Below are 144,179 nucleotides of genomic sequence, written 5' to 3' on the forward strand. Positions count from 1 at the left end.
TTCACTTCTTTTTATTGGAAAAACATCAAAAAAAAGAAATGAGACTCTTTTGTCCATTTAATCCACTTAGCAAGTCTTGGAGGGAAATGGATTTTATATGTGACATGCTGCTGAGATTGGTCAAGATCCAAATGGTTCATGGCAGCATGAGAGGTAATTCATGTTTTTTTTTTCTTTTTGGAAATATGGCCTCTTCTGAAAGCAACATGAATATTTAATTAATAAAGTTGTTCTTTTCTAGCATCTGAGATGGCATAATTATGTAGAATTAACTAACTCTCAAATACTTTTACAGCAAGTAACATTTTGTATCTGCTGAATTCTTCCCTTGAGCCATGCATAAAATGCACATCAGGCAATACACTATTGTATGACATTAATCCAAATATTATTAGAAAAGCTGTTTGTTCCTGGTATTGTTCACAGCAATACAGAGCCTGTCCCAGAAATACAGGGTGCAAAATGAGACTAATGGATCTCCCATCCAGTTTAAGGAACACACAAAAAAAATACTCACACAACATGTTCACTCAAACACTAACTGCTATTCAACTGCTATTGCAGCCCATTACTTAACATGGAGAAACAAAATATTTAAAATAAATAAGTCTTTCAGCAGTAAAAGTCATTTGTTTTCATCTTAAAAATTCCCAAATCACTCAGCAAGTTACCCCTTATGTTAAACCTACATTACTGTATGTGTCCAATGCTGTAATAAGTGACAGTATTTCATATTTCTGAACAATGAACTACCAAAAGGAATTTATCAAACAGAACTGCAAAACGAACCACAAAACCCAAGATACCATTAAGAAAAAACGTTTGGGTTCATTTCCTTTTTTTGCACCATACTGTATATTCCATTAAGCACAGGTACTTGTACAGTATACTGCATACAGTACTTTTTTTAGCAGGTTTTAAATAATACTTATGTACTTTTGAACAGATTCAATCATGCAATAAAATTTGGGGAATCTCTGTGGCACTTACTTTGTGGACCCCATAGTGAAAGTCTGTGCCAAGGCTAGCTGGTGACTTGTTACGAGCAGGAATTTGTAGTTTGCAAAATATAATACAAGCTGTGAAACAAGAGGGGTCTAAAGAAATCAATCTCTCTTCTTCAGAATTTGGCAAATTGTATTGTTTCCATTAATAAAGTAATTAAAAAGACTAAGAATAAAAACCTTCATAAATATAACACTGCCCACTTTGATTTTTAAATAGTGCTGTTTGTAATCAGTGGATTAACAGAAAAATAGTTTACTTATTAATAAGTTTACTTCTTAAGCATACAACAAACCTAAGGACAACTGACATTTTTGTAGTAATATTTCAAATAATATTAAAAGATACTTTTAATATTACTTGAAAATAAGACACTTAATTAGAAACTAAGTGAAGGGTTGTTATAACATCATATAACAGTATATTATTAATAAATGTATTTTCTTGTTACTTTGTCTTATCCCTTTATGAAACTTTTTTTTCCTGTTTCTTTCACAGGGATAACTGGACTACTTCATTTTCTCTTCTTACAAGACAGCTGACCTAATAAAATATGGTAGAAACTGAAACGTAATTTAAATAAAAAGTTGTTTATGTGAAAAAATACAATTTACAATTTACCATCACCTGAGGTATAGAGAAAAGTCTGTATTAAAGTAAAGTAAGAGTGCTATTTTTCTGACATTCAGCATCCCCTTATCTTTACATGCCACTTCATGGTCACACATACAGTATTAAGCCAGTAACACCTTTGCATCCATTATATCAAGACCATTACAAGAGCGATTTGGTGAAATTATACATTGCATGTTTTAACACCCTAAAAATACATACATAATACATATATACATACATAATATAAAACAATCTTTGATTTCCAATAGTTTTATACAGTTAATAGATAAGCAAAAATATTAATTTCATATGTTAATTATTCCCTTAAACTGAGTGACCTTCATGTACTGTACATAGATACAAGTTGCCAAGTTCTGAAGAAGAGGGATTGATTTCTTCTTTTTATTACTTCGGTCTACAAGTATTACAGTAAATACATATGATACTGTATATGAGGTATTAAAATGCAACAAATGCTATAGGTTCCAATATTCATTTAGCCATTTTAAATGTCTCTCACTATATTTTAATAGATTACATACTGTAGGGAATCAAACAGGGAAAAGTATATTTAAACAGCCAGCTCTGGAAACAAGGATACAGGCCTGTATGTCAGTTTCATGGAAGATCAATCAAAAAACGGAACTATTCTTTTGTAATCGTGTTCCTTAAAAACAGAACTTACAGTACATACCCTCCAGCATACCTGTTTTTGTGATTGATACTCTAAAACAATAATCTCCACTAATCACATCAAAATTAATGTGGAAGTAATTACAATATGGAAATATGGAAAAATAAGTAATTTTATTCTTGAATTGTATTTGTAATTTAAAACAAATGAAGCCAAATACAGTAAAGACAAAACATTTCTTTTGGCAGATTTTTCCTCATTTATGTCAATATCTACAGTATAGAATAAAAATAATGACACATAAAACAAAATATTTTAGCAGTTACTACCCTAATTAATCAGCTAGAAATAACACATATGTGCTTTGTAAAATAATTTTTCACTTTTTTTCACCAAAATCCTCTGCTACCACTCAGAATCTAAAAATGACTGTTCCTTCATGATAACGTACTGTTCTTTTCTGAGCTGATGCTGACAGGTACAATTTGTATGATTTGGCAAAAGGCTTCCAAACTTGCCAACCCTGACCTGCTGTCATTAGAACTGTCAAAAACAAATGCTGATATTGGCAGAGCTGAATGCATCTCATTTGCTTGGTCTAGAAAGGGTCACTGTTCTAAAGGTTTTCAACTTAAAAGAAGACATGGGGGCAAAGCTACAAATTATATGACATTACTAACATTCTATTATTATAGTTCCTATTATTTTTTGATACAGTCAATTATAAGTCTTAATGCAGTTAATTTTCAATTTTAGGAACTCAACAACATTAGGACAATGTTAGAATAGGTCCCCATCCTCCCTCTCCCAATAATAGTTTGTCTGTTTAAAAAAATATTGTTTATGTGACTTACTAAGTCATGTGTGAGAAGGTGAATAAAATGGGGAATAAAATGTTTAACCTGACCGCACTTGGATTTAAGGAAAAATAATGGAGTTTTTTAGAGTTTACTCTGATGTTCCTTACCTAATCATTTAGTCCTCAGCAATGACAATGACCAGATTCCAGGTGTCCAGGCAACTGTACTTACAGTATATTTAACAATGAAATAGGCATTCATCTTTATTAGCAGAATAATGTGATACTAACATTGTGAAATATGCTATCAATTAATTCAGCTATATTTGACCAGGAAACAATTATTAAATGAGCCTCATTGGGGACGGTAAAGAAAAACAAAATATCTAATACAGTATAGAAGACAACACAGTAAAAAAAAGAGATAAGAGAAATTACAAGGACAAGAACAAGGGTAAAATGACTCCTCCTGTGACAGGTCAGACTACAGACTATTCCAGGTAGCTGGAGAATTGAAGAGACTAACATTGGGAATTATGTAAGGGACTGTAGCTGATGCATACAGTAGTTGAAATTGTTTATTATTATTACTAATATTTTTGTAATTGTAATTTCTCAATTATCACATTGTGCTAGAGAACAAGGAAAAGCGTTGGATATTCCTCCACTAATAGGAGAAGAGTAATAATTAAATGTTATAGTTTGCCTGCAGCGCTAGTAGATTATTGACAGTAAAACGTAAAATATTAATTTTAAAATATTTGAGAACCTAAGGTTTCTGTGATAGATTACACAGTATCATCACTTGAATAATCAGGTTTGAATAGATTACTGTATATCAGATACATCTCGTAATATGTATTTCTCAGACTCTTCATTTAAAATATCCTGTGTTTCTTGTGTATTTTTTTCATATTCTGCAGCTCAACTTCAAAGGACATAACTATGTAAAGTGTCATTCCCAAAATGCACACATGGGGCTTGACTAGTTCAATGCAGATCGATTCAGCCTTCAGGCATCACTTGCATCCTCTGACAATGCACCTACTTCAATGTCTGACTGGAGAGTGAAGCGTCTTTGCTCACAGAGACCCCAAGCTAAGCAGGAGGCACATACTGCATAGCCAGGTATAAATAGCTTAGGTGAGAAGTGTGCAGCAATAGCTTGGGGGAAAGGTCTGTAAACCCTACTTCAGGAGAACAACATTCACCGACTTTATAGATAGCTTGAAATACTTAAAGATTAGAAACCCCTTCACATTCATTAATTAAACAAATAGTTGATCAGCTTAAGTCATTGTTATCTTAAAACCAGTGTGATAACCAGAGGACTGCATACAGTAGGTCATCAACACCTGGCCCAAAACCACAAACCTGGACTGCACTCAGTAGTTTGTCAGGATATGCTCATTACTTCAGGATGGTGGTACCAGACACTGCCTGCTTCAGACATTGAAACAATTAAAAAAAAATGCACACTCACATGCCTTAGGTCTCTGCTCAGGACTAGACTGAAGTGGTGCTGTGACTTTTGAGCTACATAATTTAAATTGTAGAAAAAAAGTTAAAAATGAAATAAAACCAAATGCAGTTAAACTGATACACTTACTAAGGTTTTCAGATGGAAAAGACCAATACATTTATAAACATATGCAAAGTAAAGAAATACAAGCTAATTAACTAAAAAGAGGATTACAGAAATGCAATTTACTGTATTATGAACACAGACTGCATTTCCAGTACCTTCAGCAAGAAAACTCAGAGGGAATCTAGGATTAAGGGTCATTTAATTGAGTGCTTCTGCCTAAGTAAATTTAGACGTTTATGATGAAAGGATTAAACCTTTGGTTTAGTTTGCAAGCCAAGAATTAAACAACAATCGTTTAATGGAGTTTGAGTCTCATTTTAATGCAACAATTGAAAAGCTATCAGCTTTCAGAAGAGAGAAAATAATGATGTAGTGGAATCCTTTTAATAATGTCTTTTACAGTAGGTTTATCCTGTGAGAATTGACATCTTATTTCTAAGTATTTATATCGCCTGCTGTACTACAAGGTTAATATGCAGTAACTACTACTACCAATGCTGCTACACCTGCTATTCTGCTACACTTCCTATCGCTACCACTGTAAATAAATAATAACATGATGATGATATCATCAAAATCTTTACTTAATGTAGTGCCTTTCATAACCATGTACTGAAAAGCATCTTCAAAAAACCTTATATTAAGATGATGAAAATACAGAAAACAAAAGATATGTTTTAGTACTGTATGTGTATGGCTCTTTGCATGAGAAGGTACAGACATCTGAAATTAAAATAAAATAATGGTGACCAAAATAATGGCTGTCAACATGAGTTTGCACCCCCTTGAGATTATATAATGGCTCAGAAATTACAAAGATCAAAGAAAGGACAATTTGACAAGACAAATGATAGTACTGTATAACAGTGACAGGATGCAATAACCAGAATAAAAATGCACATACCCCTATTTCCTTAAAGCAATCAGGTTTACACAATATTTGTTCAAGTTTGTAATGTGCAGTATTGTTTTCCATCTCAGCTTAATGTTATTTGCCATTTTTAGCAAGAGAGCATTACTGAACAAAAAATTCAGAATAAGCACAAATATCATATTCTACTGAATGTAGCGCTTTTACTGTTAACAGATATAGCAAACTGCAGATCTAGGAAACTTCAAATCATGTTTAAATGATCAAGTAATATAAATTATGCTTAACAGATTTCACAAACTACTTACAGGTGACGAAAAAATATACTGTATGTTACCAGTATAGATAGCAATGTGTCAGCATACAGCACATGTGCATTTTAGAAGGAGCCTTCTCTTATGTATGCAATTCAGTGAGGTACTAACATAGAAATATTTAGAAACTAACCACAAGAACATTACATGTTTAATAAATTTGTTACTATTTACAGTATATGCTTTACTCAGTCCAGTGTATTAATAAAGAAATACAAAGCTAAGCTTAACTGAAAACTGAAGCTGGGCACTTCATAAGTCAAGTCTTAGGCTTGATGCTTGTGTCTGTCAAGTGACCTTACAAAGCATAAGCACTTCAGACACCTTTACTTGCAAGAGAAAAAGAAGCACTGATACTGCTCATTAAGAAATAGCTGACCAGATGGTGCAGGCAAAGAGTTCAGTTTTATGAATGAAACTGTACTGTAGATTAGAACTTCAGTCCAGAACTGTGAAATATAAGTTTTTGAAACAAAAAAATTGAAGCCACGATAACCAAAATCGGATGGAATGCATCATATTACAATATTGCTATAAAGGTCTCTGCTGTCCCTACATATTAAGGCAAAACAGTGTTTTATGTTAACTCTTTCCACAAGCTTATCGATATTTGTTTATTTAAGATTTTAAGCAAAAGTCAAGTTCACAAAAAAAGAAAATAAGACAATGATGACAGAGCTAATCTTAAGGGAATTCAGTAAATGAAGAAAAACTTTGCTTTAGAAATGCGATGATAAAGTAAAGTTTGCAGCTTAACTGAATCATGAATAATATTATATGATTTCTCATACAGATGTTAAGCAATATTAGATATTTAGAGATGAAAAAGTGTTCGCACTCCAAGGAGTTTTATATTAACATTCACTATATTTCTTTTGTTGGTATATACTATCTACAGTACTTCTTCTTTATTTTGTATTAAAGTGAAAAGGGGAGCTTTTTTTTTCCCCTGAGGAATTACTTTTGTAATGTCATTCCATGTAATAAATGAAAAATACAATTTTTGTTATTATCCTCAGTGTCCTTCCTCACTTGAAATTGGACTTTGAAAAACAAGATAAATGTTTCCGTTGAGCTCGCCAATGCCTATGGCCCTTAAAAACAAATGTCTCCCATTAGATTGCGAGATTTAAACAGAATGCCTAAAGCTGATGTCCTTTAAACAATTAGTTTAATTGCACATTAATTAAATTTTCTTGGCAGCACCTTTTAATAATAGACGCTTTTCCAAAACTTCTGAGGCAGTCAGAATAAAAACCTCATTATCCTCGGTGTAACATTCGTTGGAAGACTGGGATGAAAATACTGTATGTATGTACTGTATTTAAGATTTTTTAAATTCTTTATATCACTTCATACTTAAAAGACCCTTATCATTTTGATTAAATCTCAAATTTTGTTTAGGCTATACCATTTTTCCTTTAAATTATTTTACCTGTAAAATAACCCTTGATAATTTCTTATATCTTCTGTCAAGATTATTCTTGAGTGAGCCAGTTGAATGAATTTTAAACCTCATAAGTAAACAGAACCTAAATGTCCACATTACGAAACAGGTCTGATGATCCCTATACTGCTAAATTATCAATTAAACTTGAATCAAAATTAAATAATAAAATCCACATTTTATTTTAACTTGTTGTCATGTGAAAGGATGTACTGTACAGGGTATACTACTACCAATAAACATAGTGAAATACCTGTTTAAAATACACTACCACTTAGGAGACAACACAGGAAAAGAAACAAAGAGAGTACAAATATTGAGCACTCAAGCCAACTACAGTATATACAAGAAAATAAAAAGTGCACAGGACATTAAAATATCACTTTTCCTAAATTTCACTTCTGTCCTAAAACACAGACATGCCATCAAACATCCTCTATTTTTTCTAATAATACTAACCCTAACCATAGCTAAGGGTTCGGGGAGTTAGGGTTAGGGTTCAGATTTTCTTCAATGCAACCTAACACTCAATTAAACAGAAAATATAACCCAGGGCATCAAGATATTAGTCTGAAAAGACTTAGCAGCCTTGCCACACCAAACAAAATGTATCAACTGTGGTACAATTTCATTTTTTGACAAGTATTCTGTTATTGGAAATTTTGTGTGGAATGGTACTCTCCATGAGCAATGTATCAACGATAAATAGGTTAAGAGCCTAGAAAACCCAATAATTTGTAGATAAAACTGTTAAAAACCACTGCATTCAATGCCAAATGCAAGGCAGTGAGATATTTAACCACTTTCTCTCAAATCTTTTGCTTTTCGGAGATTTGAACAACATTCCCATTTAGGGCAATGCAGTATATAGAGACATATATGCAAGAAAAAAAAGTGCAAAGAACCTTAAAATATTACTTTTCCTGAATTTCACTTCTGTCCTAAAACACAGCCATGCCATCAAACATCCTCTATGTTTTCTAATAAAACTAATCCTAAACCTAGCTAAGGGTTTGGGGAGTTAGGGTTAGGGTTCAGATTTTCTTCAATGCAACCTAACACTCATTTAAATGGAAAATATAACCCAGGGAATCAAGATATTAGTCTGAAAAGACTTAGCAGCCTTGCCACACCAAACAAAATGTATCAACTGTGGTACAATTTCATTATTTGACAAGTATTCCGTTATTGGGCATTTTGTGTGGAATGATACTCTCCATGAGCAAGTGATCAACGATAAATAGGTTAAGAATCTGGAAAACCCAATAAATTGTAGCTACAACTGTTAAAAACCACTGCATTCAATGCCAAATGCATTGCAGTGAGACATTTAACCACTTTCTTTCAAATCTTTTGCTTTTCGGAGATTTGGACAACATTCCCATTTTGGGCAATGCAGTATATAGAGACATATATGCAAGAAAAAAAAGTGCAAAGAACATTAAAATATCACTTTTCCTGAATTTCACTTCTGTCCTAAAACACAGCCATGCCATCAAACATCTTTTATGTTTTTTAATAATACTAACCCTAACCCTAGCTAAGGGTTTGGGGAGTTAGGGTTAGGGTTCAGATTTTCTTCACTGCAACCTAACACTCATTTAAATAGAAAATATAACCCAGGGCATCAAGATAATAGTCTAAAAAGACTTAGCAGCCTTGCCATACCAAACAAAATGTATCAATTGTGGTCCAATTTCATTTTTGACAAGTATTCCGTTATCGGAAATTTTGTTTGGAATAGTACTCTCCATGAGCAATGTATCAACGATAAATAGGTTAAGCGTCTGGAAAACCCAATAAATTGTAGCTAAAACTGTTAAAAACCACTGCATTCAATGCCAAATGCAAGGCAGTGAGACATTTAACCACTTTCTCTCCAATCTTTTGCTTTTCGGAGATTTGGACAACATTCCCATTTAGGGCAATGCAGTATATAGAGAGATATATGCATGAAAAAAAAAGTGCAAAGAATATTAAAATATCACTTTTCCTGAATTTCACTTCTGTCCTAAAACACAGCAATGCCATCAAACATCTTCTATGTTTTCTAATAATACTAACCCTAACCCTAGCTAAGGGTTTGGGGAGTTTGGGTTAGGGTTCAGATTTTCTTCAATGCAACCTCACACTCATTAAAATAGAAAATATAACCCAGGGCATCAAGATATTAGTCTGAGAAGACTTAGCAGCCTTGCCACACCAAAATAAAGGTATCAACTGTGGTACAATTTCATTTTTTGAATGGTATTCCGTTATTGGAAATTTTGTGTGGAATGGCACTCTCCATGAGCAATTTATCAACGATAAATAGGTTAAGAATCTGGAAAACCCAATAAATTGTAGCTAAAACTGTTAAAAACCACTACATTCAATGCCAAATGCAAGGCAGTGAGACATTTAACCACTTTCTCTAAAATCTTTTGCTTTTCGGAGATTTGGACAACATTCCCATTTAGGGCAATGCAGTATAAAGAGACATATACAGTATGCAAGAAAAAAAAGTGCAAAGAACATTAAAATATCACTTTTCCTGAATTTCACTTCTGTCCTAAAACACAGCTATGCCATCAAACATCCTCTATGTTTTCTAATAATACTATCCCTAACCCTAGCTAAGGGTTTGGGGAGTTAGGGTTAGGGTTCAGATTTTCTTCAATCAACCTCACACTCATTTATACAGAAAATATAACCCAGGGCATCAAGATATTAGTCTGAAACGACTTAGCAGCCTTGCCACACCAAACAAAATGTATCAACTGTGGTACAATTTCATTTTTTGACAAGTATTCCGTTATCGGAAATTTTGTGTGAAATGGTACTCTCCATGAGCAAGGTATCAACGATAAATAGGTTAAGATCTGGAAAACCCAATAAATTGTAGCTACAACTGCTAAAAAACCACTGCATTCAATGTCAAATGCAAGGCATTGAGACATTTAACCACTTTCTCTCAATTCTTTTGCTTTTCGGAGATTTGGACAACATTCCCATTTAGGTCAATGCAGTATATAGAGAGATATATGCAAGAAAAAAAAAGTGCAAAGAACATTAAAATATCACTTTTCCTGAATTTCACTTCTTTCCTAAAACACAGCCATGCCATCAAACATCCTCTATGTTTTCTAATAATACTAACCCTAACCCTAGCTAAGGGTTTGGGGAGTTAGGGCTAGGGTTCAGATTTTCTTCACTGCAACCTAACACTCATTTAAATAGAAAATATAACCCAGGGCATCAAGATAATAGTCTGAAAAGACTTAGCAGCCTTGCCATACCAAACAAAATGTATCAACTGTGGTCCAATTTCATTTTGACAAGTATTCCCTTATCGGAAATTTTGTTTGGAATAGTACTCTCCATGAGCAATGTATCAACGATAAATAGGTTAAGCGTCTGGAAAACCCAATAAATTGTAGCTAAAACTGTTAAAAACCACTGCATTCAATGCCAAATGCAAGGCAGTGAGACATTTAACCACTTTCTCTCCAATCTTTTGCTTTTCGGAGATTTGGACAACATTCCCATTTAGGGCAATGCAGTATATAGAGAGATATATGCAAGAAAAAAAAAGTGCAAAGAACATTAAAATATTACTTTTCCTGAATTTCACTTCTGTCCTAAAACACAGCCATGCCATCAAACATCTTCTTTGTTTTCTAATAATATTAACCCTAACCCTAGCTAAGGGTTTGGGGAGTTTGGGTTAGGGTTCAGATTTTCTTCAATGCAACCTCACACTCATTAAAATAGAAAATATAACCCAGGGCATCAAGATATTAGTCTGAGAAGACTTAGCAGCCTTGCCACACCAAAATAAAGGTATCAACTGTGGTACAATTTCATTTTTTGAATGGTATTCCGTTATTGGAAATTTTGTGTGGAATGGCACTCTCCATGAGCAATTTATCAACGATAAATAGGTTAAGAGCCTGGAAAACCCAATAAATTGTAGCTAAAACTGTTAAAAACCACTACATTCAATGCCAAATGCAAGGCAGTGAGACATTTAACCACTTTCTCTAAAATCTTTTGCTTTTCGGAGATTTGGACAACATTCCCATTTAGGGCAATGCAGTATAAAGAGACATATACAGTATGCAAGAAAAAAAGTGCAAAGAACATTAAAATATCACTTTTCCTGAATTTCACTTCTGTCTTATAACACAGCTATGCCATCAAACATCCTCTATGTTTTCTAATAATACTATCCCTAACCCTAGCTAAGGGTTTGGGGAGGTAGGGTTAGGGTTCAGATTTTCTTCAATGCAACCTCACACTCATTTATACAGAAAATATAACCCAGGGCATCAAGATATTAGTCTGAAAAGACTTAGCAGCCTTGCCACACCAAACAAAATGTATCAACTGTGGTACAATTTCATTTTTTGACAAGTATTCCGTTATTGGAAATTTTGTGTGGAATGGCACTCTCCATGAGCAAGGAATCAACGATAAATAAGTTAAGAGCCTGGAAATCCCAATAAATTGTAGGTAAAACTGTTAAAAACCACTGCATTCAATGCCAAATGGAAGGCAGTGAGACATATAACCACTTTCTCTCCAATCTTTTGCTTTTCGGAGATTTCGATAACATTCCCATTTAGGGCAATGCAGTATATAGAGAGATATATGCAAGAAAAACAAAGTGCAAAGAACATTAAAATATCACTTTTCCTGAATTTCACTTCTGTCCTAAAACACAGCCATGCCATCAAACATCTTCTATGTTTTCTAATAATACTAACCCTAACCATAGCTAAGGGTATGGGGAGTTAGGGTTAGGGTTCAGATTGTCTTCAATACAACCTCACACTCTTGAAACAGAAAATATAACCCAGGGCATCAAGATATTAGTCTGAAAAGACTTATCAGCCTTGACACACCAAACAAAATGTACTGTATAAACTGTGGTACAATTCCATTTTTTGACAAGTATTCCGTTGTTGGAAATTTTGTGTGGAATGGCATTCTCCATGAGCAAGGTATCAACGATAAATAGGTTAAGAGCCTGGAAAACCCAATAAATTGTAGCTGAAACTGTTAAAAACCACTGCATTCAATGCCAAATGCAAGGCATTGAGACATTTAACCACTTTCTTTCAAATCTTTTGCTTTTCGGAGATTTGGACAACATTCCCATTTAGGACAATGCAGTATATAGAGACATATTTGCAAGAAAAAAAAGTGCAAGGAACATTAAAATATCACTTTTCCTGAATTTCACTTCTATCCTAAAACACAGCCATGCCATCAAACATCTTCTATGTTTTCTAATAATATTAACCCTTACCCTAGCTAAGGGTTTGGGGAGTTAGGGTTAGGGTTCAGATTTTCTTCACTACAACCTAACACTCATTTAAATAAAAAATATAACCCAGGGCATCAAGATATTAGTCTGAAAAGACTTAGCAGCCTAGCCACACCAAACAAAATGTATCAACTGTGGTACAATTTCATTTTTTGACAAGTATTCCGTTATTGGAAATTTTGTGTGGAATGGCACTCTCCATGAGCAAGGTATCAACGATAAATAGGTTAAGAATATGGAAAACCCAATAAATTGTTGCTACAACTGTTAGAAAACCACTGCATTCAATGCCAAATGCAAAGCATTGAGACATTTAACCACTTTATCTCCAATCTTTTGTTTATCGGAGATTTGGACAACATTCCCATTTAGGGCAATGCAGTATATAGAGAGATATACGCAAGAAAAAAAAAGTGCAAAGAACATTAAAATATCACTTTTCCTGAATTTCACTTTTGTCCTAAAACACAGCCATGCCATCAAACATCTTCTATGTTTTATAATAATACTAACCCTAACCCTAGCTAAGGGTTAGGGGAGTTAGGGTTAGGGTTCAGATTTTCTTCAATGCAAACTCACACTCATTTAAATGGAAAATATACCCCATTGCATCAAGATATTAGTCTAAAAAGACTTAGCAGCCTTGCCACATCTAACAAAATGTATCAACTGTGGTACAATTTCATTTTTTGACAAGTATTCCGTTATTGGAAATTTTGTGTGGAATGGCACTCTCAATGAGCAAGGTATCAACGATAAATAGGTTAAGAGCCTGGAAAACCCAATAAATGTAGCTGAAACTGTTAAAAACCACTGCATTCAATGCCAAATGCCAGGCATTGAGACATTTAACCACTTTCTTTCAAATCTTTTGCTTTTCGGAGATTTGGACAACATTCCCATTTAGGACAATGCAGTATATAGAGACATATTAGCAAGAAAAAAAAAGTGCAAGGAACATTAAAATATCACTTTTCCTGAATTTCACTTCTTTCCTAAAACACAGCCATGCCATCAAACATCCTCTATGTTTTCTAATAATACTAACCCTAACCCTAGCTAAGGGTTTGGGGAGTTAGGGCTAGGGTTCAGATTTTCTTCACTGCAACCTAACACTCATTTAAATAGAAAATATAACCCAGGGCATCAAGATAATAGTCTGAAAAGACTTAGCAGCCTTGCCATACCAAACAAAATGTATCAACTGTGGTCCAATTTCATTTTTGACAAGTATTCCGTTATCGGAAATTTTGTTTGGAATAGTACTCTCCATGAGCAATGTATCAACGATAAATAGGTTAAGAATCTGGAAAACCCAATAAATTGTAGCTACAACTGTTAAAAAAACACTGCATCCAATGCCAAATGCAAGGCATTGAGACATTTTACCACTTTCTTTCAAATCTTTTGCTTTTCGGAGATTTGGACAACATTCCCCTTTAGGGCAAAGCAGTATATAGAGAGATATATGCAAGAAAAAAAAACTGCAAAGAACATTAAAATATCACTTTTCCTGAATTTCACTTCTGTCCTAAAACACAGCCATGCCATCAGACATCCTCTATGTTTTCTAATAATACTAACCCTAACGCTACCTAAGGGTTTGGGGAGTTAGGGTTAGGGTTCAGATTTTCTTCAATGCAACCTCACACTCATTTAAACTGAAAATATAACCCAGGGCATCAAGATATTAGCCTGAAAAGACTTAGCAGCCTTGCCACACCAAACAAAATGTATCAACTGTGGCACAATTTCATTTTTTGACAAGTATTCCGTTATCGGAAATTTTGTGTGGAATGGTACTCTCCATGAGCATGTTATCAACGATAAATAGGTTAAGAATCTGGAAAACCCAATAAATTGTAGCTACAACTGTTAAAAAACCACTGCATTCAATGCCAAATGCAAAGCATTGAGACATTTAACCACTTTATCTCCAATCTTTTGTTTATCGGAGATTTGGACAACATTCCCATTTAGGGCAATGCAGTATATAGAGAGATATACGCAAGAAAAAAAAAGTGCAAAGAACATTAAAATATCACTTTTCCTGAATTTCACTTTTGTCCTAAAACACAGCCATGCCATCAAACATCTTCTATGTTTTATAATAATACTAACCCTAACCCTAGCTAAGGGTTTGGGGAGTTAGGGTTAGGGTTCAGATTTTCTTCAATGCAAACTCACACTCATTTAAACAGAAAATATACCCCATTGCATCAAGATATTAGTCTAAAAAGACTTAGCAGCCTTGCCACATCTAACAAAATGTATCAACTGTGGTACAATTTCATTTTTTGACAAGTATTCCGTTATTGGAAATTTTGTGTGGAATGGCACTCTCAATGAGCAAGGTATCAACGATAAATAGGTTAAGAGCCTGGAAAACCCAATAAATGTAGCTGAATTTGTTAAAAACCACTGCATTCAATGCCAAATGCAAGGCATTGAGACATTTAACCACTTTCTTTCAAATCTTTTGCTTTTCGGAGATTTGGACAACATTCCCATTTAGGACAATGCAGTATATAGAGACATATTTGCAAGAAAAAAAAAGTGCAAGGAACATTAAAATATCACTTTTCCTGAATTTCACTTCTTTCCTAAAACACAGCCATGCCATCAAACATCCTCTATGTTTTCTAATAATACTAACCCTAACCCTAGCTAAGGGTTTGGGGAGTTAGGGCTAGGGTTCAGATTTTCTTCACTGCAACCTAACACTCATTTAAATAGAAAATATAACCCAGGGCATCAAGATATTAGCCTGAAAAGACTTAGCAGCCTTGCCACACCAAACAAAATGTATCAACTGTGGCACAATTTCATTTTTTGACAAGTATTCCGTTATCGGAAATTTTGTGTGGAATGGTACTCTCCATGAGCATGTTATCAACGATAAATAGGTTAAGAATCTGGAAAACCCAATAAATTGTAGCTACAACTGTTAAAAAACCACTGCATCCAATGCCAAATGCAAGGCATTGAGACATTTAACCACTTTCTTTCAAATCTTTTGCTTTTCGGAGATTTGGACAACATTCCCATTTAGGGCAAAGCAGTATATAGAGAGATATATGCAAGAAAAAAAAACTGCAAAGAACATTAAAATATCACTTTTCCTGAATTTCACTTCTGTCCTAAAACACAGCCATGCCATCAAACATCTTCTATGTTTTCTTAAAATACTAACCCTAACCCTAGCTAAGGGTTTGGGGAGTTAGGGTTAGGGTTCAGATTTTCTTCAATGCAACCTAACACTTATTTAAATAGAAAATATAACCCAGGGCATCAAGATATTAGTCTGAAAAGACTTAGCAGCCTTGCCACACCAAACAAAATGGATCAACTGTTGTATAATTTCATTCTTTGACAAGTATTCCGTTATCGGAAATTTTGTGTGGAATAGCACTCTCCATGAGCAATGTATCAACGAGAAATAGGTTAAGAGCCTGGAAAACCCAATAAATTGTAGCTAAAACTGTTAAAAACCACTGCATTCAATGCCAAATGCAAGGCAGTGAGACATTTAACCACTTTCTCTCTAATCTTTTGCTTTTCGGAGATTTGGACAACATTCCCATTTAGGGCAAAGCAGTATATAGAGATATATATGCAAGAAAAAAAAAGTGAAAAGAACATTAAAATATCACTTTTCCTGAATTTCACTTCTGTCCTAAAACACAGCCATGCCATCAAACATCTTCTATGTTTTCTAAAAATACTATCCCTAACCCTAGCTAAGGGTTTGGGGAGTTAGGGTTAGGGTTCAGATTTTCTTCAATGCAACCTCACACTCATTTAAACAGAAAATATAACCCAGGGCATCAAGATATTACCCTGAAAAGACTTAGCAGCCTTGCCGCACCAAACAAAATGTATCAACTGTGGTACAATTTCATTTTTTGACAAGTATTCCGTTATCAGAAATTTTGTATGGAATAGTACTCTCCATGAGCAATGTATCAACGAGAAATAGGTTAAGAGTCTGGAAAACCCAATAAATTTTAGCTAAAACTGTTAAAAACCACTGCATTCAATGCCAATTGCAAGGCAGTGAGACATTTAACCAATTTCTCTCCAATCTTTTGCTTTTCGGAGATTTGGACAACATTCCCATTTAGGGCAAAGCAGTATATAGAGAGATATATGCAAGAAAAACAAAGTGCAAAGAGCATTAAAATTTCACTTTTCCTGAATTTCACTTCTGTCCTAAAACACAGCCATGCCATCAAACATCTTCTATGTTTTCTAAAAATACTAACCCTTACCCTAGCTAAGGGTTTGGGGAGTTAGGGTTAGGGTTCAGATTTTCTACAATGCAACCTCACACTCATTTAAACAGAAAATATAACCCAGGGCATCAAGATATTAGTCTGAAAAGACATAGCAGCCTTGCCACACCAAACAAAATGTATCAACTGAGGTACAATTTCATTTTTTGACAATTATTCCGTTTTCGGAAATTTTGCGTGGAATAGTACTCTCCATGAGCAATGTATCAACGAGAAATAGGTTAAGAGCCTGGAAAACCCAATAAATTGTAGCTAAAACTGTTAAAAACCACTACATTCAATGCCAACTGCAAGGCATTGAGACATTTAACCACTTTATTTCAAATCTTTTGCTTTTTGGAGATTTGGACAACATTCCCATTTAGGGCAAAGCAGTACAGTATATAGAGAGATATATGCAAAAAAATAAAACTGCAAAGAACATTAAAATATCACTTTTCCTGAATTTCACTTCTGTCCTAAAACACAGCCATGCCATCAAACATCCTCTATGTTTTCTAATAATACTAACCCTAACCCTAGCTAAGGGTTTGGGGAGTTAGGGTTAGGGTTCAGATTTTCTTCAATGCAACCTAACACTTATTTAAATAGAAAATATAACCCAGGGCATCAAGATATAAGTCTGAAAAGACTTAGCAGCCTTGCCACACCACACAAAATGTATCAACTGTGGTACAATTTCATATTTTGACAAGAATTTCGTTTTCGGAAATTTTGTGTGGAATAGTACTCTCCATGAGCAATGTATCAACGAGACATAGGTTAGGAGCCTGGAAAACCCAATAAATTGTAGCTAAAACTGTTAAAAACCACTGCATTCAATGCCAAATGCAAGGCAGTGAGACATTTAACCACTTTCTCTCCAATCTTTTGCTTTTCGGAGATTTGGACAACATTCCCCTTTAGGGCAATGCAGTATATAGAGAGATATATGCAAGAAAAAAAAAGTGCAAAGAACAATAAAATATCACTTTTCCTGAATTTCACTTCTGTCCTAAAACACAGCCATGCCATCAAACATCCTCTATGTTTTCTAATAATACTAACCCTAACCCTAGCTAAGGGTTTGGGGAGTTAGGATAAGGGTTCAGATTTTCTTCAATGCAACCTCACACTCATTTAAACAGAAAATATAACCCAGGGCATCAAGATATTAGCCTGAAAAGACTTACCAGCCTTGCCACACAAAACACAATGTATCAACTGTGGTACAATTTCATTTTTTGACAAGTATTCCGTTATCGGAAATTTTGTGTGGAATGGTACTCTCCATGAGCATGGTATCAACGATAAATAGGTTAAGAATCTGGAAAACCCAATAAATTGTAGCTACAACTGTTAAAAAACCACTGCATTCAATGCCAAATGCAAGGCATTGAGACATTTAACCAATTTCTCTCCAATCTTTTGCTTTTCGGATATTTGGACAACATTCCCATTTAGGGCAATGTAGTATATAGAGACATATATGCAAGACAAAAAAAAGTACAAAGAACATTAAAATATCACTTTTCCTGAATTTCACTTCTATCCTAAAACACAGCCATGCCATCAAACATCCTCTATGTTTTCTAATAATACTAACCCTAACCCTAGCTAAGGGTTTGGGGAGTTAGGATAAGGGTTCAGATTTTCTTCAATGCAACCTAACACTTATTTAAATAGAAAATATAACCCAGGGCATCAAGATATTAGTCTGAAAAGACTTAGCAGCCTTGCCACACCAAACAAAATGGATCAACTGTGGTACAATTTCATTCTTTGACAAGTATTCCGTTATCGGAAATTTTGTGTGGAATAGTACTCTCCATGAGCAATATATCAACGAGAAATAGGTTAAGAGCCTGGAAAACCCAATAAATTGTAGCTACAACTGTTAAAAAACCACTGCATCCAATGCCAAATGCAAGGCATTGAGACATTTAACCACTTTCTTTCAAATCTTTTGCTTTTCGGAGATTTGGACAAGATTCCCATTTAGGGCAAAGCAGTATATAGAGAGATATATGCAAGAAAAATAAAGTGCAAAGAACATTAAAATATCACTTTTCCTGAATTTCACTTCTGTCCTAAAACACAGCCATGCCATCAAACATCTTCTATGTTCTCTAATAATACTAACCCTAACCCTAGCTAAGGGTTTGGGGAGTTAGGGTTAGGGTTCAGATTTTCATCAATGCAACCTCACACTCATTTAAACAGAAAACATAACCCAGGGCATCAAGATATTAGTGTGAAAAGACTTAGCAGCCTTGCAACACCAAACAAAATGTATCAACTGTGGTACAATTTCATTTTTTGACAAGTATTCCGTTATCGGAAATTTTGTGTGGAATACTACTCTCCATGAGCAATGTATCAACGAGAAATAGGTTAAGAGCCTGGAAAACCCAATAAATTGTAGCTAAAACTGTTAAAAACCATTGCATTCAATGCCAAATGCAAGGCAGTGAGACATTTAACCACTTTCTCTCTAATCTTTCGCTTTTCAGAGATTTGGATAACATTCCCCTTTAGGGCAATGCAGTATATAGAGAGATATAGGCAAGAAAAAAAAAGTACAAAGAACATTAAAATATCACTTTTCCTGAATTTCAATTCTGTCCTAAAACACAGCCATGCCATCAAACATCTTCTATGTTTTCTAATAATACTAACCCTAACCCTAGCTTAGGGTTTGGGGAGTTAGGGTTTGGGTTCAGATTTTCTTCAATGCAACCTAACATTTATTTAAATAGAAAATATAACCCAGGGCATCAACATATTAGTCTGAAAAGACTTAGCAGCCTTGCCACACCAAACAAAATGGATCAACTGTGGTAAAATTTCATTCTTTGACAAGTATTCCGTTATCGGAAATGTTGTGTGGAATAGTACTCTCCATGAGCAATGTATCAACGAGAAATAGGTTAAGAGCCTGGAAAACCCAATAAATTGTAGCTAAAACTGTTAAAAACCACTGCATTCAATGCCAAATGCAAGGCAGTGAGACATTTAACCACTATCTCTCCAATCTTTTGCTTTTCGGAGATTTGGACAACATTCCCATTTAGGGCAATGCAGTATATAGAGACATATACGCAAGAAAAAAAAAGTGCAAAGAACATTAAAATATCACTTTTCCTGAATTTCACTTCTGTCCTAAAACACAGCCATGCCATCAGACATACTCTATGTTTTCTAATAATAGTAACCCTAACCCTAGCTAAGGGTTTGGGGAGTTAGGGTTAGGGTTCAGATTTTCTTCAATGCAACCTCACACTCATTTAAAGAGAAAATATAACCCAGGGCATCAAGATATTAGTCTGAAAAGACTTAGCAGCCTTGCCACACCAAACAAAATGTATCAACTGTGGTACAATTTCATTTTTTGACAAGTATTCCGTTTTCGGAAATTTTGTGTGGAATGGTACTCTCCATGAGCATGGTATCAACGATAAATAGGTTAAGAATCTGGAAAACCCAATAAATTGTAACTACAACTGTTAAAAAACCACTGCATTCAATGCCAAATGCAAGGCATTGAGACATTTAACCACTTTCTTTCAAATCTTTTGCTTTTCGGAGATTTGGACAACATTCCCATTTAGGGCAAAGCACTACTGTATATAGAGAGATATATGCAAGAAAAAAAAAGTGCAAAGAACATTAAAATATTACTTTTCCTGAATTTCACTTCTGTTCTAAAACACAGCCATGCCATCAAACATACTCTATGTTTTCTAATAATACTAACCCTAACCCTAGCTAAGGGTTCTGGGAGTTAGGGTTAGGGTTCAGATTTTCTTCAATGCAACCTCACACTCATTTAAACAGAAAATATAACCCAGTGCATCAAGATATTAGTCTGAAAAGACTTAGCAACCTTGCCACACCAAACAAAATGTATCAATGTGGTACAATTTCATTTTTTGACAAGTATTCCGTTATCGGAACTTTTGTGTGGAATAGTACTCTCCATGAGCAATGTATCAACGAGAAATAGGTTAAGAGCCTGGAAAACCCAATAAATTCTAGCTAAAACTGTTAAAAACCACTGCATTCAATGCCAACTGCAAGGCATTGAGACATTTAACCACTTTCTCTCTAATCTTTTGCTTTTCGGAGATTTGGACTACATTCCCATTTAGGGCAATGCAGTGTATAGAGACATATATGCAAGAATAAAAAAGTGCAAAGAACATGAAAATATCACTTTTACTGAATTTCACTTCTGTCCTAAAACACAGCCATGCCATCAGACATCCTCTATGTTTCCTAATAATACTAACCCTAACCCTAGCTAAGGGTTTGGGGAGTTAGGGTTAGGGTTCAGATTTTCTTCAATGCAACCTCACACTCATTTAAACAGAAAATATAACCCAGGGCATCAAGATATTAGTCTGAAAAGACTTAGCAGCCTTGCCACACCAAACAAAATGTATCAACTCTGGTACAATTTCATTCTTTGACAAGTATTCCGTTATCGGAAATTCTGTGTGGAATAGTACTCTCCATGAGGAATGTATCAACGAGAAATAGGTTAAGAGCCTGGAAAACCCAATAAATTGTAGCTAAAACTGTTAAAAACCACTGCATTCAATGCCAAATGCAGGGCAGTGAGACATTTAACCACTTGCTCTCCAATCTTTTGCTTTTCGGAGATTTGGACAACATTCCCATTTAGGGCAATGCAGTATATAGAGACATATACGCAAGAAAAAAAAAGTGAAAAGAACATTAAAATATCACTTTTCCTGAATTTCACTTCTGTCCTAAAACACAGCCATGCCATCAAACATCCTCTATGTTTTCTAATAATACTAACCCTAACCCTAGCTAAGGGTTTGGGGAGTTAGGGTTAGGGTTCAGATTTTCTTCAATGCAACCTCACACTCATTTAAACAGAAAATATAACCCAGGGCATCAAGATATTAGTCTGAAAAGACTTATCAGCCTTGCCACACCAAACAAAATGTATCAACTGTGGTACAATTTCATTTTTTGACAAGTATTCCGTTTTCGGAAATTTTGTGTGGAATAGTATCTACATGAGCAATGTATCAACGAGAAATAGGTTAAGAGCCTGGAAAACCCAATAAATTGTAGCTAAAACTGTTAAAAACCACTGCATTCAATGCCAAATGCAAGGCATTGAGACATTTAACCACTTCCTTTCAAATCTTTTGCTTTTCGGAGATTTGGACAACATTCCCATTTATGGCAAAGCAGTATATAGAGAGATATATGCAAGAAAAAAAAGTGCAAAGAACATTAAAATATCACTTTTCCTGAATTTCACTTCTGTCCTAAAACACAGCCATGCCATCAAACATCTTCTATGTTTTCTAAAAATACTAACCCTAACCCTAGCTAAGGGTTTGGGGAGTTAGGGTTAGGGTTCAGATTTTCTTCAATGCAACCTCACACTCATTTAAACAGAAAACATAACCCAGGGCATCAAGGTATTAGTCTGAAAAGACTTGGCAGCCTTGCCACACCAAACAAAATGTATCAACTGTGGAACAATTTCATTTTTTGACAAGTATTCCGTTTTCGGAACTTTGTGTGGAATGGCACTCTCCATGAGCAATGTATCAACGAGAAATCGGTTAAGAGCCTGGAAAACCCAATAAATTGTAGCTAAAACTGTTAAAAACCCACTGCATTCAATGCCAAATGCAAGGCAGTGAGACATTTAACCACTTTCTCTCCAATCTTTTGCTTTTCGGAGATTTGGACAACATTCCCATTTAGGACAAAGCACTACTGTATATAGAGAGATATATGCAAGAAAAAAAAAGTGCAAGGAACATTAAAATATTACCTTTTCTGAATTTCACTTCTGTCCTAAAACACAGCCATGCCATCAAACATCTTCTATGTTTTCTAATAATACTAACCCTAACCCTAGCTAAGGGTTTGGGGAGTTAGGGTTAGGGTTCAGATTTTCTTCAATGCAACCTAACACTTATTTAAAGAGAAAATATAACCCAGGGCATCAAGATATTAGTGTGAAAAGACTTAGCAGCCTTGCCACACCAAACAAAATGGATCAACTGTGGTAAAATTTCATTCTTTGACAAGTATTCCGTTATCGGAAATTTTGTGTGGAATAGTACTCTCCATGAGCAATGTATCAACGAGAAATAGGTTAAGAGCCTGGAAAACCCAATAAATTCTAGCTAAAACTGTTAAAAACCACTGCATTCAATGCCAACTGCAAGGCATTGAGAGATCTAACCACTTTATTTCAAATCTTTTGCTTTTCGGAGATTTGGACAACATTCCCATTTAGGGCAAAGCAGTATATAGAGAGATATATGCAAGAAAAAAAAACTGCAAAGAACATTAAAATATCACTTTTCCTGAATTTCACTTCTGTCCTAAAACACAGCCATGCCATCAAACATCCTCTATGTTTTCTAATAATACTAACCCTAACCCTAGCTAAGGGTTTGGGGAGTTAGGGTTAGGGTTTAGATTTTCTTCAATGCAACCTAACACTTATTTAAATAGAAAATATAACCCAGGTCATCAAGATATTAGTCTGAAAAGACTTAGCAGCCTTGCCACACCAAACAAAATGTATCAACTGTGGTACAATTTCATTTTTTGACAAGAATTCCGTTTTCGGAAATTTTGTGTGGAATAGTACTCTCCATGAGCAATGTATCAACGAGAAATAGGTTAGGAGCCTGGAAAACCCAATAAATTGTATCTACAACTGTTAAAAACCACTGCATTCAATGCCAAATGCAAGGCAGTGAGACATTTAACCACTTTCTTTCAAATCTTTTGCTTTTCGGAGATTTGGACAACATTCCCATTTAGGGCAATGCAGTGTATAGAGACATTTACGCAAGAAAAAAAAACTGCAAAGAACATTAAAATATCACTTTTCCTGAATTTCACTTCTGTCCTAAAACACAGCCATGCCATCAAACATCATCTATGTTTTCTAATAATACTAACCCTAACCCTAGCTAAGGGTTTGGGGAGTTAGGGTTAGGTTTCAGATTTTCTTCAATGCAACCTCACACTCATTTAAACAGAAAATATAACCCAGGGCATCAATATATTAGCCTGAAAAGACTTAGCAGCCTTGCCACACCAAACAAAATTGATCAACTGTGGTACAATTTCATTCTTTGACAAGTATTCCGTTATCGGAAATTTTGTGTGGAATAGTACTCTCCATGAGCAATGTATCAACGGGAAATAGGTTAAAAGCCTGGAAAACCCAATAAATTGTAGCTAAAACTGTTAAAAACCACTGCATTCAATGCCAAATGCAAGGCAGTGAGACATTTAACCACTTTCTCTCCAATCTCTTGCTTTTCGGAGATTTGGACAACATTCCCATTAAGGACAAAGCACTACTGCATATAGAGAGATATATGCAAGAAAAAAAAAGTGCAAAGAACATTAAAATATTACTTTTCCTGAATTTCACTTATGTCCTAAAACACAGCCATGCCATCAAACATCCTCTATGTTTTCTAATAATACTAACCCTAACCCTAGCTAAGGGTTTGGGGAGTTAGGGTTAGGGTTCAGATTTTCTTCAAGGCAACCTCACACTCATTTAAACAGAAAATATAACCCAGGGCATCAAGATATTAGTCTGAAAAGACTTAGCAGCCTTGCCACACCAAACAAAATGTACCAACTGTGGTACAATTTCATTCTTTGACAAGTATTCCGTTATCGGAAATTTTGTGTGGAATAGTACTCTCCATGAGCAATGTATCAACGAGAAATAGGTTAAGAGCCTGGAAAACCCAATAAATTGTAGCTAAAACTGTTAAAAACCACTGTATTCAATGCCAAATGCAAGGCAGTGAGACATTTAACCACTTTCTCTTTAATCTTTTGCTTTTCAGAGATTTGGACAACATTCCCCTTTAGGGCAATGCAGTATATAGAGAGATATATGCAAGAAAAAAAAACTGCAAAGAACATTAAAATATCACTTTTCCTGAATTTCACTTCTGTCCTAAAACACAGCCATGCCATCAAACATCCTCTATGTTTTCTAATAATACTAACCCTAACCCTAGCTAAGGGTTTGGGGAGTTAGGATAAGCGTTCAGATTTTCTTCAATGCAACCTCACACTCATTTAAACAGAAAATATAACCCAGGGCATCAAGATATTAGCCTGAAAAGACTTACCAGCCTTGCCACACCAAACAAAATGTATCGACTGTGGTACAATTTCATTTTTTGACAAGTATTCCGTTATCGGAAATTTTGTGTGGAATGGTACTCTCCATGAGCATGGTATCAACGATAAATAGGTTAAGAATCTGGAAAACCCAATAAATTGTAGCTACAACTGTTAAAAAACCACTGCATTCAATGCCAAATGCAAGGCAGTGAGACATTTAACCACTTTCTCTCCAATCTTTTGCTTTTCGGAGATTTGGACAACATTCCCCTTTAGGGCAAAGCAGTATATAGAGAGATATATGCAAGAAAAAATAAGTGCAAAGAGCATTAAAATATCACTTTTCCTGAATTTCACTTCTGTCCTAAAACACAGCCATGCCATCAAACATCTTCTATGTTTTCTAATAATACTAACCCTAACCCTAGCTAAGGGTTTGGGGAGTTAGGGTTAGGGTTCAGATTTTCTTCAATGCAACCTCACACTCATTTAAACAGAAAATATAACCCAGGGCATCAATATATTAGCCTGAAAAGACTTAGCAGCCTTGCCACACCAAACAAAATTGATCAACTGTGGTACAATTTCATTCTTTGACAAGGATTCCGTTATCGGAAATTTTGTGTGGAATAGTACTCTCCATGAGCAATGTATAACGAGAAATAGGTTAAGAGCCTGGAAAACCCAATAAATTGTAGCTAAAACTGTTAAAAACCACTGCATTCAATGCCAAATGCAAGGCATTGAGACATTTTACCACTTTCTTTCAAATCTTTTGCTTTTCGGAGATTTGAACAACATTCTCATTTATGGCAAAGCAGTATATAGAGAGATATATGCAAGAAAAAAAAAATGCAAAGAACATTAAAATATCACTTTTCCTGAATTTCACTTCTGTCCTAAAACACAGCCATGCCATCAAACATCTTCTATGTTTTCTAATAATACTAACCATAAGCCTAGCTAAGGTTTGGGGAGTTAGGGTTAGGGTTCAGATTTTCTTCAATAAAACCTCACACTCATTTAAACAGAAAATGTAACCCAGTGCATCAAGATATTAGTCTGAAAAGACTTAGCAACCTTGCCACACCAAACAAAATGTATCAACTGTGGTACAATTTCATTTCTTGACAAGTATTCCGTTTTCGGAAATTTTGTGTGGAATGGTACTCTCTATGAGCAATGTATCAACGATAAATAGGTTAAGAGCCTGGAAAACCCAATAAATTGTAGCTAAACTGTTAAAAACCAGTGCATTCAATGCCAAATGCAAGGCAGTGAGACATTTAACCACTTTCTCTGTAATCTTTCGCTTTTCAGAGATTTGGACAACATTCCCCTTTAGGGCAATGCAGTATATAGAGAGATATAGGCAAGAAAAAAAAAGTACAAAGAACATTAAAATATCACTTTTCCTGAATTTCACTTCTGTCCTAAAACACAGCCATGCCATCAAACATCTTCTATGTTTTCTAATAATACTAACCCTAACCCTAGCTTAGGGTTTGGGGAGTTAGGGTTTGGGTTCAGATTTTCTTCAATGCAACCTAACATTTATTTAAATAGAAAATATAACCCAGGGCATCAAGATATTAGTCTGAAAAGACTTAGCAGCCTTGCCACACCAAACAAAATGGATCAACTGTGGTAAAATTTCATTCTTTGACAAGTATTCCGTTATCGGAAATGTTGTGTGGAATAGTACTCTCCATGAGCAATGTATCAACGAGAAATAGGTTAAGAGCCTGGAAAACCCAATAAATTGTAGCTAAAACTGTTAAAAACCACTGCATTCAATGCCAAATGCAAGGCAGTGAGACATTTAACCACTATCTCTCCAATCTTTTGCTCTTCGGAGATTTGGACAACATTCCCATTTAGGGCAATGCAGTATATAGAGACATATACGCAAGAAAAAAAAAGTGCAAAGAACATTAAAATATCACTTTTCCTGAATTTCACTTCTGTCCTAAAACACAGCCATGCCATCAGACATACTCTATGTTTTCTAATAATAGTAACCCTAACCCTAGCTAAGGGTTTGGGGAGTTAGGGTTAGGGTTCAGATTTTCTTCAATGCAACCTCACACTCATTTAAAGAGAAAATATAACCCAGGGCATCAAGATATTAGTCTGAAAAGACTTAGCAGCCTTGCCACACCAAACAAAATGTATCAACTGTGGTACAATTTCATTTTTTGACAAGTATTCCGTTTTCGGAAATTTTGTGTGGAATGGTACTCTCCATGAGCATGGTATCAACGATAAATAGGTTAAGAATCTGGAAAACCCAATAAATTGTAACTACAACTGTTAAAAAACCACTGCATTCAATGCCAAATGCAAGGCATTGAGACATTTAACCACTTTCTTTCAAATCTTTTGCTTTTCGGAGATTTGGACAACATTCCCATTTAGGGCAAAGCACTACTGTATATAGAGAGATATATGCAAGAAAAAAAAAGTGCAAAGAACATTAAAATATTACTTTTCCTGAATTTCACTTCTGTTCTAAAACACAGCCATGCCATCAAACATCTTCTATGTTTTCTAATAATACTAACCCTAACCCTAGCTAAGGGTTCTGGGAGTTAGGGTTAGGGTTCAGATTTTCTTCAATGCAACCTCACACTCATTTAAACAGAAAATATAATCCAGTGCATCAAGATATTAGTCTGAAAAGACTTAGCAGCCTTGCCACACCAAACAAAATGTATCAACTGTGGAACAATTTCATTTTTTGACAAGTATTCCGTTTTCGGAACTTTGTGTGGAATGGCACTCTCCATGAGCAATGTATCAACGAGAAATCGGTTAAGAGCCTGGAAAACCCAATAAATTGTAGCTAAAACTGTTAAAAACCCACTGCATTCAATGCCAAATGCAAGGCAGTGAGACATTTAACCACTTTCTCTCCAATCTTTTGCTTTTCGGAGATTTGGACAACATTCCCATTTAGGACAAAGCACTACTGTATATAGAGAGATATATGCAAGAAAAAAAAAGTGCAAGGAACATTAAAATATTACCTTTTCTGAATTTCACTTCTGTCCTAAAACACAGCCATGCCATCAAACATCTTCTATGTTTTCTAATAATACTAACCCTAACCCTAGCTAAGGGTTTGGGGAGTTAGGGTTAGGGTTCAGATTTTCTTCAATGCAACCTAACACTTATTTAAAGAGAAAATATAACCCAGGGCATCAAGATATTAGTGTGAAAAGACTTAGCAGCCTTGCCACACCAAACAAAATGGATCAACTGTGGTAAAATTTCATTCTTTGACAAGTATTCCGTTATCGGAAATTTTGTGTGGAATAGTACTCTCCATGAGCAATGTATCAACGAGAAATAGGTTAAGAGCCTGGAAAACCCAATAAATTCTAGCTAAAACTGTTAAAAACCACTGCATTCAATGCCAACTGCAAGGCATTGAGAGATCTAACCACTTTATTTCAAATCTTTTGCTTTTCGGAGATTTGGACAACATTCCCATTTAGGGCAAAGCAGTATATAGAGAGATATATGCAAGAAAAAAAAACTGCAAAGAACATTAAAATATCACTTTTCCTGAATTTCACTTCTGTCCTAAAACACAGCCATGCCATCAAACATCCTCTATGTTTTCTAATAATACTAACCCTAACCCTAGCTAAGGGTTTGGGGAGTTAGGGTTAGGGTTTAGATTTTCTTCAATGCAACCTAACACTTATTTAAATAGAAAATATAACCCAGGTCATCAAGATATTAGTCTGAAAAGACTTAGCAGCCTTGCCACACCAAACAAAATGTATCAACTGTGGTACAATTTCATTTTTTGACAAGAATTCCGTTTTCGGAAATTTTGTGTGGAATAGTACTCTCCATGAGCAATGTATCAACGAGAAATAGGTTAGGAGCCTGGAAAACCCAATAAATTGTATCTACAACTGTTAAAAACCACTGCATTCAATGCCAAATGCAAGGCAGTGAGACATTTAACCACTTTCTTTCAAATCTTTTGCTTTTCGGAGATTTGGACAACATTCCCATTTAGGGCAATGCAGTGTATAGAGACATTTACGCAAGAAAAAAAAACTGCAAAGAACATTAAAATATCACTTTTCCTGAATTTCACTTCTGTCCTAAAACACAGCCATGCCATCAAACATCATCTATGTTTTCTAATAATACTAACCCTAACCCTAGCTAAGGGTTTGGGGAGTTAGGGTTAGGGTTCAGATTTTCTTCAATGCAACCTCACACTCATTTAAACAGAAAATATAACCCAGGGCATCAATATATTAGCCTGAAAAGACTTAGCAGCCTTGCCACACCAAACAAAATTGATCAACTGTGGTACAATTTCATTCTTTGACAAGTATTCCGTTATCGGAAATTTTGTGTGGAATAGTACTCTCCATGAGCAATGTATCAACGGGAAATAGGTTAAAAGCCTGGAAAACCCAATAAATTGTAGCTAAAACTGTTAAAAACCACTGCATTCAATGCCAAATGCAAGGCAGTGAGACATTTAACCACTTTCTCTCCAATCTCTTGCTTTTCGGAGATTTGGACAACATTCCCATTAAGGACAAAGCACTACTGCATATAGAGAGATATATGCAAGAAAAAAAAAGTGCAAAGAACATTAAAATATTACTTTTCCTGAATTTCACTTATGTCCTAAAACACAGCCATGCCATCAAACATCCTCTATGTTTTCTAATAATACTAACCCTAACCCTAGCTAAGGGTTTGGGGAGTTAGGGTTAGGGTTCAGATTTTCTTCAAGGCAACCTCACACTCATTTAAACAGAAAATATAACCCAGGGCATCAAGATATTAGTCTGAAAAGACTTAGCAGCCTTGCCACACCAAACAAAATGTACCAACTGTGGTACAATTTCATTCTTTGACAAGTATTCCGTTATCGGAAATTTTGTGTGGAATAGTACTCTCCATGAGCAATGTATCAACGAGAAATAGGTTAAGAGCCTGGAAAACCCAATAAATTGTAGCTAAAACTGTTAAAAACCACTGTATTCAATGCCAAATGCAAGGCAGTGAGACATTTAACCACTTTCTCTTTAATCTTTTGCTTTTCAGAGATTTGGACAACATTCCCCTTTAGGGCAATGCAGTATATAGAGAGATATATGCAAGAAAAAAAAACTGCAAAGAACATTAAAATATCACTTTTCCTGAATTTCACTTCTGTCCTAAAACACAGCCATGCCAACAAACATCCTCTATGTTTTCTAATAATACTAACCCTAACCCTAGCTAAGGGTTTGGGGAGTTAGGATAAGCGTTCAGATTTTCTTCAATGCAACCTCACACTCATTTAAACAGAAAATATAACCCAGGGCATCAAGATATTAGCCTGAAAAGACTTACCAGCCTTGCCACACCAAACAAAATGTATCAACTGTGGTACAATTTCATTTTTTGACAAGTATTCCGTTATCGGAAATTTTGTGTGGAATGGTACTCTCCATGAGCATGGTATCAACGATAAATAGGTTAAGAATCTGGAAAACCCAATAAATTGTAGCTACAACTGTTAAAAAACCACTGCATTCAATGCCAAATGCAAGGCAGTGAGACATTTAACCACTTTCTCTCCAATCTTTTGCTTTTCGGAGATTTGGACAACATTCCCCTTTAGGGCAAAGCAGTATATAGAGAGATATATGCAAGAAAAAAAAAGTGCAAAGAGCATTAAAATATCACTTTTCCTGAATTTCACTTCTGTCCTAAAACACAGCCATGCCATCAAACATCTTCTATGTTTTCTAATAATACTAACCCTAACCCTAGCTAAGGGTTTGGGGAGTTAGGGTTAGGGTTCAGATTTTCTTCAATGCAACCTCACACTCATTTAAACAGAAAATATAACCCAGGGCATCAATATATTAGCCTGAAAAGACTTAGCAGCCTTGCCACACCAAACAAAATTGATCAACTGTGGTACAATTTCATTCTTTGACAAGGATTCCGTTATCGGAAATTTTGTGTGGAATAGTACTCTCCATGAGCAATGTATAACGAGAAATAGGTTAAGAGCCTGGAAAACCCAATAAATTGTAGCTAAAACTGTTAAAAACCACTGCATTCAATGCCAAATGCAAGGCATTGAGACATTTTACCACTTTCTTTCAAATCTTTTGCTTTTCGGAGATTTGAACAACATTCTCATTTATGGCAAAGCAGTATATAGAGAGATATATGCAAGAAAAAAAAAATGCAAAGAACATTAAAATATCACTTTTCCTGAATTTCACTTCTGTCCTAAAACACAGCCATGCCATCAAACATCTTCTATGTTTTCTAATAATACTAACCCTAACCCTAGCTAAGGTTTGGGGAGTTAGGGTTAGGGTTCAGATTTTCTTCAATAAAACCTCACACTCATTTAAACAGAAAATATAACCCAGTGCATCAAGATATTAGTCTGAAAAGACTTAGCAACCTTGCCACACCAAACAAAATGTATCAACTGTGGTACAATTTCATTTCTTGACAAGTATTCCGTTTTCGGAAATTTTGTGTGGAATGGTACTCTCTATGAGCAATGTATCAACGATAAATAGGTTAAGAGCCTGGAAAACCCAATAAATTGTAGCTAAACTGTTAAAAACCACTGCATTCAATGCCAAATGCAAGGCAGTGAGACATTTAACCACTTTCTCTCTAATCTTTCGCTTTTCAGAGATTTGGACAACATTCCCCTTTAGGGCAATGCAGTATATAGAGAGATATAGGCAAGAAAAAAAAAATGCAAATAACATTAAAATATCACTTTTCCTGAATTTCACTTCTGTCCTAAAACACAGCCATGCCATCAAACATCTTCTATGTTTTCTAATAATACTAACCCTAACCCTAGCTAAGGTTTGGGGAGTTAGGGTTAGGGTTCAGATTTTCTTCAATAAAACCTCACACTCATTTAAACAGAAAATATAACCCAGGGCATCAAGATATTAGTCTGAAAAGACTTAGCAGCCTTGCCACACCAAACAAAATGGATCAACTGTGGTAAAATTTCATTCTTTGACAAGTATTCCGTTATCGGAAATGTTGTGTGGAATAGTACTCTCCATGAGCAATGTATCAACGAGAAATAGGTTAAGAGCCTGGAAAACCCAATAAATTGTAGCTAAAACTGTTAAACACCACTGCATTCAATGCCAAATGCAAGGCAGTGAGACATTTAACCACTATCTCTCCAATCTTTTGCTCTTCGGAGATTTGGACAACATTCCCATTTAGGGCAATGCAGTATATAGAGACATATACGCAAGAAAAAAAAAGTGCAAAGAACATTAAAATATCACTTTTCCTGAATTTCACTTCTGTCCTAAAACACAGCCATGCCATCAGACATACTCTATGTTTTCTAATAATAGTAACCCTAACCCTAGCTAAGGGTTTGGGGAGTTAGGGTTAGGGTTCAGATTTTCTTCAATGCAACCTCACACTCATTTAAAGAGAAAATATAACCCAGGGCATCAAGATATTAGTCTGAAAAGACTTAGCAGCCTTGCCACACCAAACAAAATGTATCAACTGTGGTACAATTTCATTTTTTGACAAGTATTCCGTTTTCGGAAATTTTGTGTGGAATGGTACTCTCCATGAGCATGGTATCAACGATAAATAGGTTAAGAATCTGGAAAACCCAATAAATTGTAACTACAACTGTTAAAAAACCACTGCATTCAATGCCAAATGCAAGGCATTGAGACATTTAACCACTTTCTTTCAAATCTTTTGCTTTTCGGAGATTTGGACAACATTCCCATTTAGGGCAAAGCACTACTGTATATAGAGAGATATATGCAAGAAAAAAAAAGTGCAAAGAACATTAAAATATTACTTTTCCTGAATTTCACTTCTGTTCTAAAACACAGCCATGCCATCAAACATCTTCTATGTTTTCTAATAATACTAACCCTAACCCTAGCTAAGGGTTCTGGGAGTTAGGGTTAGGGTTCAGATTTTCTTCAATGCAACCTCACACTCATTTAAACAGAAAATATAATCCAGTGCATCAAGATATTAGTCTGAAAAGACTTAGCAACCTTGCCACACCAAACAAAATGTATCAATGTGGTACAATTTCATTTTTTGACAAGTATTCCGTTATCGGAACTTTTGTGTGGAATAGTACTCTCCATGAGCAATGTATCAACGAGAAATAGGTTAAGAGCCTGGAAAACCCAATAAATTCTAGCTAAAACTGTTAAAAACCACTGCATTCAATGCCAACTGCAAGGCATTGAGACATTTAACCACTTTCTCTCTAATCTTTTGCTTTTCGGAGATTTGGACAACATTCCCATTTAGGGCAATGCAGTGTATAGAGACATATATGCAAGAATAAAAAAGTGCAAAGAACATTAAAATATCACTTTTCCTGAATTTCACTTCTGTCCTAAAACACAGCCATGCCATCAGACATACTCTATGTTTTCTAATAATAGTAACCCTAACCCTAGCTAAGGGTTTGGGGAGTTAGGGTTAGGGTTCAGATTTTCTTCAATGCAACCTCACACTCATTTAAACAGAAAATATAACCCAGGGCATCAAGATATTAGTCTGAAAAGACTTAGCAGCCTTGCCACACCAAACAAAATGTATCAACTCTGGTACAATTTCATTCTTTGACAAGTATTCCGTTATCGGAAATTCTGTGTGGAATAGTACTCTCCATGAGGAATGTATCAACGAGAAATAGGTTAAGAGCCTGGAAAACCCAATAAATTGTAGCTAAAACTGTTAAAAACCACTGCATTCAATGCCAAATGCAGGGCAGTGAGACATTTAACCACTTGCTCTCCAATCTTTTGCTTTTCGGAGATTTGGACAACATTCCCATTTAGGGCAATGCAGTATATAGAGACATATACGCAAGAAAAAAAAAGTGAAAAGAACATTAAAATATCACTTTTCCTGAATTTCACTTCTGTCCTAAAACACAGCCATGCCATCAAACATCCTCTATGTTTTCTAATAATACTAACCCTAACCCTAGCTAAGGGTTTGGGGAGTTAGGGTTAGGGTTCAGATTTTCTTCAATGCAACCTCACACTCATTTAAACAGAAAATATAACCCAGGGCATCAAGATATTAGTCTGAAAAGACTTATCAGCCTTGCCACACCAAACAAAATGTATCAACTGTGGTACAATTTCATTTTTTGACAAGTATTCCGTTTTCGGAAATTTTGTGTGGAATAGTACTCTACATGAGCAATGTATCAACGAGAAATAGGTTAAGAGCCTGGAAAACCCAATAAATTGTAGCTAAAACTGTTAAAAACCACTGCATTCAATGCCAAATGCAAGGCATTGAGACATTTAACCACTTCCTTTCAAATCTTTTGCTTTTCGGAGATTTGGACAACATTCCCATTTAGGGCAAAGCACTACTGTATATAGAGAGATATATGCAAGAAAAAAAAAGTGCAAAGAACATTAAAATATTACTTTTCCTGAATTTCACTTCTGTTCTAAAACACAGCCATGCCATCAAACATCTTCTATGTTTTCTAAAAATACTAACCCTAACCCTAGCTAAGGGTTTGGGGAGTTAGGGTTAGGGTTCAGATTTTCTTCAATGCAACCTCACACTCATTTAAACAGAAAACATAACCCAGGGCATCAAGGTATTAGTCTGAAAAGACTTAGCAGCCTTGCCACACCAAACAAAATGTATCAACTGTGGTGCAATTTCATTTTTTGACATGTATTCCGTTTTCGGAAATTTTGTGTGGAATGGCACTCTCCATGAGCAATGTATCAACGAGAAATCGGTTAAGAGCCTGGAAAACCCAATAAATTGTAGCTACAACTGTTAAAAACCACTGCATTGAATGCCAACTGCAAGGCATTGAGACATTTAACCACTTTCTCTCTAATCTTTTGCTTTTCGGAGATTTGGACAACATTCCCATTTAGGGCAATGCAGTGTATAGAGACATATATGCAAGAATAAAAAAGTGCAAAGAACATGAAAATATCACTTTTACTGAATTTCACTTCTGTCCTAAAACACAGCCATGCCATCAGACATCCTCTATGTTTCCTAATAATACTAACCCTAACCCTAGCTAAGGGTTTGGGGAGTTAGGATTAGGGTTCAGATTTTCTTCAATGCAACCTCACACTCATTTAAACAGAAAATATAACCCAGGGCATCAAGATATTAGTCTGAAAAGACTTAGCAGCCTTGCCACACCAAACAAAATGTATCAACTCTGGTACAATTTCATTCTTTGACAAGTATTCCGTTATCGGAAATTCTGTGTGGAATAGTACTCTCCATGAGGAATGTATCAACGAGAAATAGGTTAAGAGCCTGGAAAACCCAATAAATTGTAGCTAAAACTGTTAAAAACCACTGCATTCAATGCCAAATGCAGGGCATTGAGACATTTAACCACTTGCTCTCCAATCTTTTGCTTTTCGGAGATTTGGACAACATTCCCATTTAGGGCAATGCAGTATATAGAGACATATACGCAAGAAAAAAAAAGTGAAAAGAACATTAAAATATCACTTTTCCTGAATTTCACTTCTGTCCTAAAACACAGCCATGCCATCAAACATCCTCTATGTTTTCTAATAATACTAACCCTAACCCTAGCTAAGGGTTTGGGGAGTTAGGGTTAGGGTTCAGATTTTCTTCAATGCAACCTCACACTCATTTAAACAGAAAATATAACCCAGGGCATCAAGATATTAGTCTGAAAAGACTTATCAGCCTTGCCACACCAAACAAAATGTATCAACTGTGGTACAATTTCATTTTTTGACAAGTATTCCGTTTTCGGAAATTTTGTGTGGAATAGTACTCTACATGAGCAATGTATCAACGAGAAATAGGTTAAGAGCCTGGAAAACCCAATAAATTGTAGCTAAAACTGTTAAAAACCACTGCATTCAATGCCAAATGCAAGGCATTGAGACATTTAACCACTTCCTTTCAAATCTTTTGCTTTTCGGAGATTTGGACAACATTCCCATTTAGGGCAAAGCACTACTGTATATAGAGAGATATATGCAAGAAAAAAAAAGTGCAAAGAACATTAAAATATTACTTTTCCTGAATTTCACTTCTGTTCTAAAACACAGCCATGCCATCAAACATCTTCTATGTTTTCTAAAAATACTAACCCTAACCCTAGCTAAGGGTTTGGGGAGTTAGGGTTAGGGTTCAGATTTTCTTCAATGCAACCTCACACTCATTTAAACAGAAAACATAACCCAGGGCATCAAGGTATTAGTCTGAAAAGACTTAGCAGCCTTGCCACACCAAACAAAATGTATCAACTGTGGTGCAATTTCATTTTTTGACATGTATTCCGTTTTCGGAAATTTTGTGTGGAATGGCACTCTCCATGAGCAATGTATCAACGAGAAATCGGTAAAGAGCCTGGAAAACCCAATAAATTGTAGCTAAAACTGTTAAAAACCCACTGCAATCAATGCCAAATGCAAGGCAGTGAGACATTTAACCACTTTCTCTCCAATCTTTTGCTTTTCGGAGATTTGGACAACATTCACATTTAGTACAAAGCACTACTGTATATAGAGAGATATATGCAAGAAAAAAAAAGTGCAAGGAACATTAAAATATTACCTTTTCTGAATTTCACTTCTGTCCTAAAACACAGCCATGCCATCAAACATCTTCTATGTTTTCTAATAATACTAACCCTAACCCTAGCTAAGGGTTTGGGGAGTTAGGGTTAGGGTTCAGATTTTCTTCAATGCAACCTAACACTTATTTAAAGAGAAAATATAACCCAGGGCATCAAGATATTAGTGTGAAAAGACTTAGCAGCCTTGCCACACCAAACAAAATGGATCAACTGTGGTAAAATTTCATTCTTTGACAAGTATTCCGTTATCGGAAATTTTGTGTGGAATAGTACTCTCCATGAGCAATGTATCAACGAGAAATAGGTTAAGAGCCTGGAAAACCCAATAAATTCTAGCTAAAACTGTTAAAAACCACTGCATTCAATGCCAACTGCAAGGCATTGAGAGATCTAACCACTTTATTTCAAATCTTTTGCTTTTCGGAGATTTGGACAACATTCCCATTTAGGGCAAAGCAGTATATAGAGAGATATATGCAAGAAAAAAAAACTGCAAAGAACATTAAAATATCACTTTTCCTGAATTTCACTTCTGTCCTAAAACACAGCCATGCCATCAAACATCCTCTATGTTTTCTAATAATACTAACCCTAACCCTAGCTAAGGATTTGGGGAGTTAGGGTTAGGGTTTAGATTTTCTTCAATGCAACCTAACACTTATTTAAATAGAAAATATAACCCAGGTCATCAAGATATTAGTCTGAAAAGACTTAGCAGCCTTGCCACACCAAACAAAATGTATCAACTGTGGTACAATTTCATTTTTTGACAAGAATTCCGTTTTCGGAAATTTTGTGTGGAATAGTACTCTCCATGAGCAATGTATCAACGAGAAATAGGTTAGGAGCCTGGAAAACCCAATAAATTGTATCTACAACTGTTAAAAACCACTGCATTCAATGCCAAATGCAAGGCAGTGAGACATTTAACCACTTTCTCTCCAATCTTTTGCTTTTCGGAGATTTGGACAACATTCCCATTTAGGGCAATGCAGTGTATAGAGACATATACGCAAGAATAAAAAAGTGCAAAGAACATTAAAATATCACTTTTCCTGAATTTCACTTCTGTCCTATAACACAGCCATGCCATCAAACATCTTCTATGTTTTCTAAAAATACTAACCCTAACCCTAGCTAAGGGTTTGGGGAGTTAGGGTTAGGGTTCAGATTTTCTTCAATGCAACCTCACACGCATTTAAACAGAAAATATAACCCAGGGCATCAAGATATTAGTCTGAAAAGACTTAGCAGCCTTGCCACACCAAACAAAATGTATCAACTGTAGTACAATTTCATTTTTTGACAAGTATTCCGTTTTCGGAAATTTTGTGTGGAATGGCACTCTCCATGAGCAATGTATCAACGATAAATAGGTTAAGAGCCTGGAAAACCCAATAAATTGTAGCTACAACTGTTAAAAAACCACTGCATTCAATGCCAAATGCAAGGCATTGAGACATTTAACCACTTTCTTTCAAATCTTTTGCTTTTCGGAGATTTGGACAACATTCCCATTTAGGGCAATGCAGTATATAGAAAGATATATGCAAGAAAAAAAAAGTGCAAAAAACATTAAAATATCACTTTTCCTGAATTTCACTTCTGTCCAAAAACACAGCCATGCCATCAAACATCTTCTATGTTTTCTAATAATAGTAACCCTAACCCTAGCTAAGGGTTTGGGGAGTTAGGGTTAGGGTTCAGATTTTCTTCAATGCAACCTCACACTCATTTAAACAGAAAATATAACCCAGTGCATCAAGATATTAGTCAGAAAAGACTTAGCAAGCTTGCCACACCAAACAAAATGTATCAACTGTGGTACAATTTCATTTTTTGACAAGTATTCCGTTATTGGAAATTTTGTGTAGACTGGTACTCTCTATGAGCAATGTATCAACGATAAATAGGTTAAGAGCCTGGAAAACCCAATAAATTGTAGCTAAACTGTTAAAAACCACTGCATTCAATGCCAAATGCAAGGCAGTGAGACATTTAACCACTTTCTCTCTAATCTTTCGCTTTTCGGAGATTTGGACAACATTCCCCTTTAGGGCAATGCAGTATATAGAGAGATATAGGCAAGAAAAAAAAAGTGCAAAGAACATTAAAATATCACTTTTCCTGAATTTCACTTCTGTCCTAAAACACAGCCATGCCATCAAACATCTTCTATGTTTTCTAATAATACTAACCCTAACCCTAGCTAAAGGTTTGGGGAGTTAGGGTTAGGGTTCAGATTTTCTTCAATGCAACCTCACACTCATTTAAACAGAAAATATAACCCAGGGCATCAAGATATTAGCCTGAAAAGACTTACCAGCCTTGCCACACCAAACAAAATGTATCAACTGTGGTACAATTTCATTTTTTGACAAGTATTCCGTTATCGGAAATTTTGTGTGGAATGGTACTCTCCATGAGCATGGTATCAGCGATAAATAGGTTAAGAATCTGGAAAACCCAATAAATTGTAGCTACAACTGTTAAAAAACCACTGCATTCAATGCCAAATGCAAGGCAGTGAGACATTTAACCACTTTCTCTCCAATCTTTTGCTTTTCGGAGATTTGGACAACATTCCCCTTTAGGGCAAAGCAGTATATAGAGAGATATATGCAAGAAAAAAAAAGTGCAAAGAGCATTAAAATATCACTTTTCCTGAATTTCACTTCTGTCCTAAAACACAGCCATGCCATCAAACATCTTCTATGTTTTCTAATAATACTAACCCTAACCCTAGCTAAGGGTTTGGGGAGTTAGGGTTAGGGTTCAGATTTTCTTCAATGCAACCTCACACTCATTTAAACAGAAAATATAACCCAGGGCATCAATATATTAGCCTGAAAAGACTTAGCAGCCTTGCCACACCAAACAAAATTGATCAACTGTGGTACAATTTCATTCTTTGACAAGTATTCCGTTATCGGAAATTTTGTGTGGAATAGTACTCTCCATGAGCAATGTATAACGAGAAATAGGTTAAGAGCCTGGAAAACCCAATAAATTGTAGCTAAAACTGTTAAAAACCACTGCATTCAATGCCAAATGCAAGGCATTGAGACATTTTACCACTTTCTTTCAAATCTTTTGCTTTTCGGAGATTTGAACAACATTCTCATTTATGGCAAAGCAGTATATAGAGAGATATATGCAAGAAAAAAAAAATGCAAAGAACATTAAAATATCACTTTTCCTGAATTTCACTTCTGTCCTAAAACACAGCCATGCCATCAAACATCTTCTATGTTTTCTAATAATACTAACCCTAACCCTAGCTAAGGTTTGGGGAGTTAGGGTTAGGGTTCAGATTTTCTTCAATAAAACCTCACACTCATTTAAACAGAAAATATAACCCAGTGCATCAAGATATTAGTCTGAAAAGACTTAGCAACCTTGCCACACCAAACAAAATGGATCAACTGTGGTAAAATTTCATTCTTTGACAAGTATTCCGTTATCGGAAATGTTGTGTGGAATAGTACTCTCCATGAGCAATGTATCAACGAGAAATAGGTTAAGAGCCTGGAAAACCCAATAAATTGTAGCTAAAACTGTTAAAAACCACTGCATTCAATGCCAAATGCAAGGCAGTGAGACATTTAACCACTATCTCTCCAATCTTTTGCTCTTCGGAGATTTGGACAACATTCCCATTTAGGGCAATGCAGTATATAGAGACAGATACGCAAGAAAAAAAAACTGCAAAGAACATTAAAATATCACTTTTCCTGAATTTCACTTCTGTCCTAAAACACAGCCATGCCATCAGACATACTCTATGTTTTCTAATAATAGTAACCCTAACCCTAGCTAAGGGTTTGGGGAGTTAGGGTTAGGGTTCAGATTTTCTTCAATGCAACCTCACACTCATTTAAAGAGAAAATATAACCCAGGGCATCAAGATATTAGTCTGAAAAGACTTAGCAGCCTTGCCACACCAAACAAAATGTATCAACTGTGGTACAATTTCATTTTTTGACAAGTATTCCGTTTTCGGAAATTTTGTGTGGAATGGTACTCTCCATGAGCATGGTATCAACGATAAATAGGTTAAGAATCTGGAAAACCCAATAAATTGTAACTACAACTGTTAAAAAACCACTGCATTCAATGCCAAATGCAAGGCATTGAGACATTTAACCACTTCCTTTCAAATCTTTTGCTTTTCGGAGATTTGGACAACATTCCCATTTAGGGCAAAGCACTACTGTATATAGAGAGATATATGCAAGAAAAAAAAAGTGCAAAGAACATTAAAATATTACTTTTCCTGAATTTCACTTCTGTTCTAAAACACAGCCATGCCATCAAACATCTTCTATGTTTTCTAAAAATACTAACCCTAACCCTAGCTAAGGGTTTGGGGAGTTAGGGTTAGGGTTCAGATTTTCTTCAATGCAACCTCACACTCATTTAAACAGAAAACATAACCCAGGGCATCAAGGTATTAGTCTGAAAAGACTTAGCAGCCTTGCCACACCAAACAAAATGTATCAACTGTGGTGCAATTTCATTTTTTGACATGTATTCCGTTTTCGGAAATTTTGTGTGGAATGGCACTCTCCATGAGCAATGTATCAACGAGAAATCGGTTAAGAGCCTGGAAAACCCAATAAATTGTAGCTACAACTGTTAAAAACCACTGCATTCAATGCCAACTGCAAGGCATTGAGACATTTAACCACTTTCTCTCTAATCTTTTGCTTTTCGGAGATTTGGACAACATTCCCATTTAGGGCAATGCAGTGTATAGAGACATATATGCAAGAATAAAAAAGTGCAAAGAACATGAAAATATCACTTTTACTGAATTTCACTTCTGTCCTAAAACACAGCCATGCCATCAGACATCCTCTATGTTTCCTAATAATACTAACCCTAACCCTAGCTAAGGGTTTGGGGAGTTAGGGTTAGGGTTCAGATTTTCTTCAATGTAACCTCACACTCATTTAAACAGAAAATATAACCCAGGGCATCAAGATATTAGTCTGAAAAGACTTAGCAGCCTTGCCACACCAAACAAAATGTATCAACTCTGGTACAATTTCATTCTTTGACAAGTATTCCGTTATCGGAAATTCTGTGTGGAATAGTACTCTCCATGAGGAATGTATCAACGAGAAATAGGTTAAGAGCCTGGAAAACCCAATAAATTGTAGCTAAAACTGTTAAAAACCACTGCATTCAATGCCAAATGCAGGGCAGTGAGACATTTAACCACTTGCTCTCCAATCTTTTGCTTTTCGGAGATTTGGACAACATTCCCATTTAGGGCAATGCAGTATATAGAGACATATACGCAAGAAAAAAAAAGTGAAAAGAACATTAAAATATCACTTTTCCTGAATTTCACTTCTGTCCTAAAACACAGCCATGCCATCAAACATCCTCTATGTTTTCTAATAATACTAACCCTAACCCTAGCTAAGGGTTTGGGGAGTTAGGGTTAGGGTTCAGATTTTCTTCAATGCAACCTCACACTCATTTAAACAGAAAATATAACCCAGGGCATCAAGATATTAGTCAGAAAAGACTTATCAGCCTTGCCACACCAAACAAAATGTATCAACTGTGGTACAATTTCATTTTTTGACAAGTATTCCGTTTTCGGAAATTTTGTGTGGAATAGTACTCTACATGAGCAATGTATCAACGAGAAATAGGTTAAGAGCCTGGAAAACCCAATAAATTGTAGCTAAAACTGTTAAAAACCACTGCATTCAATGCCAAATGCAAGGCATTGAGACATTTAACCACTTCCTTTCAAATCTTTTGCTTTTCGGAGATTTGGACAACATTCCCATTTAGGGCAAAGCACTACTGTATATAGAGAGATATATGCAAGAAAAAAAAAGTGCAAAGAACATTAAAATATTACTTTTCCTGAATTTCACTTCTGTTCTAAAACACAGCCATGCCATCAAACATCTTCTATGTTTTCTAAAAATACTAACCCTAACCCTAGCTAAGGGTTTGGGGAGTTAGGGTTAGGGTTCAGATTTTCTTCAATGCAACCTCACACTCATTTAAACAGAAAACATAACCCAGGGCATCAAGGTATTAGTCTGAAAAGACTTAGCAGCCTTGCCACACCAAACAAAATGTATCAACTGTGGTGCAATTTCATTTTTTGACATGTATTCCGTTTTCGGAAATTTTGTGTGGAATGGCACTCTCCATGAGCAATGTATCAACGAGAAATCGGTTAAGAGCCTGGAAAACCCAATAAATTGTAGCTAAAACTGTTAAAAACCCACTGCATTCAATGCCAAATGCAAGGCAGTGAGACATTTAACCACTTTCTCTCCAATATTTTGCTTTTCGGAGATTTGGACAACATTCCCATTTAGTACAAAGCACTACTGTATATAGAGAGATATATGCAAGAAAAAAAAAGTGCAAGGAACATTAAAATATTACCTTTTCTGAATTTCACTTCTGTCCTAAAACACAGCCATGCCATCAAACATCTTCTATGTTTTCTAATAATACTAACCCTAACCCTAGCTAAGGGTTTGGGGAGTTAGGGTTAGTGTTCAGATTTTCTTCAATGCAACCTAACACTTATTTAAAGAGAAAATATAACCCAGGGCATCAAGATATTAGTGTGAAAAGACTTAGCAGCCTTGCCACACCAAACAAAATGGATCAACTGTGGTAAAATTTCATTCTTTGACAAGTATTCCGTTATCGGAAATTTTGTGTGGAATAGTACTCTCCATGAGCAATGTATCAACGAGAAATAGGTTAAGAGCCTGGAAAACCCAATAAATTCTAGCTAAAACTGTTAAAAACCACTGCATTCAATGCCAACTGCAAGGCATTGAGAGATCTAACCACTTTATTTCAAATCTTTTGCTTTTCGGAGATTTGGACAACATTCCCATTTAGGGCAAAGCAGTATATAGAGAGATATATGCAAGAAAAAAAAACTGCAAAGAACATTAAAATATCACTTTTCCTGAATTTCACTTCTGTCCTAAAACACAGCCATGCCATCAAACATCCTCTATGTTTTCTAATAATACTAACCCTAACCCTAGCTAAGGATTTGGGGAGTTAGGGTTAGGGTTTAGATTTTCTTCAATGCAACCTAACACTTATTTAAATAGAAAATATAACCCAGATCATCAAGATATTAGTCTGAAAAGACTTAGCAGCCTTGCCACACCAAACAAAATGTATCAACTGTGGTACAATTTCATTTTTTGACAAGAATTCCGTTTTCGGAAATTTTGTGTGGAATAGTACTCTCCATGAGCAATGTATCAACGAGAAATAGGTTAGGAGCCTGGAAAACCCAATAAATTGTATCTACAACTGTTAAAAACCACTGCATTCAATGCCAAATGCAAGGCAGTGAGACATTTAACCACTTTCTCTCCAATCTTTTGCTTTTCGGAGATTTGGACAACATTCCCATTTAGGGCAATGCAGTGTATAGAGACATATACGCAAGAATAAAAAAGTGCAAAGAACATTAAAATATCACTTTTCCTGAATTTCACTTCTGTCCTATAACACAGCCATGCCATCAAACATCTTCTATGTTTTCTAAAAATACTAACCCTAACCCTAGCTAAGGGTTTGGGGAGTTAGGGTTAGGGTTCAGATTTTCTTCAATGCAACCTCACACGCATTTAAACAGAAAATATAACCCAGGGCATCAAGATATTAGTCTGAAAAGACTTAGCAGCCTTGCCACACCAAACAAAATGTATCAACTGTAGTACAATTTCATTTTTTGACAAGTATTCCGTTTTCGGAAATTTTGTGTGGAATGGCACTCTCCATGAGCAATGTATCAACGATAAATAGGTTAAGAGCCTGGAAAACCCAATAAATTGTAGCTAAAACTGTTAAAAAACCACTGCATTCAATGCCAAATGCAAGGCAGTGAGTCATTTAACCACTTTCTCTCCAATCTTTTGCTTTTCGGAGATTTGGACAACATTCCCCTTTAGGGCAATGCAGTATATAGAGAGATATATGCAAGAAAAAAAAAGTGCAAAAAACATTAAAATATCACTTTTCCTGAATTTCACTTCTGTCCAAAAACACAGCCATGCCATCAAACATCTTCTATGTTTTCTAATAATAGTAACCCTAACCCTAGCTAAGGGTTTGGGGAGTTAGGGTTAGGGTTCAGATTTTCTTCAATGCAACCTCACACTCATTTAAACAGAAAATATAACCCAGTGCATCAAGATATTAGTCTGAAAAGACTTAGCAGCCTTGCCACACCAAACAAAATGTATCAACTGTGGTACAATTTCATTTTTTGACAAGTATTCCGTTTTCGGAAATTTTGTGTGGAATAGTACTCTCCATGAGCAATGTATCAACGAGAAATAGGTTAAGAGCCTGGAAAACCAAATAAATTGTAGCTAAAACTGTTAAAAACCACTGCATTCAATGCCAAATGCAAGGCATTGAGACATTTAACCACTTTCTTTCAAATCTTTTGCTTTTCAGAGATTTGGACAAGATTCCCATTTATGGCAAAGCAGTATATAGAAAGATAGATGCAAGAAAAAAAAGTGCAAAGAACATTAAAATATCACTTTTCCTGAATTTCACTTCTGTCCTTAAACACAGACATGCCATCAAACATCTTCTATGTTTTCTAAAAATACTAACCCTAACCCTAGCTAAGGGTTTGGGGAGTTAGGGTTAGGGTTCAGATTTTCTTCAATGCAACCTCACACTCATTTAAACAGAAAATATAACCCAGGGCATCAAGATATTAGTCTGAAAAGACTTAGCAGCCTTGCCACACCAAACAAAATGTATCAACTGTGGTACAATTTCATTTTTTGTCAAGTATTCCGTTTTCGGAAATTTTGTGTGGAATAGTACTCTCCATGAGCAATGTATCAACGAGAAATAGGTTAAAAGCCTGGAAAACCCAATAAATTGTAGCTAAACTGTTAAAAACCACTGCATTCAATGCCAAATGCAAGGCAGTGAGACATTTAACCACTTTCTCTCTAATCTTTCGCTTTTCGGAGATTTGGACAACATTCCCGTTTAGGGCAATGCAGTATATAGAGAGATATAGGCAAGAAAAAAAAAGTACAAAGAACATTAAAATATCACTTTTCCTGAATTTCACTTCTGTCCTAAAACACAGCCATGCCATCAAACATCTTCTATGTTTTCTAATAATACTAACCCTAACCCTAGCTAAGGGTTTGGGGAGTTAGGGTTAGGGTTCAGATTTTCTTCAATGCAACCTAACACTTATTTAAATAGAAAATATAACCCAGGGCATCAATATATTAGCCTGAAAAGACTTAGCAGCCTTGCCACACCAAACAAAATGGATCAACTGTGGTAAAATTTCATTCTTTGACAAGTATTCCGTTATCGGAAATGTTGTGTGGAATAGTACTCTCCATGAGCAATGTATCAACGAGAAATAGGTTAAGAGCCTGGAAAACCCAATAAATTGTAGCTAAAACTGTTAAAAACCACAGCATTCAATGCCAAATGCAAGGCAGTGAGACATTTAACCACTATCTCTCCAATCTTTTGCTTTTCGGAGATTTGGACAACATTCCCATTTAGGGCAAAGCACTACTGTATATAGAGAGATATATGCAAGAAAAAAAAAGTGCAAAGAACATTAAAATATTACTTTTCCTGAATTTCACTTCTGTCCTAAAACACAGCCATGCCATCAAACATCCTCTATGTTTTCTAATAATACTAACCCTAACCCTAGCTAAGGGTTTGGGGAGTTAGGGTTAGGGTTCAGATTTTCTTCAATGCAACCTCACACTCATTTAAACAGAAAATATAACCCAGGGCATCAAGATATTAGTCTGAAAAGACTTAGCACCCTTGCCACACCAAACAAAATGTATCAACTGTGGTACAATTTCATTTTTTGACAAGAATTCCGTTTTCGGAAATTTTGTGTGGAATAGTACTCTCCATGAGCAATGTATCAACGAGAAATAGGTTAGGAGCCTGGAAAACCCAATAAATTGTAGCTACAACTGTTAAAAAACCACTGCATTCAATGCCAAATGCAAGGCATTGAGACATTTAACCACTTTCTTTCAAATCTTTTGCTTTTCGGAGATTTGGACAACATTCCCATTTAGGGCAATGCAGTATATAGAAAGATATATGCAAGAAAAAAAAAGTGCAAAAAACATTAAAATATCACTTTTCCTGAATTTCACTTCTGTCCAAAAACACAGCCATGCCATCAAACATCTTCTATGTTTTCTAATAATAGTAACCCTAACCCTAGCTAAGGGTTTGGGGAGTTAGGGTTAGGGTTCAGATTTTCTTCAATGCAACCTCACACTCATTTAAACAGAAAATATAACCCAGTGCATCAAGATATTAGTCAGAAAAGACTTAGCAAGCTTGCCACACCAAACAAAATGTATCAACTGTGGTACAATTTCATTTTTTGACAAGTATTCCGTTATTGGAAATTTTGTGTAGACTGGTACTCTCTATGAGCAATGTATCAACGATAAATAGGTTAAGAGCCTGGAAAACCCAATAAATTGTAGCTAAACTGTTAAAAACCACTGCATTCAATGCCAAATGCAAGGCAGTGAGACATTTAACCACTTTCTCTCTAATCTTTCGCTTTTCGGAGATTTGGACAACATTCCCCTTTAGGGCAATGCAGTATATAGAGAGATATAGGCAAGAAAAAAAAAGTGCAAAGAACATTAAAATATCACTTTTCCTGAATTTCACTTCTGTCCTAAAACACAGCCATGCCATCAAACATCTTCTATGTTTTCTAATAATACTAACCCTAACCCTAGCTAAGGGTTTGGGGAGTTAGGGTTAGGGTTCAGATTTTCTTCAATGCAACCTAACACTTATTTAAATAGAAAATATAACCCAGGGCATCAAGATATTAGTCTGAAAAGACTTAGCAGCCTTGCCACACCAAACAAAATGGATCAACTGTGGTAAAATTTCATTCTTTGACAAGTATTCCGTTATCGGAAATTTTGTGTGGAATAGTACTCTCCATGAGCAATGTATCAACGATAAATAGGTTAAGAGCCTGGAAAACCCAATAAATTGTAGCTAAAACTGTTAAAAACCACTGCATTCAATGCCAAATGCAAGGCATTGAGACATTTAACCACTTTCTTTCAAATCTTTTGCTTTTCGGAGATTTGGACAACATTCCCATTTAGGGCAATGTAGTATATAGAGACATATATGCAAGAAAAAAAAAGTACAAAGACCATTAAAATATCACTTTTCCTGAATTTCACTTCTATCCTAAAACACAGCCATGCCATCAAACATCTTTTATGTTTTCTAAAAATACTAACCCTAACCCTAGCTAAGGGTTTTTGGAGTTAGGGTTAGGGTTCAGATTTTCTTCAATGCAACCTCACACTCATTTAAACAGAAAATATAACCCAGGGCATCAAGATATTAGCCTGAAAAGACTTAGCAGCCTTGCCACACCAAACAAAATGTATCAACTGTGGTACAATTTCATTTTTTGACAAGTATTCCGTTATCGGAAATTTTGTGTGGAATGGTACTCTCCATGAGCATGGTATCAACGATAAATAGGTTAAGAATCTGGAAAACCCAATAAATTGTAGCTACAACTGTTAAAAAACCACTGCATTCAATGCCAAATGCAAGGCAGTGAGACATTTAACCACTTTCTCTCCAATCTTTTGCTTTTCGGAGATTTGGACAACATTCCCCTTTAGGGCAAAGCAGTATATAGAGTGATATATGCAAGAAAAAAAAACTGCAAAGAACATTAAAATATCACTTTCCTGAATTTCACTTCTGTCCTAAAACACAGCCATGCCATCAAACATCTTCTATGTTTTCTAATAATACTAACCCTAACCCTAGCTAAGGGTTTGGGGAGTTAGGGTTAGGGTTCAGATTTTCTTCAATGCAACCTAACACTTATTTAAATAGAAAATATAACCCAGGGCATCAAGATATTAGCCTGAAAAGACTTAGCAGCCTTGCCACACCAAACAAAATGGATCAACTGTGGTACAATTTCTTTCTTTGACAAGTATTCCGTTATCGGAAATTTTGTGTTGAATAGTACTCTCCATGAGCAATGTATCAACGAGAAATAGGTTAAGAGCCTGGAAAACCCAATAAATTGTAGCTAAAACTGTTAAAAACCACTGCATTCAATGCCAAATGCAAGGCATTGAGACATTTAACCACTTTCTTTCAAATCTTTTGCTTTTCGGAGATTTGGACAACATTCCCCTTTAGGGCAAAGCAGTATATAGAGAGATATACACAAGAATAAAAAAGTGCAAAGAACATTAAAATATCACTTTTCCTGAATTTCACTTCTGTCCTAAAACACAGCCATGCCATCAATCATCCTCTATGTTTTCTAATAATACTAACCCTAACCCTAGCTAAGGGTTTGGGGAGTTAGAGATAGGGTTCAGATTTTCTTCAATGCAACCTCACACTCATTTAAACAAAAAATATAACCCTGGGCATCAAGATATTAGTCTGAAAAGACTTAGCAGCCTTGCCACACCAAACAAAATGGATCAACTGTGGTACAATTTCTTTCTTTGACAAGTATTCTGTTATCGGAAATTCTGTGTGGAATAGTACTCTCCATGAGCAATGTATCAACGAGAAATAGGTTAAGAGCCTGGAAAACCCAATAAATTGTAGCTAAAACTGTTAAAAACCACTGCATTCAATGCCAAATGCAAGGCATTGAGACATTTAACCACTTTCTTTCAAATCTTTTGCTTTTCGGAGATTTAGACAACATTCCCATTTAGGGCAATGTAGTATATAGAGACATATATGCAAGAAAAAAAAAGTACAAAGAACATTAAAATATCACTTTTCCTGAGTTTCACTTCTATCCTAAAACACAGCCATGCCATCAAACATCTTCTATGTTTTCTAAAAATACTAACCCTAACCCTAGCTAAGGGTTTTTGGAGTTAGGGTTAGGGTTCAGATTTTCTTCAATGCAACCTCACACTCATTTAAACAGAAAATATAACCCAGGGCATCAAGATATTAGCCTGAAAAGACTTAGCAGCCTTGCCACACCAAACAAAATGTATCAACTGTGGTACAATTTCATTTTTTGACAAGTATTCCATTATCGGAAATTTTGTGTGGAATGGTACTCTCCATGAGCATGGTTTCAACGATATATAGGTTAAGAATCTGGAAAACCCAATAAATTGTAGCTACAACTGTTAAAAAACCAGTGCATTCAATGTCAAATGCAAGGCAGTGAGACATTTAACCACTTTCTTTCAAATCTTTTGCTTTTCGGAGATTTGGACAACATTCCCATTTAGGGCAAAGCAGTATATAGAGAGATATATGCAAGAAAAAAAAACTGCAAAGAACATTAAAATATCACTTTCCTGAATTTCACTTCTGTCCTAAAACACAGCCATGCCATCAAACATCTTCTATGTTTTCTAATAATACTAACCCTAACCCTAGCTAAGGGTTTGGGGAGTTAGGGTTAGGGTTCAGATTTTCTTCAATGCAACCTAACACTTATTTAAATAGAAAATATAACAAAGTGCATCAAGATATTAGTCTGAAAAGACTTAGCAGCCTTGCCACACCAAAAAAATTGGATCAACTGTTTTACAATTTCTTTCTTTGACAAGTATTCCGTTATCGGAAATTTTGTGTGGAATAGTACTCTCCATGAGCAATGTATCAACGAGAAATAGGTTAAGAGCCTGGAAAACCCAATAAATTGTAGCTAAAACTGTTAAAAACCACTGCATTCAATGCCAAATGCAAGGCATTGAGACATTTAACCACTTTATTCAAATCTTTTGCTTTTCGGAGATTTGGACAACATTCCCATTTAGGGCAAAGCAGTATATAGAGACATATATGCAAGAAAAAAAAAGTACAAAGAACATTAAAATATCACTTTTCCTGAATTTCACTTCTATCCTAAAACACAGCCATGCCATCAAACATCTTCTATGTTTTCTAAAAATACTAACCCTAACCCTAGCTAAGGGTTTGGGGAGTTAGGGTTAGGGTTCAGATTTTCTTCAATGCAACCTCACACTCATTTAAACAGAAAATATAACCCAGGGCATCAAGATATTAGTCTGAAAAGACTTAGCAGCCTTGCCACACCAAACAAAATGTATCAACTGTGGTACAATTTCATTTTTTTACAACTATTCCGTTTTCGGAAATTTTGTGTGGAATAGTACTCTCCATGAGCAATGTATCAACGAGAAATAGGTTAAGAGCCTGGAAAACCCAATAAATTGTAGCTACAACTGTTAAAAACCACTGCATTCAATGCCAAATGCAAGGCAGTGAGACATTTAAACACTTTCTCTCTAATCTTTTGCTGTTTGGAGATTTGGACAACATTCCCCTTTAGGGCAATGCAGTATATAGAGAGATATAGGCAAGAAAAAAAAAGTGCAAAGAACATTAAAATATCACTTTTCCTGAATTTCACTTCTGTCCTAAAACACAGCCATGCCATCAAACATCTTTTATGTTTTCTAATAATACTAACCCTAACCCTAGCTAAGGGTTTGGGGAGTTAGGGTTAGGGTTCAGATTTTCTTCAATGCAACCTAACACTTATTTAAATAGAAAATATAACCCAGAGCATCAAGATATTAGTCTGAAAAGACTTAGCAGCCTTTCCACACCAAACAAAATGTATCACCTGTGGTACAATTTCATTTTTTGACAAGTATTCCGTTATCGGAAATTTTGTGTGGAATACTACTCTCCGTGAGCAATGTATCAACGATAAATGGGTTAAGAGCCTGGAAAACCCAATAAATTGTAGCTAAAACTGTTAAAAACCACTGCATTCAATGCCAAATGCAAGGCATTGAGACATTTAACCACTTTCTTTCAAATCTTTTGCTTTTCTGAGATTTGGACAACATTCCCATTTAGGGCAATGTAGTATATAGAGACATATATGCAAGAAAAAAAAAGTACAAAGAACATTAAAATATCACTTTTCCTGAATTTCACTTCTATCCTAAAACACAGCCATGCCATCAAACATCTTTTATGTTTTCTAAAAATACTAACCCTAACCCTAGCTAAGGGTTTTTGGAGTTAGGGTTAGGGTTCAGATTTTCTTCAATGCAACCTCACACTCATTTAAACAGAAAATATAACCCAGGGCATCAAGATATTAGCCTGAAAAGACTTAGCAGCCTTGCCACACCAAACAAAATGTATCAAATGTGGTTCAATTTCATTTTTTGACAAGTATTCCGTTATCGGAAATTTTGTGTGGAATGGTACTCTCCATGAGCATGGTATCAACGATATATAGGTTAAGAATCTGGAAAACCCAATAAATTGTAGCTACAACTGTTAAAAAACCACTGCATTCAATGCCAAATGCAAGGCAGTGAGACATTTAACCACTTTCTTTCAAATCTTTTGCTTTTCGGAGATTTGGACAACATTCCCCTTTAGGGCAAAGCAGTATATAGAGAGATATATGCAAGAAAAAAAAACTGCAAAGAACATTAAAATATCACTTTCCTGAATTTCACTTCTGTCCTAAAACACAGCCATGCCATCAAACATCTTCTATGTTTTCTAATAATACTAACCCTAACCCTAGCTAAGGGTTTGGGGAGTTAGGGTTAGGGTTCAGATTTTCTTCAATGCAACCTAACACTTATTTAAATAGAAAATATAACCCAGGGCATCAAGATATTAGCCTGAAAAGACTTAGCAGCCTTGCCACACCAAACAAAATGGATCAACTGTGGTACAATTTCTTTCTTTGACAAGTATTCCGTTATCGGAAATTTTGTGTTGAATAGTACTCTCCATGAGCAATGTATCAACGAGAAATAGGTTAAGAGCCTGGAAAACCCAATAAATTGTAGCTAAAACTGTTAAAAACCACTGCATTCAATGCCAAATGCAAGGCATTGAGACATTTAACCACTTTCTTTCAAATCTTTTGCTTTTCGGAGATTTGGACAACATTCCCATTTATGGCAAAGCAGTGTATAGAGACATATACACAAGAATAAAAAAGTGCAAAGAACATTAAAATATCACTTTTCCTGAATTTCACTTCTGTCCTAAAACACAGCCATGCCATCAATCATCCTCTATGTTTTCTAATAATACTAACCCTAACCCTAGCTAAGGGTTTGGGGAGTTAGAGATAGGGTTCAGATTTTCTTCAATGCAACCTCACACTCATTTAAACAAAAAATATAACCCTGGGCATCAAGATATTAGTCTGAAAAGACTTAGCAGCCTTGCCACACCAAACAAAATGGATCAACTGTGGTACAATTTCTTTCTTTGACAAGTATTCTGTTATCGGAAATTCTGTGTGGAATAGTACTCTCCATGAGCAATGTATCAACGAGAAATAGGTTAAGAGCCTGGAAAACCCAATAAATTGTAGCTAAAACTGTTAAAAACCACTGCATTCAATGCCAAATGCAAGGCATTGAGACATTTAACCACTTTCTTTCAAATCTTTTGCTTTTCGGAGATTTGGAGAACATTCCCATTTAGGGCAATGTAGTATATAGAGACATATATGCAAAAAAAAAAAGTACAAAGAACATTAAAATATCACTTTTCCTGAATTTCACTTCTATCCTAAAACACAGCCATGCCATCAAACATCTTCTATGTTTTCTAAAAATACTAACCCTAACCCTAGCTAAGGGTTTGGGGAGTTAGAGATAGGGTTCAGATTTTCTTCAATGCAACCTCACACTCATTTAAACAAAAAATATAACCCTGGGCATCAAGATATTAGTCTGAAAAGACTTAGCAGCCTTGCCACACCAAACAAAATGGATCAACTGTGGTACAATTTCTTTCTTTGACAAGTATTCTGTTATCGGAAATTTTGTGTGGAATAGTACTCTCCATGAGCAATGTATCAACGAGAAATAGGTTAAGAGCCTGGAAAACCCAATAAATTGTAGCTAAAACTGTTAAAAACCACTGCATTCAATGCCAAATGCAAGGCATTGAGACATTTAACCACTTTCTTTCAAATCTTTTGCTTTTCGGAGATTTGGACAACATTCCCATTTAGGGCAATGTAGTATATAGAGACATATATGCAAGAAAAAAAAAGTACAAAGAACATTAAAATATCACTTTTCCTGAGTTTCACTTCTATCCTAAAACACAGCCATGCCATCAAACATCTTCTATGTTTTCTAAAAATACTAACCCTAACCCTAGCTAAGGGTTTGGGGAGTTAGGGTTAGGGTTCAGATTTTCTTCAATGCAACCTCACACTCATTTAAACAGAAAATATAACCCAGGGCATCAAGATATTAGCCTGAAAAGACTTAGCAGCCTTGCCACACCAAACAAAATGTATCAACTGTGGTACAATTATATTTTTTGACAAGTATTCCGTTATCGGAAATTTTGTCTGGAATGGTACTCTCCATGAGCATGGTATCAACGATAAATAGGTTAAGAATCTGGAAAACCCAATAAATTGTAGCTACAACTGTTAAAAAACCACTGCATTCAATGCCAAATGCAAGGCAGTGAGACATTTAACCACTTTCTCTCCAATCTTTTGCTTTTCAGAGATTTGGACAACATTCCCATTTAGGGCAAAGCACTACTGTATATAGAGAGATATATGCAAGAAAAAAAAAGTGCAAAGAACATTAAAATATCACTTTCCTGAATTTCACTTCTGTCCTAAAACACAGCCATGCCATCAAACATCTTCTATGTTTTCTAATAATACTAACCCTAACCCTAGCTAAGGGTTTGGGGAGTTAGGGTTAGGGTTCAGATTTTCTTCAATGCAACCTCACACTTATTTAAATAGAAAATATAACCCAGGGCATCAAGATATTAGTCTGAAAAGACTTAGCAGCCTTGCCACACCAAACAAACTGGATCAACTGTGGTACAATTTCATTCATTGACAAGTATTCCGTTATCGGAAATTTTGTGTGGAATAGTACTCTCCATGAGCAATGTATCAACGAGAAATAGGTTAAGAGCCTGGAAAACCCAATAAATTGTAGCTAAAACTGTTAAAAACCACTGCATTCAATGCCAAATGCAAGGCAGTGAGACATTTAAACACTTTCTCTCTAATCTTTTGCTGTTTGGAGATTTGGACAACATTCCCCTTTAGGGCAATGCAGTATATAGAGACATATACGCAAGAATAAAAAAGTGCAAAGAACATTAAAATATCACTTTTCCTGAATTTCACTTCTGTCCTAAAACACAGCCATGCCATCAATCATCCTCTATGTTTTCTAATAATACTAACCCTAACCCTAGCTAAGGGTTTGGGGAGTTAGGGATAGGGTTCAGATTTTCTTCAATGCAACCTCACACTCATTTAAACAAAAATTATAACCCAGGGCATCAAGATATTAGTCTGAAAAGACTTAGCAGCCTTGCCACACCAAACAAAATGTATCAACTGTGGTACAATTTCATTTTTTTACAACTATTCCGTTTTCGGAAATTTTGTGTGGAATAGTACTCTCCATGAGCAATGTATCAACGAGAAATAGGTTAAGAGCCTGGAAAACCCAATAAATTGTAGCTACAACTGTTAAAAACCACTGCATTCAATGCCAAATGCAAGGCAGTGAGACATTTAAACACTTTCTCTCTAATCTTTTGCTGTTTGGAGATTTGGACAACATTCCCCTTTAGGGCAATGCAGTATATAGAGAGATATAGGCAAGAAAAAAAAAGTGCAAAGAACATTAAAATATCACTTTTCCTGAATTTCACTTCTGTCCTAAAACACAGCCATGCCATCAAACATCTTTTATGTTTTCTAATAATACTAACCCTAACCCTAGCTAAGGGTTTGGGGAGTTAGGGTTAGGGTTCAGATTTTCTTCAATGCAACCTAACACTTATTTAAATAGAAAATATAACCCAGAGCATCAAGATATTAGTCTGAAAAGACTTAGCAGCCTTTCCACACCAAACAAAATGTATCACCTGTGGTACAATTTCATTTTTTGACAAGTATTCCGTTATCGGAAATTTTGTGTGGAATACTACTCTCCGTGAGCAATGTATCAACGATAAATGGGTTAAGAGCCTGGAAAACCCAATAAATTGTAGCTAAAACTGTTAAAAACCACTGCATTCAATGCCAAATGCAAGGCATTGAGACATTTAACCACTTTCTTTCAAATCTTTTGCTTTTCTGAGATTTGGACAACATTCCCATTTAGGGCAATGTAGTATATAGAGACATATATGCAAGAAAAAAAAAGTACAAAGAACATTAAAATATCACTTTTCCTGAATTTCACTTCTATCCTAAAACACAGCCATGCCATCAAACATCTTTTATGTTTTCTAAAAATACTAACCCTAACCCTAGCTAAGGGTTTTTGGAGTTAGGGTTAGGGTTCAGATTTTCTTCAATGCAACCTCACACTCATTTAAACAGAAAATATAACCCAGGGCATCAAGATATTAGCCTGAAAAGACTTAGCAGCCTTGCCACACCAAACAAAATGTATCAAATGTGGTTCAATTTCATTTTTTGACAAGTATTCCGTTATCGGAAATTTTGTGTGGAATGGTACTCTCCATGAGCATGGTATCAACGATATATAGGTTAAGAATCTGGAAAACCCAATAAATTGTAGCTACAACTGTTAAAAAACCACTGCATTCAATGCCAAATGCAAGGCAGTGAGACATTTAACCACTTTCTTTCAAATCTTTTGCTTTTCGGAGATTTGGACAACATTCCCCTTTAGGGCAAAGCAGTATATAGAGAGATATATGCAAGAAAAAAAAACTGCAAAGAACATTAAAATATCACTTTCCTGAATTTCACTTCTGTCCTAAAACACAGCCATGCCATCAAACATCTTCTATGTTTTCTAATAATACTAACCCTAACCCTAGCTAAGGGTTTGGGGAGTTAGGGTTAGGGTTCAGATTTTCTTCAATGCAACCTAACACTTATTTAAATAGAAAATATAACCCAGGGCATCAAGATATTAGCCTGAAAAGACTTAGCAGCCTTGCCACACCAAACAAAATGGATCAACTGTGGTACAATTTCTTTCTTTGACAAGTATTCCGTTATCGGAAATTTTGTGTTGAATAGTACTCTCCATGAGCAATGTATCAACGAGAAATAGGTTAAGAGCCTGGAAAACCCAATAAATTGTAGCTAAAACTGTTAAAAACCACTGCATTCAATGCCAAATGCAAGGCATTGAGACATTTAACCACTTTCTTTCAAATCTTTTGCTTTTCGGAGATTTGGACAACATTCCCATTTATGGCAAAGCAGTGTATAGAGACATATACACAAGAATAAAAAAGTGCAAAGAACATTAAAATATCACTTTTCCTGAATTTCACTTCTGTCCTAAAACACAGCCATGCCATCAATCATCCTCTATGTTTTCTAATAATACTAACCCTAACCCTAGCTAAGGGTTTGGGGAGTTAGAGATAGGGTTCAGATTTTCTTCAATGCAACCTCACACTCATTTAAACAAAAAATATAACCCTGGGCATCAAGATATTAGTCTGAAAAGACTTAGCAGCCTTGCCACACCAAACAAAATGGATCAACTGTGGTACAATTTCTTTCTTTGACAAGTATTCTGTTATCGGAAATTCTGTGTGGAATAGTACTCTCCATGAGCAATGTATCAACGAGAAATAGGTTAAGAGCCTGGAAAACCCAATAAATTGTAGCTAAAACTGTTAAAAACCACTGCATTCAATGCCAAATGCAAGGCATTGAGACATTTAACCACTTTCTTTCAAATCTTTTGCTTTTCGGAGATTTGGACAACATTCCCATTTAGGGCAATGTAGTATATAGAGACATATATGCAAGAAAAAAAAAGTACAAAGAACATTAAAATATCACTTTTCCTGAGTTTCACTTCTATCCTAAAACACAGCCATGCCATCAAACATCTTCTATGTTTTCTAAAAATACTAACCCTAACCCTAGCTAAGGGTTTTTGGAGTTAGGGTTAGGGTTCAGATTTTCTTCAATGCAACCTCACACTCATTTAAACAGAAAATATAACCCAGGGCATCAAGATATTAGCCTGAAAAGACTTAGCAGCCTTGCCACACCAAACAAAATGTATCAACTGTGGTACAATTTCATTTTTTGACAAGTATTCCATTATCGGAAATTTTGTGTGGAATGGTACTCTCCATGAGCATGGTTTCAACGATATATAGGTTAAGAATCTGGAAAACCCAATAAATTGTAGCTACAACTGTTAAAAAACCAGTGCATTCAATGCCAAATGCAAGGCAGTGAGACATTTAACCACTTTCTTTCAAATCTTTTGCTTTTCGGAGATTTGGACAACATTCCCATTTAGGGCAAAGCAGTATATAGAGAGATATATGCAAGAAAAAAAAACTGCAAAGAACATTAAAATATCACTTTCCTGAATTTCACTTCTGTCCTAAAACACAGCCATGCCATCAAACATCTTCTATGTTTTCTAATAATACTAACCCTAACCCTAGCTAAGGGTTTGGGGAGTTAGGGTTAGGGTTCAGATTTTCTTCAATGCAACCTAACACTTATTTAAATAGAAAATATAACAAAGTGCATCAAGATATTAGTCTGAAAAGACTTAGCAGCCTTGCCACACCAAAAAAATTGGATCAACTGTTTTACAATTTCTTTCTTTGACAAGTATTCCGTTATCGGAAATTTTGTGTGGAATAGTACTCTCCATGAGCAATGTATCAACGAGAAATAGGTTAAGAGCCTGGAAAACCCAATAAATTGTAGCTAAAACTGTTAAAAACCACTGCATTCAATGCCAAATGCAAGGCATTGAGACATTTAACCACTTTATTCAAATCTTTTGCTTTTCGGAGATTTGGACAACATTCCCATTTAGGGCAATGTAGTATATAGAAACATATATGCAAGAAAAAAAAAGTACAAAGAACATTAAAATATCACTTTTCCTGAATTTCACTTCTATCCTAAAACACAGCCATGCCATCAAACATCTTCTATGTTTTCTAAAAATACTAACCCTAACCCTAGCTAAGGGTTTTTGGAGTTAGGGTTAGGGTTCAGATTTTCTTCAATGCAACCTCACACTCATTTAAACAGAAAATATAACCCAGGGCATCAAGATATTAGTCTGAAAAGACTTAGCAGCCTTGCCACACCAAACAAAATGGATCAACTGTGGTACAATTTCATTCTTTGACAAGTATTCCGTTATCGGAAATTTAGTGTGGAATAGTACTCTCCATGAGCAATGTATCAACGAGAAATACGTTAAGAGCCTGGAAAACCCAATAAATTGTAGCTAAAACTGTTAAAAACCACTGCATTCAATGCCAAATGCAAGGCATTGAGACATTTAACCACTTTCTTTCAAATCTTTTGCTTTTCGGAGATTTGGACAACATTCCCATTTAGGGCAAAGCAGTATATAGAGACATATATGCAAGAAAAAAAAAGTACAAAGAACATTAAAATATCACTTTTCCTGAATTTCACTTCTATCCTAAAACACAGCCATGCCATCAAACATCTTCTATGTTTTCTAAAAATACTAACCCTAACCCTAGCTAAGGGTTTGGGGAGTTAGGGTTAGGGTTCAGATTTTCTTCAATGCAACCTCACACTCATTTAAACAGAAAATATAACCCAGGGCATCAAGATATTAGTCTGAAAAGACTTAGCAGCCTTGCCACACCAAACAAAATGGATCAACTGTGGTACAATTTCATTCTTTGACAAGTATTCCGTTATCGGAAATTTTGTGTGGAATAGTACTCTCCATAAGCAATGTATCAACGAGAAATAGGTTAAGAGCCTGGAAAACCCAATAAATTGTAGCTAAAACTGTTAAAAACCACTGAATTCAATGCCAAATGCAAGGCAGTGAGACATTTAACCACTTTCTTTCAAATCTTTTGCTTTTCGGAGATTTGGAGAACATTCCCATTTAGGGCAATGTAGTATATAGAGACATATATGCAAAAAAAAAAAGTACAAAGAACATTAAAATATCACTTTTCCTGAATTTCACTTCTATCCTAAAACACAGCCATGCCATCAAACATCTTCTATGTTTTCTAAAAATACTAACCCTAACCCTAGCTAAGGGTTTGGGGAGTTAGAGATAGGGTTCAGATTTTCTTCAATGCAACCTCACACTCATTTAAACAAAAAATATAACCCTGGGCATCAAGATATTAGTCTGAAAAGACTTAGCAGCCTTGCCACACCAAACAAAATGGATCAACTGTGGTACAATTTCTTTCTTTGACAAGTATTCTGTTATCGGAAATTCTGTGTGGAATAGTACTCTCCATGAGCAATGTATCAACGAGAAATAGGTTAAGAGCCTGGAAAACCCAATAAATTGTAGCTAAAACTGTTAAAAACCACTGCATTCAATGCCAAATGCAAGGCATTGAGACATTTAACCACTTTCTTTCAAATCTTTTGCTTTTCGGAGATTTGGACAACATTCCCATTTAGGGCAATGTAGTATATAGAGACATATATGCAAGAAAAAAAAAGTACAAAGAACATTAAAATATCACTTTTCCTGAGTTTCACTTCTATCCTAAAACACAGCCATGCCATCAAACATCTTCTATGTTTTCTAAAAATACTAACCCTAACCCTAGCTAAGGGTTTTTGGAGTTAGGGTTAGGGTTCAGATTTTCTTCAATGCAACCTCACACTCATTTAAACAGAAAATATAACCCAGGGCATCAAGATATTAGCCTGAAAAGACTTAGCAGCCTTGCCACACCAAACAAAATGTATCAACTGTGGTACAATTTCATTTTTTGACAAGTATTCCATTATCGGAAATTTTGTGTGGAATGGTACTCTCCATGAGCATGGTTTCAACGATATATAGGTTAAGAATCTGGAAAACCCAATAAATTGTAGCTACAACTGTTAAAAAACCAGTGCATTCAATGCCAAATGCAAGGCAGTGAGACATTTAACCACTTTCTTTCAAATCTTTTGCTTTTCGGAGATTTGGACAACATTCCCATTTAGGGCAAAGCAGTATATAGAGAGATATATGCAAGAAAAAAAAACTGCAAAGAACATTAAAATATCACTTTCCTGAATTTCACTTCTGTCCTAAAACACAGCCATGCCATCAAACATCTTCTATGTTTTCTAATAATACTAACCCTAACCCTAGCTAAGGGTTTGGGGAGTTAGGGTTAGGGTTCAGATTTTCTTCAATGCAACCTAACACTTATTTAAATAGAAAATATAACAAAGTGCATCAAGATATTAGTCTGAAAAGACTTAGCAGCCTTGCCACACCAAAAAAATTGGATCAACTGTTTTACAATTTCTTTCTTTGACAAGTATTCCGTTATCGGAAATTTTGTGTGGAATAGTACTCTCCATGAGCAATGTATCAACGAGAAATAGGTTAAGAGCCTGGAAAACCCAATAAATTGTAGCTAAAACTGTTAAAAACCACTGCATTCAATGCCAAATGCAAGGCATTGAGACATTTAACCACTTTATTCAAATCTTTTGCTTTTCGGAGATTTGGACAACATTCCCATTTAGGGCAATGTAGTATATAGAAACATATATGCAAGAAAAAAAAAGTACAAAGAACATTAAAATATCACTTTTCCTGAATTTCACTTCTATCCTAAAACACAGCCATGCCATCAAACATCTTCTATGTTTTCTAAAAATACTAACCCTAACCCTAGCTAAGGGTTTTTGGAGTTAGGGTTAGGGTTCAGATTTTCTTCAATGCAACCTCACACTCATTTAAACAGAAAATATAACCCAGGGCATCAAGATATTAGTCTGAAAAGACTTAGCAGCCTTGCCACACCAAACAAAATGGATCAACTGTGGTACAATTTCATTCTTTGACAAGTATTCCGTTATCGGAAATTTAGTGTGGAATAGTACTCTCCATGAGCAATGTATCAACGAGAAATACGTTAAGAGCCTGGAAAACCCAATAAATTGTAGCTAAAACTGTTAAAAACCACTGCATTCAATGCCAAATGCAAGGCATTGAGACATTTAACCACTTTCTTTCAAATCTTTTGCTTTTCGGAGATTTGGACAACATTCCCATTTAGGGCAAAGCAGTATATAGAGACATATATGCAAGAAAAAAAAAGTACAAAGAACATTAAAATATCACTTTTCCTGAATTTCACTTCTATCCTAAAACACAGCCATGCCATCAAACATCTTCTATGTTTTCTAAAAATACTAACCCTAACCCTAGCTAAGGGTTTGGGGAGTTAGGGTTAGGGTTCAGATTTTCTTCAATGCAACCTCACACTCATTTAAACAGAAAATATAACCCAGGGCATCAAGATATTAGTCTGAAAAGACTTAGCAGCCTTGCCACACCAAACAAAATGGATCAACTGTGGTACAATTTCATTCTTTGACAAGTATTCCGTTATCGGAAATTTTGTGTGGAATAGTACTCTCCATAAGCAATGTATCAACGAGAAATAGGTTAAGAGCCTGGAAAACCCAATAAATTGTAGCTAAAACTGTTAAAAACCACTGAATTCAATGCCACATGCAAGGCAGTGAGACATTTAACCACTTTCTTTCAAATCTTTTGCTTTTCGGAGATTTGGAGAACATTCCCATTTAGGGCAATGTAGTATATAGAGACATATATGCAAAAAAAAAAAGTACAAAGAACATTAAAATATCACTTTTCCTGAATTTCACTTCTATCCTAAAACACAGCCATGCCATCAAACATCTTCTATGTTTTCTAAAAATACTAACCCTAACCCTAGCTAAGGGTTTTTGGAGTTAGGGTTAGGGTTCAGATTTTCTTCAATGCAACTTCACACTCATTTAAACAGAAAATATAACCCAGGGCATCAAGATATTAGCCTGAAAAGACTTAGCAGCCGTGCCACACCAAACAAATTGTATCAACTGTGGTACAATTTAATTTTTTGACAAGTATTCCGTTATCGGAAATTTTGTGTGGAATGGTACTCTCCATGAGCATGGTATCAACGATAAATAGGTTAAGAATCTGGAAAACCCAATAAATTGTAGCTACAACTGTTAAAAAACCACTGCATTCAATGCCAAATGCAAGGCAGTGAGACATTTAACCACTTTCTCTCCAATCTTTTGCTTTTCGGAGATTTGACAACATTCCCCTTTAGGGCAATGCAGTATATAGAGAGATATATGCAAGAAAAAAAAAGTGCAAAAAACATTAAAATATCACATTTCCTGAATTTCACTTCTGTCCTAAAACACAGCCATGTCATCAAACATCTTCTATGTTTTCTAATAATACTAACCCTAACCCTAGCTAAGGGTTTGGGGAGTTAGGGTAAGGGTTCAGATTTTCTTCAATGCAACCTCACACTCATTTAAACAGAAAATATAACAAAGTGCATCAAGATATTAGTCTGAAAAGACTGAGCAACCTTGCCACACCAAACAAAATGTATCAACTGTGGTACAATTTCATTTTTTGACAAGTATTCCATTATCGGAAATTTTGTGTGGAATGGTACTCTCTATGAGAAATGTATCAACGATAAATAGGTTAAGAGCCTGGAAAACACAATAAATTGTAGCTAAACTGTTAAAAACCACTGCATTCAATGCCAAATGCAAGGCAGTGAGACATTTAACCACTTTCTCTCTAATCTTTTGCTTTTCGGAGATTTGGACAACATTCCCATTTAGGGCAAAGCAGTATATAGAGAGATATAGGCAAGAAAAAAAAAGTGCAAAGAACATTAAAATATTACTTTTCCTGAATTTCACTTCTGTCCTAAAACACAGCCATGCCATCAAACATCCTCTATGTTTTCTAATAATACTAACCCTAACCCTAGCTAAGGGTTTGGGGAGATAGGGTTAGGGTTCAGATTTTCTTCAATGCAACCTCACACTCATTTAAACAGAAAATATAACCCAGGGCATCAAGATATTAGTCTGAAAAGACTTAGCACCCTTGCCACACCAAACAAAATGTATCAACTGTGGTACAATTTCATTTTTTGACAAGAATTCCGTTTTCGGAAATTTTGTGTGGAATAGTACTCTCCATGAGCAATGTATCAACGAGAAATAGGTTAGGAGCCTGGAAAACCCAATAAATTGTAGCTACAACTGTTAAAAAACCACTGCATTCAATGCCAAATGCAAGGCATTGAGACATTTAACCACTTTCTTTCAAATCTTTTGCTTTTCGGAGATTTGGACAACATTCCCATTTAGGGCAATGCAGTATATAGAAAGATATATGCAAGAAAAAAAAAGTGCAAAAAACATTAAAATATCACTTTTCCTGAATTTCACTTCTGTCCAAAAACACAGCCATGCCATCAAACATCTTCTATGTTTTCTAATAATAGTAACCCTAACCCTAGCTAAGGGTTTGGGGAGTTAGGGTTAGGGTTCAGATTTTCTTCAATGCAACCTCACACTCATTTAAACAGAAAATATAACCCAGTGCATCAAGATATTAGTCAGAAAAGACTTAGCAAGCTTGCCACACCAAACAAAATGTATCAACTGTGGTACAATTTCATTTTTTGACAAGTATTCCGTTATTGGAAATTTTGTGTAGACTGGTACTCTCTATGAGCAATGTATCAACGATAAATAGGTTAAGAGCCTGGAAAACCCAATAAATTGTAGCTAAACTGTTAAAAACCACTGCATTCAATGCCAAATGCAAGGCAGTGAGACATTTAACCACTTTCTCTCTAATCTTTCGCTTTTCGGAGATTTGGACAACATTCCCCTTTAGGGCAATGCAGTATATAGAGAGATATAGGCAAGAAAAAAAAAGTGCAAAGAACATTAAAATATCACTTTTCCTGAATTTCACTTCTGTCCTAAAACACAGCCATGCCATCAAACATCTTCTATGTTTTCTAATAATACTAACCCTATCCCTAGCTAAGGGTTTGGGGAGTTAGGGTTAGGGTTCAGATTTTCTTCAATGCAACCTAACACTTATTTAAATAGAAAATATAACCCAGGGCATCAAGATATTAGTCTGAAAAGACTTAGCAGCCTTGCCACACCAAACAAAATGGATCAACTGTGGTAAAATTTCATTCTTTGACAAGTATTCCGTTATCGGAAATTTTGTGTGGAATAGTACTCTCCATGAGCAATGTATCAACGATAAATAGGTTAAGAGCCTGGAAAACCCAATAAATTGTAGCTAAAACTGTTAAAAACCACTGCATTCAATGCCAAATGCAAGGCATTGAGACATTTAACCACTTTCTTTCAAATCTTTTGCTTTTCGGAGATTTGGACAACATTCCCATTTAGGGCAATGTAGTATATAGAGACATATATGCAAGAAAAAAAAAGTACAAAGACCATTAAAATATCACTTTTCCTGAATTTCACTTCTATCCTAAAACACAGCCATGCCATCAAACATCTTTTATGTTTTCTAAAAATAATAACCCTAACCCTAGCTAAGGGTTTTTGGAGTTAGGGTTAGGGTTCAGATTTTCTTCAATGCAACCTCACACTCATTTAAACAGAAAATATAACCCAGGGCATCAAGATATTAGCCTGAAAAGACTTAGCAGCCTTGCCACACCAAACAAAATGTATCAACTGTGGTACAATTTCATTTTTTGACAAGTATTCCGTTATCGGAAATTTTGTGTGGAATGGTACTCTCCATGAGCATGGTATCAACGATAAATAGGTTAAGAATCTGGAAAACCCAATAAATTGTAGCTACAACTGTTAAAAAACCACTGCATTCAATGCCAAATGCAAGGCAGTGAGACATTTAACCACTTTCTCTCCAATCTTTTGCTTTTCGGAGATTTGGACAACATTCCCCTTTAGGGCAAAGCAGTATATAGAGTGATATATGCAAGAAAAAAAAACTGCAAAGAACATTAAAATATCACTTTCCTGAATTTCACTTCTGTCCTAAAACACAGCCATGCCATCAAACATCTTCTATGTTTTCTAATAATACTAACCCTAACCCTAGCTAAGGGTTTGGGGAGTTAGGGTTAGGGTTCAGATTTTCTTCAATGCAACCTAACACTTATTTAAATAGAAAATATAACCCAGGGCATCAAGATATTAGTCTGAAAAGACTTAGCAGCCTTGCCACACCAAACAAAATGGATCAACTGTGGTACAATTTCTTTCTTTGACAAGTATTCCGTTATCGGAAATTTTGTGTTGAATAGTACTCTCCATGAGCAATGTATCAACGAGAAATAGGTTAAGAGCCTGGAAAACCCAATAAATTGTAGCTAAAACTGTTAAAAACCACTGCATTCAATGCCAAATGCAAGGCATTGAGACATTTAACCACTTTCTTTCAAATCTTTTGCTTTTCGGAGATTTGGACAACATTCCCATTTATGGCAAAGCAGTGTATAGAGACATATACGCAAGAATAAAAAAGTGCAAAGAACATTAAAATATCACTTTTCCTGAATTTCACTTCTGTCCTAAAACACAGCCATGCCATCAATCATCCTCTATGTTTTCTAATAATACTAACCCTAACCCTAGCTAAGGGTTTGGGGAGTTAGGGACAGGATTCAGATTTTCTTCAATGCAACCTCACACTCATTTAAACAAAAAATATAACCCAGGGCATCAAGATATTAGTCTGAAAAGACTTAGCAGCCTTGCCACACCAAACAAAATGGATCAACTGTGGTACAATTTCTTTCTTTGACAAGTATTCTGTTATCGGAAATTTTGTGTGGAATAGTACTCTCCATGAGCAATGTATCAACGAGAAATAGGTTAAGAGCCTGGAAAACCCAATAAATTGTAGCTAAAACTGTTAAAAACCACTGCATTCAATGCCAAATGCAAGGCATTGAGACATTTAACCACTTTCTTTCAAATCTTTTGCTTTTCGGAGATTTGGACAACATTCCCATTTAGGGCAATGTAGTATATAGAGACATATATGCAAGAAAAAAAAAGTACAAAGAACATTAAAATATCACTTTTCCTGAGTTTCACTTCTATCCTAAAACACAGCCATGCCATCAAACATCTTCTATGTTTTCTAAAAATACTAACCCTAACCCTAGCTAAGGGTTTGGGGAGTTAGGGTTAGGGTTCAGATTTTCTTCAATGCAACCTCACACTCATTTAAACAGAAAATATAACCCAGGGCATCAAGATATTAGCCTGAAAAGACTTAGCAGCCTTGCCACACCAAACAAAATGTATCAACTGTGGTACAATTATATTTTTTGACAAGTATTCCGTTATCGGAAATTTTGTCTGGAATGGTACTCTCCATGAGCATGGTATCAACGATAAATAGGTTAAGAATCTGGAAAACCCAATAAATTGTAGCTACAACTGTTAAAAAACCACTGCATTCAATGCCAAATGCAAGGCAGTGAGACATTTAACCACTTTCTCTCCAATCTTTTGCTTTTCGGAGATTTGGACAACATTCCCATTTAGGGCAAAGCACTACTGTATATAGAGAGATATATGCAAGAAAAAAAAAGTGCAAAGAACATTAAAATATCACTTTCCTGAATTTCACTTCTGTCCTAGAACACAGCCATGCCATCAAACATCTTCTATGTTTTCTAATAATACTAACCCTAACCCTAGCTAAGGGTTTGGGGAGTTAGGGTTAGGGTTCAGATTTTCTTCAATGCAACCTCACACTCTTTTAAACAGAAAATATAACCCAGTGCATCAAGATATTAGTCTGAAAAGACTTAGCAACCTTGCCACACCAAACAAAATGTATCAACTGTGGTACAATCTCATTTTTGAAAAGAAATCCGTTATTGGAAATTTTGTGTGGAATGGTACTCTCTATGAGCAATGTATCAACGATAAATAGGTTAAGAGCCTGGAAAACCCAATAAATTGCAGCTAAACTGTTAAAAACCACTGCATTCAATGCCAAATGCAAGGCAGTGAGACATTTAACCACTTTCTCTCTAATCTTTCGCTTTTCGGAGATTTGGACAACATTCCCCTTTAGGGCAATGCAGTATATAGAGAGATATATGCAAGAAAAAAAAGTGCAAAGAACATTAAAATATCACTTTTCCTGAATTTCACTTCTGTCCTAAAACAAAGCCAAGCCAACAAACATCTTCTATGTTTTCTAATAATACTAACCCTAACCCTAGCTAAGGGTTTGGGGAGTTAGGGTTAGGGTTCAGATTTTCTTCAATGCAACCTAACACTTATTTAAATAGAAAATATAACCCAGGGCATCAAGATATTAGTCTGAAAAGACTTAGCAGCCTTGCCACACCAAACAAAATGTATCAACTGTGGTACAATTTCATTTTTTGACAAGTATTCCGTTATCGGAAATTTTGTGTAGAATAGTACTCTCCATGAGCAATGTATCAACGAGAAATAGTTTAAGAGCCTGGAAAACCCAATAAATTGTAGCTAAAACTGTTAAAAACCACTGCATTCAATGCCAAATGCAAGGCATTGAGACATTTAACCACTTTCTTTCAAATCTTTTGCTTTTCGGAGATTTGGACAACATTCCCATTTAGGGCAATGTAGTATATAGAGACATACAGTATATGCAAGAAAAAAAAAGTACAAAGAACATTAAAATATCACTTTTCCTGAATTTCACTTCTATCCTAAAACACAGCCATGCCATCAATCATCCTCTGTGTTTTCTAATAATACCCTCCCTTACCCTAGCTAAGGGTTTGGGGAGTTAGGGATAGGGTTCAGATTTTCTTCAATGCAACCTAACACTTATTTAAATAGAAAATATAACCCAGGGCATCAAGATATTAGTCTGAAAAGACTTAGCAGCCTTGCCACACCAAACAAACTGGATCAACTGTGGTACAATTTCATTCATTGACAAGTATTCCGTTATCGGAAATTTTGTGTGGAATAGTACTCTCCATGAGCAATGTATCAACGAGAAATAGGTTAAGAGCCTGGAAAACCCAATAAATTGTAGCTAAAACTGTTAAAAACCACTGCATTCAATGCCAAATGCAAGGCATTGAGACATTTAACCACTTTCTTTCAAGTCTTTTGCTTTTCGGAGATTTGGACAACATTCCCCTTTAGGGCAAAGCAGTATATAGAGAGATATATGCAAGAAAAAAAAACTGCAAAGAACATTAAAATATCACTTTCCTGAATTTCACTTCTGTCCTAAAACACAGCCATGCCATCAAACATCTTCTATGTTTTCTAATACTACTAACCCTAACCCTAGCTAAGGGTTTGGGGAGTTAGGGTTAGGGTTCAGATTTTCTTCAATGCAACCTAACACTTATTTAAATAGAAAATATAGCCCAGGGCATCAAGATATTAGTCTGAAAAGACTTAGCAGCCTTGCCACACCAAACAAAATGGATCAACTGTGGTACAATTTCTTTCTTTGACAAGTATTCCGTTATCGGAAATTTTGTGTGGAATGGTACTCTCCATGAGCAATGTATCAACGAGAAATAGGTTAAGAGCCTGGAAAACCCAATAAATTGTAGCTAAAACTGTTAAAAACCACTGCATTCAATGCCAAATGCAAGGCATTGAGACATTTAACCACTTTCTTTCAAATCTTTTGCTTTTCGGAGATTTGGACAACATTCCCATTTATGGCAAAGCAGTGTATAGAGACATATACGCAAGAATAAAAAAGTGCAAAGAACATTAAAATATCACTTTTCCTGAATTTCACTTCTGTCCTAAAACACAGCCATGCCATCAATCATCCTCTATGTTTTCTAATAATACTAACCCTAACCCTAGCTAAGGGTTTGGGGAGTTAGGGATAGGGTTCAGATTTTCTTCAATGCAACCTCACACTCATTTAAACAAAAACTATAACCCAGGGCATCAAGATATTAGTCTGAAAAGACTTAGCAGCCTTGCCACACCAAACAAAATGTATCAACTGTGGTACAATTTCATTTTTTTACAACTATTCCGTTTTCGGAAATTTTGTGTGGAATAGTACTCTCCATGAGCAATGTATCAACGAGAAATAGGTTAAGAGCCTGGAAAACCCAATAAATTGTAGCTACAACTGTTAAAAACCACTGCATTCAATGCCAAATGCAAGGCAGTGAGACATTTAAACACTTTCTCTCTAATCTTTTGCTGTTTGGAGATTTGGACAACATTCCCCTTTAGGGCAATGCAGTATATAGAGAGATATAGGCAAGAAAAAAAAAGTGCAAAGAACATTAAAATATCACTTTTCCTGAATTTCACTTCTGTCCTAAAACACAGCCATGCCATCAAACATCTTTTATGTTTTCTAATAATACTAACCCTAACCCTAGCTAAGGGTTTGGGGAGTTAGGGTTAGGGTTCAGATTTTCTTCAATGCAACCTAACACTTATTTAAATAGAAAATATAACCCAGAGCATCAAGATATTAGTCTGAAAAGACTTAGCAGCCTTTCCACACCAAACAAAATGTATCACCTGTGGTACAATTTCATTTTTTGACAAGTATTCCGTTATCGGAAATTTTGTGTGGAATACTACTCTCCGTGAGCAATGTATCAACGATAAATGGGTTAAGAGCCTGGAAAACCCAATAAATTGTAGCTAAAACTGTTAAAAACCACTGCATTCAATGCCAAATGCAAGGCATTGAGACATTTAACCACTTTCTTTCAAATCTTTTGCTTTTCGGAGATTTGGACAACATTCCCATTTATGGCAAAGCAGTGTATAGAGACATATACGCAAGAATAAAAAAGTGCAAAGAACATTAAAATATCACTTTTCCTGAATTTCACTTCTGTCCTAAAACACAGCCATGCCATCAATCATCCTCTATGTTTTCTAATAATACTAACCCTAACCCTAGCTAAGGGTTTGGGGAGTTAGGGATAGGGTTCAGATTTTCTTCAATGCAACCTCACACTCATTTAAACAAAAACTATAACCCAGGGCATCAAGATATTAGTCTGAAAAGACTTAGCAGCCTTGCCACACCAAACAAAATGTATCAACTGTGGTACAATTTCATTTTTTTACAACTATTCCGTTTTCGGAAATTTTGTGTGGAATAGTACTCTCCATGAGCAATGTATCAACGAGAAATAGGTTAAGAGCCTGGAAAACCCAATAAATTGTAGCTACAACTGTTAAAAACCACTGCATTCAATGCCAAATGCAAGGCAGTGAGACATTTAAACACTTTCTCTCTAATCTTTTGCTGTTTGGAGATTTGGACAACATTCCCCTTTAGGGCAATGCAGTATATAGAGAGATATAGGCAAGAAAAAAAAAGTGCAAAGAACATTAAAATATCACTTTTCCTGAATTTCACTTCTGTCCTAAAACACAGCCATGCCATCAAACATCTTTTATGTTTTCTAATAATACTAACCCTAACCCTAGCTAAGGGTTTGGGGAGTTAGGGTTAGGGTTCAGATTTTCTTCAATGCAACCTAACACTTATTTAAATAGAAAATATAACCCAGAGCATCAAGATATTAGTCTGAAAAGACTTAGCAGCCTTTCCACACCAAACAAAATGTATCACCTGTGGTACAATTTCATTTTTTGACAAGTATTCCGTTATCGGAAATTTTGTGTGGAATACTACTCTCCGTGAGCAATGTATCAACGATAAATGGGTTAAGAGCCTGGAAAACCCAATAAATTGTAGCTAAAACTGTTAAAAACCACTGCATTCAATGCCAAATGCAAGGCATTGAGACATTTAACCACTTTCTTTCAAATCTTTTGCTTTTCTGAGATTTGGACAACATTCCCATTTAGGGCAATGTAGTATATAGAGACATATATGCAAGAAAAAAAAAGTACAAAGAACATTAAAATATCACTTTTCCTGAATTTCACTTCTATCCTAAAACACAGCCATGCCATCAAACATCTTTTATGTTTTCTAAAAATACTAACCCTAACCCTAGCTAAGGGTTTTTGGAGTTAGGGTTAGGGTTCAGATTTTCTTCAATGCAACCTCACACTCATTTAAACAGAAAATATAACCCAGGGCATCAAGATATTAGCCTGAAAAGACTTAGCAGCCTTGCCACACCAAACAAAATGTATCAACTGTGGTACAATTTCTTTCTTTGACAAGTATTCCGTTATCGGAAATTTTGTGTTGAATAGTACTCTCCATGAGCAATGTATCAACGAGAAATAGGTTAAGAGCCTGGAAAACCCAATAAATTGTAGCTAAAACTGTTAAAAACCACTGCATTCAATGCCAAATGCAAGGCATTGAGACATTTAACCACTTTCTTTCAAATCTTTTGCTTTTCGGAGATTTGGACAACATTCCCATTTATGGCAAAGCAGTGTATAGAGACATATACACAAGAATAAAAAAGTGCAAAGAACATTAAAATATCACTTTTCCTGAATTTCACTTCTGTCCTAAAACACAGCCATGCCATCAATCATCCTCTATGTTTTCTAATAATACTAACCCTAACCCTAGCTAAGGGTTTGGGGAGTTAGAGATAGGGTTCAGATTTTCTTCAATGCAACCTCACACTCATTTAAACAAAAAATATAACCCTGGGCATCAAGATATTAGTCTGAAAAGACTTAGCAGCCTTGCCACACCAAACAAAATGGATCAACTGTGGTACAATTTCTTTCTTTGACAAGTATTCTGTTATCGGAAATTCTGTGTGGAATAGTACTCTCCATGAGCAATGTATCAACGAGAAATAGGTTAAGAGCCTGGAAAACCCAATAAATTGTAGCTAAAACTGTTAAAAACCACTGCATTCAATGCCAAATGCAAGGCATTGAGACATTTAACCACTTTCTTTCAAATCTTTTGCTTTTCGGAGATTTGGACAACATTCCCATTTAGGGCAATGTAGTATATAGAGACATATATGCAAGAAAAAAAAAGTACAAAGAACATTAAAATATCACTTTTCCTGAGTTTCACTTCTATCCTAAAACACAGCCATGCCATCAAACATCTTCTATGTTTTCTAAAAATACTAACCCTAACCCTAGCTAAGGGTTTTTGGAGTTAGGGTTAGGGTTCAGATTTTCTTCAATGCAACCTCACACTCATTTAAACAGAAAATATAACCCAGGGCATCAAGATATTAGCCTGAAAAGACTTAGCAGCCTTGCCACACCAAACAAAATGTATCAACTGTGGTACAATTTCATTTTTTGACAAGTATTCCATTATCGGAAATTTTGTGTGGAATGGTACTCTCCATGAGCATGGTTTCAACGATATATAGGTTAAGAATCTGGAAAACCCAATAAATTGTAGCTACAACTGTTAAAAAACCAGTGCATTCAATGCCAAATGCAAGGCAGTGAGACATTTAACCACTTTCTTTCAAATCTTTTGCTTTTCGGAGATTTGGACAACATTCCCATTTAGGGCAAAGCAGTATATAGAGAGATATATGCAAGAAAAAAAAACTGCAAAGAACATTAAAATATCACTTTCCTGAATTTCACTTCTGTCCTAAAACACAGCCATGCCATCAAACATCTTCTATGTTTTCTAATAATACTAACCCTAACCCTAGCTAAGGGTTTGGGGAGTTAGGGTTAGGGTTCAGATTTTCTTCAATGCAACCTAACACTTATTTAAATAGAAAATATAACAAAGTGCATCAAGATATTAGTCTGAAAAGACTTAGCAGCCTTGCCACACCAAAAAAATTGGATCAACTGTTTTACAATTTCTTTCTTTGACAAGTATTCCGTTATCGGAAATTTTGTGTGGAATAGTACTCTCCATGAGCAATGTATCAACGAGAAATAGGTTAAGAGCCTGGAAAACCCAATAAATTGTAGCTAAAACTGTTAAAAACCACTGCATTCAATGCCAAATGCAAGGCATTGAGACATTTAACCACTTTATTCAAATCTTTTGCTTTTCGGAGATTTGGACAACATTCCCATTTAGGGCAATGTAGTATATAGAAACATATATGCAAGAAAAAAAAAGTACAAAGAACATTAAAATATCACTTTTCCTGAATTTCACTTCTATCCTAAAACACAGCCATGCCATCAAACATCTTCTATGTTTTCTAAAAATACTAACCCTAACCCTAGCTAAGGGTTTTTGGAGTTAGGGTTAGGGTTCAGATTTTCTTCAATGCAACCTCACACTCATTTAAACAGAAAATATAACCCAGGGCATCAAGATATTAGTCTGAAAAGACTTAGCAGCCTTGCCACACCAAACAAAATGGATCAACTGTGGTACAATTTCATTCTTTGACAAGTATTCCGTTATCGGAAATTTAGTGTGGAATAGTACTCTCCATGAGCAATGTATCAACGAGAAATACGTTAAGAGCCTGGAAAACCCAATAAATTGTAGCTAAAACTGTTAAAAACCACTGCATTCAATGCCAAATGCAAGGCATTGAGACATTTAACCACTTTCTTTCAAATCTTTTGCTTTTCGGAGATTTGGACAACATTCCCATTTAGGGCAAAGCAGTATATAGAGACATATATGCAAGAAAAAAAAAGTACAAAGAACATTAAAATATCACTTTTCCTGAATTTCACTTCTATCCTAAAACACAGCCATGCCATCAAACATCTTCTATGTTTTCTAAAAATACTAACCCTAACCCTAGCTAAGGGTTTGGGGAGTTAGGGTTAGGGTTCAGATTTTCTTCAATGCAACCTCACACTCATTTAAACAGAAAATATAACCCAGGGCATCAAGATATTAGTCTGAAAAGACTTAGCAGCCTTGCCACACCAAACAAAATGGATCAACTGTGGTACAATTTCATTCTTTGACAAGTATTCCGTTATCGGAAATTTTGTGTGGAATAGTACTCTCCATAAGCAATGTATCAACGAGAAATAGGTTAAGAGCCTGGAAAACCCAATAAATTGTAGCTAAAACTGTTAAAAACCACTGAATTCAATGCCAAATGCAAGGCAGTGAGACATTTAACCACTTTCTTTCAAATCTTTTGCTTTTCGGAGATTTGGAGAACATTCCCATTTAGGGCAATGTAGTATATAGAGACATATATGCAAAAAAAAAAAGTACAAAGAACATTAAAATATCACTTTTCCTGAATTTCACTTCTATCCTAAAACACAGCCATGCCATCAAACATCTTCTATGTTTTCTAAAAATACTAACCCTAACCCTAGCTAAGGGTTTGGGGAGTTAGAGATAGGGTTCAGATTTTCTTCAATGCAACCTCACACTCATTTAAACAAAAAATATAACCCTGGGCATCAAGATATTAGTCTGAAAAGACTTAGCAGCCTTGCCACACCAAACAAAATGGATCAACTGTGGTACAATTTCTTTCTTTGACAAGTATTCTGTTATCGGAAATTCTGTGTGGAATAGTACTCTCCATGAGCAATGTATCAACGAGAAATAGGTTAAGAGCCTGGAAAACCCAATAAATTGTAGCTAAAACTGTTAAAAACCACTGCATTCAATGCCAAATGCAAGGCATTGAGACATTTAACCACTTTCTTTCAAATCTTTTGCTTTTCGGAGATTTGGACAACATTCCCATTTAGGGCAATGTAGTATATAGAGACATATATGCAAAAAAAAAAAGTACAAAGAACATTAAAATATCACTTTTCCTGAGTTTCACTTCTATCCTAAAACACAGCCATGCCATCAAACATCTTCTATGTTTTCTAAAAATACTAACCCTAACCCTAGCTAAGGGTTTGGGGAGTTAGAGATAGGGTTCAGATTTTCTTCAATGCAACCTCACACTCATTTAAACAAAAAATATAACCCTGGGCATCAAGATATTAGTCTGAAAAGACTTAGCAGCCTTGCCACACCAAACAAAATGGATCAACTGTGGTACAATTTCTTTCTTTGACAAGTATTCTGTTATCGGAAATTTTGTGTGGAATAGTACTCTCCATGAGCAATGTATCAACGAGAAATAGGTTAAGAGCCTGGAAAACCCAATAAATTGTAGCTAAAACTGTTAAAAACCACTGCATTCAATGCCAAATGCAAGGCATTGAGACATTTAACCACTTTCTTTCAAATCTTTTGCTTTTCGGAGATTTGGACAACATTCCCATTTAGGGCAATGTAGTATATAGAGACATATATGCAAGAAAAAAAAAGTACAAAGAACATTAAAATATCACTTTTCCTGAGTTTCACTTCTATCCTAAAACACAGCCATGCCATCAAACATCTTCTATGTTTTCTAAAAATACTAACCCTAACCCTAGCTAAGGGTTTGGGGAGTTAGGGTTAGGGTTCAGATTTTCTTCAATGCAACCTCACACTCATTTAAACAGAAAATATAACCCAGGGCATCAAGATATTAGCCTGAAAAGACTTAGCAGCCTTGCCACACCAAACAAAATGTATCAACTGTGGTACAATTATATTTTTTGACAAGTATTCCGTTATCGGAAATTTTGTCTGGAATGGTACTCTCCATGAGCATGGTATCAACGATAAATAGGTTAAGAATCTGGAAAACCCAATAAATTGTAGCTACAACTGTTAAAAAACCACTGCATTCAATGCCAAATGCAAGGCAGTGAGACATTTAACCACTTTCTCTCCAATCTTTTGCTTTTCAGAGATTTGGACAACATTCCCATTTAGGGCAAAGCACTACTGTATATAGAGAGATATATGCAAGAAAAAAAAAGTGCAAAGAACATTAAAATATCACTTTCCTGAATTTCACTTCTGTCCTAAAACACAGCCATGCCATCAAACATCTTCTATGTTTTCTAATAATACTAACCCTAACCCTAGCTAAGGGTTTGGGGAGTTAGGGTTAGGGTTCAGATTTTCTTCAATGCAACCTCACACTTATTTAAATAGAAAATATAACCCAGGGCATCAAGATATTAGTCTGAAAAGACTTAGCAGCCTTGCCACACCAAACAAACTGGATCAACTGTGGTACAATTTCATTCATTGACAAGTATTCCGTTATCGGAAATTTTGTGTGGAATAGTACTCTCCATGAGCAATGTATCAACGAGAAATAGGTTAAGAGCCTGGAAAACCCAATAAATTGTAGCTAAAACTGTTAAAAACCACTGCATTCAATGCCAAATGCAAGGCATTGAGACATTTAACCACTTTCTTTCAAATCTTTTGCTTTTCGGAGATTTGGACAACATTCCCATTTATGGCAAAGCAGTGTATAGAGACATATACGCAAGAATAAAAAAGTGCAAAGAACATTAAAATATCACTTTTCCTGAATTTCACTTCTGTCCTAAAACACAGCCATGCCATCAATCATCCTCTATGTTTTCTAATAATACTAACCCTAACCCTAGCTAAGGGTTTGGGGAGTTAGGGATAGGGTTCAGATTTTCTTCAATGCAACCTCACACTCATTTAAACAAAAACTATAACCCAGGGCATCAAGATATTAGTCTGAAAAGACTTAGCAGCCTTGCCACACCAAACAAAATGTATCAACTGTGGTACAATTTCATTTTTTTACAACTATTCCGTTTTCGGAAATTTTGTGTGGAATAGTACTCTCCATGAGCAATGTATCAACGAGAAATAGGTTAAGAGCCTGGAAAACCCAATAAATTGTAGCTACAACTGTTAAAAACCACTGCATTCAATGCCAAATGCAAGGCAGTGAGACATTTAAACACTTTCTCTCTAATCTTTTGCTGTTTGGAGATTTGGACAACATTCCCCTTTAGGGCAATGCAGTATATAGAGAGATATAGGCAAGAAAAAAAAAGTGCAAAGAACATTAAAATATCACTTTTCCTGAATTTCACTTCTGTCCTAAAACACAGCCATGCCATCAAACATCTTTTATGTTTTCTAATAATACTAACCCTAACCCTAGCTAAGGGTTTGGGGAGTTAGGGTTAGGGTTCAGATTTTCTTCAATGCAACCTAACACTTATTTAAATAGAAAATATAACCCAGAGCATCAAGATATTAGTCTGAAAAGACTTAGCAGCCTTTCCACACCAAACAAAATGTATCACCTGTGGTACAATTTCATTTTTTGACAAGTATTCCGTTATCGGAAATTTTGTGTGGAATACTACTCTCCGTGAGCAATGTATCAACGATAAATGGGTTAAGAGCCTGGAAAACCCAATAAATTGTAGCTAAAACTGTTAAAAACCACTGCATTCAATGCCAAATGCAAGGCATTGAGACATTTAACCACTTTCTTTCAAATCTTTTGCTTTTCTGAGATTTGGACAACATTCCCATTTAGGGCAATGTAGTATATAGAGACATATATGCAAGAAAAAAAAAGTACAAAGAACATTAAAATATCACTTTTCCTGAATTTCACTTCTATCCTAAAACACAGCCATGCCATCAAACATCTTTTATGTTTTCTAAAAATACTAACCCTAACCCTAGCTAAGGGTTTTTGGAGTTAGGGTTAGGGTTCAGATTTTCTTCAATGCAACCTCACACTCATTTAAACAGAAAATATAACCCAGGGCATCAAGATATTAGCCTGAAAAGACTTAGCAGCCTTGCCACACCAAACAAAATGTATCAAATGTGGTTCAATTTCATTTTTTGACAAGTATTCCGTTATCGGAAATTTTGTGTGGAATGGTACTCTCCATGAGCATGGTATCAACGATATATAGGTTAAGAATCTGGAAAACCCAATAAATTGTAGCTACAACTGTTAAAAAACCACTGCATTCAATGCCAAATGCAAGGCAGTGAGACATTTAACCACTTTCTTTCAAATCTTTTGCTTTTCGGAGATTTGGACAACATTCCCCTTTAGGGCAAAGCAGTATATAGAGAGATATATGCAAGAAAAAAAAACTGCAAAGAACATTAAAATATCACTTTCCTGAATTTCACTTCTGTCCTAAAACACAGCCATGCCATCAAACATCTTCTATGTTTTCTAATAATACTAACCCTAACCCTAGCTAAGGGTTTGGGGAGTTAGGGTTAGGGTTCAGATTTTCTTCAATGCAACCTAACACTTATTTAAATAGAAAATATAACCCAGGGCATCAAGATATTAGCCTGAAAAGACTTAGCAGCCTTGCCACACCAAACAAAATGGATCAACTGTGGTACAATTTCTTTCTTTGACAAGTATTCCGTTATCGGAAATTTTGTGTTGAATAGTACTCTCCATGAGCAATGTATCAACGAGAAATAGGTTAAGAGCCTGGAAAACCCAATAAATTGTAGCTAAAACTGTTAAAAACCACTGCATTCAATGCCAAATGCAAGGCATTGAGACATTTAACCACTTTCTTTCAAATCTTTTGCTTTTCGGAGATTTGGACAACATTCCCATTTATGGCAAAGCAGTGTATAGAGACATATACACAAGAATAAAAAAGTGCAAAGAACATTAAAATATCACTTTTCCTGAATTTCACTTCTGTCCTAAAACACAGCCATGCCATCAATCATCCTCTATGTTTTCTAATAATACTAACCCTAACCCTAGCTAAGGGTTTGGGGAGTTAGAGATAGGGTTCAGATTTTCTTCAATGCAACCTCACACTCATTTAAACAAAAAATATAACCCTGGGCATCAAGATATTAGTCTGAAAAGACTTAGCAGCCTTGCCACACCAAACAAAATGGATCAACTGTGGTACAATTTCTTTCTTTGACAAGTATTCTGTTATCGGAAATTCTGTGTGGAATAGTACTCTCCATGAGCAATGTATCAACGAGAAATAGGTTAAGAGCCTGGAAAACCCAATAAATTGTAGCTAAAACTGTTAAAAACCACTGCATTCAATGCCAAATGCAAGGCATTGAGACATTTAACCACTTTCTTTCAAATCTTTTGCTTTTCGGAGATTTGGACAACATTCCCATTTAGGGCAATGTAGTATATAGAGACATATATGCAAGAAAAAAAAAGTACAAAGAACATTAAAATATCACTTTTCCTGAGTTTCACTTCTATCCTAAAACACAGCCATGCCATCAAACATCTTCTATGTTTTCTAAAAATACTAACCCTAACCCTAGCTAAGGGTTTTTGGAGTTAGGGTTAGGGTTCAGATTTTCTTCAATGCAACCTCACACTCATTTAAACAGAAAATATAACCCAGGGCATCAAGATATTAGCCTGAAAAGACTTAGCAGCCTTGCCACACCAAACAAAATGTATCAACTGTGGTACAATTTCATTTTTTGACAAGTATTCCATTATCGGAAATTTTGTGTGGAATGGTACTCTCCATGAGCATGGTTTCAACGATATATAGGTTAAGAATCTGGAAAACCCAATAAATTGTAGCTACAACTGTTAAAAAACCAGTGCATTCAATGCCAAATGCAAGGCAGTGAGACATTTAACCACTTTCTTTCAAATCTTTTGCTTTTCGGAGATTTGGACAACATTCCCATTTAGGGCAAAGCAGTATATAGAGAGATATATGCAAGAAAAAAAAACTGCAAAGAACATTAAAATATCACTTTCCTGAATTTCACTTCTGTCCTAAAACACAGCCATGCCATCAAACATCTTCTATGTTTTCTAATAATACTAACCCTAACCCTAGCTAAGGGTTTGGGGAGTTAGGGTTAGGGTTCAGATTTTCTTCAATGCAACCTAACACTTATTTAAATAGAAAATATAACAAAGTGCATCAAGATATTAGTCTGAAAAGACTTAGCAGCCTTGCCACACCAAAAAAATTGGATCAACTGTTTTACAATTTCTTTCTTTGACAAGTATTCCGTTATCGGAAATTTTGTGTGGAATAGTACTCTCCATGAGCAATGTATCAACGAGAAATAGGTTAAGAGCCTGGAAAACCCAATAAATTGTAGCTAAAACTGTTAAAAACCACTGCATTCAATGCCAAATGCAAGGCATTGAGACATTTAACCACTTTATTCAAATCTTTTGCTTTTCGGAGATTTGGACAACATTCCCATTTAGGGCAATGTAGTATATAGAAACATATATGCAAGAAAAAAAAAGTACAAAGAACATTAAAATATCACTTTTCCTGAATTTCACTTCTATCCTAAAACACAGCCATGCCATCAAACATCTTCTATGTTTTCTAAAAATACTAACCCTAACCCTAGCTAAGGGTTTTTGGAGTTAGGGTTAGGGTTCAGATTTTCTTCAATGCAACCTCACACTCATTTAAACAGAAAATATAACCCAGGGCATCAAGATATTAGTCTGAAAAGACTTAGCAGCCTTGCCACACCAAACAAAATGGATCAACTGTGGTACAATTTCATTCTTTGACAAGTATTCCGTTATCGGAAATTTAGTGTGGAATAGTACTCTCCATGAGCAATGTATCAACGAGAAATACGTTAAGAGCCTGGAAAACCCAATAAATTGTAGCTAAAACTGTTAAAAACCACTGCATTCAATGCCAAATGCAAGGCATTGAGACATTTAACCACTTTCTTTCAAATCTTTTGCTTTTCGGAGATTTGGACAACATTCCCATTTAGGGCAAAGCAGTATATAGAGACATATATGCAAGAAAAAAAAAGTACAAAGAACATTAAAATATCACTTTTCCTGAATTTCACTTCTATCCTAAAACACAGCCATGCCATCAAACATCTTCTATGTTTTCTAAAAATACTAACCCTAACCCTAGCTAAGGGTTTGGGGAGTTAGGGTTAGGGTTCAGATTTTCTTCAATGCAACCTCACACTCATTTAAACAGAAAATATAACCCAGGGCATCAAGATATTAGTCTGAAAAGACTTAGCAGCCTTGCCACACCAAACAAAATGGATCAACTGTGGTACAATTTCATTCTTTGACAAGTATTCCGTTATCGGAAATTTTGTGTGGAATAGTACTCTCCATAAGCAATGTATCAACGAGAAATAGGTTAAGAGCCTGGAAAACCCAATAAATTGTAGCTAAAACTGTTAAAAACCACTGAATTCAATGCCAAATGCAAGGCAGTGAGACATTTAACCACTTTCTTTCAAATCTTTTGCTTTTCGGAGATTTGGAGAACATTCCCATTTAGGGCAATGTAGTATATAGAGACATATATGCAAAAAAAAAAAGTACAAAGAACATTAAAATATCACTTTTCCTGAATTTCACTTCTATCCTAAAACACAGCCATGCCATCAAACATCTTCTATGTTTTCTAAAAATACTAACCCTAACCCTAGCTAAGGGTTTGGGGAGTTAGAGATAGGGTTCAGATTTTCTTCAATGCAACCTCACACTCATTTAAACAAAAAATATAACCCTGGGCATCAAGATATTAGTCTGAAAAGACTTAGCAGCCTTGCCACACCAAACAAAATGGATCAACTGTGGTACAATTTCTTTCTTTGACAAGTATTCTGTTATCGGAAATTCTGTGTGGAATAGTACTCTCCATGAGCAATGTATCAACGAGAAATAGGTTAAGAGCCTGGAAAACCCAATAAATTGTAGCTAAAACTGTTAAAAACCACTGCATTCAATGCCAAATGCAAGGCATTGAGACATTTAACCACTTTCTTTCAAATCTTTTGCTTTTCGGAGATTTGGACAACATTCCCATTTAGGGCAATGTAGTATATAGAGACATATATGCAAGAAAAAAAAAGTACAAAGAACATTAAAATATCACTTTTCCTGAGTTTCACTTCTATCCTAAAACACAGCCATGCCATCAAACATCTTCTATGTTTTCTAAAAATACTAACCCTAACCCTAGCTAAGGGTTTTTGGAGTTAGGGTTAGGGTTCAGATTTTCTTCAATGCAACCTCACACTCATTTAAACAGAAAATATAACCCAGGGCATCAAGATATTAGCCTGAAAAGACTTAGCAGCCTTGCCACACCAAACAAAATGTATCAACTGTGGTACAATTTCATTTTTTGACAAGTATTCCATTATCGGAAATTTTGTGTGGAATGGTACTCTCCATGAGCATGGTTTCAACGATATATAGGTTAAGAATCTGGAAAACCCAATAAATTGTAGCTACAACTGTTAAAAAACCAGTGCATTCAATGCCAAATGCAAGGCAGTGAGACATTTAACCACTTTCTTTCAAATCTTTTGCTTTTCGGAGATTTGGACAACATTCCCATTTAGGGCAAAGCAGTATATAGAGAGATATATGCAAGAAAAAAAAACTGCAAAGAACATTAAAATATCACTTTCCTGAATTTCACTTCTGTCCTAAAACACAGCCATGCCATCAAACATCTTCTATGTTTTCTAATAATACTAACCCTAACCCTAGCTAAGGGTTTGGGGAGTTAGGGTTAGGGTTCAGATTTTCTTCAATGCAACCTAACACTTATTTAAATAGAAAATATAACAAAGTGCATCAAGATATTAGTCTGAAAAGACTTAGCAGCCTTGCCACACCAAAAAAATTGGATCAACTGTTTTACAATTTCTTTCTTTGACAAGTATTCCGTTATCGGAAATTTTGTGTGGAATAGTACTCTCCATGAGCAATGTATCAACGAGAAATAGGTTAAGAGCCTGGAAAACCCAATAAATTGTAGCTAAAACTGTTAAAAACCACTGCATTCAATGCCAAATGCAAGGCATTGAGACATTTAACCACTTTATTCAAATCTTTTGCTTTTCGGAGATTTGGACAACATTCCCATTTAGGGCAATGTAGTATATAGAAACATATATGCAAGAAAAAAAAAGTACAAAGAACATTAAAATATCACTTTTCCTGAATTTCACTTCTATCCTAAAACACAGCCATGCCATCAAACATCTTCTATGTTTTCTAAAAATACTAACCCTAACCCTAGCTAAGGGTTTTTGGAGTTAGGGTTAGGGTTCAGATTTTCTTCAATGCAACCTCACACTCATTTAAACAGAAAATATAACCCAGGGCATCAAGATATTAGTCTGAAAAGACTTAGCAGCCTTGCCACACCAAACAAAATGGATCAACTGTGGTACAATTTCATTCTTTGACAAGTATTCCGTTATCGGAAATTTAGTGTGGAATAGTACTCTCCATGAGCAATGTATCAACGAGAAATACGTTAAGAGCCTGGAAAACCCAATAAATTGTAGCTAAAACTGTTAAAAACCACTGCATTCAATGCCAAATGCAAGGCATTGAGACATTTAACCACTTTCTTTCAAATCTTTTGCTTTTCGGAGATTTGGACAACATTCCCATTTAGGGCAAAGCAGTATATAGAGACATATATGCAAGAAAAAAAAAGTACAAAGAACATTAAAATATCACTTTTCCTGAATTTCACTTCTATCCTAAAACACAGCCATGCCATCAAACATCTTCTATGTTTTCTAAAAATACTAACCCTAACCCTAGCTAAGGGTTTGGGGAGTTAGGGTTAGGGTTCAGATTTTCTTCAATGCAACCTCACACTCATTTAAACAGAAAATATAACCCAGGGCATCAAGATATTAGTCTGAAAAGACTTAGCAGCCTTGCCACACCAAACAAAATGGATCAACTGTGGTACAATTTCATTCTTTGACAAGTATTCCGTTATCGGAAATTTTGTGTGGAATAGTACTCTCCATAAGCAATGTATCAACGAGAAATAGGTTAAGAGCCTGGAAAACCCAATAAATTGTAGCTAAAACTGTTAAAAACCACTGAATTCAATGCCACATGCAAGGCAGTGAGACATTTAACCACTTTCTTTCAAATCTTTTGCTTTTCGGAGATTTGGAGAACATTCCCATTTAGGGCAATGTAGTATATAGAGACATATATGCAAAAAAAAAAAGTACAAAGAACATTAAAATATCACTTTTCCTGAATTTCACTTCTATCCTAAAACACAGCCATGCCATCAAACATCTTCTATGTTTTCTAAAAATACTAACCCTAACCCTAGCTAAGGGTTTTTGGAGTTAGGGTTAGGGTTCAGATTTTCTTCAATGCAACTTCACACTCATTTAAACAGAAAATATAACCCAGGGCATCAAGATATTAGCCTGAAAAGACTTAGCAGCCGTGCCACACCAAACAAATTGTATCAACTGTGGTACAATTTAATTTTTTGACAAGTATTCCGTTATCGGAAATTTTGTGTGGAATGGTACTCTCCATGAGCATGGTATCAACGATAAATAGGTTAAGAATCTGGAAAACCCAATAAATTGTAGCTACAACTGTTAAAAAACCACTGCATTCAATGCCAAATGCAAGGCAGTGAGACATTTAACCACTTTCTCTCCAATCTTTTGCTTTTCGGAGATTTGACAACATTCCCCTTTAGGGCAATGCAGTATATAGAGAGATATATGCAAGAAAAAAAAAGTGCAAAAAACATTAAAATATCACATTTCCTGAATTTCACTTCTGTCCTAAAACACAGCCATGTCATCAAACATCTTCTATGTTTTCTAATAATACTAACCCTAACCCTAGCTAAGGGTTTGGGGAGTTAGGGTAAGGGTTCAGATTTTCTTCAATGCAACCTCACACTCATTTAAACAGAAAATATAACAAAGTGCATCAAGATATTAGTCTGAAAAGACTGAGCAACCTTGCCACACCAAACAAAATGTATCAACTGTGGTACAATTTCATTTTTTGACAAGTATTCCATTATCGGAAATTTTGTGTGGAATGGTACTCTCTATGAGAAATGTATCAACGATAAATAGGTTAAGAGCCTGGAAAACACAATAAATTGTAGCTAAACTGTTAAAAACCACTGCATTCAATGCCAAATGCAAGGCAGTGAGACATTTAACCACTTTCTCTCTAATCTTTTGCTTTTCGGAGATTTGGACAACATTCCCATTTAGGGCAAAGCAGTATATAGAGAGATATAGGCAAGAAAAAAAAAGTGCAAAGAACATTAAAATATTACTTTTCCTGAATTTCACTTCTGTCCTAAAACACAGCCATGCCATCAAACATCCTCTATGTTTTCTAATAATACTAACCCTAACCCTAGCTAAGGGTTTGGGGAGATAGGGTTAGGGTTCAGATTTTCTTCAATGCAACCTCACACTCATTTAAACAGAAAATATAACCCAGGGCATCAAGATATTAGTCTGAAAAGACTTAGCACCCTTGCCACACCAAACAAAATGTATCAACTGTGGTACAATTTCATTTTTTGACAAGAATTCCGTTTTCGGAAATTTTGTGTGGAATAGTACTCTCCATGAGCAATGTATCAACGAGAAATAGGTTAGGAGCCTGGAAAACCCAATAAATTGTAGCTACAACTGTTAAAAAACCACTGCATTCAATGCCAAATGCAAGGCATTGAGACATTTAACCACTTTCTTTCAAATCTTTTGCTTTTCGGAGATTTGGACAACATTCCCATTTATGGCAAAGCAGTGTATAGAGACATATACACAAGAATAAAAAAGTGCAAAGAACATTAAAATATCACTTTTCCTGAATTTCACTTCTGTCCTAAAACACAGCCATGCCATCAATCATCCTCTATGTTTTCTAATAATACTAACCCTAACCCTAGCTAAGGGTTTGGGGAGTTAGAGATAGGGTTCAGATTTTCTTCAATGCAACCTCACACTCATTTAAACAAAAAATATAACCCTGGGCATCAAGATATTAGTCTGAAAAGACTTAGCAGCCTTGCCACACCAAACAAAATGGATCAACTGTGGTACAATTTCTTTCTTTGACAAGTATTCTGTTATCGGAAATTCTGTGTGGAATAGTACTCTCCATGAGCAATGTATCAACGAGAAATAGGTTAAGAGCCTGGAAAACCCAATAAATTGTAGCTAAAACTGTTAAAAACCACTGCATTCAATGCCAAATGCAAGGCATTGAGACATTTAACCACTTTCTTTCAAATCTTTTGCTTTTCGGAGATTTGGACAACATTCCCATTTAGGGCAATGTAGTATATAGAGACATATATGCAAGAAAAAAAAAGTACAAAGAACATTAAAATATCACTTTTCCTGAGTTTCACTTCTATCCTAAAACACAGCCATGCCATCAAACATCTTCTATGTTTTCTAAAAATACTAACCCTAACCCTAGCTAAGGGTTTTTGGAGTTAGGGTTAGGGTTCAGATTTTCTTCAATGCAACCTCACACTCATTTAAACAGAAAATATAACCCAGGGCATCAAGATATTAGCCTGAAAAGACTTAGCAGCCTTGCCACACCAAACAAAATGTATCAACTGTGGTACAATTTCATTTTTTGACAAGTATTCCATTATCGGAAATTTTGTGTGGAATGGTACTCTCCATGAGCATGGTTTCAACGATATATAGGTTAAGAATCTGGAAAACCCAATAAATTGTAGCTACAACTGTTAAAAAACCAGTGCATTCAATGCCAAATGCAAGGCAGTGAGACATTTAACCACTTTCTTTCAAATCTTTTGCTTTTCGGAGATTTGGACAACATTCCCATTTAGGGCAAAGCAGTATATAGAGAGATATATGCAAGAAAAAAAAACTGCAAAGAACATTAAAATATCACTTTCCTGAATTTCACTTCTGTCCTAAAACACAGCCATGCCATCAAACATCTTCTATGTTTTCTAATAATACTAACCCTAACCCTAGCTAAGGGTTTGGGGAGTTAGGGTTAGGGTTCAGATTTTCTTCAATGCAACCTAACACTTATTTAAATAGAAAATATAACAAAGTGCATCAAGATATTAGTCTGAAAAGACTTAGCAGCCTTGCCACACCAAAAAAATTGGATCAACTGTTTTACAATTTCTTTCTTTGACAAGTATTCCGTTATCGGAAATTTTGTGTGGAATAGTACTCTCCATGAGCAATGTATCAACGAGAAATAGGTTAAGAGCCTGGAAAACCCAATAAATTGTAGCTAAAACTGTTAAAAACCACTGCATTCAATGCCAAATGCAAGGCATTGAGACATTTAACCACTTTATTCAAATCTTTTGCTTTTCGGAGATTTGGACAACATTCCCATTTAGGGCAATGTAGTATATAGAAACATATATGCAAGAAAAAAAAAGTACAAAGAACATTAAAATATCACTTTTCCTGAATTTCACTTCTATCCTAAAACACAGCCATGCCATCAAACATCTTCTATGTTTTCTAAAAATACTAACCCTAACCCTAGCTAAGGGTTTTTGGAGTTAGGGTTAGGGTTCAGATTTTCTTCAATGCAACCTCACACTCATTTAAACAGAAAATATAACCCAGGGCATCAAGATATTAGTCTGAAAAGACTTAGCAGCCTTGCCACACCAAACAAAATGGATCAACTGTGGTACAATTTCATTCTTTGACAAGTATTCCGTTATCGGAAATTTAGTGTGGAATAGTACTCTCCATGAGCAATGTATCAACGAGAAATACGTTAAGAGCCTGGAAAACCCAATAAATTGTAGCTAAAACTGTTAAAAACCACTGCATTCAATGCCAAATGCAAGGCATTGAGACATTTAACCACTTTCTTTCAAATCTTTTGCTTTTCGGAGATTTGGACAACATTCCCATTTAGGGCAAAGCAGTATATAGAGACATATATGCAAGAAAAAAAAAGTACAAAGAACATTAAAATATCACTTTTCCTGAATTTCACTTCTATCCTAAAACACAGCCATGCCATCAAACATCTTCTATGTTTTCTAAAAATACTAACCCTAACCCTAGCTAAGGGTTTGGGGAGTTAGGGTTAGGGTTCAGATTTTCTTCAATGCAACCTCACACTCATTTAAACAGAAAATATAACCCAGGGCATCAAGATATTAGTCTGAAAAGACTTAGCAGCCTTGCCACACCAAACAAAATGGATCAACTGTGGTACAATTTCATTCTTTGACAAGTATTCCGTTATCGGAAATTTTGTGTGGAATAGTACTCTCCATAAGCAATGTATCAACGAGAAATAGGTTAAGAGCCTGGAAAACCCAATAAATTGTAGCTAAAACTGTTAAAAACCACTGAATTCAATGCCAAATGCAAGGCAGTGAGACATTTAACCACTTTCTTTCAAATCTTTTGCTTTTCGGAGATTTGGAGAACATTCCCATTTAGGGCAATGTAGTATATAGAGACATATATGCAAAAAAAAAAAGTACAAAGAACATTAAAATATCACTTTTCCTGAATTTCACTTCTATCCTAAAACACAGCCATGCCATCAAACATCTTCTATGTTTTCTAAAAATACTAACCCTAACCCTAGCTAAGGGTTTGGGGAGTTAGAGATAGGGTTCAGATTTTCTTCAATGCAACCTCACACTCATTTAAACAAAAAATATAACCCTGGGCATCAAGATATTAGTCTGAAAAGACTTAGCAGCCTTGCCACACCAAACAAAATGGATCAACTGTGGTACAATTTCTTTCTTTGACAAGTATTCTGTTATCGGAAATTCTGTGTGGAATAGTACTCTCCATGAGCAATGTATCAACGAGAAATAGGTTAAGAGCCTGGAAAACCCAATAAATTGTAGCTAAAACTGTTAAAAACCACTGCATTCAATGCCAAATGCAAGGCATTGAGACATTTAACCACTTTCTTTCAAATCTTTTGCTTTTCGGAGATTTGGACAACATTCCCATTTAGGGCAATGTAGTATATAGAGACATATATGCAAGAAAAAAAAAGTACAAAGAACATTAAAATATCACTTTTCCTGAGTTTCACTTCTATCCTAAAACACAGCCATGCCATCAAACATCTTCTATGTTTTCTAAAAATACTAACCCTAACCCTAGCTAAGGGTTTTTGGAGTTAGGGTTAGGGTTCAGATTTTCTTCAATGCAACCTCACACTCATTTAAACAGAAAATATAACCCAGGGCATCAAGATATTAGCCTGAAAAGACTTAGCAGCCTTGCCACACCAAACAAAATGTATCAACTGTGGTACAATTTCATTTTTTGACAAGTATTCCATTATCGGAAATTTTGTGTGGAATGGTACTCTCCATGAGCATGGTTTCAACGATATATAGGTTAAGAATCTGGAAAACCCAATAAATTGTAGCTACAACTGTTAAAAAACCAGTGCATTCAATGCCAAATGCAAGGCAGTGAGACATTTAACCACTTTCTTTCAAATCTTTTGCTTTTCGGAGATTTGGACAACATTCCCATTTAGGGCAAAGCAGTATATAGAGAGATATATGCAAGAAAAAAAAACTGCAAAGAACATTAAAATATCACTTTCCTGAATTTCACTTCTGTCCTAAAACACAGCCATGCCATCAAACATCTTCTATGTTTTCTAATAATACTAACCCTAACCCTAGCTAAGGGTTTGGGGAGTTAGGGTTAGGGTTCAGATTTTCTTCAATGCAACCTAACACTTATTTAAATAGAAAATATAACAAAGTGCATCAAGATATTAGTCTGAAAAGACTTAGCAGCCTTGCCACACCAAAAAAATTGGATCAACTGTTTTACAATTTCTTTCTTTGACAAGTATTCCGTTATCGGAAATTTTGTGTGGAATAGTACTCTCCATGAGCAATGTATCAACGAGAAATAGGTTAAGAGCCTGGAAAACCCAATAAATTGTAGCTAAAACTGTTAAAAACCACTGCATTCAATGCCAAATGCAAGGCATTGAGACATTTAACCACTTTATTCAAATCTTTTGCTTTTCGGAGATTTGGACAACATTCCCATTTAGGGCAATGTAGTATATAGAAACATATATGCAAGAAAAAAAAAGTACAAAGAACATTAAAATATCACTTTTCCTGAATTTCACTTCTATCCTAAAACACAGCCATGCCATCAAACATCTTCTATGTTTTCTAAAAATACTAACCCTAACCCTAGCTAAGGGTTTTTGGAGTTAGGGTTAGGGTTCAGATTTTCTTCAATGCAACCTCACACTCATTTAAACAGAAAATATAACCCAGGGCATCAAGATATTAGTCTGAAAAGACTTAGCAGCCTTGCCACACCAAACAAAATGGATCAACTGTGGTACAATTTCATTCTTTGACAAGTATTCCGTTATCGGAAATTTAGTGTGGAATAGTACTCTCCATGAGCAATGTATCAACGAGAAATACGTTAAGAGCCTGGAAAACCCAATAAATTGTAGCTAAAACTGTTAAAAACCACTGCATTCAATGCCAAATGCAAGGCATTGAGACATTTAACCACTTTCTTTCAAATCTTTTGCTTTTCGGAGATTTGGACAACATTCCCATTTAGGGCAAAGCAGTATATAGAGACATATATGCAAGAAAAAAAAAGTACAAAGAACATTAAAATATCACTTTTCCTGAATTTCACTTCTATCCTAAAACACAGCCATGCCATCAAACATCTTCTATGTTTTCTAAAAATACTAACCCTAACCCTAGCTAAGGGTTTGGGGAGTTAGGGTTAGGGTTCAGATTTTCTTCAATGCAACCTCACACTCATTTAAACAGAAAATATAACCCAGGGCATCAAGATATTAGTCTGAAAAGACTTAGCAGCCTTGCCACACCAAACAAAATGGATCAACTGTGGTACAATTTCATTCTTTGACAAGTATTCCGTTATCGGAAATTTTGTGTGGAATAGTACTCTCCATAAGCAATGTATCAACGAGAAATAGGTTAAGAGCCTGGAAAACCCAATAAATTGTAGCTAAAACTGTTAAAAACCACTGAATTCAATGCCACATGCAAGGCAGTGAGACATTTAACCACTTTCTTTCAAATCTTTTGCTTTTCGGAGATTTGGAGAACATTCCCATTTAGGGCAATGTAGTATATAGAGACATATATGCAAAAAAAAAAAGTACAAAGAACATTAAAATATCACTTTTCCTGAATTTCACTTCTATCCTAAAACACAGCCATGCCATCAAACATCTTCTATGTTTTCTAAAAATACTAACCCTAACCCTAGCTAAGGGTTTTTGGAGTTAGGGTTAGGGTTCAGATTTTCTTCAATGCAACTTCACACTCATTTAAACAGAAAATATAACCCAGGGCATCAAGATATTAGCCTGAAAAGACTTAGCAGCCGTGCCACACCAAACAAATTGTATCAACTGTGGTACAATTTAATTTTTTGACAAGTATTCCGTTATCGGAAATTTTGTGTGGAATGGTACTCTCCATGAGCATGGTATCAACGATAAATAGGTTAAGAATCTGGAAAACCCAATAAATTGTAGCTACAACTGTTAAAAAACCACTGCATTCAATGCCAAATGCAAGGCAGTGAGACATTTAACCACTTTCTCTCCAATCTTTTGCTTTTCGGAGATTTGACAACATTCCCCTTTAGGGCAATGCAGTATATAGAGAGATATATGCAAGAAAAAAAAAGTGCAAAAAACATTAAAATATCACATTTCCTGAATTTCACTTCTGTCCTAAAACACAGCCATGTCATCAAACATCTTCTATGTTTTCTAATAATACTAACCCTAACCCTAGCTAAGGGTTTGGGGAGTTAGGGTAAGGGTTCAGATTTTCTTCAATGCAACCTCACACTCATTTAAACAGAAAATATAACAAAGTGCATCAAGATATTAGTCTGAAAAGACTGAGCAACCTTGCCACACCAAACAAAATGTATCAACTGTGGTACAATTTCATTTTTTGACAAGTATTCCATTATCGGAAATTTTGTGTGGAATGGTACTCTCTATGAGAAATGTATCAACGATAAATAGGTTAAGAGCCTGGAAAACACAATAAATTGTAGCTAAACTGTTAAAAACCACTGCATTCAATGCCAAATGCAAGGCAGTGAGACATTTAACCACTTTCTCTCTAATCTTTTGCTTTTCGGAGATTTGGACAACATTCCCATTTAGGGCAAAGCAGTATATAGAGAGATATAGGCAAGAAAAAAAAAGTGCAAAGAACATTAAAATATTACTTTTCCTGAATTTCACTTCTGTCCTAAAACACAGCCATGCCATCAAACATCCTCTATGTTTTCTAATAATACTAACCCTAACCCTAGCTAAGGGTTTGGGGAGATAGGGTTAGGGTTCAGATTTTCTTCAATGCAACCTCACACTCATTTAAACAGAAAATATAACCCAGGGCATCAAGATATTAGTCTGAAAAGACTTAGCACCCTTGCCACACCAAACAAAATGTATCAACTGTGGTACAATTTCATTTTTTGACAAGAATTCCGTTTTCGGAAATTTTGTGTGGAATAGTACTCTCCATGAGCAATGTATCAACGAGAAATAGGTTAGGAGCCTGGAAAACCCAATAAATTGTAGCTACAACTGTTAAAAAACCACTGCATTCAATGCCAAATGCAAGGCATTGAGACATTTAACCACTTTCTTTCAAATCTTTTGCTTTTCGGAGATTTGGACAACATTCCCATTTAGGGCAATGCAGTATATAGAAAGATATATGCAAGAAAAAAAAAGTGCAAAAAACATTAAAATATCACTTTTCCTGAATTTCACTTCTGTCCAAAAACACAGCCATGCCATCAAACATCTTCTATGTTTTCTAATAATAGTAACCCTAACCCTAGCTAAGGGTTTGGGGAGTTAGGGTTAGGGTTCAGATTTTCTTCAATGCAACCTCACACTCATTTAAACAGAAAATATAACCCAGTGCATCAAGATATTAGTCAGAAAAGACTTAGCAAGCTTGCCACACCAAACAAAATGTATCAACTGTGGTACAATTTCATTTTTTGACAAGTATTCCGTTATTGGAAATTTTGTGTAGACTGGTACTCTCTATGAGCAATGTATCAACGATAAATAGGTTAAGAGCCTGGAAAACCCAATAAATTGTAGCTAAACTGTTAAAAACCACTGCATTCAATGCCAAATGCAAGGCAGTGAGACATTTAACCACTTTCTCTCTAATCTTTCGCTTTTCGGAGATTTGGACAACATTCCCCTTTAGGGCAATGCAGTATATAGAGAGATATAGGCAAGAAAAAAAAAGTGCAAAGAACATTAAAATATCACTTTTCCTGAATTTCACTTCTGTCCTAAAACACAGCCATGCCATCAAACATCTTCTATGTTTTCTAATAATACTAACCCTAACCCTAGCTAAGGGTTTGGGGAGTTAGGGTTAGGGTTCAGATTTTCTTCAATGCAACCTAACACTTATTTAAATAGAAAATATAACCCAGGGCATCAAGATATTAGTCTGAAAAGACTTAGCAGCCTTGCCACACCAAACAAAATGGATCAACTGTGGTAAAATTTCATTCTTTGACAAGTATTCCGTTATCGGAAATTTTGTGTGGAATAGTACTCTCCATGAGCAATGTATCAACGATAAATAGGTTAAGAGCCTGGAAAACCCAATAAATTGTAGCTAAAACTGTTAAAAACCACTGCATTCAATGCCAAATGCAAGGCATTGAGACATTTAACCACTTTCTTTCAAATCTTTTGCTTTTCGGAGATTTGGACAACATTCCCATTTAGGGCAATGTAGTATATAGAGACATATATGCAAGAAAAAAAAAGTACAAAGACCATTAAAATATCACTTTTCCTGAATTTCACTTCTATCCTAAAACACAGCCATGCCATCAAACATCTTTTATGTTTTCTAAAAATACTAACCCTAACCCTAGCTAAGGGTTTTTGGAGTTAGGGTTAGGGTTCAGATTTTCTTCAATGCAACCTCACACTCATTTAAACAGAAAATATAACCCAGGGCATCAAGATATTAGCCTGAAAAGACTTAGCAGCCTTGCCACACCAAACAAAATGTATCAACTGTGGTACAATTTCATTTTTTGACAAGTATTCCGTTATCGGAAATTTTGTGTGGAATGGTACTCTCCATGAGCATGGTATCAACGATAAATAGGTTAAGAATCTGGAAAACCCAATAAATTGTAGCTACAACTGTTAAAAAACCACTGCATTCAATGCCAAATGCAAGGCAGTGAGACATTTAACCACTTTCTCTCCAATCTTTTGCTTTTCGGAGATTTGGACAACATTCCCCTTTAGGGCAAAGCAGTATATAGAGTGATATATGCAAGAAAAAAAAACTGCAAAGAACATTAAAATATCACTTTCCTGAATTTCACTTCTGTCCTAAAACACAGCCATGCCATCAAACATCTTCTATGTTTTCTAATAATACTAACCCTAACCCTAGCTAAGGGTTTGGGGAGTTAGGGTTAGGGTTCAGATTTTCTTCAATGCAACCTAACACTTATTTAAATAGAAAATATAACCCAGGGCATCAAGATATTAGTCTGAAAAGACTTAGCAGCCTTGCCACACCAAACAAAATGGATCAACTGTGGTACAATTTCTTTCTTTGACAAGTATTCCGTTATCGGAAATTTTGTGTTGAATAGTACTCTCCATGAGCAATGTATCAACGAGAAATAGGTTAAGAGCCTGGAAAACCCAATAAATTGTAGCTAAAACTGTTAAAAACCACTGCATTCAATGCCAAATGCAAGGCATTGAGACATTTAACCACTTTCTTTCAAATCTTTTGCTTTTCGGAGATTTGGACAACATTCCCATTTATGGCAAAGCAGTGTATAGAGACATATACGCAAGAATAAAAAAGTGCAAAGAACATTAAAATATCACTTTTCCTGAATTTCACTTCTGTCCTAAAACACAGCCATGCCATCAATCATCCTCTATGTTTTCTAATAATACTAACCCTAACCCTAGCTAAGGGTTTGGGGAGTTAGGGACAGGATTCAGATTTTCTTCAATGCAACCTCACACTCATTTAAACAAAAAATATAACCCAGGGCATCAAGATATTAGTCTGAAAAGACTTAGCAGCCTTGCCACACCAAACAAAATGGATCAACTGTGGTACAATTTCTTTCTTTGACAAGTATTCTGTTATCGGAAATTTTGTGTGGAATAGTACTCTCCATGAGCAATGTATCAACGAGAAATAGGTTAAGAGCCTGGAAAACCCAATAAATTGTAGCTAAAACTGTTAAAAACCACTGCATTCAATGCCAAATGCAAGGCATTGAGACATTTAACCACTTTCTTTCAAATCTTTTGCTTTTCGGAGATTTGGACAACATTCCCATTTAGGGCAATGTAGTATATAGAGACATATATGCAAGAAAAAAAAAGTACAAAGAACATTAAAATATCACTTTTCCTGAGTTTCACTTCTATCCTAAAACACAGCCATGCCATCAAACATCTTCTATGTTTTCTAAAAATACTAACCCTAACCCTAGCTAAGGGTTTGGGGAGTTAGGGTTAGGGTTCAGATTTTCTTCAATGCAACCTCACACTCATTTAAACAGAAAATATAACCCAGGGCATCAAGATATTAGCCTGAAAAGACTTAGCAGCCTTGCCACACCAAACAAAATGTATCAACTGTGGTACAATTATATTTTTTGACAAGTATTCCGTTATCGGAAATTTTGTCTGGAATGGTACTCTCCATGAGCATGGTATCAACGATAAATAGGTTAAGAATCTGGAAAACCCAATAAATTGTAGCTACAACTGTTAAAAAACCACTGCATTCAATGCCAAATGCAAGGCAGTGAGACATTTAACCACTTTCTCTCCAATCTTTTGCTTTTCGGAGATTTGGACAACATTCCCATTTAGGGCAAAGCACTACTGTATATAGAGAGATATATGCAAGAAAAAAAAAGTGCAAAGAACATTAAAATATCACTTTCCTGAATTTCACTTCTGTCCTAAAACACAGCCATGCCATCAAACATCTTCTATGTTTTCTAATAATACTAACCCTAACCCTAGCTAAGGGTTTGGGGAGTTAGGGTTAGGGTTCAGATTTTCTTCAATGCAACCTCACACTCTTTTAAACAGAAAATATAACCCAGTGCATCAAGATATTAGTCTGAAAAGACTTAGCAACCTTGCCACACCAAACAAAATGTATCAACTGTGGTACAATCTCATTTTTGAAAAGTATTCCGTTATTGGAAATTTTGTGTGGAATGGTACTCTCTATGAGCAATGTATCAACGATAAATAGGTTAAGAGCCTGGAAAACCCAATAAATTGCAGCTAAACTGTTAAAAACCACTGCATTCAATGCCAAATGCAAGGCAGTGAGACATTTAACCACTTTCTCTCTAATCTTTCGCTTTTCGGAGATTTGGACAACATTCCCCTTTAGGGCAATGCAGTATATAGAGAGATATATGCAAGAAAAAAAAGTGCAAAGAACATTAAAATATCACTTTTCCTGAATTTCACTTCTGTCCTAAAACAAAGCCAAGCCAACAAACATCTTCTATGTTTTCTAATAATACTAACCCTAACCCTAGCTAAGGGTTTGGGGAGTTAGGGTTAGGGTTCAGATTTTCTTCAATGCAACCTAACACTTATTTAAATAGAAAATATAACCCAGGGCATCAAGATATTAGTCTGAAAAGACTTAGCAGCCTTGCCACACCAAACAAAATGTATCAACTGTGGTACAATTTCATTTTTTGACAAGTATTCCGTTATCGGAAATTTTGTGTAGAATAGTACTCTCCATGAGCAATGTATCAACGAGAAATAGTTTAAGAGCCTGGAAAACCCAATAAATTGTAGCTAAAACTGTTAAAAACCACTGCATTCAATGCCAAATGCAAGGCATTGAGACATTTAACCACTTTCTTTCAAATCTTTTGCTTTTCGGAGATTTGGACAACATTCCCATTTAGGGCAATGTAGTATATAGAGACATACAGTATATGCAAGAAAAAAAAAGTACAAAGAACATTAAAATATCACTTTTCCTGAATTTCACTTCTATCCTAAAACACAGCCATGCCATCAATCATCCTCTGTGTTTTCTAATAATACCCTCCCTTACCCTAGCTAAGGGTTTGGGGAGTTAGGGATAGGGTTCAGATTTTCTTCAATGCAACCTAACACTTATTTAAATAGAAAATATAACCCAGGGCATCAAGATATTAGTCTGAAAAGACTTAGCAGCCTTGCCACACCAAACAAACTGGATCAACTGTGGTACAATTTCATTCATTGACAAGTATTCCGTTATCGGAAATTTTGTGTGGAATAGTACTCTCCATGAGCAATGTATCAACGAGAAATAGGTTAAGAGCCTGGAAAACCCAATAAATTGTAGCTAAAACTGTTAAAAACCACTGCATTCAATGCCAAATGCAAGGCATTGAGACATTTAACCACTTTCTTTCAAGTCTTTTGCTTTTCGGAGATTTGGACAACATTCCCCTTTAGGGCAAAGCAGTATATAGAGAGATATATGCAAGAAAAAAAAACTGCAAAGAACATTAAAATATCACTTTCCTGAATTTCACTTCTGTCCTAAAACACAGCCATGCCATCAAACATCTTCTATGTTTTCTAATACTACTAACCCTAACCCTAGCTAAGGGTTTGGGGAGTTAGGGTTAGGGTTCAGATTTTCTTCAATGCAACCTAACACTTATTTAAATAGAAAATATAGCCCAGGGCATCAAGATATTAGTCTGAAAAGACTTAGCAGCCTTGCCACACCAAACAAAATGGATCAACTGTGGTACAATTTCTTTCTTTGACAAGTATTCCGTTATCGGAAATTTTGTGTGGAATGGTACTCTCCATGAGCAATGTATCAACGAGAAATAGGTTAAGAGCCTGGAAAACCCAATAAATTGTAGCTAAAACTGTTAAAAACCACTGCATTCAATGCCAAATGCAAGGCATTGAGACATTTAACCACTTTCTTTCAAATCTTTTGCTTTTCGGAGATTTGGACAACATTCCCATTTATGGCAAAGCAGTGTATAGAGACATATACGCAAGAATAAAAAAGTGCAAAGAACATTAAAATATCACTTTTCCTGAATTTCACTTCTGTCCTAAAACACAGCCATGCCATCAATCATCCTCTATGTTTTCTAATAATACTAACCCTAACCCTAGCTAAGGGTTTGGGGAGTTAGGGATAGGGTTCAGATTTTCTTCAATGCAACCTCACACTCATTTAAACAAAAACTATAACCCAGGGCATCAAGATATTAGTCTGAAAAGACTTAGCAGCCTTGCCACACCAAACAAAATGTATCAACTGTGGTACAATTTCATTTTTTTACAACTATTCCGTTTTCGGAAATTTTGTGTGGAATAGTACTCTCCATGAGCAATGTATCAACGAGAAATAGGTTAAGAGCCTGGAAAACCCAATAAATTGTAGCTACAACTGTTAAAAACCACTGCATTCAATGCCAAATGCAAGGCAGTGAGACATTTAAACACTTTCTCTCTAATCTTTTGCTGTTTGGAGATTTGGACAACATTCCCCTTTAGGGCAATGCAGTATATAGAGAGATATAGGCAAGAAAAAAAAAGTGCAAAGAACATTAAAATATCACTTTTCCTGAATTTCACTTCTGTCCTAAAACACAGCCATGCCATCAAACATCTTTTATGTTTTCTAATAATACTAACCCTAACCCTAGCTAAGGGTTTGGGGAGTTAGGGTTAGGGTTCAGATTTTCTTCAATGCAACCTAACACTTATTTAAATAGAAAATATAACCCAGAGCATCAAGATATTAGTCTGAAAAGACTTAGCAGCCTTTCCACACCAAACAAAATGTATCACCTGTGGTACAATTTCATTTTTTGACAAGTATTCCGTTATCGGAAATTTTGTGTGGAATACTACTCTCCGTGAGCAATGTATCAACGATAAATGGGTTAAGAGCCTGGAAAACCCAATAAATTGTAGCTAAAACTGTTAAAAACCACTGCATTCAATGCCAAATGCAAGGCATTGAGACATTTAACCACTTTCTTTCAAATCTTTTGCTTTTCGGAGATTTGGACAACATTCCCATTTATGGCAAAGCAGTGTATAGAGACATATACGCAAGAATAAAAAAGTGCAAAGAACATTAAAATATCACTTTTCCTGAATTTCACTTCTGTCCTAAAACACAGCCATGCCATCAATCATCCTCTATGTTTTCTAATAATACTAACCCTAACCCTAGCTAAGGGTTTGGGGAGTTAGGGATAGGGTTCAGATTTTCTTCAATGCAACCTCACACTCATTTAAACAAAAACTATAACCCAGGGCATCAAGATATTAGTCTGAAAAGACTTAGCAGCCTTGCCACACCAAACAAAATGTATCAACTGTGGTACAATTTCATTTTTTTACAACTATTCCGTTTTCGGAAATTTTGTGTGGAATAGTACTCTCCATGAGCAATGTATCAACGAGAAATAGGTTAAGAGCCTGGAAAACCCAATAAATTGTAGCTACAACTGTTAAAAACCACTGCATTCAATGCCAAATGCAAGGCAGTGAGACATTTAAACACTTTCTCTCTAATCTTTTGCTGTTTGGAGATTTGGACAACATTCCCCTTTAGGGCAATGCAGTATATAGAGAGATATAGGCAAGAAAAAAAAAGTGCAAAGAACATTAAAATATCACTTTTCCTGAATTTCACTTCTGTCCTAAAACACAGCCATGCCATCAAACATCTTTTATGTTTTCTAATAATACTAACCCTAACCCTAGCTAAGGGTTTGGGGAGTTAGGGTTAGGGTTCAGATTTTCTTCAATGCAACCTAACACTTATTTAAATAGAAAACATAACCCAGAGCATCAAGATATTAGTCTGAAAAGACTTAGCAGCCTTTCCACACCAAACAAAATGTATCACCTGTGGTACAATTTCATTTTTTGACAAGTATTCCGTTATCGGAAATTTTGTGTGGAATACTACTCTCCGTGAGCAATGTATCAACGATAAATGGGTTAAGAGCCTGGAAAACCCAATAAATTGTAGCTAAAACTGTTAAAAACCACTGCATTCAATGCCAAATGCAAGGCATTGAGACATTTAACCACTTTCTTTCAAATCTTTTGCTTTTCTGAGATTTGGACAACATTCCCATTTAGGGCAATGTAGTATATAGAGACATATATGCAAGAAAAAAAAAGTACAAAGAACATTAAAATATCACTTTTCCTGAATTTCACTTCTATCCTAAAACACAGCCATGCCATCAAACATCTTTTATGTTTTCTAAAAATACTAACCCTAACCCTAGCTAAGGGTTTTTGGAGTTAGGGTTAGGGTTCAGATTTTCTTCAATGCAACCTCACACTCATTTAAACAGAAAATATAACCCAGGGCATCAAGATATTAGCCTGAAAAGACTTAGCAGCCTTGCCACACCAAACAAAATGTATCAACTGTGGTACAATTTCTTTCTTTGACAAGTATTCCGTTATCGGAAATTTTGTGTTGAATAGTACTCTCCATGAGCAATGTATCAACGAGAAATAGGTTAAGAGCCTGGAAAACCCAATAAATTGTAGCTAAAACTGTTAAAAACCACTGCATTCAATGCCAAATGCAAGGCATTGAGACATTTAACCACTTTCTTTCAAATCTTTTGCTTTTCGGAGATTTGGACAACATTCCCATTTATGGCAAAGCAGTGTATAGAGACATATACACAAGAATAAAAAAGTGCAAAGAACATTAAAATATCACTTTTCCTGAATTTCACTTCTGTCCTAAAACACAGCCATGCCATCAATCATCCTCTATGTTTTCTAATAATACTAACCCTAACCCTAGCTAAGGGTTTGGGGAGTTAGAGATAGGGTTCAGATTTTCTTCAATGCAACCTCACACTCATTTAAACAAAAAATATAACCCTGGGCATCAAGATATTAGTCTGAAAAGACTTAGCAGCCTTGCCACACCAAACAAAATGGATCAACTGTGGTACAATTTCTTTCTTTGACAAGTATTCTGTTATCGGAAATTCTGTGTGGAATAGTACTCTCCATGAGCAATGTATCAACGAGAAATAGGTTAAGAGCCTGGAAAACCCAATAAATTGTAGCTAAAACTGTTAAAAACCACTGCATTCAATGCCAAATGCAAGGCATTGAGACATTTAACCACTTTCTTTCAAATCTTTTGCTTTTCGGAGATTTGGACAACATTCCCATTTAGGGCAATGTAGTATATAGAGACATATATGCAAGAAAAAAAAAGTACAAAGAACATTAAAATATCACTTTTCCTGAGTTTCACTTCTATCCTAAAACACAGCCATGCCATCAAACATCTTCTATGTTTTCTAAAAATACTAACCCTAACCCTAGCTAAGGGTTTTTGGAGTTAGGGTTAGGGTTCAGATTTTCTTCAATGCAACCTCACACTCATTTAAACAGAAAATATAACCCAGGGCATCAAGATATTAGCCTGAAAAGACTTAGCAGCCTTGCCACACCAAACAAAATGTATCAACTGTGGTACAATTTCATTTTTTGACAAGTATTCCATTATCGGAAATTTTGTGTGGAATGGTACTCTCCATGAGCATGGTTTCAACGATATATAGGTTAAGAATCTGGAAAACCCAATAAATTGTAGCTACAACTGTTAAAAAACCAGTGCATTCAATGCCAAATGCAAGGCAGTGAGACATTTAACCACTTTCTTTCAAATCTTTTGCTTTTCGGAGATTTGGACAACATTCCCATTTAGGGCAAAGCAGTATATAGAGAGATATATGCAAGAAAAAAAAACTGCAAAGAACATTAAAATATCACTTTCCTGAATTTCACTTCTGTCCTAAAACACAGCCATGCCATCAAACATCTTCTATGTTTTCTAATAATACTAACCCTAACCCTAGCTAAGGGTTTGGGGAGTTAGGGTTAGGGTTCAGATTTTCTTCAATGCAACCTAACACTTATTTAAATAGAAAATATAACAAAGTGCATCAAGATATTAGTCTGAAAAGACTTAGCAGCCTTGCCACACCAAAAAAATTGGATCAACTGTTTTACAATTTCTTTCTTTGACAAGTATTCCGTTATCGGAAATTTTGTGTGGAATAGTACTCTCCATGAGCAATGTATCAACGAGAAATAGGTTAAGAGCCTGGAAAACCCAATAAATTGTAGCTAAAACTGTTAAAAACCACTGCATTCAATGCCAAATGCAAGGCATTGAGACATTTAACCACTTTATTCAAATCTTTTGCTTTTCGGAGATTTGGACAACATTCCCATTTAGGGCAATGTAGTATATAGAAACATATATGCAAGAAAAAAAAAGTACAAAGAACATTAAAATATCACTTTTCCTGAATTTCACTTCTATCCTAAAACACAGCCATGCCATCAAACATCTTCTATGTTTTCTAAAAATACTAACCCTAACCCTAGCTAAGGGTTTTTGGAGTTAGGGTTAGGGTTCAGATTTTCTTCAATGCAACCTCACACTCATTTAAACAGAAAATATAACCCAGGGCATCAAGATATTAGTCTGAAAAGACTTAGCAGCCTTGCCACACCAAACAAAATGGATCAACTGTGGTACAATTTCATTCTTTGACAAGTATTCCGTTATCGGAAATTTAGTGTGGAATAGTACTCTCCATGAGCAATGTATCAACGAGAAATACGTTAAGAGCCTGGAAAACCCAATAAATTGTAGCTAAAACTGTTAAAAACCACTGCATTCAATGCCAAATGCAAGGCATTGAGACATTTAACCACTTTCTTTCAAATCTTTTGCTTTTCGGAGATTTGGACAACATTCCCATTTAGGGCAAAGCAGTATATAGAGACATATATGCAAGAAAAAAAAAGTACAAAGAACATTAAAATATCACTTTTCCTGAATTTCATTTCTATCCTAAAACACAGCCATGCCATCAAACATCTTCTATGTTTTCTAAAAATACTAACCCTAACCCTAGCTAAGGGTTTGGGGAGTTAGGGTTAGGGTTCAGATTTTCTTCAATGCAACCTCACACTCATTTAAACAGAAAATATAACCCAGGGCATCAAGATATTAGTCTGAAAAGACTTAGCAGCCTTGCCACACCAAACAAAATGGATCAACTGTGGTACAATTTCATTCTTTGACAAGTATTCCGTTATCGGAAATTTTGTGTGGAATAGTACTCTCCATAAGCAATGTATCAACGAGAAATAGGTTAAGAGCCTGGAAAACCCAATAAATTGTAGCTAAAACTGTTAAAAACCACTGAATTCAATGCCACATGCAAGGCAGTGAGACATTTAACCACTTTCTTTCAAATCTTTTGCTTTTCGGAGATTTGGAGAACATTCCCATTTAGGGCAATGTAGTATATAGAGACATATATGCAAAAAAAAAAAGTACAAAGAACATTAAAATATCACTTTTCCTGAATTTCACTTCTATCCTAAAACACAGCCATGCCATCAAACATCTTCTATGTTTTCTAAAAATACTAACCCTAACCCTAGCTAAGGGTTTTTGGAGTTAGGGTTAGGGTTCAGATTTTCTTCAATGCAACTTCACACTCATTTAAACAGAAAATATAACCCAGGGCATCAAGATATTAGCCTGAAAAGACTTAGCAGCCGTGCCACACCAAACAAATTGTATCAACTGTGGTACAATTTAATTTTTTGACAAGTATTCCGTTATCGGAAATTTTGTGTGGAATGGTACTCTCCATGAGCATGGTATCAACGATAAATAGGTTAAGAATCTGGAAAACCCAATAAATTGTAGCTACAACTGTTAAAAAACCACTGCATTCAATGCCAAATGCAAGGCAGTGAGACATTTAACCACTTTCTCTCCAATCTTTTGCTTTTCGGAGATTTGACAACATTCCCCTTTAGGGCAATGCAGTATATAGAGAGATATATGCAAGAAAAAAAAAGTGCAAAAAACATTAAAATATCACATTTCCTGAATTTCACTTCTGTCCTAAAACACAGCCATGTCATCAAACATCTTCTATGTTTTCTAATAATACTAACCCTAACCCTAGCTAAGGGTTTGGGGAGTTAGGGTAAGGGTTCAGATTTTCTTCAATGCAACCTCACACTCATTTAAACAGAAAATATAACAAAGTGCATCAAGATATTAGTCTGAAAAGACTTAGCAACCTTGCCACACCAAACAAAATGTATCAACTGTGGTACAATTTCATTTTTTGACAAGTATTCCATTATCGGAAATTTTGTGTGGAATGGTACTCTCTATGAGAAATGTATCAACGATAAATAGGTTAAGAGCCTGGAAAACACAATAAATTGTAGCTAAACTGTTAAAAACCACTGCATTCAATGCCAAATGCAAGGCAGTGAGACATTTAACCACTTTCTCTCTAATCTTTTGCTTTTCGGAGATTTGGACAACATTCCCATTTAGGGCAAAGCAGTATATATAGAGATATAGGCAAGAAAAAAAAAGTGCAAAGAACATTAAAATATCACTTTTCCTGAATTTCACTTCTGTCCTAAAACACAGCCATGCCATCAAACATCTTCTATGTTTTCTAATAATACTAACCCTAACCCTAGCTAAGGGTTTGGGGAGTTAGGGTTAGGGTTCAGATTTTCTTCAATGCACCCTAACACTTATTTAAATAGAAAATATAACCCAGGGCATCAAGATATTAGTCTGAAAAGACTTAGCAGCCTTGCCACACTAAACAAAATGGATCAACTGTGGTACAATTTCATTCTTTGACAAGTATTCCGTTATAGGAAATTTTGTGTGGAATAGTACTCTCCATGAGCAATGTATCAACGATAAATAGGTTAAGAGCCTGGAAAACCCAATAAATTGTAGCTACAACTGTTAAAAAACCACTGCATTCAATGCAAAATGCAAGGCAGTGAGAAATTTAACCACTTTCTCTCTAATCTTTTGCTTTTCGGAGATTTGGACAACATTCCCATTTAGGGCAAAGCAGTATATAGAGAAATATAGGCAAGAAAAAAAAAGTGCAAAGAACATTAAAATATCACTTTTCCTGAATTTCACTTCTGTCCTAAAACACAGCCATGCCATCAAACATCTTCTATGTTTTCTAATAATACTAACCTTAACCCTAGCTAAGGGTTTGGGGAGTTAGGGTTAGGGTTCAGATTTTCTTCAATGCAACCTCACACTCATTTAATCAGAAAATATAACAAAGTGCATCAAGATATTAGTCTGAAAAGACTTAGCAACCTTGCCACACCAAACAAAATGTATCAACTGTGGTACAATTTCATTTTTTGACAAGTATTCCATTATCGGAAATTTTGTGTGGAATGGTACTCTCTATGAGAAATGTATCAACGATAAATAGGTTAAGAGCCTTGAAAACCCAATAAATTGTAGCTAAACTGTTAAAAACCACTGTATTCAATGCCAAATGCAAGGCAGTGAGACATTTAACCACTTTCTCTCTAATCTTTTGCTTTTCGGAGATTTGGACAACATTCCCATTTAGGGCAAAGCAGTATATAGAGAGATATATGCAAGAAAAAAAAACTGCAAAGAACATTAAAATATCACTTTCCTGAATTTCACTTCTGTCCTAAAACACAGCCAAGCCAACAAACATCTTCTATGTTTACTAATAATACTAACCCTAACCCTAGCTAAGGGTTTGGGGAGTTAGGGTTAGGGTTCAGATTTTCTTCAATGAAACCTAACACTTATTTAAATAGAAAATATAACCCAGGGCATCAAGATATTAGTCTGAAAAGACTTAGCAGCCTTGCCACACCAAACAAAATGGATCAACCGTGGTACAATTTCATTCTTTGACAAGTATTCCGTTATCGGAAATTTTGTGTGGAATAGTACTCTCCATGAGCAATGTATCAACGAGAAATAGGTTAAGAGCCTGGAAAACCCAATAAATTGTAGCTACAACTGTTAAAAACCACTGCATTCAATGCCAAATGCAAGGCAGTGAGACATTTAACCACTTTCTCTCCAATCTTTTGCTTTTCGGAGATTTGGACAACATTCCCCTTTAGGGCAATGCAGTATATAGAGAGATATAGGCAAGAAAAAAAAAGTGCAAAGAACATTAAAATATCACTTTTCCTGAATTTCACTTCTGTCCTAAAACACAGCCATGCCATCAAACATCCTCTATGTTTTCTAATAATACTAACCCTAACCCTAGCTAAGGGTTTGGGGAGTTAGGGTTAGGGTTCAGATTTTCTTCAATGCAACCTCACACTCATTTAAACAGAAAATATAACCCAGTGCATCAAGATATTAGTCTGAAAAGACTTAGCAACCTTGCCACACCAAACAAAATGTATCAACTGTGGTACAATTTCATTTTTTGACAAGTATTCCGTTTTCGGAAATTTTTTGTGTAATGGCACTCTCCATGAGCAATGTATCAACGATAAATAGGTTAAGAGCCTGGAAAACCCAATAAATTGTAGCTAAAACTGTTAAAAAACCACTGCATTCAATGCCAAATGCAAGGCAGTGAGACATTTAACCACTTTCTCTCTAATCTTTTGCTTTTCGGAGATTTGGACAACATTCCCCTTTAGGGCAATGCAGTATATAGAGAGATATATGCAAGAAAAAAAGTGCAAAGAACATTAAAATATCACTTTTCCTGAATTTCACTTCTGTCCTAAAACACAACCAAGCCAACAAACATCTTCTATGTTTTCTAATAATACTAACCCTAACCCTAGCTAAGGGTTTGGGGAGTTAGGGTTAGGGTTCAGATTTTCTTCAATGCAACCTCACACTCATTTAAATAGAAAATATAAGCCAGAGCATCAAGATATTAGTCTGAAAAGACTTAGCAGCCTTGCCACACCAAACAAAATGTATCAACTGTGGTACAATTTCATTTTTTGACAAGTATTCCGTTATCGGAAATTTTGTGTGGAATAGTACTCTCTATGAGCAATGTATCAACGATAAATAAGTTAAGAGCCTGGAAAACCCAATAAATTGTAGCTAAAACTGTTAAAAACCACTGCATTCAATGCCAAATGCAAGGCAGTGAGACATTTAACCACTTTCTCTCCAATCTTTTGCTTTTCGGAGATTTGACAACATTCCCCTTTAGGGCAATGCAGTATATAGAGAGATATAGGCAAGAAAAAAAAAGTGCAAAGAACATTAAAATATCACTTTTCCTGAATTTCACTTCTGTCCTAAAACACAGCCATGCCATCAAACATCTTCTATGTTTTCTAATAATACTAACCCAAACCCTAGCTAAGGGTTTGGGGAGTTAGGGTAAGGGTTCAGATTTTCTTCAATGCAACCTCACACTCATTTAATCAGAAAATATAACAAAGTGCAACAAGATATTAGTCTGAAAAGACTTAGCAACCTTGCCACACCAAACAAAATGTATCAACTGTGGTACAATTTCATATTTGAAAAGTATTCCGTTATTGGAAATTTTGTGTGGAATGGTACTCTCTATGAGCAATGTATCAACGATAAATAGGTTAAGAGCCTGGAAAACCCAATAAATTGCAGCTAAACTGTTAAAAACCACTGCATTCAATGCCAAATGCAAGGCAGTGAGACATTTAACCACTTTCTCTCTAATCTTTCGCTTTTCGGAGATTTGGACAACATTCCCCTTTAGGGCAATGCAGTATATAGAGAGATATATGCAAGAAAAAAAAGTGCAAAGAACATTAAAATATCACTTTTCCTGAATTTCACTTCTGTCCTAAAACAAAGTCAAGCCAACAAACATCTTCTATGTTTTCTAATAATACAAACCCTAACCCTAGCTAAGGGTTTGGGGAGTTAGGGTTAGGGTTCAGATTTTCTTCAATGCAACCTAACACTTATTTAAATAGAAAATATAACCCAGGGCATCAAGATATTAGTCTGAAAAGACTTAGCAGCCTTGCCACACCAAACAAATTGAATCAACTGTGGTACAACTTAATTTTTTGACAAGTATTCCGTTATCGGAAATTTTGTGTGGAATAGTACTCTCCATGAGCAATGTATCAACGAGAAATACGTTAAGAGCCTGGAAAACCCAATAAATTGTAGCTAAAACTGTTAAAAACCACTGCATTCAATGCCAAATGCAAGGCAGTGAGACATTTAACCACTTTCTCTCTAATCTTTTGCTTTTCGGAGATTTGGACAACATTCCCATTTAGGGCAATGCAGTGTATAGAGACATATACGCAAGAATAAAAAAGTGCAAAGAACATTAAAATATCACTTTTCCTGAATTTCACTTCTGTCCTAAAACACAGCCATGCCATCAAACATCCTCTATGTTTTCTAATAATACTAACCCTAACCCTAGCTAAGGGTTTGGGGAGTTAGGGTTAGGGTTCAGATTTTCTTCAATGCAACCTCACACTCATTTAAACAGAAAATATAACCCAGGGCATCAAGATATTAGCCTGAAAAGACTTAGCAGCCTTGCCACACCAAACAAAATGTATCAACTGTGTCACAATTTCATTTTTTGACAAGTATTCCGTTTTCGGAAATTTTGTGTGGAATAGTATTCTCCATGAGAAATGTATCAAAGAGAAATAGGTTAAGAGCCTGAAAAACCCAATAAATTGTAGCTAAAACTTTTAAAAACCACTGCATTCAATGCCAACTGCAAGGCAGTGAGACATTTAACCACTTTCTCTCTAATCTTTTGCTTTTCGGAGATTTGGACAACATTCCCATTTAGGGCAACAGAGTATATAGGAGATATAGGCAGGAAAAAAAAGTGCAAAGAACATTAAAATATCACTTTTCCTGAATTTCACTTCTGTCCTAAAACACAGCCATGCCATCAAACATCTTCTATGTTCTCTAATAATACTAACCCTAACCCTAGCTAAGGGTTTGGGGAGTTAGGGTTAGGGTTCAGATTTTCTTCAATGCAACCTCACACTCATTTAATCAGAAAATATAACAAAGTGCATCAAGATATTAGTCTGAAAAGACTTAGCAACCTTGCCACACCAAACAAAATGTATCAACTGTGGTACAATTTCATTTTTTGACAAGTATTCCATTATCGGAAATTTTGTGTGGAATGGTACTCTCTATGAGAAATGTATGAACGATAAATAGGTTAAGAGCCTGGAAAACCCAATAAATTGTAGCTAAACTGTTAAAAACCACTGCATTCAATGCCAAATGCAAGGCAGTGAGACATTTAACCACTGTCTCTCTAATCTTTTGCTTTTCGGAGATTTGGACAACATTCCCCTTTAGGGCAATGCAGTATATAGAGAGATATATGAAAGAAAAAAAGTGCAAAGAACATTAAAATATCACTTTTCCTGAATTTCACTTCTGTCCTAAAACACAACCAAGCCAACAAACATCTTCTATGTTTTCTAATAATACTAACCCTAACCCTAGCTAAGGGTTTGGGGAGTTAGGGTTAGGGTTCAGATTTTCTTCAATGCAACCTCACACTCATTTAAACAGAAAATATAACCCAGGGCATCAAGATATTAGTCTGAAAAGACTTAGCAGCCTTGCCACACCAAACAAAATGTATCAACTGTGGTACAATTTCATTTTTTGACAAGTATTCCGTTATCGGAAATTTTGTGTGGAATGGTACTCTCCATGAGCATGGTATCAACGATAAATAGGTTAAGAATCTGGAAAACCCAATAAATTGAAGCTACAACTGTTAAAAAACCACTGCATTCAATGCCAAATGCAAGGCAGTGAGACATTTAACCACTTTCTTTCAAATCTTTTGCTTTTCGGAGATTTGGACAACATTCCCATTTAGGGCAAAGCAGTATATAGAGAGATAATGCAAGAAAACAAAAGTGCAAAGAACATTAAAATATCACTTTTCCTGAATTTCACTTCTGTCCTAAAACACAGCCATGCCATCAAACATCCTCTATGTTTTCTAATAATACTAACCCTAACCCTAGCTAAGGGTTTGGGGAGTTAGGGTTGGGGTTCAGATTTTCTTCAATGCAACCTCACACTCATTTAAACAGAAAATATAACCCAGTGCATCAAGATATTAGTCTGAAAAGACTTTGCAACCTTGCCACACCAAACAAAATGTATCAACTGTGGTACAATTTCATTTTTTGACAAGTATTCCGTTTTCGGAAATTTTTTATGTAATGCCACTCTCCATGAGCAATGTATCAACGATAAATAGGTTAAGAGCCTGGAAAACCCAATAAATTGTAGCTAAAACTGTTAAAAACCACTGCATTCAATGCCAAATGCAAGGCAGTGAGACATTTAACCACTTTCTCTCCAATCTTTTGCTTTTCAGAGATTTGGACAACATTCCCCTTTAGGGCAAAGCAGTATATAGAGAGATATATGCAAGAAAAAAAAACTGCAAAGAACATTAAAATATCACTTTTCCTGAATTTCACTTCTGTCCTAAAACACAGCCATGCCATCAAACATCTTCTATGTTTTCTAATAATACTAACCCTAACCCTAGCTAAGGGTTTGGGGAGTTAGGGTTAGGGTTCAGATTTTCTTCAATGTAACCAAACACTTATTTAAATAGAAAATATAACCCAGGGCATCAAGATATTAGTCTGAAAAGACTTAGCAGCCTTGCCACACCAAACAAAATGTATCAATTGTGGTACAATTTCATTCTTTGACAAGTATTCCGTTATCGGAAATTTTGTGTGGAATAGAACTCTCCATGAGCAATGTATCAACGAGAAATAGGTTAAGAGCCTGGAAAACCCAATAAATTGTAGCTAAAACTGTTAAAAACCACTGCATTCAATGCCAAATGCAAGGCAGTGAGACATTTAACCACTTTCTCTCTAATCTTTTGCTTTTCAGAGATTTGGACAACATTCCCCTTTACGGCAATGCAGCATATAGAGAGATATAGGCAAGAAAAAAAAAGTGCAAAGAACATTAAAATATCACTTTTCCTGAATTTCACTTCTGTCCTAAAACACAGCCATGCCATCAAACATCCTCTATGTTTTCTAATAATACTAACCCTAACCCTAGCTAAGGGTTTGGGGAGTTAGGGTTAGGGTTCAGAATTTCTTCAATGCAACCTCACACTCATTTAAACAGAAAATATTACCCAGGGCATCAAGATATTAGTCTGAAAAGACTTAGCAGCCTTGCCACACCAAACAAAATGTATCAACTGTGGTACAATTTCATTTTTTGACATGTATTCCGTTTACGGAAATTTTGTGTGGAATGGCACTCTCCATGAGCACTGTATCAACGAGAAATAGGTTAAGAGCCTGGAAAACCCAATAAATTGTAGCTAAAACTGTTAAAAACCACTGCATTCAATGCCAAATGCAAGGCAGTGAGACATTTAACCACTTTCTCTCTAATCTTTTGCTTTTCGGAGATTTGGACAACATTCCCCTTTAGGGCAATGCAGTATATAGAGAGATATATGCAAGAAAAAAATAGTACAAAGAACATTAAAATATCACTTTTCCTGAATTTCACTTCTGTCCTAAAACACAGCCATGCCATCAAACAGCCTCTATGTTTTCTAATAATACTAACCCTAACCCTAGCTAAGGGTTTGGGGAGTTAGGGTTAGGGTTCAGATTTTCTTCAATGCAACCTCACACTCATTTAAACAGAAAATATAACCCAGGGCATCAAGATATTAGTCTGAAAAGACTTAGCAGCCTTGCCACACCAAACAAAATGTATCAACTGTGGTACAATTTCAATTTTTGACAAGTATTCCGTTATCGGAAATTTTGTGTGGAATGGTACTCTCCATGAGCATGGTATCAACGATAAATGGGTTAAGAATCTGGAAAACCCAATAAATTGTAGCTACAACTGTTAAAAAACCACTGCATTCAATGCCAAATGCAAGGCAGTGAGACATTTAACCACTTTCTCTCCAATCTTTTGCTTTTCGGAGATTTGGACAACATTCCCCTTTAGGGCAAAGCAGTATATAGAGAGATATATGCAAGAAAAAAAAACTGCAAAGAACATTAAAATATCACTTTTCCTGAATTTCACTTCTGTCCTAAAACACAGCCATGCCATCAAACATCTTCTATGTTTTCTAATAATACTAACCCTAACCCTAGCTAAGGGTTTGGGGAGTTAGGGTTAGGGTTCAGATTTTCTTCAATGCAACCAAACACTTATTTAAATAGAAAATATAACCCAGGGCATCAAGATATTAGTCTGAAAAGACTTAGCAGCCTTGCCACACCAAACAAAATGTATCAATTGTGGTACAATTTCATTCTTTGACAAGTATTCCGTTATCGGAAATTTTGTGTGGAATAGAACTCTCCATGAGCAATGTATCAACGAGAAATAGGTTAAGAGCCTGGAAAACCCAATAAATTGTAGCTAAAACTGTTAAAAACCACTGCATTCAATGCCAAATGCAAGGCAGTGAGACATTTAACCACTTTCTCTCTAATCTTTTGCTTTTCAGAGATTTGGACAACATTCCCCTTTACGGCAATGCAGTATATAGAGAGATATAGGCAAGAAAAAAAAAGTGCAAAGAACATTAAAATATCACTTTTCCTGAATTTCACTTCTGTCCTAAAACACAGCCATGCCATCAAACATCCTCTATGTTTTCTAATAATACTAACCCTAACCCTAGCTAAGGGTTTGGGGAGTTAGGGTTAGGGTTCAGATTTTCTTCAATGCAACCTCACACTCATTTAAACAGAAAATATAACCCAGGGCATCAAGATATTAGTCTGAAAAGACTTAGCAGCCTTGCCACACCAAACAAAATGTATCAACTGTGGTACAATTTCATTTTTTGACATGTATTCCGTTTACGGAAATTTTGTGTGGAATGGCACTCTCCATGAGCACTGTATCAACGAGAAATAGGTTAAGAGCCTGGAAAACCCAAAAAATTGTAGCTAAAACTGTTAAAAACCACTGCATTCAATGCCAAATGCAAGGCAGTGAGACATTTAACCACTTTCTCTCTAATCTTTTGCTTTTCAGAGATTTGGACAACATTCCCCTTTAGGGCAATGCAGTATATAGAGAGATATAGGCAAGAAAAAAAAAGTGCAAAGAACATTAAAATATCACTTTTCCTGAATTTCACTTCTGTCCTAAAACACAGCCATGCCATCAAACATCCTCTATTTTTTCTAATAATACTAACCCTAACCCTAGCTAAGGGTTTGGGGAGTTAGGGTTAGGGTTCAGATTTTCTTCAATGCAACCTCACACTCATTTAAACAGAAAATATAACCCAGGGCATCAAGATATTAGCCTGAAAAGACTTAGCAGCCTTGCCACACCAAACAAAATGTATCAACTGTGGTACAATTTCATTTTTTGACAAGTATTCCGTTATCGGATATTTTGTGTGGAATGGTACTCTCCATGAGCATGGTATCAACGATAAATGGGTTAAGAATCTGGAAAACCCAATAAATTGTAGCTACAACTGTTAAAAAACCACTGCATTCAATGCCAAATTCAAGGCAGTGAGACATTTAACCACTTTCTCTCCAATCTTTTGCTTTTCGGAGATTTGGACAACATTCCCCTTTAGGGCAAAGCAGTATATAGAGAGATATATGCAAGAAAAAAAAACTGCAAAGAACATTAAAATATCACTTTTCCTGAATTTCACTTCTGTCCTAAAACACAGCCATGCCATCAAACATCTTCTATGTTTTCTAATAATACTAACCCTAACCCTAGCTAAGGGTTTGGGGAGTTAGGGTTAGGGTTCAGATTTTCTTCAATGCAACCAAACACTTATTTAAATAGAAAATATAACCCAGGGCATCAAGATATTAGTCTGAAAAGACTTAGCAGCCTTGCCACACCAAACAAAATGTATCAACTGTGGTACAATTTCATTCTTTGACAAGTATTCCGTTATCGGAAATTTTGTGTGGAATAGTACTCTCCATGAGCAATGTATCAACGAGAAATAGGTTAAGAGCCTGGAAAACCCAATAAATTGTAGCTAAAACTGTTAAAAACCACTGCATTCAATGCCAAATGCAAGGCAGTGAGACATTAAACCACTTTCTCTCTAATCTTTTGCTTTTCAGAGATTTGGACAACATTCCCCTTTAGGGCAATGCAGTATATAGAGAGATATAGGAAAGAAAAAAAAAGTGCAAAGAACATTAAAATATCACTTTTCCTGAATTTCACTTCTGTCCTAAAACACAGCCATGCCATCAAACAACCTCTATGTTTTCTAATAATACTAACCCTAACCCTAGCTAAGGGTTTGGGGGGTTAGGGTCAGGGTTCAGATTTTCTTCAATGCAACCTCACACTCATTTAAACAGAAAATATAACCCAGGGCATCAAGATATTAGTCTGAAAAGACTTAGCAGCCTTGCCACACCAAACAAAATGTATCAACTGTGGTACAATTTCATTTTTTGACATGTATTCCGTTTACGGAAATTTTGTGTGGAATGGCACTCTCCATGAGCAATGTATCAACGAGAAAATGGTTAAGAGCCTGGAAAACCCAATAAATTGTAGCTAAAACTGTTAAAAACCACTGCATTCAATGCCAAATGCAAGGCAGTGAGACATTTAACCACTTTCTCTCCAATCTTTTGCTTTTCGGAGATTTGGACAACATTCCCCTTTAGGGCAATGCAGTATATAGAGAGATATATGCAAGAAAAAAATAGTACAAAGAACATTAAAATATCACTTTTCCTGAATTTCACTTCTGTCCTAAAACACAGCCATGCCATCAAACATCCTCTATTTTTTCTAATAATACTAACCCTAACCCTAGCTAAGGGTTTGGGGAGTTAGGTTAGGGTTCAGATTTTCTTCAATGCAACCTCACACTCATTTAAACAGAAAATATAACCCAGGGCATCAAGATATTAGTCTGAAAAGACTTAGCAGCCTTGCCACACCAAACAAAATGTATCAACTGTGGTACAATTTCATTTTTTGACAAGTATTCCGTTTTCGGAAATTTTGTGTGGAATGGCACTCTCCATGAGCAATGTATCAACGAGAAATAGGTTAAGAGCCTGGAAAACCCAATAAATTGTAGCTAAAACTGTTAAAAACCACTGCATTCAATGCCAAATGCAAGGCAGTGAGACATTTAACCACTTTCTCTCTAATCTTTTGCTTTTCAGAGATTTGGACAACATTCCCCTTTAGGGCAATGCAGTATATAGCGAGATATAGGCAAGAAAAAAAAAGTGCAAAGAACATTAAAATATCACTTTTCCTGAATTTCACTTCTGTCCTAAAACACAGCCATGCCATCAAACAACCTCTATGTTTTCTAATAATACTAACCCTAACCCTAGCTAAGGGTTTGGGGAGTTAGGGTTAGGGTTCAGATTTTCTTCAATGCAACCTCACACTCATTTAAACAGAAAATATAACCCAGGGCATCAAGATATTAGTCTGAAAAGACTTAGCAGCCTTGCCACACCAAACAAAATGTATCAACTGTGGTACAATTTCATTTTTTGACATGTATTCCGTTTACGGAAATTTTGTGTGGAATGGCACTCTCCATGAGCACTGTATTAACGAGAAATAGGTTAAGAGCCTGGAAAACCCAATAAATTGTAGCTAAAACTGTTAAAAACCACTGCATTCAATGCCAAATGCAAGGCAGTGAGACATTTAACCACTTTCTCTCTAATCTTTTGCTTTTCGGAGATTTGGACAACATTCCCCTTTAGGGCAATGCAGTATATAGAGAGATATATGCAAGAAAAAAATAGTACAAAGAACATTAAAATATCACTTTTCCTGAATTTCACTTCTGTCCTAAAACACAGCCATGCCATCAAACATCCTCTATTTTTTCTAATAATACTAACCCTAACCCTAGCTAAGGGTTTGGGGAGTTAGGGTTAGGGTTCAGATTTTCTTCAATGCAACCTCACACTCATTTAAACAGAAAATATAACCCAGGGCATCAAGATATTAGTCTGAAAAGACTTAGCAGCCTTGCCACACCAAACAAAATGTATCAACTGTGGTACAATTTCATTTTTTGACAAGTATTCCGTTTTCGGAAATTTTGTGTGGAATGGCACTCTCCATGAGCAATGTATCAACGAGAAATAGGTTAAGAGCCTGGAAAACCCAATAAATTGTAGCTAAAACTGTTAAAAACCACTGCATTCAATGCCAAATGCAAGGCAGTGAGACATTTAACCACTTTCTCTCTAATCTTTTGCTTTTCGGAGATTTGGACAACATTCCCCTTTAGGGCAATCCAGAATATAGAGAGATATAGGCAAGAAAAAAAAGTGCAAAGAACATTAAAATATCACTTTTCCTGAATTTCACATCTGTCCTAAAACACAACCAAGCCAACAAACATCTTCTATGTTTTCTAATAATACTAACCCTAACCCTAGCTAAGGGTTTGGGGAGATAGGGTTAGGGTTCAGATTTTCTTCAATGCAACCTCACACTCATTTAAATAGAAAATATAACCCAGAGCATCAAGATATTAGTCTGAAAAGACTTAGCAGCTTTGCCACACCAAACAAAATGTATCAACTGTGGTACAATTTCATTTTTTGACAAGTATTCTGTTATCGGAAATTTTGTGTGGAATAGTACTCTCCATGAGCAATGTATCAACGATAAATAAAGTTAAGAGCCTGGAAAACCCAATAAATTGTAGCTAAAACTGTTAAAAACCACTGCATTTAATGCCAAATGCAAGGCATTGAGACATTTAACCACTTTCTTTCAAATCTTTTGCTTTTCGGAGATTTGGACAACATTCCCATTTAGGGCAATGTAGTATATAGAGACATATATGCAAGAAAAAAAAAGTACAAAGAACATTAAAATATCACTTTTCCTGAATTTCACTTCTATCCTAAAACACAGCCATGCCATCAAACATCTTCTATGTTTTCTAAAAATACTAACCCTAACCCTAGCTAAGGGTTTGGGGAGTTAGGGTTAGGGTTCAGATTTTCTTCAATGCAACCTCACACTCATTTAAACAGAAAATATAACCCAGGGCATCAAGATATTAGCCTGAAAAGACTTAGCAGCCTTGCCACACCAAACAAAATGTATCAACTGTGGTACAATTTCATTTTTTGACAAGTATTCCGTTATCGGAAATTTTGTGTGGAATGGTATTCTCCATGAGCATGGTATCAACGATAAATGGGTTAAGAATCTGGAAAACCCAATAAATTGTAGCTAAAACTGTTAAAAACCACTGCATTCAATGTCAAATGCAAGGCATTGAGACATTTAACCACTTTCTTTCAAATCTTTTGCTTTTCGGAGATTTGGACAACATTCCCATTTATGGCACAGCAGTGTATAGAGACATATACGCAAGAATAAAAAAGTGCAAAGAACATTAAAATATCACTTTTCCTGAATTTCACTTCTGTCCTAAAACACAGCCATGCCATCAAACATCCTCTATGTTTTCTAATAATACTAACCCTAACCCTAGCTAAGAGTTTGGGGAGTTAGGGATAGGGTTCAGATTTTCTTCAATGCAACCTCACACTCATTTAAACAAAAAATATAACCCAGGGCATCAAGATATTAGTCTGAAAAGACTTAGCAGCCTTGCCACACCAAACAAAATGTATCAACTGTGGTACAATTTCATTCTTTGACAAGTATTCCGTTATCGGAAATTTTGTGTGGAATAGTACTCTCCATGAGCAATGTATCAACGAGAAATAGGTTAAGAATCTGGAAAACCCAATAAATTGTAGCTAAAACTGTTAAAAACCACTGCATTCAATGCCAAATGCAAGGCAGTGAGACATTTAACCACTTTCTCTCTAATCTTTTGCTTTTCGGAGATTTGGACAACATTCCCCTTTAGGGCAATGCAGTATATAGAGAGATATATGCAAGAAAAAAATAGTAAAAAGAACATTAAAATATCACTTTTCCTGAATTTCACTTCTGTCCTAAATCACAGCCATGCCATCAAACAGCCTCTATGTTTTCTAATAATACTAACCCTAACCCTAGCTAAGGGTTTGGGGAGTTAGGGTTAGGGTTCAGATTTTCTTCAATGCAACCTCACACTCATTTAAACAGAAAATATAACCCAGGGCATCAAGATATTAGTCTGAAAAGACTTAGCAGCCTTGCCACACCAAACAAAATGTATCAACTGTGGTACAATTTCATTTTTTGACAAGTATTCCGTTTTCGGAAATTTTGTGTGGAATGGCACTCTCCATGAGCAATGTATCAACGAGAAATAGGTTAAGAGCCTGGAAAACCCAATAAATTGTAGCTAAAACTGTTAAAAACCACTGCATTCAATGCCAAATGCAAGGCAGTGAGACATTTAACCACTTTCTCTCTAATCTTTTGCTTTTCGGAGATTTGGACAACATTCCCCTATAGGGCAATGTAGTATATAGAGACATATATGCAAGAAAAAAAAACTGCAAAGAATATTAAAATATCACTTTTCCTGAATTTCACTTCTGTCCTAAAACACAGCCATGCCATCAAACATCCTCTATGTTTTCTAATGATACTAACCCTAACCCTAGCTAAGGGTTTGGGGAGTTAGGGTAAGGGTTCAGATTTTCTTCAATGCAACCTCACACTCATTTAAACAGAAAATATAACAAAGTGCATCAAGATATTAGTCTGAAAAGACTTAGCAGCCTTGCCACACCAAACAAAATGTATCAACTGTGGTACAATTTCATTTTTTGACATGTATTCCGTTTACGGAAATTTTGTGTGGAATGGCACTCTCCATGAGCACTGTATCAACGAGAAATAGGTTAAGAGCCTGGAAAACCCAATAAATTGTAGCTAAAACTGTTAAAAACCACTGCATTCAATGCCAAATGCAAGGCAGTGAGACATTTAACCACTTTCTCTCTAATCTTTTGCTTTTCGGAGATTTGGACAACATTCCCCTTTAGGGCAATGCAGTATATAGAGAGATATATGCAAGAAAAAAATAGTACAAAGAACATTAAAATATCACTTTTCCTGAATTTCACTTCTGTCCTAAAACACAGCCATGCCATCAAACAGCCTCTATGTTTTCTAATAATACTAACCCTAACCCTAGCTAAGGGTTTGGGGAGTTAGGGTTAGGGTTCAGATTTTCTTCAATGCAACCTCACACTCATTTAAACAGAAAATATAACCCAGGGCATCAAGATATTAGTCTGAAAAGACTTAGCAGCCTTGCCACACCAAACAAAATGTATCAACTGTGGTACAATTTCATTTTTTGACAAGTATTCCGTTTTCGGAAATTTTGTGTGGAATGGCACTCTCCATGAGCAATGTATCAACGAGAAATAGGTTAAGAGCCTGGAAAACCCAATAAATTGTAGCTAAAACTGTTAAAAACCACTGCATTCAATGCCAAATGCAAGGCAGTGAGACATTTAACCACTTTCTCTCTAATCTTTTGCTTTTCGGAGATTTGGACAACATTCCCCTTTAGGGCAATGCAGTATATAGAGAGATATAGGCAAGAAAAAAAAGTGCAAAGAACATTAAAATATCACTTTTCCTGAATTTCACTTCTGTCCTAAAACACAACCAAGCCAACAAACATCTTCTATGTTTTCTAATAATACTAACCCTAACCCTAGCTAAGGGTTTGGGGAGTTAGGGTTAGGGTTCAGATTTTCTTCAATGCAACCTCACACTCATTTAAATAGAAAATATAACCCAGAGCATCAAGATATTAGTCTGAAAAGACTTAGCAGCCTTGCCACACCAAACAAAATGTATCAACTGTGGTACAATTTCATTTTTTGACAAGTATTCTGTTATCGGAAATTTTGTGTGGAATAGTACTCTCCATGAGCAATGTATCAACGATAAATAAAGTTAAGAGCCTGGAAAACCCAATAAATTGTAGCTAAAACTGTTAAAAACCACTGCATTTAATGCCAAATGCAAGGCATTGAGACATTTAACCACTTTCTTTCAAATCTTTTGCTTTTCGGAGATTTGGACAACATTCCCATTTAGGGCAATGTAGTATATAGAGACATATATGCAAGAAAAAAAAAGTACAAAGAACATTAAAATATCACTTTTCCTGAATTTCACTTCTATCCTAAAACACAGCCATGCCATCAAACATCTTCTATGTTTTCTAAAAATACTAACCCTAACCCTAGCTAAGGGTTTGGGGAGTTAGGGTTAGGGTTCAGATTTTCTTCAATGCAACCTCACACTCATTTAAACAGAAAATATAACCCAGGGCATCAAGATATTAGCCTGAAAAGACTTAGCAGCCTTGCCACACCAAACAAAATGTATCAACTGTGGTACAATTTCATTTTTTGACAAGTATTCCGTTATCGGATATTTTGTGTGGAATGGTACTCTCCATGAGCATGGTATCAACGATAAATGGGTTAAGAATCTGGAAAACCCAATAAATTGTAGCTACAACTGTTAAAAAACCACTGCATTCAATGCCAAATGCAAGGCAGTGAGACATTTAACCACTTTCTCTCCAATCTTTTGCTTTTCGGAGATTTGGACAACATTCCCCTTTAGGGCAAAGCAGTATATAGAGAGATATATGCAAGAAAAAAAAACTGCAAAGAACATTAAAATATCACTTTTCCTGAATTTCACTTCTGTCCTAAAACACAGCCATGCCATCAAACATCTTCTATGTTTTCTAATAATACTAACCCTAACCCTAGCTAAGGGTTTGGGGAGTTAGGGTTAGGGTTCAGATTTTCTTCAATGCAACCAAACACTTATTTAAATAGAAAATATAACCCAGGGCATCAAGATATTAGTCTGAAAAGACTTAGCAGCCTTGCCACACCAAACAAAATGTATCAATTGTGGTACAATTTCATTCTTTGACAAGTATTCCGTTATCGGAAATTTTGTGTGGAATAGAACTCTCCATGAGCAATGTATCAACGAGAAATAGGTTAAGAGCCTGGAAAACCCAATAAATTGTAGCTAAAACTGTTAAAAACCACTGCATTCAATGCCAAATGCAAGGCAGTGAGACATTTAACCACTTTCTCTCTAATCTTTTGCTTTTCAGAGATTTGGACAACATTCCCCTTTAGGGCAATGCAGTATATAGAGAGATATAGGCAAGAAAAAAAAAGTGCAAAGAACATTAAAATATCACTTTTCCTGAATTTCACTTCTGTCCTAAAACACAGCCATGCCATCAAACATCCTCTATGTTTTCTAATAATACTAACCCTAACCCTAGCTAAGGGTTTGGGGAGTTAGGGTTAGGGTTCAGATTTTCTTCAATGCAACCTCACACTGATTTAAACAGAAAATATAACCCAGGGCATCAAGATATTAGTCTGAAAAGACTTAGCAGCCTTGCCACACCAAACAAAATGTATCAACTGTGGTACAATTTCATTTTTTGACATGTATTCCGTTTACAGAAATTTTGTGTGGAATGGCACTCTCCATGAGCACTGTATCAACGAGAAATAGGTTAAGAGCCTGGAAAACCCAATAAATTGTAGCTAAAACTGTTAAAAACCACTGCATTCAATGCCAAATGCAAGGCAGTGAGACATTTAACCACTTTCTCTCTAATCTTTTGCTTTTCGGAGATTTGGACAACATTCCCCTATAGGGCAATGCAGTATATAGAGAGATATAGGCAAGAAAAAAAAGTGCAAAGAACATTAAAATATCACTTTTCCTGAATTTCACTTCTGTCCTAAAACACAACCAAGCCAACAAACATCTTCTATGTTTTCTAATAATACTAACCCTAACCCTAGCTAAGGGTTTGGGGAGTTAGGGTTAGGGTTCAGATTTTCTTCAATGCAACCTCACACTCATTTAAACAGAAAATATAACCCAGGGCATCAAGATATTAGCCTGAAAAGACTTAGCAGCCTTGCCACACCAAACAAAATGTATCAACTGTGGTACAATTTCATTTTTTGACAAGTATTCCGTTATCGGAAATTTTGTGTGGAATAGTACTCTCCATGAGCAATGTATCAACGATAAATAAAGTTAAGAGCCTGGAAAACCCAATAAATTGTAGCTAAAACTGTTAAAAACCACTGCATTTAATGCCAAATGCAAGGCATTGAGACATTTAACCACTTTCTTTCAAATCTTTTGCTTTTCGGAGATTTGGACAACATTCCCATTTAGGGCAATGTAGTATATAGAGACATATATGCAAGAAAAAAAAAGTACAAAGAACATTAAAATATCACTTTTCCTGAATTTCACTTCTATCCTAAAACACAGCCATGCCATCAAACATCTTCTATGTTTTCTAAAAATACTAACCCTAACCCTAGCTAAGGGTTTGGGGAGTTAGGGTTAGGGTTCAGATTTTCTTCAATGCAACCTCACACTCATTTAAACAGAAAATATAACCCAGGGCATCAAGATATTACCCTGAAAAGACTTAGCAGCCTTGCCACACCAAACAAAATGTATCAACTGTGGTACAATTTCATTTTTTGACAAGTATTCCGTTATCGGATATTTTGTGTGGAATGGTACTCTCCATGAGCATGGTATCAACGATAAATGGGTTAAGAATCTGGAAAACCCAATAAATTGTAGCTACAACTGTTAAAAAACCACAGCATTCAATGCCAAATGCAAGGCAGTGAGACATTTAACCACTTTCTCTCCAATCTTTTGCTTTTCGGAGATTTGGACAACATTCCCCTTTACGGCAAAGCAGTATATAGAGAGATATATGCAAGAAAAAAAAACTGCAAAGAACATTAAAATATCACTTTTCCTGAATTTCACTTCTGTCCTAAAACACAGCCATGCCATCAAACATCCTCTATGTTTTCTAATAATACTAACCCTAACCCTAGCTAAGGGTTTGGGGAGTTAGGGTTAGGGTTCAGATTTTCTTCAATGCAACCAAACACTTATTTAAATAGAAAATATAACCCAGGGCATCAAGATATTAGTCTGAAAAGATTTAGCAACCTTGCCACACCAAACAAAATGTATCAATTGTGGTACAATTTCATTCTTTGACAAGTATTCCGTTATCGGAAATTTTGTGTGGAATAGAACTCTCCATGAGCAATGTATCAACGAGAAATAGGTTAAGAGCCTGGAAAACCCAATAAATTGTAGCTAAACTGTTAAAAACCACTGCATTCAATGCCAAATGCAAGGCAGTGAGACATTTAACCACTTTCTCTCTAATCTTTTGCTTTTCGGAGATTTGGACAACATTCCCATTTAGGGCAAGACAGTATATAGAGAGATATAGGCAAGAAAAAAAAAGTGCAAAGAACATTAAAATATCACTTTTCCTGAATTTCACTTCTGTCCTAAAACACAGCCATGCCATCAAACATCCTCTATGTTTTCTAATAATACTAACCCTAACCCTAGCTAAGGGTTTGGGGAGTTAGGGTTAGGGTTCAGATTTTCTTCAATGCAACCTCACACTCATTTAAACAGAAAATATAACCCAGGGCATCAAGATATTAGTCTGAAAAGACTTAGCAGCCTTGCCACACCAAACAAAATGTATCAACTGTGGTACAATTTCATTTTTTGACATGTATTCCGTTTACGGAAATTTTGTGTGGAATGGCACTCTCCATGAGCACTGTATCAACGAGAAATAGGTTAAGAGCCTGGAAAACCCAATAAATGGTAGCTAAAACTGTTAAAAACCACTGCATTCAATGCCAAATGCAAGGCAATGAGACATTTAACCACTTTCTCTCTAATCTTTTGCTTTTCGGAGATTTGGACAACATTCCCCTTTAGGGCAATGCAGTATATAGAGAGATATATGCAAGAAAAAAATAGTACAAAGAACATTAAAATATCACTTTTCCTGAATTTCACTTCTGTCCTAAAACACAGCCATGCCATCAAACAGCCTCTATGTTTTCTAATAATACTAACCCTAACCCTAGCTAAGGGTTTGGGGAGTTAGGGTTAGGGTTCAGATTTTCTTCAATGCAACCTCACACTCATTTAAACAGAAAATATAACCCAGGGCATCAAGATATTAGTCTGAAAAGACTTAGCAGCCTTGCCACACCAAACAAAATGTATCAACTGTGGTACAATTTCATTTTTTGACAAGTATTCCGTTTTTGGAAATTTTGTGTGGAATGGCACTCTCCATGAGCAATGTATCAACGAGAAATAGGTTAAGAGCCTGGAAAACCCAATAAATTGTAGCTAAAACTGTTAAAAACCACTGCATTCAATGCCAAATGCAAGGCAGTGAGACATTTAACCACTTTCTCTCTAATCTTTTGCTTTTCGGAGATTTGGACAACATTCCCCTTTAGGGCAATGCAGTATATAGAGAGATATAGGCAAGAAAAAAAAGTGCAAAGAACATTAAAATATCACTTTTCCTGAATTTCACTTCTGTCCTAAAACACAACCAAGCCAACAAACATCTTCTATGTTTTCTAATAATACTAACCCTAACCCTAGCTAAGGGTTTGGGGAGTTAGGGTTAGGGTTCAGATTTTCTTCAATGCAACCTCACACTCATTTAAATAGAAAATATAACCCAGAGCATCAAGATATTAGTCTGAAAAGACTTAGCAGCCTTGCCACACCAATCAAAATGTATCAACTGTGGTACAATTTCATTTTTTGACAAGTATTCTGTTATCGGAAATTTTGTGTGGAATAGTACTCTCCATGAGCAATGTATCAACGATAAATAAAGTTAAGAGCCTGGAAAACCCAATAAATTGTAGCTAAAACTGTTAAAAACCACTGCATTTAATGCCAAATGCAAGGCATTGAGACATTTAACCACTTTCTTTCAAATCTTTTGCTTTTCGGAGATTTGGACAACATTCCCATTTAGGGCAATGTAGTATATAGAGACATATATGCAAGAAAAAAAAAGTACAAAGAACATTAAAATATCACTTTTCCTGAATTTCACTTCTATCCTAAAACACAGCCATGCCATCAAACATCTTCTATGTTTTCTAAAAATACTAACCCTAACCCTAGCTAAGGGTTTGGGGAGTTAGGGTTAGGGTTCAGATTTTCTTCAATGCAACCTCACACTCATTTAAACAGAAAATATAACCCAGGGCATCAAGATATTAGCCTGAAAAGACTTAGCAGCCTTGCCACACCAAACAAAATGTATCAACCGTGGTACAATTTCATTTTTTGACAAGTATTCCGTTATCGGATATTTTGTGTGGAATGGTACTCTCCATGAGCATGGTATCAACGATAAATGGGTTAAGAATCTGGAAAACCCAATAAATTGTAGCTACAACTGTTAAAAAACCACTGCATTCAATGCCAAATGCAAGGCAGTGAGACATTTAACCACTTTCTCTCTAATCTTTTGCTTTTCGGAGATTTGGACAACATTCCCATTTAGGGCAAGACAGTATATAGAGAGATATAGGCAAGAAAAAAAAGTGCAAAGAACATTAAAATATCACTTTTCCTGAATTTCACTTCTGTCCTAAAACACAACCAAGCCAACAAACATCCTCTATGTTTTCTAATAATACTAACCCTAACCCTAGCTAAGGGTTTGGGGAGTTAGGGTTAGGGTTCAGATTTTCTTCAATGCAACCTCACACTCATTTAAATAGAAAATATAACCCAGGGCATCAAGATATTAGTCTGAAAAGACTTAGCAGCCTTGCCACACCAAACAAAATGTATCAACTGTGGTACAATTTCATTTTTTGACAAGTATTCTGTTATCGGAAATTTTGTGTGGAATAGTACTCTCCATGAGCAATGTATCAACGATAAATAAAGTTAAGAGCCTGGAAAACCCAATAAATTGTAGCTAAAACTGTTAAAAACCACTGCAATTAATGCCAAATGCAAGGCATTGAGACATTTAACCACCTTCTTTCAAATCTTTTGCTTTTCGGAGATTTGGACAACATTCCCATTTAGGGCAATGTAGTATATAGAGACATATATGCAAGAAAAAAAAAGTACAAAGAACATTAAAATATCACTTTTCCTGAATTTCACTTCTATCCTAAAACACAGCCATGTCACAGCCATGTCATCAAACATCTTCTATGTTTTCTAATAATACTAACCCTAACCCTAGCTAAGGGTTTGGGGAGTTAGGGTTAGGGTTCAGATTTTCTTCAATGCAACCTCACACTCATTTAAACAGAAAATATAACCCAGGGCATCAAGATATTAGCCTGAAAAGACTTAGCAGCCTTGCCACACCAAACAAAATGTATCAACTGTGGTACAATTTCATTTTTTGACAAGTATTCCGTTATCGGAAATTTTGTGTGGAATGGTACTCTCCATGAGCATGGTATCAACGATAAATGGGTTAAGAATCTGGAAAACCCAATAAATTGTAGCTAAAACTGTTAAAAACCACTGTATTCAATGCCAAATGCAAGGCATTGAGACATTTAACCACTTTCTTTCAAATCTTTTGCTTTTCGGAGATTTGGACAACATTCCCATTTATGGCACAGCAGTGTATAGAGACATATACGCAAGAATAAAAAAGTGCAAAGAACATTAAAATATCACTTTTCCTGAATTTCACTTCTGTCCTAAAACACAGCCATGCCATCAAACATCCTCTATGTTTTCTAATAATACTAACCCTAACCCTAGCTAAGGGTTTGGGGAGTTAGGGATAGGGTTCAGATTTTCTTCAATGCAACCTCACACTCATTTAAACAAAAAATATAACTCAGGGCATCATGATATTAGTCTGAAAAGACTTAGCAGCCTTGCCACACCAAACAAAATGTATCAACTGTGGTACAATTTCATTCTTTGACAAGTATTCCGTTATCGGAAATTTTGTGTGGAATAGTACTCTCCATGAGCAATGTATCAACGAGAAATAGGTTAAGAGCCTGGAAAACCCAATAAATTGTAGCTAAAAGTGTTAAAAACCACTGCATTCAATGCCAAATGCAAGGCAGTGAGACATTTAACCACTTTCTCTCTAATCTTTTGCTTTTCAGAGATTTGGACAACATTCCCCTTTAGGGCAATGCAGTATATAGAGAGATATAGGCAAGAAAAAAAAAGTGCAAAGAACATTAAAATATCACTTTTCCTGAATTTCACTTCTGTCCTAAAACACAGCCATGCCATCAAACAACCTCTATGTTTTCTAATAATACTAACCCTAACCCTAGCTAAGGGTTTGGGGAGTTAGGGTTAGGGTTCAGATTTTCTTCAATGCAACCTCACACTCATTTAAACAGAAAATATAACCCAGGGCATCAAGATATTAGTCTGAAAAGACTTAGCAGCCTTGCCACACCAAACAAAATGTATCAACTGTGGTACAATTTCATTTTTTGACATGTATTCCGTTTACGGAAATTTTGTGTGGAATGGCACTCTCCATGAGCACTGTATCAACGAGAAATAGGTTAAGAGCCTGGAAAACCCAATAAATTGTAGCTAAAACTGTTAAAAACCACTGCATTCAATGCCAAATGCAAGGCAGTGAGACATTTAACCACTTTCTCTCTAATCTTTTGCTTTTCGGAGATTTGGACAACATTCCCCTTTAGGGCAATGCAGTATATAGAGAGATATATGCAAGAAAAAAATAGTACAAAGAACATTAAAATATCACTTTTCCTGAATTTCACTTCTGTCCTAAAACACAGCCATGCCATCAAACATCCTCTATTTTTTCTAATAATACTAACCCTAACCCTAGCTAAGGGTTTGGGGAGTTAGGGTTAGGGTTCAGATTTTCTTCAATGCAACCTCACACTCATTTAAACAGAAAATATAACCCAGGGCATCAAGATATTAGTCTGAAAAGACTTAGCAGCCTTGCCACACCAAACAAAATGTATCAACTGTGGTACAATTTCATTTTTTGACAAGTATTCCGTTTTCGGAAATTTTGTGTGGAATGGCACTCTCCATGAGCAATGTATCAACGAGAAATAGGTTAAGAGCCTGGAAAACCCAATAAATTGTAGCTAAAACTGTTAAAAACCACTGCATTCAATGCCAAATGCAAGGCAGTGAGACATTTAACCACTTTCTCTCTAATCTTTTGCTGTTCGGAGATTTGGACAACATTCCCCTTTAGGGCAATACAGAATATAGAGAGATATAGGCAAGAAAAAAAAGTGCAAAGAACATTAAAATATCACTTTTCCTGAATTTCACTTCTGTCCTAAAACACAACCAAGCCAACAAACATCTTCTATGTTTTCTAATAATACTAACCCTAACCCTAGCTAAGGGTTTGGGGAGATAGGGTTAGGGTTCAGATTTTCTTCAATGCAACCTCACACTCATTTAAATAGAAAATATAACCCAGAGAATCAAGATATTAGTCTGAAAAGACTTAGCAGCCTTGCCACACCAAACAAAATGTATCAACTGTGGTACAATTTCATTTTTTGACAAGTAGTCTGTTATCAGAAATTTTGTGTGGAATAGTACTCTCCATGAGCAATGTATCAACGATAAATAAGTTAAGAGCCTGGAAAACCCAATAAATTGTAGCTAAATCTGTTAAAAACCACTGCATGTAATGCCAAATGCAAGGCATTGAGACATTTAACCACTTTCTTTCAAATCTTTTGCTTTTCGGAGATTTGGACAACATTCCCATTTAGGGCAATGTAGTATATAGAGACATATATGCAAGAAAAAAAAAGTACAAAGAACATTAAAATATCACTTTCCCTGAATTTCACTTCTGTCCTAAAACACAGCCATGCCATCAAACATCTTCTATGTTTTCTAAAAATACTAACCCTAACCGTAGCTAAGGGTTTGGGGAGTTAGGGTTAGGGTTCAGATTTTCTTCAATGCAACCTCACACTCATTTAAACAGAAAATATAACCCAGGGCATCAAGATATTAGCCTGAAAAGACTTAGCAGCCTTGCCACACCAAACAAAATGTATCAACTGTGGTACAATTTCATTTTTTGACAAGTATTCCGTTATCGGAAATTTTGTGTGGAATGGTACTCTCCATGAGCATGGTATCAACGATAAATGGGTTAAGAATCTGGAAAACCCAATAAATTGTAGCTACAACTGTTAAAAAACCACTGCATTCAATGCCAAATGCAAGGCAGTGAGACATTTAACCACTTTCTCTCCAATCTTTTGCTTTTCGGAGATTTGGACAACATTCCCCTTTAGGGCAAAGCAGTATATAGAGACATATATGCAAGAAAAAAAAAGTGCAAAGAACATTAAAATATCACTTTTCCTGAATTTCACTTCTGTCCTAAAACACAGCCATGCCATCAAACATCCTCTATGTTTTCTAATAATACTAACCCTAACCCTAGCTAAGGGTTTGGGGAGTTAGGGTTAGGGTTCAGATTTTCTTCAATGCAACCTCACACTCATTTAAACAGAAAATATAACCCAGGGCATCAAGATATTAGTCTGAAAAGACTTAGCAGCCTTGCCACACCAAACAAAATATATCAACTGTGGTACAATTTCATTTTTTTAACATGTATTCCGTTTTCGGAAATTTTGTGTGGAATGGCACTCTCCATGAGCAATGTATCAACGAGAAATAGGTTAAGAGCCTGGAAAACCCAATAAATTGTAGCTAAAACTGTTAAAAACCACTGCATTCAATGCCAAATGCAAGGCAGTGAGACATTTAACCACTTTCTCTCTAATCTTTTGCTTTTCGGAGATTTGGACAACATTCCCCTTTAGGGCAATGCAGTATATAGAGAGATATAGGCAAGAAAAAAAAGTGCAAAGAACATTAAAATATCACTTTTCCTGAATTTCACTTCTGTCCTAAAACACAGCCATGTCATCAAACATCTTCTATGTTTTCTAATAATACTAACCCTAACCCTAGCTAAGGGTTTGGGGAGTTAGGGTTAGGATTCAGATTTTCTTCAATGCAACCTCACACTCATTTAAACAGAAAATATAACAAAGTGCATCAAGATATTAGTCTGAAAAGACTTAGCAACCTTGCCACACCAAACAAAATGTATCAACTGTGGTACAATTTCATTTTTTGACAAGTATTCCATTATCGGAAATTTTGTGTGGAATGGTACTCTCTATGAGAAATGTATCAACGATAAATAGGTTAAGAGCCTGGAAAACCCAATAAATTGTAGCTAAACTGTTAAAAACCACTGCATTCAATGCCAAATGCAAGGCATTGAGACATTTAACCACTTTCTTTCAAATCTTTTGCTTTTTGGAGATTTGGACAACATTCCCCTTTAGGGCAATGCAGTATATAGAGAGATATATGCAAGAAAAAAATAGTACAAAGAACATTAAAATATCACTTTTCCTGAATTTCACTTCTGTCCTAAAACACAGCCATGCCATCAAACATCCTCCATGTTTTCTAATAATACTAACCCTAACCCTAGCTAAGGGTTTGGGGAGTTAGGGTTAGGGTTCAGATTTTCTTCAATGCAACCTCACACTCAATTAAACAGAAAATATAACCCAGGGCATCAAGATATTAGTCTGAAAAGACTTAGCAGCCTTGCCACACCAAACAAAATGTATCAACTGTGGTACAATTTCATTTTTTGACAAGTATTCTGTTATCGGAAATTTTGTGTGGAATAGTACTCTCCATGAGCAATGTATCAACGATAAATAAAGTTAAGAGCCTGGAAAACCCAATAAATTGTAGCTAAAACTGTTAAAAACCACTGCATTTAATGCCAAATGCAAGGCATTGAGACATTTAACCACTTTCTTTCAAATCTTTTGCTTTTCGGAGATTTGGACAACATTCCCATTTAGGGCAAAGTAGTATATAGAGACATATATGCAAGAAAAAAAAAAATACAAAGAACATTAAAATATCACTTTTCCTGAATTTCACTTCTATCCTAAAACACAGCCATGCCATCAAACATCTTCTATGTTTTCTAAAAATACTAACCCTAACCCTAGCTAAGGGTTTGGGGAGTTAGGGTTAGGGTTCAGATTTTCTTCAATGCAACCTCACACTCATTTAAACAGAAAATATAACCCAGGGCATCAAGATATTAGCCTGAAAAGACTTAGCAGCCTTGCCACACCAAACAAAATGTATCAACTGTGGTACAATTTCATTTTTTGACAAGTATTCCGTTATCGGAAATTTTGTGTGGAATGGTACTCTCCATGAGCATGGTATCAACGATAAATGGGTTAAGAATCTGGAAAACCCAATAAATTGTAGCTAAAACTGTTAAAAACCACTGCATTCAATGCCAAATGCAAGGCAGTGAGACATTTAACCACTTTCTCTCTAATCTTTTGCTTTTCAGAGATTTGGACAACATTCCCCTTTAGGGCAATGCAGTATATAGAGAGATATAGGCAAAGAAAAAAAAAGTGCATAGAACATTAAAATATCACTTTTCCTGAATTTCACTTCTGTCCTAAAACACAGCCATGCCATCAAACAACCTCTATGTTTTCTAATAATACTAACCCTAACCCTAGCTAAGGGTTTGGGGAGTTAGGGTTAGGGTTCAGATTTTCTTCAATGCAACCTCACACTAATTTAAACAGAAAATATAACCCAGGGCATCAAGATATTAGTCTGAAAAGACTTAGCAGCCTTGCCACACCAAACAAAATGTATCAACTGTGGTACAATTTCATTTTTTGACATGTATTCCGTTTACGGAAATTTTGTGTGGAATGGCACTCTCCATGAGCACTGTATCAACGAGAAATAGGTTAAGAGCCTGGAAAACCCAATAAATTGTAGCTAAAACTGTTAAAAACCACTGCATTCAATGCCAAATGCAAGGCAGTGAGACATTTAACCACTTTCTCTCTAATCTTTTGCTGTTCGGAGATTTGGACAACATTCCCCTTTAGGGCAATACAGAATATAGAGAGATATAGGCAAGAAAAAATAGTGCAAAGAACATTAAAATATCACTTTTCCTGAATTTCACTTCTGTCCTAAAACACAACCAAGCCAACAAACATCTTCTATGTTTTCTAATAATACTAACCCTAACCCTAGCTAAGGGTTTGGGGAGATAGGGTTAGGGTTCAGATTTTCTTCAATGCAACCTCACACTCATTTAAATAGAAAATATAACCCAGAGAATCAAGATATTAGTCTGAAAAGACTTAGCAGCCTTGCCACACCAAACAAAATGTATCAACTGTGGTACAATTTCATTTTTTGACAAGTATTCTGTTATCGGAAATTTTGTGTGGAATAGTACTCTCCATGAGCAATGTATCAACGATAAATAAGTTAAGAGCCTGGAAAACCCAATAAATTGTAGCTAAAACTGTTAAAAACCACTGCATGTAATGCCAAATGCAAGGCATTGAGACATTTAACCACTTTCTTTCAAATCTTTTGCTTTTCGGAGATTTGGACAACATTCCCATTTAGGGCAATGTAGTATATAGAGACATATATGCAAGAAAAAAAAAGTACAAAGAACATTAAAATATCACTTTCCCTGAATTTCACTTCTGTCCTAAAACACAGCCATGCCATCAAACATCTTCTATGTTTTCTAAAAATACTAACCCTAACCCTAGCTAAGGGTTTGGGGAGTTAGGGTTAGGGTTCAGATTTTCTTCAATGCAACCTCACACTCATTTAAACAGAAAATATAACCCAGGGCATCAAGATATTAGCCTGAAAAGACTTAGCAGCCTTGCCACACCAAACAAAATGTATCAACTGTGGTACAATTTCATTTTTTGACAAGTATTCCGTTATCGGAAATTTTGTGTGGAATGGTACTCTCCATGAGCATGGTATCAACGATAAATGGGTTAAGAATCTGGAAAACCCAATAAATTGTAGCTACAACTGTTAAAAAACCACTGCATTCAATGCCAAATGCAAGGCAGTGAGACATTTAACCACTTTCTCTCCAATCTTTTGCTTTTCGGAGATTTGGACAACATTCCCCTTTAGGGCAAAGCAGTATATAGAGAGATATATGCAAGAAAAAAAAAACTGCAAAGAACATTAAAATATCACTTTTCCTGAAATTCACTTCTGTCCTAAAACACAGCCCTGCCATCAAACATCTTATATGTTTTCTAATAATACTAACCCTAACCCTAGCTAAGGGTTTGGGGAGTTAGGGTTAGGGTTCAGATTTTCTTCAATGCAACCAAACACTTATTTAAATAGAAAATATAACCCAGGGAATCAAGATATTAGTCTGAAAAGACTTAGCAGCCTTGCCACACCAAACAAAATGTATCAACTGTGGTACAATTTCATTCTTTGACAAGTATTCCGTTATCGGAAATTTTGTGTGGAATAGTACTCTCCATGAGCAATGTATCAACGATAAATAGGTTAAGAGCCTGGAAAACCCAATAAATTGTAGCTAAAACTGTTAAAAACCACTGCATTCAATGCCAAATGCAAGGCAGTGAGACATTTAACCACTTTCTCTCTAATCTTTTGCTTTTCGGAGATTTGGACAACATTCCCATTTAGGGCAAGACAGTATATAGAGAGATATAGGCAAGAAAAAAAAAGTGCAAAGAACATTAAAATATCACTTTTCCTGAATTTCACTTCTGTCCTAAAACACAGCCATGCCATCAAACATCCTCTATGTTTTCTAATAATACTAACCCTAACCCTAGCTAATGGTTTGGGGAGTTAGGGTTAGGGTTCAGATTTTCTTCAATGCAACCTCACACTCATTTAAACAGAAAATATAACCCAGGGCATCAAGATATTAGTCTGAAAAGACTTAGCAGCCTTGCCACACCAAACAAAATATATCAACTGTGGTACAATTTCATTTTTTGACATGTATTCCGTTTTCGGAAATTTTGTGTGGAATGGCACTCTCCATGAGCAATGTATCAACGAGAAATAGGTTAAGAGCCTGGAAAACCCAATAAATTGTAGCTAAAACTGTTAAAAACCACTGCATTCAATGCCAAATGCAAGGCAGTGAGACATTTAACCACTTTCTCTCTAATCTTTTGCTTTTCGGAGATTTGGTCAACATTCCCCTTTAGGGCAATGCAGTATATAGAGAGATATAGGCAAGAAAAAAAAGTGCAAAGAACATTAAAATATCACTTTTCCTGAATTTCACTTCTGTCCTAAAACACAGCCATGTCATCAAACATCTTCTATGTTTTCTAATAATACTAACCCTAACCCTAGCTAAGGGTTTGGGGAGTTAGGGTTAGGGTTCAGATTTTCTTCAATGCAACCTCACACTCATTTAAACAGAAAATATAACAAAGTGCATCAAGATATTAGTCTGAAAAGACTTAGCAACCTTGCCACACCAAACAAAATGTATCAACTGTGGTACAATTTCATTTTTTGACAAGTATTCCATTATCGGAAATTTTGTGTGGAATGGTACTCTCTATGAGAAATGTATCAACGATAAATAGGTTAAGAGCCTGGAAAACCCAATAAATTGTAGCTAAACTGTTAAAAACCACTGCATTCAATGCCAAATGCAAGGCATTGAGACATTTAACCACTTTCTTTCAAATCTTTTGCTTTTCGGAGATTTGGACAACATTCCCATTTAGGGCAACGTAGTATATAGAGAGATATAGGCAAGAAAAAAAAAGTGCAAAGAACATTAAAATATCACTTTTCCTGAATTTCACTTCTGTCCTAAAACACAGCCATGCCATCAAACATCCTCTATGTTTTCTAATAATACTAACCCTAACCCTAGCTAAGGGTTTGGGGAGTTAGGGTTAGGGTTCAGATTTTCTTCAATGCAACCTCACACTCATTTAAACAGAAAATATAACCCAGGGCATCAAGATATTAGTCTGAAAAGACTTAGCAGCCTTGCCACACCAAACAAAATGTATCAACTGTGGTACAATTTCATTTTTTGACATGTATTCCGTTTACGGAAATTTTGTGTGGAATGGCACTCTCCATGAGCACTGTATCAACGAGAAATAGGTTAAGAGCCTGGAACAAAATAAATTGTAGCTAAAACTGTTAAAAACCACTGCATTCAATGCCAAATGCAAGGCAGTGAGACATTTAACCACTTTCTCTCTAATCTTTTGCTTTTCGGAGATTTGGACAACATTCCCCTTTAGGGCAATGCAGTATATAGAGAGATATATGCAAGAAAAAAATAGTACAAAGAACATTAAAATATCACTTTTCCTGAATTTCACTTCTGTCCTAAAACACAGCCATGCCATCAAACATCCTCTATGTTTTCTAATAATACTAACCCTAACCCTAGCTAAGGGTTTGGGGAGTTAGGGTTAGGGTTCAGATTTTCTTCAATGCAACCTCACACTCATTTAAACAGAAAATATAACCCAGGGCATCAAGATATTAGTCTGAAAAGACTTAGCAGCCTTGCCACACCAAACAAAATGTATCAACTGTGGTACAATTTCATTTTTTGACAAGTATTCCGTTATCGGAAATTTTGTGTGGAATGGTACTCTCCATGAGCATGGTATCAACGATAAATGGGTTAAGAATCTGGAAAACCCAATAAATTGTAGCTAAAACTGTTAAAAACCACTGCATTCAATGCCAAATGCAAGGCAGTGAGACATTTAACCACTTTCTCTCTAATCTTTTGCTTTTCAGAGATTTGGACAACATTCCCCTTTAGGGCAATGCAGTATATAGAGAGATATAGGCAAGAAAAAAAAAGTGCATAGAACATTAAAATATCACTTTTCCTGAATTTCACTTCTGTCCTAAAACACAACCAAGCCAACAAACATCTTCTATGTTTTCTAATAATACTAACCCTAACCCTAGCTAAGGGTTTGGGGAGATAGGGTTAGGGTTCAGATTTTCTTCAATGCAACCTCACACTCATTTAAATAGAAAATATAACCCAGAGAATCAAGATATTAGTCTGAAAAGACTTAGCAGCCTTGCCACACCAAACAAAATGTATCAACTGTGGTACAATTTCATTTTTTGACAAGTATTCTGTTATCGGAAATTTTGTGTGGAATAGTACTCTCCATGAGCAATGTATCAACGATAAATAAGTTAAGAGCCTGGAAAACCCAATAAATTGTAGCTAAAACTGTTAAAAACCACTGCATGTAATGCCAAATGCAAGGCATTGAGACATTTAACCACTTTCTTTCAAATCTTTTGCTTTTCGGAGATTTGGACAACATTCCCATTTAGGGCAATGTAGTATATAGAGACATATATGCAAGAAAAAAAAAGTACAAAGAACATTAAAATATCACTTTCCCTGAATTTCACTTCTGTCCTAAAACACAGCCATGCCATCAAACATCTTCTATGTTTTCTAAAAATACTAACCCTAACCCTAGCTAAGGGTTTGGGGAGTTAGGGTTAGGGTTCAGATTTTCTTCAATGCAACCTCACACTCATTTAAACAGAAAATATAACCCAGGGCATCAAGATATTAGCCTGAAAAGACTTAGCAGCCTTGCCACACCAAACAAAATGTATCAACTGTGGTACAATTTCATTTTTTGACAAGTATTCCGTTATCGGAAATTTTGTGTGGAATGGTACTCTCCATGAGCATGGTATCAACGATAAATGGGTTAAGAATCTGGAAAACCCAATAAATTGTAGCTACAACTGTTAAAAAACCACTGCATTCAATGCCAAATGCAAGGCAGTGAGACATTTAACCACTTTCTCTCCAATCTTTTGCTTTTCGGAGATTTGGACAACATTCCCCTTTAGGGCAAAGCAGTATATAGAGAGATATATGCAAGAAAAAAAAAACTGCAAAGAACATTAAAATATCACTTTTCCTGAAATTCACTTCTGTCCTAAAACACAGCCCTGCCATCAAACATCTTATATGTTTTCTAATAATACTAACCCTAACCCTAGCTAAGGGTTTGGGGAGTTAGGGTTAGGGTTCAGATTTTCTTCAATGCAACCAAACACTTATTTAAATAGAAAATATAACCCAGGGAATCAAGATATTAGTCTGAAAAGACTTAGCAGCCTTGCCACACCAAACAAAATGTATCAACTGTGGTACAATTTCATTCTTTGACAAGTATTCCGTTATCGGAAATTTTGTGTGGAATAGTACTCTCCATGAGCAATGTATCAACGATAAATAGGTTAAGAGCCTGGAAAACCCAATAAATTGTAGCTAAAACTGTTAAAAACCACTGCATTCAATGCCAAATGCAAGGCAGTGAGACATTTAACCACTTTCTCTCTAATCTTTTGCTTTTCGGAGATTTGGACAACATTCCCATTTAGGGCAAGACAGTATATAGAGAGATATAGGCAAGAAAAAAAAAGTGCAAAGAACATTAAAATATCACTTTTCCTGAATTTCACTTCTGTCCTAAAACACAGCCATGCCATCAAACATCCTCTATGTTTTCTAATAATACTAACCCTAACCCTAGCTAATGGTTTGGGGAGTTAGGGTTAGGGTTCAGATTTTCTTCAATGCAACCTCACACTCATTTAAACAGAAAATATAACCCAGGGCATCAAGATATTAGTCTGAAAAGACTTAGCAGCCTTGCCACACCAAACAAAATATATCAACTGTGGTACAATTTCATTTTTTGACATGTATTCCGTTTTCGGAAATTTTGTGTGGAATGGCACTCTCCATGAGCAATGTATCAACGAGAAATAGGTTAAGAGCCTGGAAAACCCAATAAATTGTAGCTAAAACTGTTAAAAACCACTGCATTCAATGCCAAATGCAAGGCAGTGAGACATTTAACCACTTTCTCTCTAATCTTTTGCTTTTCGGAGATTTGGTCAACATTCCCCTTTAGGGCAATGCAGTATATAGAGAGATATAGGCAAGAAAAAAAAGTGCAAAGAACATTAAAATATCACTTTTCCTGAATTTCACTTCTGTCCTAAAACACAGCCATGTCATCAAACATCTTCTATGTTTTCTAATAATACTAACCCTAACCCTAGCAAAGGGTTTGGGGAGTTAGGGTTAGGGTTCAGATTTTCTTCAATGCAACCTCACACTCATTTAAACAGAAAATATAACAAAGTGCATCAAGATATTAGTCTGAAAAGACTTAGCAGCCTTGCCACACCAAACAAAATGTATCAACTGTGGTACAATTTCATTTTTTGACAAGTATTCCGTTATCGGAAATTTTGTGTGGAATGGTACTCTCCATGAGCATGGTATCAACGATAAATGGGTTAAGAAACTGGAAAACCCAATAAATTGTAGCTAAAACTGTTAAAAACCACTGCATTCAATGCCAAATGCAAGGCAGTGAGACATTTAACCACTTTCTCTCTAATCTTTTGCTTTTCAGAGATTTGGACAACATTCCCCTTTAGGGCAATGCAGTATATAGAGAGATATAGGCAAGAAAAAAAAAGTGCATAGAACATTAAAATATCACTTTTCCTGAATTTCACTTCTGTCCTATAACACAGCCATGCCATCAAACAACCTCTATGTTTTCTAATAATACTAACCCTAACCCTAGCTAAGGGTTTGGGGAGTTAGGGTTAGGGTTCAGATTTTCTTCAATGCAACCTCACACTAATTTAAACAGAAAATATAACCCAGGGCATCAAGATATTAGTCTGAAAAGACTTAGCAGCCTTGCCACACCAAACAAAATGTATCAACTGTGGTACAATTTCATTTTTTGACATGTATTCCGTTTACGGAAATTTTGTGTGGAATGGCACTCTCCATGAGCACTGTATCAACGAGAAATAGGTTAAGAGCCTGGAAAACCCAATAAATTGTAGCTAAAACTGTTAAAAACCACTGCATTCAATGCCAAATGCAAGGCAGTGAGACATTTAACCACTTTCTCTCTAATCTTTTGCTTTTCGGAGATTTGGACAACATTCCCCTTTAGGGCAATACAGAATATAGAGAGATATAGGCAAGAAAAAAAAGTGCAAAGAACATTAAAATATCACTTTTCCTGAATTTCATTCTGTCCTAAAACACAACCAAGCCAACAAACATCTTCTATGTTTTCTAATAATACTAACCCTAACCCTAGCTAAGGGTTTGGGGAGTTAGGGTTAGGGTTCAGATTTTCTTCAATGCAACCTCACACTCATTTAAACAGAAAATATAACCCAGGGCATCAAGATATTAGTCTGAAAAGACTTAGCAACCTTGCCACATCAAACAAAATGTATCAACTGTGGTACAATTTCAGTTTTTGACAAGTATTCCGTTTTCGGAAATTTTGTGTGGAATAGTACTCGCCATGAGCAATGTATCAACGATAAATAGGTTAAGAGCCTGGAAAACACAATAAATTGTAGCTAAAACTGTTAAAAACCACTGCATTCAATGCCAAATATAAGGCAGTGAGACATTTAACCACTATCTCTCCAATCTTTTGCTTTTCTGAGATTTGGACAACATTCCCATTTAGGGCCATGCAGTATATAGAGACATATATGCAAGAGAAAAAAAGTGCAAAGAACATTAAAATATCACTTTTCCTGAATTTCACTTCTGTCCTAAAACACAGCCATGCCATCAAACATCCTCTATGTTTTCTAATAATACTAACCCTAACCCTAGCTAAGGGTTTGGGGAGTTAGGGTTAGGGTTCAGATTTTCTTCAATGCAACCTCACACTCATTTAAACAGAAAATATAACCCAGTGCATCAAGATATTAGTCTGAAAAGACTTAGCAACCTTGCCACACCAAACAAAATGTATCATATGTGGTACAATTTCATTTATTGACAAATATTCCATTTTCGGAAATTTTGTGTGGAATAGTACTCTCCATGATCAATGTATCAACGAGAAATAGGTTAAGAGCCTGGAAAACCCAATAAATTGTAGCTAAAACTGATAAAAACCACTGCATTCAATGCCAAATGCAAGGCGTTGAGACATTTAACCACTTTCTTTCAAATCTTTTGCTTTTCGGAGATTTGGACAACATTCCCCTTTAGGGCAATGCAGTATATAGAGAGATATAGGCAAGAAAAAAAAGTGCAAAGAACATTAAAATATCACTTTTCCTGAATTTCACTTCTGTCCTAAAACACAGCCATGCCATCAAACATCCTCTATGTTTTCTAATAATACTAACCCTATCCCTAGCTAAGGGTTTGGGGAGTTAGGGTTAGGGTTCAGATTTTCTTCAATGCAACCTCACACTCCTTTAAACAGAAAATATAACCCAGTGCATCAAGATATTAGTCTGAAAAGACTTAGCAACCTTGCCACACCAAACAAAATGTATCAACTGTGGTACAATTTCATTTTTTGACAAGTATTCCGTTTTCAGAAATTTGTTGTGGAATGGCACTCTCCATGAGCAATGTATCAACGATAAATAGGTTAAGAGCCTGGAAAACCCAATAAATTGTAGCTAAAACTGTTAAAAATCCACTGTATTCAATGCCAAATGCAAGGCAGTGAGACATTTAACCACTTTCTCTCCAATCTTTTGCTTTTCGGAGATTTGGACAACATTCCCATTTAGGGCAACACAGTATATATGAGATATAGGCAGGAAAAAAAAGTGCAAAAAACATTAAAATATCACTTTTCCTGAATTTCACTTCTGTCCTAAAACACAGCCATGCCATCAAACATCCTCTATGTTTTCTAATAATACTAACCCTAACCCTAGCTAAGGGTTTGGGGAGTTAGGGTTAGGGTTCAGATTTTCTTCAATGCAACCTCACACTCATTTAAACAGAAAATATAACCCAGTGCATCAAGATATTAGTCTGAAAAGACTTAGCAACCTTGCCACACCAAACAAAATGTATCATATGTGGTACAATTTCATTTTTTGACAAGTATTCCATTTTCGGAAATTTTGTGTGGAATAGTACTCTCCATGATCAATGCATCAACGAGAAATAGGTTAAGAGCCTGGAAAACCCAATAAATTGTAGCTAAAACTGATAAAAACCACTGCATTCAATGCCAAATGCAAGGCGTTGAGACATTTAACCACTTTCTTTCAAATCTTTTGCTTTTCGGAGATTTGGACAACATTCCCCTTTAGGGCAATGCAGTATATAGAGAGATATATGCAAGAAAAAAAAAGTGCAAAGAACATTAAAATATCACTTTTCCTGAATTTCACTTCTGTCGTAAAACACAGCCATGCCATCAAACATCCTCTATGTTTTCTAATAATACTAACCCTAACCCTAGCTAAGGGTTTGGGGAGTTAGGGTTAGGGTTCAGATTTTCTTCAATGCAACCTCACACTCATTTAAACAGAAAATATAACCCAGGGCATTAAGATATTAGTCTGAAAAGACTTAGCAGCCTTGCCACACCAAACAAAATGTATCAACCGTGGTACAATTTCATTTTTTGACATGTATTCCGTTTTCGGAAATTTTGTGTGGAATGGCACTCTCCATGAGCAATGTATCAACGAGAAATAGGTTAAGAGCCTGGAAAACCCAATAAATTGTAGCTAAAACTGTTAAAAACCACTGCATTCAATGCCAAATGCAAGGCAGTGAGACATTTAACCACTTTCTCTCTAATCTTTTGCTTTTCGGAGATTTGGACAACATTCCCCTTTAGGGCAATGCAGTATATAGAGAGATATAGGCAAGAAAAAAAAGTGCAAAGAACATTAAAATATCACTTTTCCTGAATTTCACTTCTGTCCTAAAACACAGCCATGTCATCAAACATCTTCTATGTTTTCTAATAATACTAACCCTAACCCTAGCTAAGGGTTTGGGGAGTTAGGGTTAGGGTTCAGATTTTCTTCAATGCAACCTCACACTCATTTAAACAGAAAATATAACAAAGTGCATCAAGATATTAGTCTGAAAAGACTTAGCAACCTTGCCACACCAAACAAAATGTATCAACTGTGGTACAATTTCATTTTTTGACAAGTATTCCATTATCGGAAATTTTGTGTGGAATGGTACTCTCTATGAGAAATGTATCAACGATTAATAGGTTAAGAGCCTGGAAAACCCAATAAATTGTAGCTAAACTGTTAAAAACCACTGCATTCAATGCCAAATGCAAGGCATTGAGACATTTAACCACTTTCTTTCAAATCTTTTGCTTTTCGGAGATTTGGACAACATTCCCATTTAGGGCAATGTAGTATATAGAGAGATATAGGCAAGAAAAAAAAAGTGCAAAGAACATTAAAATATCACTTTTCCTGAATTTCACTTCTGTCCTAAAACACAGCCATGCCATCAAACATCCTCTATGTTTTCTAATAATACTAACCCTAACCCTAGCTAAGGGTTTGGGGAGTTAGGGTTAGGGTTCAGATTTTCTTCAATGCAACCTCACACTCATTTAAACAGAAAATATAACCCAGGGCATCAAGATATTAGTCTGAAAAGACTTAGCAGCCTTGCCACACCAAACAAAATGTATCAACTGTGGTACAATTTCATTTTTTGACATGTATTCCGTTTACGGAAATTTTGTGTGGAATGGCACTCTCCGTGAGCACTGTATCAACGAGAAATAGGTTAAGAGCCTGGAACAAAATAAATTGTAGCTAAAACTGTTAAAAACCACTGCATTCAATGCCAAATGCAAGGCAGTGAGACATTTAACCACTATCTCTCCAATCTTTTGCTTTTCTGAGATTTGGACAACATTCCCATTTAGGGCCATGCAGTATATAGAGACATATATGCAAGAGAAAAAAAGTGCAAAGAACATTAAAATATCACTTTTCCTGAATTTCACTTCTGTCCTAAAACACAGCCATGCCATCAAACATCCTCTATGTTTTCTAATAATACTAACCCTAACCCTAGCTAAGGGTTTGGGGAGTTAGGGTTAGGGTTCAGATTTTCTTCAATGCAACCTCACACTCATTTAAACAGAAAATATAACCCAGTGCATCAAGATATTAGTCTGAAAAGACTTAGCAACCTTGCCACACCAAACAAAATGTATCATATGTGGTACAATTTCATTTTTTGACAAATATTCCATTTTCGGAAATTTTGTGTGGAATAGTACTCTCCATGATCAATGTATCAACGAGAAATAGGTTAAGAGCCTGGAAAACCCAATAAATTGTAGCTAAAACTGATAAAAACCACTGCATTCAATGCCAAATGCAAGGCGTTGAGACATTTAACCACTTTCTTTCAAATCTTTTGCTTTTCGGAGATTTGGACAACATTCCCCTTTAGGGCAATGCAGTATATAGAGAGATATAGGCAAGAAAAAAAGTGCAAAGAACATTAAAATATCACTTTTCCTGAATTTCACTTCTGTCCTAAAACACAGCCATGCCATCAAACATCCTCTATGTTTTCTAATAATACTAACCCTAACCCTAGCTAAGGGTTTGGGGAGTTAGGGTTAGGGTTCAGATTTTCTTCAATGCAACCTCACACTCCTTTAAACAGAAAATATAACCCAGTGCATCAAGATATTAGTCTGAGAAGACTTAGCAACCTTGCCACACCAAACAAAATGTATCAACTGTGGTACAATTTCATTTTTTGACAAGTATTCCGTTTTCGGAAATTTGTTGTGGAATGGCACTCTCCATGAGCAATGTATCAACGATAAATAGGTTAAGAGCCTGGAAAACCCAATAAATTGTAGCTAAAACTGTTAAAAATCCACTGTATTCAATGCCAAATGCAAGGCAGTGAGACATTTAACCACTTTCTCTCCAATCTTTTGCTTTTCGGAGATTTGGACAACATTCCCATTTATACAACACAGTATATATGAGATATAGGCAGGAAAAAAAAGTGCAAAAAACATTAAAATATCACTTTTCCTGAATTTCACTTCTGTCCTAAAACACAGCCATGCCATCAAACATCCTCTATGTTTTCTAATAATACTAACCCTAACCCTAGCTAAGGGTTTGGGGAGTTAGGGTTAGGGTTCAGATTTTCTTCAATGCAACCTCACACTCATTTAAACAGAAAATATAACCCAGTGCATCAAGATATTAGTCTGAAAAGACTTAGCAACCTTGCCACACCAAACAAAATGTATCATATGTGGTACAATTTCATTCTTTGACAAGTATTCCGTTATCGGAAATTTTGTGTGGAATAGTACTCTCCATGAGCAATG

Source organism: Atractosteus spatula, chromosome 1, assembly GCF_055471065.1.
Source record: "Atractosteus spatula isolate fAtrSpa1 chromosome 1, fAtrSpa1.hap1, whole genome shotgun sequence".
NCBI lineage: Eukaryota > Metazoa > Chordata > Actinopteri > Semionotiformes > Lepisosteidae > Atractosteus > Atractosteus spatula.